The 144,179-nt window shown below is 32.6% G+C and overlaps 7 protein-coding genes across 8 annotated transcripts in view; 3 read left to right on the top strand and 4 right to left on the bottom strand.

Moving 5' to 3' along the window:
* The window catches only part of LOC139511086 (uncharacterized), an 18,611-nt gene extending 1,951 nt beyond the window's left edge, over positions 1-16,660 (bottom strand). Inside the window, exons 1-10 of the mRNA XM_071297686.1 lie at positions 16,126-16,660; positions 13,916-14,230; positions 12,537-12,870; positions 12,169-12,309; positions 11,471-11,529; positions 10,716-11,087; positions 7,495-7,710; positions 4,332-4,589; positions 3,133-3,258; positions 664-1,146 (exon numbers count right to left, since the gene is read on the bottom strand). Of these exons, the coding sequence (XP_071153787.1) occupies positions 664-1,146; positions 3,133-3,258; positions 4,332-4,589; positions 7,495-7,710; positions 10,716-11,087; positions 11,471-11,529; positions 12,169-12,309; positions 12,537-12,870; positions 13,916-14,230; positions 16,126-16,413 (2,592 nt within the window). The 5' untranslated portion in view covers positions 16,414-16,660. The remainder of the gene's footprint in view (positions 1-663; positions 1,147-3,132; positions 3,259-4,331; positions 4,590-7,494; positions 7,711-10,715; positions 11,088-11,470; positions 11,530-12,168; positions 12,310-12,536; positions 12,871-13,915; positions 14,231-16,125) is intronic.
* Positions 16,661-28,365: 11,705 nt separating this feature from the next.
* On the top strand, positions 28,366-44,541 carry LOC139529642 (geminin-like). The gene is made up of 7 exons (XM_071325507.1): positions 28,366-28,508; positions 31,702-31,782; positions 35,859-36,003; positions 36,675-36,757; positions 38,128-38,217; positions 41,917-42,121; positions 43,601-44,541. The coding sequence occupies exons 1-7, from the start codon at positions 28,413-28,415 to the stop codon at positions 43,660-43,662; spliced, it is 762 nt and encodes a 253-aa protein (XP_071181608.1). The 5' UTR covers positions 28,366-28,412; the 3' UTR covers positions 43,663-44,541.
* An 8,559-nt stretch (positions 44,542-53,100) lies between these two features.
* Positions 53,101-66,562, top strand: LOC139529617 (kelch-like protein 21). 2 transcript variants are annotated; one of them, XM_071325503.1, is made up of 3 exons: positions 53,101-53,288; positions 56,687-56,806; positions 59,205-66,562. In XM_071325503.1, the coding sequence occupies exon 3, from the start codon at positions 59,207-59,209 to the stop codon at positions 60,950-60,952; it is 1,746 nt and encodes a 581-aa protein (XP_071181604.1). In that variant the 5' UTR covers positions 53,101-53,288; positions 56,687-56,806; positions 59,205-59,206; the 3' UTR covers positions 60,953-66,562. The 2 variants fall into 2 exon arrangements, with proteins under 2 accessions (XP_071181604.1, XP_071181603.1); XM_071325502.1 differs by lacking the exon at positions 56,687-56,806 and having other exon boundaries at positions 53,172-53,288.
* A 2,621-nt stretch (positions 66,563-69,183) lies between these two features.
* Positions 69,184-85,165, bottom strand: LOC139529585 (dynein axonemal assembly factor 11-like). The gene is made up of 17 exons (XM_071325500.1): positions 84,889-85,165; positions 83,453-83,546; positions 82,578-82,651; positions 82,324-82,401; positions 81,639-81,735; positions 81,222-81,297; positions 80,704-80,754; positions 80,157-80,216; positions 77,120-77,229; positions 76,741-76,812; positions 76,038-76,127; positions 75,656-75,730; positions 74,342-74,407; positions 72,652-72,721; positions 72,183-72,278; positions 71,454-71,530; positions 69,184-70,480 (listed from the first exon to the last, which is right to left on the bottom strand). Exons 1-17 carry the CDS (start codon positions 84,896-84,898, stop codon positions 70,297-70,299), a joined length of 1,380 nt encoding a protein of 459 aa, XP_071181601.1. The 5' UTR covers positions 84,899-85,165; the 3' UTR covers positions 69,184-70,296.
* A 52-nt stretch (positions 85,166-85,217) lies between these two features.
* Positions 85,218-95,710, top strand: LOC139529601 (large ribosomal subunit protein uL15m-like). The gene is made up of 4 exons (XM_071325501.1): positions 85,218-85,364; positions 91,201-91,358; positions 91,919-92,084; positions 95,228-95,710. Exons 1-4 carry the CDS (start codon positions 85,260-85,262, stop codon positions 95,687-95,689), a joined length of 891 nt encoding a protein of 296 aa, XP_071181602.1. The 5' UTR covers positions 85,218-85,259; the 3' UTR covers positions 95,690-95,710.
* Positions 95,711-99,350: 3,640 nt separating this feature from the next.
* LOC139529569 (serine/threonine-protein kinase Nek7-like) lies at positions 99,351-125,638 on the bottom strand. The gene is made up of 10 exons (XM_071325499.1): positions 125,361-125,638; positions 122,527-122,808; positions 121,666-121,766; positions 120,876-120,972; positions 120,422-120,529; positions 119,557-119,722; positions 118,964-119,053; positions 118,555-118,621; positions 117,207-117,306; positions 99,351-100,868 (listed from the first exon to the last, which is right to left on the bottom strand). The coding sequence occupies exons 1-10, from the start codon at positions 125,529-125,531 to the stop codon at positions 100,707-100,709; spliced, it is 1,344 nt and encodes a 447-aa protein (XP_071181600.1). The 5' UTR covers positions 125,532-125,638; the 3' UTR covers positions 99,351-100,706.
* A 3,606-nt stretch (positions 125,639-129,244) lies between these two features.
* LOC139511022 (uncharacterized) lies at positions 129,245-130,042 on the bottom strand. Its single transcript, XM_071297613.1, has one exon. It carries the CDS (start codon positions 130,040-130,042, stop codon positions 129,245-129,247), a length of 798 nt encoding a protein of 265 aa, XP_071153714.1.
* Positions 130,043-144,179: the final 14,137 nt, after the last annotated feature.

Genomic DNA, 144,179 nt, shown 5'->3' with positions numbered 1-144,179 from the left:
GTTCTAGTTTGATACCCAGATTTGTTTTTTTTCTAAATCGAATTACTTAGTATGATTATTGAACAGAGGTTGCCTTTGTTTCAGTAAAAATTACTGATATTCATTTTATATCATTCTATGAACACAAGACTTATATATATTGAAATTATATGATTTTTAGTATACTTATTTTTTCTCATTTGCTCCAGCTTTTCATTTGCATTGCAAATCCTTTATTTATTTAAAGAGAAGATGTAGACAATTTGTTTCTGTTCTTATAAACATTGGATATAACAAGTCCAGTCAAGAATAATGTACAATGAAAGATGAGTCTAAATCCTACAATGTTTTGTTTTAAAACTCATTAAGAATATGAAGGTGTTAACATTTTCAGATGGATCCTATCCAGGTGCTAATTAATTTCAATAAAACTAATCATGCATCCTTTATAAGGGAGATTACTCACATAATATCCTAATGAATCTATTAAAAACATGCCAAAAGTGTACATCGTAGTTAGGAAGCCAATCAAGATTATTACCCGATACTTTTACCTACATCAATATTTCAACTGATTGATGGAAAAAAATATTGAAGCCTTAGAAGAGATATTTCACACAATTTCAATTTAGCTTGATTATAAAATGGAATATTATTTCAGTTTAAAATTATAATGGTTCTTACTTGAAGACTGTTCGACATCCTCGAAATCTTTCTTGACATGTGAATCCTGTGATGATCCCCATAAAGAAAATAGTCGTCTACCATCTTCTCATCTGTATAAACCATATCAACATGTCGGAATAATGGAATATCGTCAACTTTAACCTTGATTGATGACAAAAACGGACACCTGTTTGTCGATGGTAGATCATCATAAAAGCTAACAGTATAAACAACGTCCGTTGATGATTCTAAAATTTCTCCTAGAACTATTGGTGTATCAATCTGCATAAATAAGTAGTTCTGTCTGTTGTATATGTTTGCCTTATCTTTGGCTTTTGTTTGGTACTTTTCAGCATCTTGTGCATTAATAAACTGGAATTTAACAATGGCTTGATACTGATGACCTGGTATTTGAAGATTTGTTATATATTCACAGAAAAATGTGTTTTCAAACATTATACCTGCTACCAAAAACGAATGTAACGAGGGTTTATCTGTAATCTGCATAATAAAAAAGAAGAACAAATTATTTTATATATGTTTGTTCTTAATTTTACAGAATCGTATCAAATATAATATAAGATACGGGATGCATTTCTTTCTTCAACATACGATGCAAACGGTTAAGCGCGCACATGTTTTGATAATTTGTTTCTAACATACATTTGCATAGTTTATATAAACTTTGACAAAGTATGCACTCGCTAAAAATGCGTCTACAGTTTGTCGTTCATCGTTTGTTAGTACAAACGCTACATTTGTTTCTAACTTCAACCTGATAACACGATGTATTTGTTTCTACGTTTGTTAAAAGTCTGTTTACCAATAACATGTGCATGCATTATTGAAAGTTCAAATAGGGTCAGTAAACACTAATTAAACGATGTATTTGTTTCTACTTTTGTAGCGTTTAGAAAACAACAACAAACGCCACACAAAGTTTACAAAATTTTGGTTAGAAAGAAATACACTCACGATCTTTATCTTTGTTAGTCTTCATATCGCTTATCTTACCTCTTTTTTATTTGTTTATCGATCATATGTATTTGTATGGTGAGCAGATATTTTGTGTCAATGCTGTCAATCTTTTATTATATCTTAGTCCTATCTAATATCCGTATTTGGGAAGAGTGGTAATCGGGTCTCGATGACGGACGTTCATCTTATAACATCCACACACTGATACGACATATGAATCGGTCTGTTATCATCCCTGCATTTTTGTAAGAAGGATCCGTGTTATCAATCTTTAGCTTTCTGTTTTCTGTTTTGTATACTGTGTCTTACATTTAAGCGAAATTTTAGGATTTTGTCTGTTGCTTGGTCCGTTTCTATGTGTGTTACATTGTAGTGTTGTGTCGTTGTTCTCCTCTTATATTTAATGCGTTTCCCTCAGTTTTAGTTTGTTACCCCGATTTTGTTTTTTGTCCATGGATTTATGAGTTTGAACATCGGTATACTACTGTTGCCTTTATTTCACTTTTTGTCTTTAGTTTGCCATGGCTTTGTCATTATTTTTGTCGACATATGAGTTGGAATATCCTTTATGAAGTGTTCATTTGCATATTTGTTCATTTGCATATTTGTTCATTTGCATATTTGTTTATTTGCATATTTGTTTATTTGCATATTATGTTATTAATATTTTTTAAGATTCATCTTTTTATGACTGTTCGTTCAATTTATATCTTTTATCATGCATTTCTAAGTTTCATCTTTGTGGCGAATGTTCAAATGACGTGGCTTTCATTTTGCATCTTATTTCATGCAATCCTAATATTCAATATTTTAGAGAAGTGGATTTTATGTTTCACATCTTCTGTATGCATATCTAACATTCATCATGATAATTAAGGAAAACAACTAGTAGAGTGGGTAATATAAAATCACGAAACGAAAGGCGTATGTCATAATTATTTCTTTTCTTTTGGAATTACAACTGTTAATAAGTATAATATTGAAATTCACATAATATACATGAGAACGATTGCTGACGTACTAGCATCTGAAAATCTGTCTGCAAAGCTTTTTCTAGATGACAATAGACATTCTTAAGTATTCATGTTAGATAGTGTTTTGTCAATTGAATAGTTCAAACTTGTTATAAAAGTGTTGTAGATCTATGTTAACTTTTCGCTTAAATGTAAAATTCTGCATGTGACTTTTCTCGTGGCTAACGACCATGCATTTTAACAGAAGTAAAAAAAGGCAGAAACATACACATTTGTTTGAAATGAGACAATTTATTCTTCAGAGTTGATATCTTTAAATAAGCTTAATATCAGACAACTTTTGGTTATTTGATGAAAATGTAATTAAGATTCCAATGAGTTTTTTTTCACATACAAAATATCAACCACTCAAATCAAAGGTTTTTATCTCTATGTCATTGAGATCATATATATTTTTTCTGTTTAAGAACATTATTTCTTATGGAAGTGGTTCTTTATAATTACCCCATACTCGTTTTTATAAACATAATCATACCAGACCAATGGTATCTAGAACAATCTGTCTAAATATGGATCCATTAATCTCTACTTGATTGTTGTAGACTATCCAAGGATTCTTTGCAAAGTTTAACAAGTAATCAATTCCTCCAGACCCTTTCAGCTAAATAAAATAAAAAAGTTGTTATTGTATTATGTCCTGGGTAATTCTTTCTCATTTTATATTAAAATTAATCATAGAGCAAGTCTTAGCCTTCCTTTATTATGGAAACGCGCTTCGGAAGCAGTTATGTGTTTTTCTATTAAAATTGATTTTGTTGGATAAAATTAGTCTGTGTGCTAAATTGCAAGAATATATTAATTGAAAGCATAATGTTTTATATAATTTCACGTTTGGATAAATTGTACTCTTTTTGATATAGAATAACCATACATTGTCTCGAAATAGCAATGTTATTTGTAAAAGGCTTAGAAACAGGTAGAAAGCGAGGCTGTGCCGAGCATTTCTACGTGTTTTGAGCCGAGTACAAATAACATTTATATTTACTGCTCAATTAACACAGCTGCAGTATATATAAAATTACAGTCAAACCTGCTTAAGAGACCACCTGTATTAAGCAAATACCACCAATTTTAGATCCCTCTGTAGTACATTTCATATAAATTAAACCTGTAAGAAAGACCACTTGTCTTAAAAGACCATTTTTTGCTCTCCCTTAAGTGGTCTCTTAAAACCGGTTTGACTGTACTTTAAAACAAGAATGTGACCATAGCACAAATAATGTGCCTGCAATCAGTTCTGTACTAGTCAGTAGATGTTAAGACAATTAAGTATGATGTCAATGTGTTCAGGTGATAAGCAAGCATATTTTTATAGACGGCAAGCAAATTATCTGAACTGTTTTGAATTTGCTTCAGTGAATAAGTTTTAAAATTTGAAACACTGATAATTACCTTGTTATTTAATGTCCAGTCTTTAGGAAATAAGATCAAAATTACAAATTCAGATCAAAACTCGTTACCTAGTGTTAGGTTATTGGTCCTATTTGTATTACTCTTCGTGTGTTTGTGTGTATGTGGTTTTTTTTCTTTTTTCGCTCGCACGATGCAATTTGTGATGGCGTTGATAAGTATTAAATACATTGATTGCGTAGCCTACTTTAAGTTCTTTGTCGTTATCACATCTACGCGTATAATTTGGTTTGATTTTTTCCTCAAAGAATAAATAATACGTACACCTAGCATATCCTTAATATAAGCGTAAACTATTGGATTAGTGTCCTCAGACATCGCTGAACGTAGTACAGATAATGGTTTTCTCTTATTATTTTGTCTGGTATTGACTAATGATAGTCGACGATGAATTTCAACATTTAGTTTGTTGCATTTTTCAATGTTATTATTCAAAACATCTCCTGTTTTAAAGTTAACTAGAAAAGGGGTCATCACTGTGTCTGATCCTATGCCTCTGAGGAATTCTAAAATATTTTTGGCCTGAAAATATAAAAGAAATATCTTCCAACGCCTATTTTGATATTATTTTCAGCAAAATTTATTCTTGATTTTGTTAACAACTGCTAAAACATATTTCCCCATAATTACCATCGGGAGATAATGTATAATGTCGATAGAATGTATTTTGCATAGCCTTTTGTATATGCTTCTTCTCAGTCTATGATGTACAATATTTCATGTTGTATATAGTTTGAATGGATATATAAGATTATAAATCATTAGTGATAAACATACTAGTACTCTTAAAAGTATTATTCATTTGAAATTGTAACATGCAATAAAGCTTACTCTTACTATTTCAATATTCATGCGTTAAATCTTTTTTTGTTACAATCTGCCCTCTAATAGCATAATTAAGAGTTTGATTGAATTTTTTCTACATACTGTCTGCAATGAACGTTCGTTTTAAAGATGGTACAAATAGTGTAAACATGTACAATGTAGTATGAATTACTGTCGTCATCAACGGGTATATTTGATGCTTGTTAGTTATAATGCATATTTTTATTAAAGATTAGAACATTATACCAACATAAAAAAAAACAATAAATATTTCTTATATGTGACCAGCCACGACATATCCAGGCTTATGGAGGTAGAACGTCATTGTGAGAAAATCGCCGTGAAGTATATGCCATTTCCAGGCTTATAGGAGGGTACATTGTCTAAAATTTTATTTTTGTATATTTATCGAATATTCCGAAACAAAACTCTCTGTCATGTTAATATAATGACATATTTGAAACGAGTCAGAACTACGGAAGCGTATTAGCGTCACACATTTTTTTTTCTTCCTATGTTTGCGTTATAACGCAAATCTTTGCGTTTTATCGCAAACCTAAAGCTTTATAAAGCAAACCTTTGCGTTATAACGCAAATGTCTTGATTTCAATTATTCATTCAGTGTTGTTTATATGTCCGTCTGTCTTTCATTTCGGATGCGATTTACTAGTAGATAAAAAAAAAAGAAACATAAATACAAGGCCAAATCATTATAATAAATATGCATAGAAATAATGGAATACTTGAAGTGCAATTATACATAAATTAAGACTGATGTGTGCATCAGAAAATAGATATAGTTTAGTATATAGTCATATTTAAATTGAAAGATCAAAAATAATGTCATACAATTCTGAAACCTCCAAGTCAAATAGACAAAATGATCTTTCTGATTTAAAATGAATAATTAATAAGGAAACATTTTTTTAAATCTCAGAATATGATCAAGATTCTTTGATAGAAAGTCATTGAATTTTCTTTTCAAAATAATGAAGTATTTTTAAGATGCTTGGGTAGCAATTTGAATAGAGAGAACATAATTTTATTAATAAAACATCTTCATTCTATACATTTATTGCCAAAGGATAGCTCGTTTGAATCTAACCTACTTTACACAGTACTCAAACGAGAGCTTACTTTGGAAGTATATTTATATTCGGTTATAGCTATATTAGCTGGGTTGATTTTTTTCTTAAGTATAACCTCAATTTACTCAATTTTCTTTGTAATATATATATACTAGTTGTAACATGGATATCGTTTTTGAGGACCTTTATAGTTTGTTGTTCAGTGTGAGCCAATGCTCCGTGTTGAAGACCGTAATTCGGCCTATGATGGTTTACTTTTACGAATAGTGACTTAGATGGAGAGATTTCTTATTGGCACTCATACCACATCTTCTTATATTATTCTGCTCATTATTAGTCATTGATATGATCTAATTATTCAAGCATTTTACTTTGCAATGACTACAAAGGTGATAAATTTTAATATATACAGCCTCCTCCATTAATAACTACTGTTTCCTTTGAATCTTAAATAAGAAATAAGATAAAACAAATGTTTGCGTTACAACGCAAAGGTTTGCGTTATATCGCAAAGGTTTGCGTTATAACGCAAAGGTTTGCGTTATTTCGCAAAGGTTTGCGTTTAACGCAAAGGTTTGTGTTATTTCGAAAAGGTTTGCGTTAAACGCAAACATAGGAAGAAAAAGAATAATATGCTTCCGTACATTTCAAATACCGGTATGAAAATGAGACTATTCTATGACGACTTTTATTAATTGAAGCCACTAATTTATAAAACACAAAATTAATGTATTTATTAGCTTTTAGTGATGTTCAATAGCGTATTTGAATAAAATTTCAAAGACTTAAATTTACTACAATGCAAACAATTCTTAGCTCTATTTTAGAACATGTCAATTAAACTTGTTGAAATGAAGTTAGTTTGAAATTTGTCAAATAGTTATCAAAGGTACCAGGATTATAATTTAATACGCCAGACGCGCGTTTCGTCTACATAAGACTCATCCGTGAGTAAGCTTTAAGAATTCCTTTTTTTTAATTTAGATTTATTATGCATGTCTCTAAACATAGTATGCGACGCGTAACAGTTTATAAGTAGGTGTTCTCGTATATTAATTTAATACGGTGCATTTTTTTTGTAGCTCTATTTTAGAACATTTAATTTAAACTTGTTGAAATGAAGTTAGTTTAAAATTTAACAGTTTATAAGTAGGTGTACTCTTATAGATGCATTTGATACGGTGCATTTATTATGGATATATTTCAGACTTCATTTATCATTTATGAAAGGAAATCTATAAAGCAGAAATATTTTTTTTTTTGTATCAATTTAAATTGTAGATTCAAATATTTTTCACTTCAAACGATAAAGTAAAACTTCTTCAAAACTTTTAAAAATGTATAGTTCGGCGTCCGCAAAAAAGAAGCCAACGAAAGTGTTTATCTCTTCTTCATAAATACGTATTTCATTGAATCTCGATATTTATCACATTTATAATTTTTCTAACAATGACGTTCTACCTCCATAAGCCTGCAAATGTCACGGCGGGTCACATATGTAATGATTTGTTTACCTGTGTTATATCCTCAAATGATTTCCCAATGATGAACTTCTTTATAAAAGTTTTTGCATACTCCAATGTCATTTCCATTGGTAGTGGCATGACAGGAAAGCACACAAAATTGTCTTCATCTTTAGCAATCGTCAACCAATTACAATACATAAGTTTAGAACCTAACAGACAGTGGTCTAAAATAATTCCATATCCGCATTTATCCAATCCAATAACCTGCATAAAGTAAAATATAAAAAATAACGAACTTCGAGGAAAATTCAAGACGGAAAGTCCGTAAACAAATGGCAAAAAAGCTCAAACACATCAAAAGAATAGATAACATCTGTCATATTCCCGACTATGTTCCAGCATGAAAGAGGTTGCAAGGAACTCTTTTTCTAAGCAAATCAATATACTTAAAATTCTGAACAGTATGTCTAGAGATTTTTGTAATTTAATTAATGTGATAAAATTAAGAAAGGAAATGGGGAATGTGTCAAAGCGACAACAACCCGACCATAGAGCAGACAACAGCCGAAGGCCACCAATGGGTCTTCAATGTAGCGTGAATTCCCGCACCCGTAGGTGTCCTTCAGCTGGCCCCTAAAAATATGTATACTAGTACAGTGATAATTGACGTCATACTAAACTCCGAATTATACACAAGAAACTAAAATTAAAAATCATACAAGACGAACAAAGGCAAGAGGCTCCTGACGTGGAACAGGCGCAAAATTGCGGCGGGGTTAAACATGTTTATGAGATTTCAACCCTCCCCCTATACCTCTAGCCAATGTAGAAAAGTAAACGCATAACAATACGCACATTAAAATTAAGTTCAAGGTATCAGACCACCAATTAAAAGTTCCTAGATCTGTTCAACCAAATTTTGCAATTTTCATAGCTTTCTAAATTTTTTATCTAGAGTTTAGCCTCTTACAAACCAGGTATGTCCTGAATCGTACAGGTATAACCTTTCTTCATGCCAATTTTCAGCATACCTATAAAGCCATAAAAGAAAGAAGAGACCTTCCGAATGGATGAACCACTAAAAATAACCCCTGGTTTTCTTGAAATCTTAAATTAGTATACTATGGAGCGCATTAGTCCTCAATTTTTAATGTCAACTCATAGACAAGTAAATTTGGGCTCATAATGGTCTTAATATATTTCTCTTTCACCAAAAGTTTCATTTCTGCAAATTTGTTGGGTAGTTTAAGTAAACAATGACATCAAACGCACTATTTTTTGTCCGAGTAGGCCTACTTTCACATACGTTCTAAATTTGTGGGAGTAATTGGTGGTGTGACACCTAAAGAGAAGTCCGAGTCCGATGTCAAAAGATGTAACAAAGAAAAGAAATAAAATGACAATAATACATGAATAACAACAGACTACTAGCAGGTAACTGACATGCCAGCTCCAGACCTCAATTAAACTGATTGAAAGATTATGTCTTCATCATATGAATATCAGGCACAATCCTTTACGGGTTTAGTATCATACTATCATAAGATATATGAGAAGAACATAACCCGTGTCATGCCAATAACTGGTTTTTTTTTTAAATAAATGTGTTTAGTTCCGATGCAAAGACCCTATAAGTGAATCAATATTAAAGCCAAAATATGCAATCTTTAATGATCTGACAACAGTATCGTAACTATATCCCTTCTTAATAAGTCTGTTGGTTTTGTAAGCTTTTGAGGTGAATACTGACATTTTTGTGCTTTGTACAGAATATTACCATAAAAGATTGGATGTGAAATACCTGAACGTATAAGATGTCTGCATGTTGAGTTATATTTACGAATTATTTCCTTATACCGGTGATAAAATTTAGTAAATGTTTTGACCAGTTTGTGATATCGAAAACCCTGGTGTAATAATTTTTCAGTAATACATAAATTTCTCTCGCTAAAATCTAATACGTTGTTACATACACGAGCGAATCGTACAAGTTGAGATATATAAACACCATAAGATGGTGACAAGGGAACGTCACCATCTAAAAATGGATAATTAACGATAGGAAATGAAAAATCATCTCTTTTGTCATAAATTTTTGTATTAAGCTTCCCGTTAATGATATATATATATCAAGATCGAGGAAAGGGCAGTGGTCATTGTTAGTATTAGCTTTATTTAAAGTAAGTTCAATAGGATAAATTTCTTTAGTATACATACTGAAGTCTTCATTATTGAGAGCCAATATATCATCTAAATATCTAAAAGTATTGTTAAATGTTTGTATCCAATGTTGTTTCGATGGGTCTTTGTTAATTTTAGTCATAAATTGTAACTCATAACAATACAAAAACAAGTCCGCAATAAGTGGTGCACAGTTAGTCCCCATTGGAATTCCAATAACTTGACGATATACGGAATCTCCAAAGCGAACAAAAATTTTATCAAGTAAAAATTCAAGCGCATATATATATATAGTATCAAAGCATGTCCAATTGACATAGTTCTTTTGTTTATTGCTACTAAAAAATGATCTAAAAGAGTTTGAACATATATACTCGCATTCTGGCTTTTTAAATGCCCAGTTAATAAGGGATGTAAATTTTTTCTTAATTAGAATATGAGGCAAAGTGGTATAAAGGGTAGAAAAATCAAAACTTTGAACAGATTCAAAATCACCAATATATGCATGCAATTTATCAAGTAATTCCAACGAGTTTTTGACACTCCAAAAGTAATTAATTCCACTATTTTCAAAGGCTTTATTTGAACAATTTATTATCAGGTTTTTTTTATTGTACCAAGTGTACAATTAAGTAAAACAAACAATTTAGTAGTGGAACAATGGCTTGAAGATGAAATAAATCTATATTTGTAAGGTTTTTTGTGTAGCTTCGGAAGCCAGTACATAGTTGGGACTTTCATTGTAATTGGTTCTGCTTGTAAAGAAGTAGCTTAAAGTTTGTGTTTGTTACAGATGTCGTTTTCTGAAAATGAGGCTTTTTTGAATGATTTGTTCTTGTTTTACTGTTGGAAATCCTCTGATTCATTCTTGATTCAGAACCTAATAATGAGAGTGGCGGAAATAGATAAGTAGAGATGTAATGGGATTCGCCAAAGAAGCTAAACATGGACAAACGAGACAACATAAAAAAAGGTACCCGCATCGCATCGTCAAACATTGTAGAAAAATCATCAACTCAATAGAGAGATTAAGGAACTCACATCATTTTACCTTGGAGATATTAAAATACATATAACAGAAATCTTACGTTATGTGATAGCAATACACTAACTACGGCTGCACTTTGTCTTGAACCTTCGATACCATATATGCCCATGCTTTCGTTAAATCCATGATCAATGTAAGATGCTTTTAGCTTTACAAAATGTTTCATGAGTCCATTCCTATAACAAATCGCACCTGCTGACAAAGGCACGAAACCATATTTATGTGGATCTATAGTAACCGAGTCAGCCATCTTTAAAAAATTTAGTTGATTTCTCGTATAGTTACTCAGCATTGAATCATACCATTTCTCTTCGGGATTATCTTGACTCATACTCAAATCAGTATTTTCTCGAAGGATGCATGAAAAATATCCACCAAATGCCGCATCAACATGGACAGAGAAATACAATCCCTATAAAGAGTTGAAAATTAAAACTCAAAGCAATACTATGATGTCATACAAAATGTGTTTATCTTCTGTGAGTTCACAGAGTCATTTGAAAAAATGAGGCTTTGTATTTGTCAGATGTCTTAGTGTCATTCTTTCCTTAAGGTAATAGACAATGATTTAATATTGTAGCAAACTATGACTTCTAGTACACGTTTTACCATGTGGACTTGCATGCAGGTGGGTGATGCATGCATCGAGGTAATGCAATGTAGATAACAGGGTGAGACGGTTAACGTGTCGTCGCAACTGGTATCGCTCAATTTGGATTTCATACGGTTAACTTAGTTTTTGTTTTAACCTTGTCTTTTTATTCGATTTTTAGCATTTGAACTGCGGTAAATTACTGGTCTTTCAACTGTTATCATTCGAGGTACATTGATGAGTCTAACGTAAACAAAATGCACTATTTGTGTATTAAACTATAAGTTAATTAAAAAACCATATGTTCGACAAAACTCTTCTGTTTTGCCTGCCTCCAATCATAAATAGTTTTAGCAAAAGTTTGCACAACGTTCTGAAATGGTTTTTATTTCCCAAGTATATCAACAGCCCAGTAGTCAGCACTTCAGTGCTGACATGAATTATCATTGATATGGTCATATTTATAAATTAACTGATTTCAAAACTTTTAAATTTTTGAAATACTAAGGCCAGTCTACCTCAGGAACAGATTACCTTAGCTGTATTTTGGCAAATTGTTTTAGGAATTCTGGTCCTCAATGCTCTTCAACTTCATACTTTATTTGGCCTTGTTAACTTTTTTGGATTCGAGCGTCACTGGTGAGTCTTTTTTTTTTAAGAAACGCGCGCCTGGCATACTGGCATAAATACAAAATATAATCCTGGTATCTATGATGAGTTTATTTTCAATAATTTCAAACTTTCTTACATTTGTCAAATGAACTCTTTAGCATTGATTTGTACTGCATGGTATGAGAAGCTATGAAGACCTTTTTTCTATACCCCTCCTCGATCTCTCAAAGTTTCTTGCATATCTTTGTAATGGAACAAATGTACATCGACTTAAAATTGAATTGTTTACCTTTTTCATATATTTTTTCTCTCAGAATGATTATGTCTTCAAGAGGATCCATAGCACCAAATTCGGTCGATCCTTGTATAGATACAACAGATATCACAGGGATTTTCCGTTCCACACAATCAGAAAGTGTTGTATCCAATTCTAAAAAAAACATCAGCTGATTATAACACTAGAGGCGAAGAGAAACGATTTTTGTCGTATTTTGTTCGCGTTTCTTGAAAGTTGTCTTATTTTCAGCATCATGTTCATGCGTCAACAAATGGCACAATATAGATAGCCAGTAATAATTTTCTGAAGAATAGTTTTTATTTTCTTTTGTAGAATTAGCTCTTGATTAAAACTCCAAGCATGTTTTGTTTTCAACTTACCTTGTGCGTTTAAACGGTCATGTTCATCTGTTGGTACTTGTATGAGTTGGTCTTTCCCTAAACCAAGCAGGACCATGGCTTTCAGCAGTGAGTAATGGCATGCTGCAGAACATATAACAACTGGTGCTTCTTCTAGCTTATACATCTTCATGAAGTTGTACCATCCAAGAGATGATAATGAATATTTGTCTATCAATTTGTTAAGTTTCTCACCATTCATGTGATTGCCAATAGATTTTGCCATATCGACAGTGCAATCAATATCCATGTTGATAGCATTCCAAATAGAAACTTCCGTTATATTTTGGAAAGAAACCTTCTCTGTATCATAAATCTGATAAAAGATAGAAGCTCACAATGACTGTATAAATCAAATTTCATTACTTTTCATTTTGCTGATAAACATCACTGTTGAAATTAGTTCAAGGAAATGTTTCAACTCTTTGATGGATTATTTCAAATGTTTATGTTTTTTTAAGAATTGTTTGTTTAAAAGGAAATTATTTTATTTACTTGTTATTTTGAAAGCTTTTAAACCCTTTTGAATGAACATATTGACTTAGATATATATAAAAAAAAAAAGTTTCAGACATTCAACCTGTTCGTTTCTTTATTGGAACAGTATCGAACCCATACTAAAATTTGTTTTTGCCTTCATGTCTTTCCAACATCAGTTGTTACGTTTATATTCTATGTTATATAACAGGCTAAAGTATATAATCTAAACCGACAAAGTGTCAGTTAACTTGCGTGTGTAGACAATTTATTCGACGTGATAATCATACACTTTGACCAAACCGCGTGTAACCGTTGCTTGGAATGAATTACCTTGCTTTGAACAAGACCATGATAATCTATATAGAATCACAACGATGAATAGGAGTAAAAATATTCCCAAACATAAAAAAAATATATATAAAAATGAAATGAAGACGAGAACAGGAAAATAACCCTCATATTTATATTCGGAAATGCACTAAAGATTCATAGTTTATATTACCGAAAATGTATAAAATTGGTTAAAGTTTTGGTTAAAGACAAGTTAAGGTTTGGTTTAAAAAAGTTCATGGTTTGGTTTAAGATAAGTTAATGTTTTGTACAATGTAGTTTGGATTACATCCTATAAAACTTCATACACACATGCAATATGATGTGAACTGTTTTATATTTATGCCAAAAAAGGGGATTGGCCAAAAGTATGCAGTTATATGACATGCTAATATAAAGGTGCAAGAAGAGCATGATGTTTTATAGACTATGTTGATGTTTACTTAATGTTTACGGCTTCATCTTTAGTATTCGTCTCATCGTCTATTATAATATTGTCTGTATCTGCATGCCCTATCCTTTTAACGTATTTATATATCGGTTTATCTTACCTCGTCATCAGGAAAACTTATCAGTCCAGGATTCTCGGTCATAACCTTTTGAACAACAAGAGGGAAAAACTTGATATTTTGTGCCGCCCACAGAGCTTCTATGTTACCTATTGTACCTCCACAAGTGATGTGAACCCATGGTTTATGTGTATTGTACGTCTCATATCCAATCATTTCACATAGCTGTTCTCCAACTTCAACTTCCATGGCAGTGGTTACAGGGCCACCAGCACAGTCGATGTTATTGGAATTATAAAGTATATTTGCTAAGTATCCAAGTGTTCCCGATAAGGTTGTATCGCTACATGGAAGACCCTAAAATCAATTAAGAAATTATCTCTTTAGAGATAAAAAAAAAAATATATTCTCAAATATTGATTGTACAGACAAACAACTGTATGTCCTTTGTTATAAAAAAGAACAAACATTCAAAACGTTATGACATTAACAGAGGTGTCTTCCCGATTGTCCCACTTTTTGAAATTACAGGTAAAAAGGTAATGAAATTTTGTGGGACAATCAGGAATATGTTTGTGGGACAATTGGGAAGTTTAAATGTGGGACAATTGGGAACTGTTTTTATAATGATTAATTTGTTTTTATAGCGTGTTGCAGTTAATCAAAGGTTACTAATCAATGTAACTTATAAAATATGAACAAAATAAGAACAAATAATAATATTTACATATTTTATTTTGCTCATAGTAGGTACAATTGAAGTATCATATAATATAATATGAAGTCTTTTAAATTTTTTTATTTTTTTTAGTCTAAGATGCATATTTTTTTAAATTAATCTTTATTGGCTTTGAACTAGCAGTCAGTACTGCGAGTACTCTCAGATCTGTACTTAGTGTCTTTATTGTGGTGATGTCCCAAGCCAGGAGCCTGTAAATCAGTGGTTGTCGTTTGTTGCCGTGTAACATATTTGTTTTTCGTTCATTATTTTGTATATGAATTATGCCATTAGTTTTCTCGTTTTACATTAGTCATTTTGGGGCCTTTTGTAGCTATGTGGTATGGGATTTGAAGGCCGTATGGTGACCTATAGTTGTTAATTTCTGTGTCATTTGGTCTCTTTGTGAGAGTTGTCTCATTGACAATCATACCACATCTTCTTATTTCTTATGGAAGTCTGGCTCTTCTTTATAATTGGTGAAGAGTCCTGTTGACTGCAAAAATAATGGGAAAAAACGTTAATACTGTAGTGATGCTTGGAAAGGCTGATCTGGAAAAATTCTAGACAGCAGCAAATTTAGAGAAATTAGATGGGGGTACAAGAAATGATTTAATTTTTTTTTATAAGAGATGCACATGCTTCTGGTAAAATGATTTTACCAGAAGCATGTGCATCTCTTATATAAAAAAAAATTCTTTCAAATTTCTCAAATATGTATTTTTTCAATCAATTATAACAAAGAAATTGAAATAATAAGATTTCTGTTCTAAAAAAAGTGAAAATTCCAAAATTGACAAAATGACAGAATCGTCAATTTGACACAAAAAAGCAATAAAATTTTATAAAACTTTCTTATATTAACACCTACTTCTAGTTTTTTTTAAAAGTTAGATCTATTCAGATTGGTCCACTCTATCTTTATTGAAAGTATGAAAAAAAAGTTTAATTGTGAAACTGTGATTTTTTTCATGATAATAGCCCAAAAATGAATAACATTTGATGACAACTGAGAAAATCATCAGAATTGGGTACTTTCAAATGGCTGTAGCAAAAATAGGTGCACCACCATATGATTTTCGTCACCAATTATTTTTCTAGTCATATATAAACCCAAAAATCAGGTTCAAGACCTTAAAAGATCTATTTCATAAATCAGAAATATTATATTTCTTTACATCAAAAGTGTATCAATCTAATGATTTAAAAAACATTTTTTTTATACTTTCATAAAATTAATATTAAATGTGCAATAATTAATTCTTGTTTATTTAGCAAAACAAACAACAGTTACCTTGTTTATCTAAGAACATTTTACTACATAAAATAATGTGGGACAATCAGAACTTTTCATGTGGGACAATCAGAAGTTACACTCATTTTAACTAAATAAAGCCATGGCTTCATGCCAAATTCTTTGGTTGTTCATTATATGTTAAAGTAATCAACAAAATATTAAACCAAAAGATGAAACGGAAATAAGTTGATATCAGAAAATTAAAAAAAATAATCAAAAGTATTTCTTGTTACATACCACAACTCTTGTGCTCGCAAAATTTGGAGATTTTTGTAAATCCTGGCATATTTTCCTTAATTCTTTTTCTAACTTCTTAATATGATTTGTATACACTTCACTTTGCCGGACGTCTTCTGTTATACAGCTTCGATCTAATGGGAATAAACTTTGTCGCAAGTTAGCTGTTTCAGAAAACGAATATGTAGTTAGATTTTGCAGTATGTCGATATTTTCTAATTTTGGCCCAAGAAACCATGCAGCCATTGTTTCAGTGTGCAGGCGTTGGGATGAAGTATCGTCCATCATTCCTCTGATGATGTGTCTCCTTCCCTGAAGGGTTACTTAGCTTTATGAAAACTCCAAAAGTTTATAAAGTAATTACAAAGGATTTTCATCAGCAGAGTTCAAAATCCTAGTACGTCAAGTGTACTGGTAACATAATTTTGTTCATATCGACATGGTACATGGTACATTGCGCATAACTAAAACTTTTTATTATACAGGTTTTCTATAGTTCAAAGTGATATTCAACCTTATAATGTTATTCTTAATTGACCGTTGAAGTTTGAAGTCATGAATATTCGAGAGGTTGACGAACCAAGTTTTAAATGGTACAAAAATAACTTTAAATAATTTACTGTTAAAAGATAGACTGTTACATTTTATTTTGACATGATTGCCATGCTACTTTCTTTCGGATCTAATTGAATAGAAAAATGCATTTTTTTTATGAAGACAGAAACATGATTTTCCTATAGTGAACGTGCATAAAATTAACACATATTTCTTGCTTACCAAATCATGTCAATATAACGAAACTGTAAAAAACTGCCATACAAGTGAAAGGTTTGGCTAGCTATAAAACCAGGTTTAACCAATCTTTTAACGGAAATGCAAGTAAAAAGTCATTAATATGGACGTTTTTTTTCACTTTTTGTTAGTTTTTATGGACTTTCCCTTTTTGTAATTTGTTTTGGAGTTCAGTAGGTGTTTTTTGTTATATTTTTTATATACATAATATTACTTTTTAATGAAAGGCAAAACAAAGCAAGCAGATAACTTTTGCTTTTTTGATACGGAACGGCTATATATATTGTAAAATGTATAAAGTAAGTGAAAGAAAGTACCTCTGTACAGGCAATCATTTATCCGCCACCCGTTTTGAATTTTCCACAAAGTTCGGTATTTTTGTGATTTTACTTTTTATCGTATTTAACAACAATATAAAGAAAAGAAGTAGAACATTTGACCGTTGCAGACGACTCAAACTTTTCCATCAAGGTAGAATATTTGACCGTTGCAGACGACTAAAATATACAAGTTACACCCCTCAATTTTAAAATCGACCAAGCTCTCCATTATCGACTCCTAGTCGACATCTAGGAGTCGATATTAGAATTGAACGATGGACAATCAGTGCGTGAATTTTTCTTGTTACCTGATTGGAAGATATTACGAGACGTGAATAATCAAAGTTCATTGATTGGTTAGGACAATCCAAACCTAGTAAATGTCCTTCAATCCCGTAGAGTATCGGATTTGTCCTCTCTAGTTTAGCAATTAAATTTTGCCTTGTCATTAATCATGCATATTCATGATATTGGTACACAGGTAACTTTTATCTATAAATAGTCGAATCTTCTGGAGTTTCGTAAACAACAACGTTAAACGATATATACTACTTCATAACGTGTGACCTCACGTGTGTGGTAAAATTTGTTGATTGATGCACGTGGCTATTCTAGTAAATGAATTAATCTACAAAGCGAGAGCACTTTCCATTTTCATCAGCTAAGAGTCGACTAGCCCTTTTTGAAAGGCTAATGCTTGTCAGGGTATTTATACTGAATCATTAAATCTCCATCAGTGAATTTATATTAAAAAAAAAATGCATTAAAAAATAGGGTTTCTCCCCACTTCCGTGAAACGTATCATTTGATGTATCATATGATATTTTTTATTTATTATATGATGTTTGTATTTTTTCTAAATACCCCGTCACCATCGATTCGACTAATCCGAATATATGTGACAATCTGGTCGATCCAAAGTGTAAGAGCTCACACTGTGTGTAAAGCAATACGAAATGCTTATTCCAGTTGGACATGATGATTGCTGAACAAGGTGTGTTTACATACAATCATATTGCCTTCTTTTTATATTTTGTTCAATAGTCTAGTACAGAGCTGTTACTGTTAGCTGTAATAGTGGTAATTAATAAATAATGGTCATCATACTGCTTGGCTGCGGATCCCACTGTCTTTGATACGAAAAATTTCCTTTAGCTGTTGTTCCTAATTGATTAAAACATTTAAAAAAATTCCCAAATAATATCCCTAGTGTATTGTATATATATATATATCAATTATGGTAACAAGTACGAGCGGCCACGTGGATCCAGGATCTAGGAGAAAGAGTTGATGGGGGGTCCAACCCTCGGACCATTCCACTCTTTAATCCCTTGAATCGATGCTTGGGAATGAATGGAAGTTAAGTTAGAGGTAACTAGGAGTCCGGCGGGAACCAGGTGACGAGGTTAGTAAATAAAAACAATTATATGCTTCACAAAACAAAGTAAGGGGGAAGGAAGTGGGAACTACCCCATGTTCACCCCTCAATAACTAGAGCGGGAACCAGATGAAGTGTATTGTACATATCTATAATACTAAAATTACGAGGTCCAATTTGTCAGCCGTCATCACGTAAAAACGACGAATCACGGAATTCAACTTTATATATAACTAATATAGTACAAAGATGTAGATTAAAAATTACACCACTCCAGGCCCTTTTGTTTTCCACGTAATTAATATTGCCAATAATTAAGAAGTTCCGGGTCGAGTCCGCTACCGATACCAATAGTATATTCACCTGTTACCTAATACCTTATCTGTACGTTCCGCATCTGACAGGCGCACCACCAAACGTTGTATTCATGACTAATATGCTATATACACGGGTCATAACCACAGGGTTGACACTACTAAATTGTAAAATTGTTACCTATTGTAGTATTTTAATCAGTAAGACTTTCTAAGATAACAATACGAATACTAAAAAGCTGGACTAAAAATAAGGCGTATAGGTATAGTTTTCAATTTGTTAGTAGGCATGACGTAAAACAGCAAAGCAAAGAATTCAACTTTATTTATAACTTATATAGGACAATGCTGTTGATTAAAAAATACTCCATTCCAGGACCTTTTGTTTTCCAAATGATTAATATTACCAATAACTGATAAGTTCCAGTTCAACGGGTTCAAACAGAAAGACTTGAAAGCAGAGAAAAACTGTGTATCTTATAATCTACATGACTTTATTAAATGACAATACTAATACTAAAATAAGGCTTGCGCATAGTTATATACTTTAATTCAGTCACGGACCCGTGATATCACGGGTGTGTTCTAGTATCAATAATGATTACAAAAACGAACGGGTGGATCCAGTCATTTTTTAAGAGAGTTTCCAACGAAGGCAAATAGGGAGTGGGGGGGGGGGCAACCCTATATGAACTTCTCCTCCCTAATCCGCCACTGAGGTGGACATTATTCTTGAATTGTGGCTTGGGAATGAGTCGGAGTTAACTTAGGTTAGAGGGAATTGGGAGTCGGGCGGGATCCAGGTGACGAGGGTAGTAAAATAGAAAAACTATATGGTTCACACCCCTCAATTACAGGGGCGGGAACCAGAACCAAATTATATGCTTCACAAAAAAGTAACAGGGATGGAAAAGGGAACTACCCCATGTTCACCCCTAAATTACAGTGGCGGACACAAGATGAAAAGGGTAGGAAAAAAGAATAATCTATGCCTCACTCACAAAATTGTAAGGGAGTTTTGATGCTACTGCAGTTTGAAAATTTCGTAATTCACAGGCCACAGAAGGGGACATAAACCTTAACCAATATCTAAATTGATAAACTTTTTTTAAGAAAATCATTGCTAGCGCTGCATGCAATTAATAAAATTAATCCTTTATCAACAAGCTTAGAATTGCCAAATATGAGAGTACAAGGGGAAAAGCTGTTGATTTTCTATAAATTTTCATATGTTTAGCATTGTATCAACACAAGGGTATACATTATCCTTAAATATTATTCAAGCATCCAAGTTGTCTTTTAAAGTACACGGGTGTCTGTGAACCCAATTTTTGTTTTATTACAAGTCAAAACACATAAGTTGTCTTTTAAAGTACACAGATGTCTGTGAATACAATTTTAGTTTTATTACTAGTCAAAACACTTACGTTGTCTTTTTACGTACACGGATGTCTGTGAATTAATTTAAAATTTATTGCAAACATTTTTTTAAACGATGATGTTGTTTTTTTTTTTTATATTTCTTTTAGTTACATGTTATCAAATAAAATAATATTACTTCATTCTTGACTTGCTTGTATGGATATATGAATGCACACGAATGGATCCGAATCTTTATCAAACACATGACACATCATTTAAAAAGAGATGTTTTCATATTTCATTAGGAATAAATTATCAGCTGATATTTGAAAACAAAATCCCCAACGCGATATCAAATATTAACTACATGTATCGTTAACGTCAAAAGCAGTAGAAAATTGTCGTTTATATTATTTGGCAAGATTTAATGTAATAATTGTTAAAATAAACCATACATTTTTAAGGCGTTTAGGGAGCAGTAGTTGTTGATATAAAAGTGTAATCGTATAAAAGATGAACGATTCCCTTTTACAATATACCGCCCGCTTTCGTAAAGCGAGTGAGACTAATAATACGGAAAAATAAATAAATAATAAGTTGTTTCGCGCATTTATTTTATTTTCCTTGTTCTGAAGAACACTGATTAACCATGGCTGCATTACCTGCCATGAAGCAGGTACCGCCATGCAGATGTTGTTGTACACATTTCTTTCATCGACTGATTTTATCTTACCCGGTAGTCCTAGCTTGACCACCGACAAACCAATCTTTTACAACCAGGGAAATATCATAGGCAATGATGTACACTATTGGAATGGTAGAGATGTGTTGGTCACTTGTTTTGCAAGCAACCAATATTCCTTTTACAAGTTAAGGATGTCTGCTGGTCATGTTTTTGAATTCTTGTCATATTTTCGATTTTCTCAGGTTTTATCCATACAAATGTATTAAAATTTTTTTTACACGAGACCCCACTTTTGTCTTCATAAATCTGTTCAATAGATCATTTATGACCATTTGAATTTTTGTCATGAAATCCTTGTTATTTTTTCTTGGTTTAAAGGGTAAAAAACAATTCCAATGTTAACAAATAGTAAAGTCTGAAGAAAACCCTTTTCCCGCCATCTTCTAAATGTCTCGTATTTAGAAAACTACACACGAGACTATCGATTTTATTACTTTATTTTGTTTAAATATCAAAGTTGTTTTCATTTTAAGCAATCACATGAAATCCTTGTTATTTTAAATTAGAGCAGCAGACATCCTTAAACTCCTGAAATGTTACTTCAAATTTTAGCAGATGTTAATGGTCTCTTCAGACAGAGAACGGGTCGGGATCATAAGCTTCATGGGAAAACAGAATTCGTCTTTTATGTTATGGTTACACTCGAACCCGTCTTCTAAAATAGTTGAAGTTTGTGTTTCGACTACCATGAAAAGATGAAACACATACATGTATATAGATATAAGAAGATGTGGTATGAGAGCCAATGAGACAACTGTCCATCAAAGTCGCAATTAATAAAAGTATACCTATTTCAAGAAACATATATAACCGTCTTATTTATTGACCTTATTTGGATGATTGGCAGAACTTACAAGGTGGGTGGCCAAAACTTCCATTTGCATTAAGGCTAAAGACGGACATTTTGTTGCCGATAACGGAACCACAGGAACAGTATTGCTCAGGACACAGACATGGTCACTGCATTAACACTCAAATTGTAATATTGAACAAAGAGTGCGGATTTCTTTGGCAATAGCAGTATATAACGTATATGTTGATGAGAAATACAAGAATTGAATTTCCCGACTGAGCTTGTATTGCTAATCGACAAAATATATACGAATAGATATCCAGTATTGACACTTAACACAAGACAAACCTAAGAATATGCAGAGGAAGTGTAGAAAATTAAATAGACACATTACACACTATAGGTGTTTTATTTTTTTATTTTGATTTTGTTTTCGTCAACTGTAATCGTAAGTCTAAGTGTAATCCTAGGTATAGGCCTAGTTTCCGCAAATGTCTCATATCCATGCTACTGTGTTGATTGTTTACTATAAGGTGACAATCGGTAAACTACGGCTTCAAAACAAGACATTTACATGAGCTGACATATTTTCACTTCATATCAGACAGAGAGAAAAAAAATAACGATTAAACGATATTTTTGCGTAAAAATGATAAAAATCGTGCACAGAAGACTAAGTTTATAATGTACTAGAACACACCCGTGATATCGTGGGTCCGTGACTGAATTAAAGTATATAACTATGCGCAAGCCTTATTTCAGTATTAGTATTGTGATCTGATAAAGTCATGCCGATTATAAGATACACAGTTTTCTCTGCTTTCAAATCTTTCTGTTTGAACCCATCGAACTGGAACTTATCAATTATTGGTAATATTAATTATTTGGAAAACAAAAGGTCCTGGAATGGAGTATTTTTTAATCAATAGCATTGTCCCATATAAGTTATAAATAAAGTTGAATTCTTTGATTCGCTGTTTTACGTCATGACCGCTAACAAATTGAAAACTGTACCCATATGCCTTATTTTTAGTCCAGATTTTTAGTATTCGTATTGTTATCTTAGAAAGTCTTACTGATTAAAATACTACAATAGGTAACAATTTGACAATTTAGTAGCGTCAACCCTGTGATTATGACCCGTGTGTATAGCATATAAATCCTGAATACACTGTTTGGTGGTGCGCCTGTCAGATGCGGAACGTACAGATAAGGTAATTGATAACAGGTGAATATACTATCGGTATCGGACTCGACCCGGAACTTCTTTTAAAATTATTGGCAATATTAATTACGTGGAAAACAAAAGGGTCAGGAGTGGTGTTATTTTTAATCTACACCTTTGTACTATATTAGTTATATATAAAGTTGAATTGTTTGATTTGTCGTTTTTACGTGATGACGGCTGACAAATTGGATCTCGTTATTTTAGTATTATAGATAGATAGATAGATGTCAACATGCATTGGTTCAAGAATTGAATAAATATTATTTTTCACCAATCACTCGTTTCATATGGCTTTTACCTTTTTCATAGGATGCAAGAATGAACTATTTGAAAACCTAGGAAAAAGTTGAAGCAAATAAACCTTAAAAAAATGCTTCGCTGAGCGCAGCTGGATACGGCCGCAGACGTCCAACCCTGAAAAGTTGGGACCAAAATAGACAGAATATTCACGCTTGATACAGGTTAGAATTCGGATTGTAATTAAATATTTGATACATAATAGGTTTCTACCACAGACTAACTAGTCAAAGAACTTAAAAGTGGTTATATGATTTGAATTTATATTCAATTTTTTGCTTTTGTGCAGTACACTATCCTTTTGAATATTAACCCCCCCCCCCCCCCCCCCCAATAAAATATTTGAAGAAATTTTCTTTTTAATTTCTGAAATCTGAAATGAGAAAAAAATAGTCCCCCCCCCCTTTAAACATAAATTGACAGCTAATCACCTCAAGACAATCATCATTTCTTAATACATAATTTACAAGTAGTGTAAGGGAGGTCATCAGACATTGTTGTTTAAAATTGGGATTGGATTATCTCCCTTAGACTTCTTTGAAATTGTCTTAATTGTCCTTTAACCAGAAAAAAACCTTGTTATAAAACAAACAAAAAAGGATTCATTCGTTGCAGTAAATGTTGTATTTACCAGGTAAATAAGATGCAAGTTCAGGTGTTATCGCTTTATGGCGGATTTTTTGTATGAAAATTCAAAGTAATGCAGAAACTCGCTATCATTTGAAATAAATTAAATTTACAAGCGTAATGGCAGATTTCCATGGCTATCTGAAATATTTTGTTTGAAAATAACTGTTATTGATAAATCATATTAATTAGTTATCTCTTCTTGCAGTTTTGTAGTATATTCTGTTAAATTAATATGAATTGAAGTTCTGGGGGAAAATCATGGCTTTCGATGTTTAATTCTTCGACTGCAAGCAATCATATCTCTTTTATCTTAAATTTTTTGTCATTCAGATCAATACCGTTATTCGGACTGTTCTACAAAAATCAACATTCACGTGATTGAATAAAAGGGAGAACAGATCCTCTGAACTATACTCAAGTACCAAACATGTTCTTCACTTCTGATGTACTTGTTAAATATCCCTTTATATTTGAATGTCATACTTTATTTATCAAAATATTTAGTCGAAAATTAAGATTCTTCAATAAACCCACGTCTTTGAGTTTCAGAAAAATATATATAATATATTCTTCATATTTCATTAGGTCCAACTTTGCATAAGAACCATTTCGTTTTAATTACATCTTTCTTTCTAACCGGGCCGAATTAGTAAGTCTCAACCAAAAGTATAATGGAAAACATTTAAAGAAAAAAAAAACAGATTTATTCTTTTCCTGATCGATTGATATGATGTTTTCTTTAAATCACCATATGGTAGTATGAACTCAGTTCCTCGTGTTTACGTTTAATAAAAAGAACACATCTTTTCTGTTTACTAAAACCTTATATATTCTAACACATAATAGCCATGTACGAAATTTTCGTTGCAATTTCCCTGGAAACAACAATGAAGAATAGAGATTCTTCAAATTTATTATCAGGCTTCATGTTAACCGTGTATCTTCATATTCATATCATAGCTGAGATGAGGGGGGATAGGACCTTTATCGGGACTCCAGAATCGCGTGTTTTTAGCTCGGGATTTCGGAATTGACTCTTTCGGGATCCGGGAATTCTTTTTTCGAATTTTGGGATGTCGGGATTTAAATTCTTTTTAATTCGGGACTTCGAGATTTCGTGTTTTTTTTAGCCCGGGGTTTCGGGATCAGGACCCCTCTTACCACCCTCAGATATTAGAATGGGACCATCTTCATACGTGTTCAAAATGCTAGTGCCCGAGTACTCTAGTGTACTATTTTGTGAATATATTATATATGATAGCAAATCATTCAGTCACATGATTTGTATACCTTTCAACGACATAATATATACATATAAGTAGAACCCTGTATTAATAGACGTGGATTATTTTATCCATGTCGAAAAATGTGAATCATAGTATAAAGATGAACTGATAAATTTTATTTTTATATGATTGACTAGCTCCTTTCATTCGGTTCATTTAAAATGTTAACAGCTTAACAAAATCTACGTCATCTACCAATATAGCATAATATTATACAATTTTCTATAGAAACCAGAACACTTTGATACTTTTTTTTTATAATATCACTTTATACAGATATAAAAAGATGTGTTATGAGTGTCAATGAGACAACTCTCCATCTAAGTCACAATTTGTAAAAGTAAACCATTAAAGAACGTTCTTCAACACGGAACCTAGGCTCACACCGAACAGCAATCTATAATGAGCAGCAAAATAACTTGTGTTAAACCATTCAAACAGGAAAACCAGCGGTCTAAACTGTATTTTAAAAAAAAACAAGAAACAAGAATTACTTATGAACCACATCAACAAACGACGACCACTGAACATCAGGTTGAACTAAAAAATGCAATTAAGAACAAATAACTAATCATAGATACCAGAATTGAAATATTGTATTTGCACAGAGCGCACGTTTCGTCTACGAAAGACTAGTCAGTGACGCTCGAAATCAAAAAAAAATAAAAGGCCAAACAAAGTTCGAAGTTGATGAGCTTTGAAAACCAAAAATTACTAAAAGTTTTGCAAATACAATTAGGTATTTTTTTTCTGGTGTAGAAAAGATATGATAATTTAAACATGTAAAAAGTAAAATCATAAAATCACAAAAATGACTGAACTCCGAGGAAAATTCAAAATGGAAAGTCCCTAATCAAATGGCAAAATCAAAAGGCCCAAACACATCAAACGAATGGATGACAACTGTAATATTCCTGACTTTTGTACAGGCATTTTCTTATGTAGAATCTAGTTTTATAGCTAGCTAAACGTCTCACTTGTATGACAGTCGCATCAAATCTTTTTCACGTCATATGGTACAACAATAATTCCAAAAAATCAATTCGTGTTGGCCCCAGGTGACTTTTAAAATGTAGATAGCATTGGAAAAGCTCCAAATTATCTCCCTTTGCTGCAAAAATGCCTTTTTTTGGCCTTAAAATTAAAATATCTTTTTTAACTCATCGGTGACCTATATTTTTTATTGTTGTTTTCCAATAAGCTATACATAAACTAAATAATTGTAAAATTTAAGCAATTTCTGTCATTAAGTTCTTTTTTTATTTCAATATTATCGCTATTTCTCCTCTTAGTTCAACAGAAAAAAAAGGACATTAACAAAAATGTATTCTTTTTTCGAAGGCAGATTGTGGGCGTAAATGAACGGTGACCCCATTTTTTTATTTCATTTTTCTATTAAGTATAAGATAAAGTTCATTTATAGAAAAATATAGCGAAATCCTATATTAAATTAAAAAAAATGATTTAGAGCCGAGAGCCCCCTTAAGTGTTAAATACAAAGAAAAATCGTTTTGCTTTCTTAGTGCAGACACTGTAATAACTTTTTACCAATTTCTTTTACACGGACTGCAAAGAAGATATTTATACGGTCACTCTAAGGTAGCAATATACAGTTAGGAAAAAACTTAATTGACACTCATAGTTTTTAACAACCGTCATTCCATTGTTTTCTAACAAATAAGCATATGTATGGAAACAGCAACTTCCATAGATTTGATCTCTAATCGGTTAAATGGGAATACATATCTCCTTTTGGTGTAACCATGACAACAATCTGAATTTATTTACAAATCATTGCAAAAGGGGGAGGGTAAAAATGTCACAAAAGTCCCCAAAATTTAGTCCATGCATAGAAGAGTGTCAATCCATTAGAGTGGTACCTGAAACCATAGAAATTTATATATAAACAGGCCAAAAAAAACATATGCGTTTCAGCTCATTTTTTCCCAAAAAAAATTTATTGAAAAGTTCGATGATCACATCTATGTTGGAAAACACTACAGTAATTACTGATACTATTGTCGGTACGGATGTGAAAATACAGACTGTCAAACAGAAAAATGGCATATAAAACAAGCAAAAAAACATCTTGAGGTTCATAAAAATCCACTTGGAAGGTAGGCTAAATTAATCTCATGTAGCTAAAAATCAATTGTATTGAACAAAAACTTTCATACTTAAGTTCTGGAAAGTGATTATGTTAGTGACTGAATCTGAGGATACTAATTAACTTACTTTGACCCCGATGTCAGAATTGGACACAAGTCGAGTGCAATATTAACAAACCAATGATTTGAGGATGGAATTCGTGTAATTTTACAAATCAGACGGATGGAGTCAGTTGACCGCCTGGCTCCCAATGAAGAAAAAACTTCCAAAATACATATAAGCAAGTTCACTGTGTTCCTTCGGTGGAAATGTATGGTTTGTGCCCTTAGTTCTAACTTGTAGGTATTTTCAAAGGGTATTCTTTATCATCAATGTTTTGCTATCTTATTCATACAATAACAAAATTATGTTTTCCAAAATAAATAGTTTGAAGGCATTTGTGATTGGATTATGTATATGTCTAAAATCTCAGAATTGTCTCAGTGGAATATGTTATTTTTTTTGTTATAATTGTGTCCTCTTTTGTTTCGTTGTTTTGTATTCTCCTGCTGAGAATGCATGATATTTTTTTTACGATTTCATTTAATTGAATTTAAAAAAAAAAAACAGAAACAAAACAGATAATGAAAACGCTTTGTGCAGAGGAGAAATACAACCAAATACATGAATAAACCTTTTCAAACTGAACTTGTGAATATGTTGCTATAATTAGTAGCAAGAAGATAAAAAAAAAATAGAAGACAACATAATATGACTGGAGAAACGATGGTTTGTGCTCGGCAACAAATGTTGATGAAACTTCTTACATTAACTCTCAGGTATTTGTCTTTAAAATTGGTTCGTGTTTAACTACTTTTCTTTAAAAGTTATCCGAGTTGCCTTAAAAGCTGTCATAGGTGTCTTTGTCCGACATATCTTTGGTCAGAATTGTCATCTATTCGGTCCTGGCTAGGTACATCAATACATATTTTAGAATGTTCTTTTAATTGGTCACGTGGTCAACATTGCGGGAAATTCAATCACCAGACAAACGATGGCGTCCACAACATTGCAACTCCAACAAAAAGAAACTGAAAACATTCCAACAGTTATAAAAACCAACAGTAAACCAATGGACTTAACCAGACTAGTGAATATAATTTTTGTTTATATACTTGCTGCCTGACTAAATTATGATTGCCACCTATTCCAAGCAATGGTGATGTCTTGAGAAAGAAAGGCGACTTTATTTCTAAGGCTAAGCTCAACATGCTCAAAGCAAATCAATTATAGCCTTTCAAGACGTCATAATTATTTGGACTAATCACCAATAAGCTCTTAAATATTTTGGTCTTTCCACCACCAAGCATTTATGGTATGGAATAAGCTTGACTTTTGAAAGATCTGTTAAAAATACTTGCTATCAAATGTAGAAGGTGCACTTTTGTTGATTTCATACCATAAATTCAAAAGGAAAAAAAGCAGTCCCTGTTCACTGTTTTTTTAACACTAGAAAACTAGGATGTTCACTGAAAATATAAAGGAATAAAACCAGCAACCTGCTAAAGCCTAAATACATGTGGACTTTTCACAGCAATATACATGTACATTAAAATGACCTTTTCACAGGTTGGGAACAAACCCCCTGGATGGTGATTATACCTGTATAGAGGGATAATCCTTCTTTAGAGGGATAAAATTATCCCTCTATAGAGGGGTATTTTCGTTTGCACTGGATTTAAAGCAAATAAGGGCAGAACGGCATTTTCTAGTTATATTGGCTATAATCTCTAGCATTATATGCATCAACATATGCACTTTACTAAAAATTGGGATAACCAGTTTTCTGCTAAAGTGACAAAACTTGCAATCTATTGTATACCTATCTGAACACCTGATCAACAACAAAAGGAATAGTTGACCTTTAAATTTCATGTTAAATCTAACAATAGAAATTCTGTTCAGTGAGGCATAAGTGAGTAGAATTTACCTGATCATCACAGCTTTCAATCATGGTGAACAATAGATTTTATATTTAGTCAGATAAGCATCAAACTGGGCATGTGCATATTAAATTAAGTACATCAATTGGTGCATCAACTGTTCCAGGTTACTGCCATAATAAGTAGAGAATGCCATTCTGCCCTATTTTGATTTAAATCCAGTCTAAACAAAAATACCCCTCTATAGAGGGATAAATTTACCCCTCTATAGCAGGATTATCCCTCTATACAGGTATAATCACCATATAGAGGGTTTGTTCCCAACCTGTTTCAGACAACAGATTTATTTGGACTATACCACACTCTTTCTGTCTTGAGTATTTTTTTTTATTTTAACAAAGTTCCTGAAATTTTGAATGTTACTCCACATTTCTGAAGGGGGTCTCATTGGGGGGTTCTGATCCTGGATCCCGCTTACTGTTTTGTCAGATTCCCGTATCCCGCTTACACTATGTATGTAATAAATTCTCATTTTTTTGTCATCTCCCGTGTCCCGCTAGACTCCATTTCCCGTTTTCACAACACAATAATTTGACTTTCACGTGTCACGCTTACAAAAAATCGTCAATCCCACGTCACGCTTAGACCCTGATGAGACCCACTCTGAATGTATTGGAATTTTTCATCATCAACCGAAATGCTTAACAAAATTTTATTAAGTTTAATACCTGAAAGTAGTTCAAAAACAAATTTTACAGGAAAAATATTTCCACTGCTGGGAAAAATCTGTTAGCTACTTTAAAATCACATTCCCCCTGACTGTACATGCATGTTTATATTCAGACTCCAAGATCTTATGCTGGAACTTTTAACAGCTAACATCTCTAATGTTGTGTATGGCTTCATGTGCCTTCACCTGATAAACTTTCTGTTCTTTTTCAGCTGCATTTAGCAATTTGTACATGTATAGCAAGCATGTGTTAACCTTCCGCACATTGTAACCGCACATTGTAACAATGTGCTGAAGGTAAACACATGCTTTCTTAAAAGTGAGGACCCTAGATGACACAGCTATTCATATTTATGCCCCACCTATGATAACCTACGATAGTAGAGAGGCTGTTCGTCCGTCTGTCCCGCTTCAAAATGATAGTGCAAGTTTCAGGTTAAAGTTTTTGGTCAAGGTAGTTTTTGATGAAGTTGAAGTTCAATCAACTTGAAACTTAATACACATGTTCCCTATGATATGAACTTTCTAATTTTTATGCCAAATTAGAGTTTTGACCCCAATTTCACGGTCCATTGAATGCAGAAAATGATAGTGCAAGTTTCAGGTTAAAGTTTTTGGTCAAGGTAGTTTTTGATGAAGTTGAAGTCCAATCACCTTGAGACTTAGTATACATGTTTCCTATGATATGATCTTTCTAATTTTAATGCCAAATTAGAGTTTTTACCCCAATTTCACGGTCCACTAAACATAGAAAATGATAGTGCGAGTGGGGCATTCTTGTTAAAATGTTAATTTTCATACTTACATTTGTATTTTAGATTTTCATATTTCCATTTGTACATTATATTTTACATTTTTCATAAATTTATACTTACACTAGAACACACCCGTGATATCACGGGTACGTGACTGAATTATAGTATATAACTATGAGCAAGCCTTATTTTAGTATTAGTATTGTCATCTGATAAAGTCATGCCGATTATAAGATACACAGTTTTTCTCTGCTTTCAAGTCTTTCTGTTTGAACCCGTCGAACTGAAACAATAAAATTAATTATTTGGAAAACAAAATGTCCTGGAATGGAGTATTTTTTAATCAACAGCATTATCCTATATAAGTTATAAATACAGTTGAATTCTTTGCTTCGCTGTTTTACGTCATGCCCACTTACAAATTGAAAACTGTACCTATACGCCTTATTTTTAGTCCAGATTTTTAGCATTCGTATTGCTATCTTAGAAAGTCTTACTAATTAAAATACTACAATAGGTAACAATTTGACAATTTAGTAGTGTCAACCCTGTGGTTATGACCCGTGTATATAGCATATTAATCCTGAAAACAACGTTTGGTGGTGCGCCTGTCAGATGCGGAACGTACAGATAAGGTAATAGGTAACAGGTGAATATACTATTGGTATCGGTAGCGGACTCGACCCGGAACTTCTTAATTATTGGCAATATTAATTACATGGAAAACAAAAGGGCCTGGAGTGGTGTAATTTTTAATCTACACCTTTGTACTATATTAGTTATATATAAAGTTGAATTCTGTGATTCGTCGTTTTTACGTGATGACGGCTAACAAATTGGACCTCGTAATTTTAGTATTATAGATTTGTATTTTAGATTTTCATACAGATAATTACATTTCTTTCTTATTGACAGAATCAGAATGAAAGCAGAAAAACACTTCAGACTCTCCAGTATTCAACAGGAGCACCAATATCCCCAATTAGGAAAATTGTTGTAAGTGAAATATTGTAACAAGTTGATATTTTCTAGTACATTTGTACAATGTTTGAACAGATTACTGGGCATATAAAAGCATAAAGCATTACAAGAGTTTTCCTGTCACTGCATTTTGTTGAAATGATAACATTTACATGTATACAGCAAACTGCCAACATTTACAAATTCTTTAGAGCTTATGGATTTGCCACACTCTTTTGAAGTTAATTTTGGGTTTTTTGACACAATAGTTATGTTTTATATTCTCTCTCAGTCTGTTAATATAACATGTTTGGCCACAAAAGACTTGTAAAACAGACTCATAAATTTTCTATAAATCTAAAAGTTACTACAGGCTAATAGAATCTTAAACTAATTTTTGCCAACAGTTTTGTCTGGTCTGTGGTTGCAAAAGTTATTGTGAAGACTGTTAACTCTACATGTTTATATAGACAATAATAGTGCATTGACTTGACATACCAACGATATAAGGATGAGGCTTAGAAACGGGGAAATGCGAGGCTGTACCCCCGTTTCGGGCCGAATCCTTATATAGTTGATATGTCAAGTCAATGCACTATTATTGTCTTTATACTGCAATCTAAAAAAACATTTTCAATTGTTGTTTTTAAAATGCGTTAAGGTTATTTATTTGATTTAAATATTGTAGGAAATCCCCTTTAAAAAGGCCTCACATTATGCTCGCGGAGAAATTAACAACACAATGAAATTTACATTTACCTGTTGAAACCAACACTCGATGCTGAACAAAATCGTTTGAGTATGGACTAAAATATTAACCATAAGCATAAAACATAATGATTCATAGGTTGCAAACAAAAAATATTAAAAAATTATATATGTTTTTCCAATAATTGCAAAAGAAACAAGATTGAGTTGTTCCACGCATCGTTGTATGCATTGGAAACAAGAACAGGTTGAAGAGGTCGTATGAATAATTCAATGTTATTTCGGAAATTTCTATTTAAATATTCATGAGGAAAAGTGATATCGGGTCAGTGACTGTATATGACAAAGAAATATACAGTCAATGCATTTTGACTGCTCAAATAGAACGAGTGCAGTATATATACTGGTATTCATGATCTACACTTATATCTCTATCTTAGAATAAGGAAATTTTACTATTAAAAAAAACACATATTTTTTATTAATAATCTTTGTGTAACTGTTATTATTATTTTCCAGTTAGAACTTACAAAATTGAACAAAAATATACATTTTGGAAATGTTTTTTTTTCTTGAAATAGGTAAAAACTTTAAAGGGGCACTAGCTGTCAAATTCATGTTCACCGATTTTAATCAAATTCTCATATTTGATTTATAACAATGTAAAACATTTATCCAAACTATTAAAAGTCTAAAATAAAGAATTAACAGGGCACGGGCATGAAATTACGTAGCTTCGTTTCATGTGTATTTTGGTCTAGACGCCATCTAATGACAATTTTAGCGATGTAAACATTAATATTATATAGATATAAATAGATTATGCAAACTCGTGCTGTTAGATTCATTTAGGTATATTTAATGTCATATTACAGATGAAAAATAAATGATCATCATCGTTTTTACATGTGTAAGAATGATTGTTTGTAGATCGATCAGTCAATCTAATGATTTACCTTTGTTTAACTTTCAATGTTAGACATTCTTTTCCTCTAAATAACTTTACACATACAATTCACGTGTTATCCATCTCAAGGTATGGGGTTAAATTAAAGTTCACATGAATACAGATTCAATGAGGTCGAATAATTCATAATCAATGTTTTTTTTAGCTTATTTTGACAAAATTGGACTATAATATATTAGATTTTTTAAAATCTTGTAGCCCCTTTAACCACACATATTCAATCATAACATTGTTCATTATTTGTGCTTCTTTCATATATTCTTTATTACATTTGATTTATTAGACACTTCTTTTTATACGCCCGTCAAAATTTTGACGGGATGTATTATGGTATACAAATGTCCGGTGTCCGTCCGTCTGTCCGGCATAAACATGTCGCACCGTAACTTGAGAGTGACTTATCCAAATTTCATGAAACTTAATATAGTTGTTTCTTATGATGGTCAAATGATCTGTATACTTTTTGGTGAAAATAAGATTTAAACTTTTTGAGTTACGGCACTTTGTAACTGAAACAGGGGTGTGTTTTTTTTCACCTGTCGCACCGTATCTCAAAAACATTTCTTGATTATTGCTTAAAACTTTACACACTTCTTAGTTATATTAATCTTAATATCTGTATACTTTTTGGTGATGATTCAAAATTTCGTTTTTGAGTATTTTGTAAAAAAGGGGAAGGGTTTTTTACATGTCGCGCCGTATCTCAAAAACGATTTATGATTATTGCTTAAAACTTTACACACTTCTTTGTTATATTAATCTAAAGATCTGTATACTTTTTGGTGATGATTCAAAATTTCATTTTTGAGTTATTGAGTATTTTGTAAAAAAGGGGGAGGGTTTTTTTACATGTCGTGCCGTATCTCAAAAATGATTTATGATTATTGCTTAAAACTTTACACACTTCTTTGTTATACATGTATTAATCTAAAGATCTGTATACTTTTTGGTGATGACTTAAAATTTTATTTTTGTCGAGCCTGCAACTTTTGTTGCAGAAAGCTCGACATAGGGATAGTGATACGGCGGCGGCGGTGTTAGCTAACTTCTTAAAAGCTTTATATTTTAGAAGGTGGAAGACCTGGATGCTTCTTACTTTCTATATAGATGCCTCATGTTACGAAGTTTCCGTCAGTCACATGTCCAATGTCCTTGACCACATTTTCATGGTTCAGTGACCACTTGAACATTGTTGAAAAAAAAGTTCAAATTTTTTGTAATGTTGAATTCTCTCTTATTATAAGTAATAGGATAACTATATTTTATATGTGCGTACCTTGCAAGGTCCTCATGTTTGTCAGACAGTTTTCACTTGACCTCGACCTCATTTCATGGATCAGTGAACAAGGTTAAGTTTTGGTGGTCAAGTCCATATCTCAGATACTATAAGCAATAGGGCTAGTATATTCGGTGTATGGAAGGACTGTAAGGTGTACATGTCAAACTGGCAGGTGTCATCTGACCTTGACCTCATTTTCATGGTTCAGTGATTATAGTTAAATTTTTGTGTTTTGGTCTGTTTTTCTCATACTATATGCAATAGGTCTACTATATTTGTTGTATGGAATGATTGTAAGGTGTACATGTCTAGCGGGCAGATGTCATGTGACCTTGACCTCATTTTCATGGCTCAGTGGTCAATGTTAAGTTTTTGAGTTTTGGTCTTTTTATCTAATACTATATGCTATAGGTCAACTATATTTGGTTTATGGAAATATTTTATGATCTTTGTCAGTCGCGCAGGTTTTATTTGACCGTGACCTCATTTTCAGGGTTCATTGCACTGTGTTAAGTTTTTGTGTTTTGGTCTATTTTTCTTAAACTATAAGTAATAGGTCAACTATATATGTTGTATAGAAGCATTGCTAGCTGTACATGTCTGCCTGGCATGGTTCATCTGACCTTGACCTCATTTTCAAGGTTCATTGGTCTTTGTTTTGTTCTCTTGGTTAATGTTAAGTTTATGTGACAGTTGTTATAAAGCTTAACTTTATACTTAGGACTATCAACATAATATCAATGATTAGTATAGAAGGCGAGACATTTCAGCGTGTGCACTCTTGTTGAGTTATTGAATATTTTGTAAAAAAAGGGGAGGGGTTTTTTTTACATGTCGCGCCGTATCTCAAAAACAATTTATGATTATTGCTTGAAACTGTACACACTTCTTTGTTATACATGTACTAATTTAAAGATCTGTATACTTTTTGGTTTGATTCGAAATTTTATTTTAGTGATATTTGTAAAAAAAAAAAACAGGGTGGGGGGGGGTGTTTCACATGTCCCGCCATGTCTCAAAAACAATAAAGGGTTATTGCTTAAAACTTACTCAGAAACTATTTATTATTATTGCATAAAACTTCCACACAAGACGTCGGGCGTATCATGTGCTCATGGCGCAGCTGTTTATTAAAGCATGTAGAACATTGTTTTGTAGAAACCACAGAAGAAAAATTTGATACAGAAAGTTCAAAAGCCAATTACAATATATGTAGACCCACCTAAGAAAAAGTTAGATGATAAAGCTAGTCAAACAGAAAAGTCACAAAATGGTTCAGAAGCCTATAATATGCTGGTGTCAGGTAGTCAAATAAAAAAATATAACTTAAACTTGAGTACTATATACTATTATCTCCAAGTTCCCACTGAATACTATGTACTATTATCTCCAAGTTCCCAGACTACAATTCAAACAAGAGAATTTTGTCAGATAGGATTGATTGCAACCTAGAAATAAGGTTAAGAAAATGATATACCTTTGAATTAAGGAGATGCAGTTTATACTCCAACAATATAATAAACCAAGAAATATCTTAACCCTTTCACCGATAGCTGCCCAGACAGAAGCTACTCTGAGACGATGGCTTCCCTGGCTACTTTTACTCAAGTGGGAGATCTTCATAATAAATGTCAATAAAAACTTGTTTGTAGTTATTTGTGTATTTATTTCATTCACTAACACCATGTTCACAGTTTTGTTTATGTTTTGATAAATTTTTCTTCATAAAATATTCAAATTTTCAAATTTTTGGCATTATATGGGTGAAATTCTCAAAATTCTGCTCTTTGACCCCAAATCGTAATTTTATACCCAAAACGGCAAAATTTTGAAAATTTTTATGAGGCTGTACAAATTCCTCACACTGAACGATGTCCATTCCAAGTGTATTGTACATAAAACGACATTTTATGTCAAAAGAGTATACTAGTTTAATCCTTTGAGTTTGGTTTCACAATAAATGTTATTTTGTAGAGGAAATTCCTGAATCCTACTGGAAAGACTTGGCAGAAGAAAGGAGGAAAGCTTTAGATGAATCATTACATGAAAATGAGCAGGTTAAAAAAAATCAGTTATTATATAGATATCTTTACTCTATTTCAATTTCAAATTAGAATTTAAATTGTTCTTATGATAAAAAAAATAAAAAATGTTTTTCTGTTTCAAAATATGATGTATTGTTTTATGTGTACATGTCACGCTGTCCATCAGGCCACAATTAAAAATATTTTGGTTTGCCCAAACCCTACCCAAGGTTTAGACGGTGGGTAGGTAGGTAGGCATTTTCTTCTTTTTTTTTTTTTTTTAAAGAAATTTACGTATCGGATGTTTATTAGTCTTCATGCCTATCTGATTAAAAAAAACTTCTTCAAATCAGGACAATAAAAGAATTTGAGTAGGCAGCTTTTTTCTGGGTAGATAGGGTTTGGGCAAACAAACCTATTCTTTTTCATGGCCTCAAGGGCCCTTGATTGGAATAATAAATATTCTAAATATGAAACAAAAAACCTACATGTACTAATTATGTAAACTGGTTATAATCTTATCAAGTAATTAATTTAAAAAAAATATTACTGAAACAACAGTATTTAGGAGTTGGAGAAAAACACGTTTAATTGTGAACAAAGGGGTGATGATTAAGACTTACTGGTACAATAAATCATTTTTTGAAGGTCGACTCAGGGTGCAACAAATTTGTTCTTATTCAAAAATATCATCTTGTCACTTCTCAACTTTTATGGGATGTAAATATATATCCTCTGACAGTACAGAGATGGGAGAGTGAATAAGAGTAGCTAACAACATAAGGGGAAATGATCTTGTTCATATATTCTACATGTACATCTGTTTGAAGGAATCATACAAAATTTTTTTATGAATTTTGATTAATGTATACTAATTTTACTGGAGGTGCTATCATTAAAATATTTTTTTTGTCTATAAACTAACGAAAACAATGACATTCTAACAAGAAACTGATTAGTCGAGTATCATTTTGGTAATCGATACTTGGTACTACTTAGCGGTACTCGATACTTGTTAACATCCCTAATTAAAAGGATGGGTCATAACAAATAACAAGGTCAAGGTATATTCATAAAAGTCAATTTCAATCTATTCTAGTCAGTTTTAAGAAACTTTCTCACTTGAACATTTCATTATATATTAGTTCTGACTTTTTAAATGTACTTTCAAATGTGTCCTGAATTCATCCAAGTTGTACAGCACACCAAACTTGAAACTCTTATGACAGTCATTTCAGTTCCCATTCTAGATTTTTTGAGATATTGTTTCCAAATGGGCTAGACTGTTATCAGTCAGCCAAATTAGAATTGCTGTGTATTTGAATCAGAAAATATGCTAAGAAATTTATCTTATAATGGTTCACAAGAAAATGACGTCAATAATCATAGATATTTTTTTTTAGTTGCATAAAGAAGTTTCTGAACTGAAAGATGAGAATGACAAGCTATCAAAAGTGGCAAGTCAGGCTGAGTACTTTGCCAATGTGCTTAAAGTAAGTGAATTTAATCTTAATGGCAAACCAAAAGGGAAATTATGTGCTCTGCATCCACTATATGATATATATACTGTTAAATATTCCTGAAATAATTAGAGTTATGCCTATATTCTGTGCCGAAAATGTTTATATTCAAATAAATGATCATATCCAAAACATTAATTTATTAGATTGATAAGTTTTAGTCTTATATTTAAATGCAAATTAGTATCATAAGTGTGATTCTAACATTTGGAACCATATGAGATTGTGTAGCAAAGATTGCATGCATATTGCGAAGCAAATCTCAAGATACAATGTAACAAATCATTCTTATTTCTTAATTGCCTTGATACATAGCATTTAGCAGGTGATTTCACTGTGTGTCATAAAGAAGCAGAAATCTTTGGTCTTGGAATACATTATAGAATATGGCTTAATCACATAGTATTGTCTTATTAGAATATAAATATTAACTGTAAAATTGGAAAGTTTTCATGAAGGGTTTAAGAATATTTGGTAGGATTGCCAATGAGACAAATCTTCACAAGAAACCAAATGACACAGAAATTAACAACTATAGGTCACTGTACAGCCTTCATCAATGAATAAAACTCACATCAAATAGTCCGCTTTTCAAGGCCCTGAAATGATAAATGTAAAACAATTCACACAAAAATAACAAATGGCCTGATTTATGTACAATATAATGAACAAACAACAAATATGATATTTAGCAGCAAACAACAACCAATGAATTACATGCTCCTGACTAGGGACAGGCACATACAGATTGTGTGGGTAAACATGTTAACAGACACACACACCCACCACCCCCTTTTCTTACTGGGGATAGTGGTGTAACCGAACAAATAAAGATCACACTATAAAAATCAGTTGAAAGTGCTCAACTCGGGGTTTCCACTGGGTCAATTATTTTTTTCGCCACCTCTTTCGTCAAAACAATATATTTTTCGCCACTTTATTATTTTTTTCGCCAAGTAACATAAATATATTTTTCGTTTAAAATTAACCTTTTTTCTACCCCCCTCCCTTAAATAAGATAAGTTTGCACCATTGTGTCTATTATTATTCCTTCAAACTTATTTTGAAGTCTACATTTTAATGAATAAACACTAAACATTTACTTTAAAACAACAGAATGTTTTTTAACTTAAGGTGGTACCCAACACTTTCACTAAAATTAATTTGGCTCGTTTAATTTTCATAAAATTTTGTCAAAGTATTTACTTTGACACTTTTTAACAAAAATATAAAAATTTAAAAAAATTTTGAACCAACCGTTTTGTCAGAAATATTACACTGGTTATATAGCAATTTGACAACCACCAATTTTGATCATTGAGAAGCTTAATATTCCTTTTACAACACAACGTAATTAAAACGTTTAGCTGATTTTACAGAGTTATCTCCCTGTAGTGTTAGGTACCACCTTACAGTCAGGAGTCTACTTCGTCAAAATTATCTCCCCATTACGCCAGTTCATTTTCACAATCGTAGAAATGGAAGCCATTGTAGGGATGACGCGCTACCAATATTGCTCTTGGAAACCGATAAATTTATCCACATTGCACCATTACGATCCTTATATGTCAGTTGTATTTTAAAAGACAAATGTATCAACTAGCTAATGAGCATCAGTTAATAATCTTGTCTGCATTGATTCAACTTAAAACTATTTTTCTGATCGGTTGTCAGGTGGAATTTTTGAAAATTCATAAACATTAAAAAAATTTCTAATTAAATATTTCGTGGAAGGGCAGACTAGATTTTTTTAGTGTATGAAGACTATAAACCCTAGTAATCACACACAAAAAATTAGAATTTTTCGAAGATATGCATTTTCATCATCCAACTTGAAAGACTGTCGTCAAGTACTTTCAGTAAAAAAATAGCTATTCGAACACACCTTCTCTGTTTTTGTGACTCATTAGATAGGTATTTCACTTGACCCATATATTTCATCTTTTAGTACTGTGATTTTTTTGTGTTATAAAGTCAACATGTAGCTTTAATATATAAAAATGATAGAATCTGAAGCGAGCAATGTATGAAATATTCTTACTTTGTACGATATCAAGACAAAATACTCAACTCAAACACACCCTAACATAAAAAGGTGCACTCGATTTTCTCTTTTCGATACAATTGTTACCCATTTTTTGGAATTTTTTCTTCAGTCACATAATGGAAGGGCAGACACGAAAATTACTGAACTAATAGATTGATATGATTTCCGTCCGTGGTAATTTTTTCAAAAAAATCAGAGGTTATGCATTTTCTTCATCCAACTTGAAAGATACCCATGTCGTCGACTTGATATCTAATTGCTCTGCTTAACTATGTACTAGATAAATTGAAAACTTATGCAAATGGTGTTTTTAAAATAAAACACCTCGTAATTGAGAAGAAAATTGCAATTTTGTTTGTTTCTATTAACTTTTTAAAAAAATGTCACTATAGTAAACAATACAGTAAACATTTATCGCCTTCTCTAACAAAGAGCTTCGATTCTTTTGTTCTATTTCAACCTGGTTTCCGACTGCTTAAAGGGAAAACATATTCATTGTATTTGAAACAGCTTTTCTAAATGACTGGGCCACTATACTTTTAATAATAAAGAAGATATACGTCCTGGGATATAACAAAATTAATGGACATGTTTTGATTATATAATACCAATTCGTAGGAAAGTTTCTTTATGAGAAAAATACTGATGTGCCCTTTTGTACTAAGAAGTGGCTTTTACAACAGAACAAAAGCTTTTATCACATGAAATTGATCCCTCATTTCATGTGTAGTCATTGAATGGTTACTCTCATTCAAAGGGGTGTTCCCAACCTTTTGGATAGATTTCTTCATAACGACAGTTTTCTTTTCTAGACCATCGTAAATGAAAAAGTTGAGACGTAAAACTATGCTTGAAACACGTGTGTCACTCAAACAACTTTCAAGTAGTCTCCCTAATCAATTACATATATTAAAGTCAAAGATAATTATGTTTTAAATCAGAGATTTTTCTTGCTTTTGAACATTTTTCGTCACAACAACAGCTTTCTTTTCTAAACTATCTTTAAAAGGAGAAGAGACGTCAAAAGTTTGCTTCAAACACGTGCGTCACAAAGTGGTAAATTATGTATGTGACATTTAGCGGAAGCCATTCAAACCATATCATTTTTTCAAACAATTCAATCAACACCTTTATTAATTAGTCCTTTGTTGTCAATAGCTATTAAATGCAATCAGCTTGTCTGATCGGGTAATGTCCGAGAAACCGAAAAAGGTAAATAAACAAGATGGAGAAAATTAAATCGTTATACATATTTCTTTCGCAAATGACGAATTTTTATCGCCACAATTATTATTTTTTAGCAAATTGCGAAAATGGCGACCACCAGCCGAAACCCTGTCAACTAGAAATTGAATTTTCTATTTATGCAAATTTTCACAGAAGTAACAGTTCAAGTTGAATGCTTTGTTATATGCAAAATAAGTGGAGATTATTGAAATGTATTTTAAGCTAAACCTTAAAAATTTCATTGTCACAAATATCAATTTAGGTAGCTCCACCTATGCATTGCTATGATATATCAACTTATGTTACAAATCCCTAACTTAAAATACAATAGTTATCTTCTCAATAGTAACTGACATGTGAAAGATAATATATCTTCTTGATTTTTATTTTGTTTATAGGAAGTTTTAGGCGCTGATGAAGAAGACAAAGATGACCAGGATGTGATAAATAGTAATGACAATAAGGAAGTGAAATCTGATATTAGTGAAAAACTAGGATGTGAACTGTTGGATAAGAGTGAAAAAGACCTGGACTCAAATGAAAAATCAAATAAATCTGAAGAATCAGAAGCTACACACTTAGAAGAGAATTCTACAGAAACTGGTAAGGCCAAATAAAACTGTGCGATTCCAGTTACCTGACTGACTTTAGTTTAAACCCAAACACTAGAATATTTTTTTATTTTTTTTTAAATTTTCTAACAATCAAATTTGAGGAATGTGAATTTAAATAATTAAATTCACAGACTTATATAATCTGAGTTTCCATCAGAAGTATCCACTATGGCTAAAATGCAACAAATTCTTAACAGAATGCAACAATGTTAACTAAAAACTGAACATATCTGTTTATTTTACAACCAAACACATGGAAAATGGTGAACTTCAGGAAGGAACGTGTATATTAATACGGATTTTGACAATCCAAAAATAAAATAGAAATGCAGATTTACCACCCCTATTTTTTTAAGGATGTAACTGGAACCACACGTATAATTTTATTTGGCCTAAATAGGCTTTAAAAATGTATATTGGCAAATGTTAAAAAAATTTGATAATTTCTGGCCATCTAAAATATAACGAATAAAAAAAAATCTGTATCAGTACAAAGGATGTATTCACAAAGGGCTAAAATTGGTCCTAACATTTTGATGTACACAGTTTAAAAATGACAGACCATGGTTATTTAAAAAATAAGAACATTTTCTGTATCAAGTTAGTTAGTCGGATAAAACAACCGTATGATTGACAAGATATTGACACCTTTTCGACTACATCAGGTTACTATAGTTTTGGTCCTTAGACATATGGCGGTCTCTAAACAGAGGAGATTACAAAATGGCGGGAGGCAGGGAATTGACACGCTAAATTTAAAATCGATGGTGATCTCTTATCTAGCAGAATAAAACTTTAATATTTATGAATTTGAGCATTTTTAAACCGAATGGACATAATATCAATTTTTGATTTTTTTGCGAAGTTTCCCTTTAAGACAAAAATACACTTTTGTGGAACATTCCTTTAAAACTCATGAAGTTAAGACCCTTTAAAATAGACATTATTTATATTTTAACTTCAATTTTGGTAAATTTGTCCATAACTTTAATTGTTTTTGGCATAATAATGTTGGCCCCATCCACTATCCAAAAAGTTTACATATTGATTAATTCTACATCACAATTGGAATCTTTTGGTCACAAAATATTTTGGATCATAGGTGGTGGCTAATGTTTTTCTACAGCTTATAGGTCTGAAAATTGCACAAAATCATCATATTTTGACAAAATTTCCAAAATATTCTTACTTTAGAGAATATAATGAACTGTTATGAAAATAACTGATTTATTTAGAGTGAACGCTTATAGACCCATTTATGAACCAAGTAGTCACCTTTTTGGTGTTTAATGATAAAGTTGATATTTTAGGCCTAATTGTGCCCTAAGTTAACCTTGTCCTTTTGAAAAGTCTTTGTAATTTAAGATTGGTAAAGCACATCAACAATTTTCTTTTCTCAGAATTTTTTTTTTTAGGTTTATAGATAGATTTCAGTGTAATAATACATGTACCATTTGTCTTTCCACAGAAGACCAGAAACCCACAGAAACAAAATTGGCTTCAGAGGAGGACAGTTTAGCAGATAGTTAAAGATTTTTGTGCATTTTATGATAATGAATTTCACAGACTTGTCAGTGCAGCTCAATATGTTTTACTAGTCTCAGGAAATTGTACAATAAAGATTTTATGTTTTAGCAAATGTTATCAGTGGATGCATTAAAGTTTTATATACCAGAAAAAATTGTAATGTACATAAAATTTGTGTTGTCAAAATTCGAGATTTTATTATACTTCCACAAATATTGACCATGTCTTAATTTTTTTTGCTTTTTTTCTCTTGAATTCCAATATATCTGAAATTTGATAGCATGCTTATTTCATATGAGCATGCTATACATATGACAATTTTCATGTTCATCCCTCATATATTTACTGTTTACCAAATACTTATAATTAAAATTTTATTACTAGTTAGCAGTAGGTCATAATTTTTGGGATAAATTTGGGGTTTAAAAAAGTATAAAAAGTATAAAAAAAAAAAAGAAGAAAAATACATTCAATAGTTCATGTTTTATTGTAGAAGATAAATGTTATAAATTTTTTTGGTCATTATTTAGTATCCATTATACATGTATATGTAAATGGTCATATTAGTAAGAAATGACATGAAATTCTTGGAAATATTAAAATTGAATGTAAATTATTTTATATGTGAAAAAAGTATTTATTTTGTCCTATTTGAAAGTAAATGTTCTTAGTATTAGTTAATTTGTGTGGTTAAATGGTGAATGTTTCAAGTTTAAGAAAGAAGTAAAATTATTGGTTAATATTTTCCCATCGCATGAGTGTTTTTACTTGATGTTGTGAGTGACAGAGTCTGTAAGGAAGAGTAGAAACATGTATTTTTGAATGTGTAAGAGGTTATTTTAAATAAAATGACATTAACTTACATAAACTGATTCTTGTTAACTGCTGGTTTAATGAGAAGTTAATAATAATAAAGACAATACTATTAATATTATAAATATGTATATTAAAAAAAAATTGATTAAATTGATGGATATCATTGAATATACTAATTCCTTAAATTACATTCAAAATACAATAGAATATGATCTGGTTTTCTGCATTGGCAATATGAGCTTTTCTTCTATTATAAGCATTTATAAAATTAATCAATATTTGAAAGGAAAATCCTCACTTTTCTAATTTGAAAATTATTCTATTAATATTTCAGATAATATAATGAGTTATGCTATAGAGGTATAAAATAAAACCATTATAGAGTCATTTGATTAATTGCCAAAATGTAGTTTATTAAATGCTTTTTCCAAAAATGTAATTAAAAGTAAATTTTTAAGCTATAGGTTTTTTTTTCTTCAAATTTATATTTTTTGTTTTTAAAGAATAAACAATTTACAGGACATGGTCTCACTAAGATGTAGCTTCATTTCGTGTGAATTTTAGCCAAGACGTCATCTAATTAACTATCGAGTTGACCTTCTATGACCATATAAGCGATGTAAACATAAACATAGATATAAATAGAATAAGTAACTCGTGGAATAGGAGTTTTATAGGTCTGTTAAATTTTGTATTGTAGATATTAAAAATATGTTTATCGTCGTTTTGATCTTTAGGCCGTTTTTATTAAATAAGTTGGTTTACGGATCCGCCGACCCGAATTTTCGCTAATTCAAATAAAAATAAACGCACATTTGCCCTTAAAAATTATTTCCGCCGACCTCATATTTATCGATTTACTAAGAAAATTTTAAACGGTATTTTTGTGTTTACGTTTCGTAATTCTGGTTCCTATTACTGCATTAAAAAATCGTAAACCAGTGCACCGGAAACGTGACTGGTTAGCTGTTCACGTGTTTGCGCATCCTTAAACCCTGACTTCCGTTTAGGAACCAGACGATATCAGGGCATGGTTTGTTTACTATGAATGAACCAGTGTACATCCATCTGGATGTGGACGTCCTAAACAATTCAATATTATCAGACAAAAAATTTGTGAAATGCCTTCGTCATGAAACCATAGGTCAAGTCATTAATGAACAATTAGAAAACTTTAATGTTGTGATTGAAGAAATAAGGGCCGGCAGTTGCCTTTGTCTTTTAATATTGACTTGTTCTATGTGATGTGTTTTTGTTGTCGCATTTATTAATTCCACAAAACCTACAAAAGATGCTGAATAAAAGGTATTATCAAAAGGCTTTTCAAGTTTTACAGAACTATAAATAAGTCTTTTCAATCAAGTTTAAATTAATTTTTTTTTTTCCTCCTACCCTATTTTTTTGTGGCTGATATCCGTAAACCAAGTAAAAAAACAAAAACTGGAAAGATCTAGTTTAAATTTATTTTTTTCCCCTCCTCCTACCCGAAGTTTTTTGGGCTGATGTCCGTAAACCAACTTATTAAATAAGAACGGCCTTATAAGAATGATTTTGTGTGGATCAAATCAGTTAATCAAACTATTTACCTAGTTTCACTTTCAATGTTGACATTCTTTTCCTTTAAATACCCATACACGGACAATGCATGCGTTATTCTATCTCTTTCTACGGGGTTAAATTGGAGTTCACATGAATACATATTTAATGAGGTCGAATTATTCACTTGCAATTGAATAACTCAGTATCAATAATTATTAGCTTAATTTGACAAAATTGAACCATTTTAGCTGATAAAAGTAAATTATAATTTCTTTATTCTCTTTCATTAATGATTGAACAAAACAAAAATCATACTTTTGATTTTTTTATATATCTCGTAGCTAGTGCCCCTTTAAAAAATAAATAAAAATATTTTAATATAAAAGCTCATAAACTTTTGGGTACTCTTATACTTGTTTTCTTGCTAAATAACAAAAATATATAACAATAAAAGTTAACAATAATATATAGAAAAGAAATATTCATTTAACCATCTATGTCAAATTTTCAAATTTTCCATTACCTGATGCAGACGATTCATACACATTACACCCCTTAATTTGAGAATCGACTAAGCTCTCCATCAATGTATTTACATTTAATCATTAATTATACCAAAGGGAGGCTTATATCAAAAATATGCTTTAAATAATGATGGGGAGGTTTTAAATATCAGTAGGCAGTGGCGGATCCAGGGGGGGGTTCCGGGGGTGCGCACCCCCCCCTTTATTTTTGCCGATCAATGCATTTGTATCGGGACATATGTTTTGCACCCCCCCCCCCCCCCCTTTGCCAAGGGTTACCTGGGTTAGCACCCCCCCTTTCGAAAATTCCTGCATCCGCCCCTGGTAGGTTTTCTCCCCAGTTCTGTACAAATTTTCGAAATTTCCCTTTGACCGATGCAGACGCTTTGCACACATTACACCCCTCATTCAAGAATTGACTTAGCTCTCCATCAAGTCGCAATGAGTTTTCTCTCCAGTTCTGTAATTTATTGTCAAAATAAATAATCTGAGTTATCTCCACTTAAAATAGTGTTGACATCTTATTTTCAATGAAATATTGTGCCAGTAGGAGAGTTGGTGGCAGAATGGCATAAGATGAAATTGATAAATGTTTTCTTTGGGTAATTTACTTCGCCAAAAGTAGATTTATAAAAAAAAAATGTTGTTCAGTTATATTTTCCCATTCCTTTTCTAAAAAAAAAATTCAAAACAAACTCCCTGTACAGTCTTTTTATGAATGAATTTTTTAACACTATAATTCTGAAAACTAATAAATAGAGGAAAAGGATTACTTTTAGAATAGCTCTGCTTATAGTGGTATGTCCACTTATTAAATTGATGTAGTATTGAAATGCATGTTAACATTTTGACAAACTTCAAACGTAAACATGACCAATGGCATTGTTAGGACATAATATAGTGCCTATTATCATATTTTATGACTACAATTAGATATTGTAACATAATGGTAAGATATAAAACACATATTTTATATTCCAGTTAAATGTAATTGTTTTATTTTTTGTGTTTTGTTTGTACAATATGTATGTATAATAAAACTGCTGTAATATTTGTACTCTTTCTTTTTACATTTTAAATAAAAAGGTTTCTTAGTATTTATTTATTTTTCCTTTTTATGCTCTTTTTTATGGGCATTATGTTTTCTGGTCTGTACGTCTGTCTTGTTCGTTCATCTGTTTGTCCCACTTCAGGTTAAATTTTTTGTTCAGGTAGTTTTTGATGAAGTTGAAACTTGGTACACATGTTCCTTATGATATGATCTTTCTAATATTAATGCCAAATTAGAGTTTTTATCCCATTTTTCACAGTCAACTGGATAGAAAATGAAAGTGCGGAACGGGCTTGTTTGCATTTGAAATAACCAAGTCAATCAATCAATGCAACCATAGCAGCAGACATCTGTCCCCTTGCCTTTACATGGACAGGGCAAATTTTAAGTTTTAGTTTCAAATGCCATTTACGAATTCATTATATATTGGAACTATATCTTGAAGAGTTAGGTATACAGGTACTTCATAGCCCTATAGTCTTAATCTAATAATCTAATAAAGAAAATGTTCCTTGATAATGAACCATTTTCCAAAGAGTGTACCAATAATAAACACATTTGTTGTCAACCTGCAACATTCCTGTAAAGAAAGGAACTTTGGGACAAATACAAAGTACAGTACTGTGAATTCATTATTATTCGTTGGGATACCAATTTTCGTTGGTTTCGAGGGAACAGGTGAACCACTAAACACATTTGTTGTCAACCTGGAACATTCTTGTAAAGAAAGGACTTTGGGGACAAATACAAAGTACAGTACTGTGAATTCATTATTATTCGTTGGGATACCAATTTTCATTGGTTTCGAGGGAACAGATGAACCACGAATTCAAATGTTCTATGTGCATTGTACACAGAAATCGGCAAAACCACGAAATCAAATTTCCACGAAAATGCAAGTTTTCCTCCATCCATGAAAATAGATACCCAGGAAAATAAATGAATCCACAGCAACTTGTTTCTAATATGTGGGATTACATTTGAGCTCAACACTTGGTGTCTATCTTATTTGTTAATTTACTTTTTCAAACATCTTCTTTGAAACTACTGGGTAAAATTTAACCAAAGTTGGTCACAATCAGCATCATTGGGGTATCTAGTTAAAAATAATGTGTCTAATAACCCACCAGCTGTCGGACATGGCTAGAAATAGAACATAGGGGTAAAATGCAAGTTAATCTATCTTTTATAATGAAAACCTCTATTAAAAAAGAGAAAATCTAGCAGGTGCAAAATGATATTAAATCTGTCACGAATGACTTACTTATAGGAATTTATTTTTTCATTGTTTATTGGTTAATTATTTATTTTCACAATTGGGTCTGTTTCTTAGATAGCATAAGTACTAGGTTTCGTTCATACAAAAAAAATCTAACTTTTGTATAAAAATTATGAGAAAAGGCTGTAGACAATTTCTTGATGGTGCAGAGTACAAATAAATTATATCAATATAAAATAAGGAGAGGAGGGATTGTCAATGAAACAACAGGATACCTGCAAATACTGTAGATATTAGCTGTGACAGGTCATTGTATGTTTTCTTTGGTTTACAGCAACAGAATGTTAGGCTGGTATAGCATTGCTATCAACATTTCCTTCATACAATCTAGGAACCATTTAACAGATTACTAACATGTTTTATTTTCCTAATCATAGGACTCATTACGTATATATGTATCACATTACAGTTGCAAACAATACTGTACAATATAATTATGATTATTAATACATATAACATATAATAATGACGATTTTTACCAATTTCTGGTTGTTTTTGTCCTATATTTTTAAATATATAAAAGAAAGATGGACAATTTCAAGAGCAAAAATTATCAGGCAGACAAGTTTTACAAATAATTTAAAAAAAAATGTTAGTAAACTCTATTATAGGTGTGATTGCCCATAAAAAATGTTGCTAGTCCACAATGTTGGAGAGTGTCCCTTAATTCAGCTGCATATAAGCTCATTAGAGCCACTTGCTTTCTACAGCCAAATGCATTAGAGACAAAGAAATTTAGAGTTCCCACAAATTATTTGTAATAAGTTTATATTTCAGGAGTTTACATGGATGCTTTATATTTTGTATGCAGATACCTTATGTTACAAACTTTCGGTCTGTCATATGTTCATTACTTTATAACCAATAGGTCAAGTTTATTTGAGATCTTGAAGGATTGTTAGGTGTGCAGGTATCATCTGACATTGACCTCATTTTCATGGTTCATTGGTTGAATAAAGTTTTTGTGTTTTGTTCTGTTGTTCGATTACCATAAACAATATTTGGCTTATTGAATGATTGTAAGGTGGTCATGTAAAAAATGGGGAATGTGTAAAAGAGACCATAACCCGACCAAAGAGCAGAAAACAAATGTCCATCTGGCAGATATCATCTGACCTTGCCCTCTTTCTCAGTGATCTTAAAAAATGTAAAGTTTATGTATACGCTTTTTGTAAAACCTTTATCTTTAACACTGTCAACATACAATCAATGGTTAGCACGGTAAAACAGGCGAGACATTTTAGCGTGTGCACTCTATAGTTTAATTAAATGAGACAATTAATTTTCCAAAAATGTAAATTCCAAAAGATGTGGTACTGATTCTGTAGTACCGGGGTAACCCCCTTTGCATTTGGTTGATGTACATGATGGTCATCTGTTACTTCCAAAAAATGTGAAGATGGCGTTGTAGACACCGAGATCGTCACGTTTTTTCAAGGATCCTTGTTCAAAGTCGAGCATCTGTGTAAATTGAAAGAAAGATAAATGTACGAAGCAGACCTTCTAAACACTTTTCGGCGGTATTCTTATTTTAAGCTCACAAGGATCATACATATGATTCAGGGGCTCGATGGAAGAAATCATGTAGTTATTGTTAAGTGACATAACATCCTTTGCAAAATGCTTTGAAGTTCCACATAGGGGCATTTCTTGTTTGGTCTGTGCGTCCGTCCGTTCGTTAGTTCGTCCGTCTGTTCCGCTTCAGATTGAAGTTTTTGGTCAAGGTAGTTTTTTGTGAAGTTGAAATCCAATTTACTTGAAACCAAGTACGCATGTTCCCTATGATATTAACTTTCTAATTTTAATGCCAAATTAAAGTTTTGATCCCAATTTCACGGTCCACTGAACATAGAAAATGATAACGCCCGCTTCGTGTTTAAGTTTTTTGTCAAGGTATAGTTTTTTATGAAGTTGAAGTCCAATCAACTTGAAACTGAATACACATGATCCCTATGATATGATCTTTCTAGTTTTAATGTCCAATTATAGAATTGACCCCAATTTCACGGTCCATAACATTGAAAATGAAAGTGCGATTTCGGAATCCGTGTACTATGGACACATTCTAGGTCTTCTTGTCTTGATCGACAGTGATGAACTCATCTCCTAAGGCAGCCAGAAAAGAAAAATCTTACATTTTGAAACCGACTAAACAGTCTTCACAAAGTAAGATGTTCTGTAACCTGAAGCAAGTAATGTTAATATTCACGATTCCAATTAATGTAGCTGATCTTTCAAATGGGTTGGGGAGTACCAGTGTTGAAGTAAAGTGTAGGAAAACGAAATTATTTGATATAAACTGCGCCGATGACTTTGAAATAGTGATTACTTCGAGAACGGAGTAAAAGCTTTATTGAACTGTGTGATGCCCTTTCATCCTTATATCCCTTAACTCCTTTTATACATTAAAACACTGAGGCGTAGTAAATTAATAGCTGTATAAATGTAGTTTTTAGAGGTGTTTAAAGCGACATTACACGCAGAGAACGTGTAATTGTTCTCGTTATACGATTACAAGACGTGTACATAAAGGATTGTTTGTCTCGGATTTCGTGATAATATAGCTTTAACCTTTTAATTAAGATGGCCTTGATTTGATAAATATGAATATACATATATAATACTGAATCAATATATTAAAGAATTCAGTTTCGGACGTTTATCCAGGTAAGAAGTGTGTTTTTATAATTAATTTTGAATATGTACAATTTCATGCAGTAAACGGTAATGCATACTCAAATTATAATTCAAATTTGCATAACAAACTCGCTACAAGAGAAGCATGAGCAAATAATAGGTATATTAGCCAATTTATACATATATGTTGTCAAATCAACAAGGAAACAAGGTGTTTTTATTTGCAAAAAAATATTGTATCTTTCTAGCAGGGATAGTCTATACTAACTCCCCGTTCTTCATTATCAAACGAAAATCGTGACATATTATTATCATATTAAATTTTAAAAGTCTGCTGTGGACATTTCCCACCATATACAACACTACAAAAGACTTAATTGGACAGAAATAACCTACAACAACTAACAATCCTGTTTTGAGGCAGACACTTAAAAAATGTGTCGTTGTTAAACATGAGTGTTCTAACCCAACCACCGCTGGGTTGGTGGCTAACCCGTGACAGAGGCCTAACAGCACAACATATTTAACTAAAAAAAAAATCGATAAAAAGCAAATAAGATAAATAAAAAAAAAAAAAAAATCACAAAAAAAAAAGTATTTGCAGTCAAAGAAATCTAGTACAAAGCCAGTTAAACTGACTAATGAAACAATTATATTCCCCCAGACTAAAGCCACGGTATTAAAAGTACAAATCCAACAGTTTAGTGTATAAAAGACTTGATAAAAAGTATGAGAACTGTATGGCATTGTGCAATGCCAAACCATAAGTAAACAGTATCGACAGGATCGTGAGTACGCATGAGTGCATATAACAGCACATTATGTAGCACGTCAATATTTAATTGTTCAAAACACAAGTTAAAATGCTGTTTAGCAATAACTTATCTACTTGAAAACAATTTAAATAAACGTTTATTAATAATAAAAAAAATCAAAATTAAACTACAATGGAGTCATGCATTCGCTCAGATGCACCCAAAGGGTATGCTGTTCATAAGTACCTGCAACGTTTTTAAGAATTCTACAGGTGCAATCAAACTTCCTAACCTTATGTGTTTATCTATGATTTGATAATTTACCACTTGTTATATATAAATTATAAAATCTAAAACGCAACTATCTGAGACACAGGCATAAGATGTAAAATATAAACACCGTAGGAAGGTACCAAAGGAACAACACGACAACGTGAAAAGCTCTTGAGATTGCAGAGTGTTTTCTATGCTGTACATGTAAATAAAATAACTAATTTCATCTTATCGATCTCTTCTCTTATCTTTAATTATCACTTTAAATCATTTTCGTAAGTGCACTTTAACTTATCAGGTTTGAAAATAAAATGAGCTCCAGTTTGCATACACAAAAGACCAGTCTCATATGTGGCGGATCTAGTAGTAGAATTCAAGGATATACGTACTCGCCTCCCCCTTTTTATTCAACTTGTTTTAATCACAAATGTTAGTAGCAATCTACAAGGCAGATTCAATTTCAAATCACCTTTAAAACTATTTTCTTTGATTTTTGAATATGCATGCAATATTTACAGCTAGACGTATAAATCATCAATTATCATTTTTAATCGATATATTTTAAAGAAACATGTGCTTCTCCACGTGGCAATGTTTACAAATACAAAGGTGGTTTCCAAATTGACGTCAATCGTGACGTCAATACCAAAAATAGAACAATGGCTGCCTTCATGTCGACAAAATCTGAAATGACACAGTGCAGTATAATTTGGGAAAAGAACATCTATCGTTAATCAAAATGAATTTTAGAAGATGTAAGTTATAAAAGCTATAATTTCTAAAATATTACAGGACAATTTCAAGAGCATGTGCATGTTTTATAATGGTAGGACGAGGGAAATGTCATTTGTCAGATTGAACAGATAAACCAGGTTTGGGAAGACCCTCACAATATTGGTCTTTTTCAACAGGGGAAAGAAGAGCTATTCAAAAAATCCTTAAAGGCAAAGTTTAAATTACAAAAATCCATGTCAGCTTGTATAAATCCAAGTATTGATACTGCAATTCATTTATATGATCACACAATAAAACCAATTTTATTATATTGTAGTGAAATTTGGGGTTCATTTAAAATTGACTCTGCTGCTTGCAAGAAAAAAAGTGATTATCTATTTGAATTAATCTACATAAATGATTATTTGGAAAAATCACATTTCAGATATTTAAAGTATATTCTTGGTGTAAATAAGAAAGCCTCAAATTTAGCAGTGTTATCAGAGGTTGCAAGATTTCCTCTTTATTTTTCTGTCATTATATCTATGGTAAAATATGTACACAGGCTTAACAAGTTGGACACAGGGTAACTTTATGATGCTTATGTTTGTAATAAAATTTTAGATGCAGAAAACATTAATTGTTAGTATTCATCTATGAAATATGTACTTCAATCACTTGATATACAAAATTTAGATACAAAGCTCAATAAATTAATTAACTCTCATGTGCCTAGGAAATTACATTATTAAAGGGTTTGAAATAAGATCCAGATGTAAACAAAATATATGAAGTAATTAAGTATTTTATTGTTATAAGATTTAATATAATAGTTTTATAAAACACATGTTGTGTTAGGCTCTGATCCTGTTCATAACGTTAAAGTATGTATTAGTTTTCTGTTTTGCTTTTTCCAATCATATTGTGTTGTAAAATGATGCCCTTTATGGGTTCTTGATTAGATTAATAAAATTCTTATCTTCTTATCTTATCTTATCTTATTGACAATTTAAAAAAAATGTACGATGAAAGGTGCGATATTATCAATGTATCATTGAACTGTCTTTAGGAGCCTGAGTGATCACACTAAAGAGAGAAAAGGTACTATATTATCAATGTATCATCTAGCTTTTGATCATAAACAAGCTTCTGTCCAAGTTTGGTACAAATAAAAATAGTATAAGAAAGTTATCAAAATTTTTAAAAATTTTACCACAGAGTGAATGTGTTGTTTCCTTGCAGAAAATCTAAGTCCATTTAAAATAAAATATGAAAAAAATTGATTTATTGTTTTACAAAATTTACTTCTGGATACTATCTAATGATCATAAACAAGCTTCTGTCCAAGTTTGGTACAAACCAAGGATTGTTTAAGAAAGTTATTTAAATTTTAAAAACTTTAACCACAGAGTGAATGTAATGTTTTCCCGCAGAAAAACTAAGTCCATTTATAAGTAAAATACGGAAAAAATGGAATTTTATTTTCACAAAATTTACTTCTGGATACTATCTTATTATCATAAACAAGCTTCTGTCCAAGTTTGGTAGAAATCCAGTATGGTTTAAGAAAGTTATTAAAATTTCAAAAACCTTTAACCACAGAGTGAATATTTGTGGACGCCGACGACACCGTCGACGATGGAATGTAGGATCGCTTAGTCGCACTTTTTCGACTAAATTCGAAGGCTCGACAAAAAAATGTTAAATAACTGGACTTTTCATGCCACTGCCATATACAATGCCAATGGGGTGTTAAGTGTTACCCGCGACCGTCCATTCATTCATCCTTCATTGTGTCTGTTCCATTTCGATTCCAGTTTTCCTAATCCAAATTTTAATAACTCATACACCATCATGACCATGATAAGAATCGATACTCACTGACAGATTTAGGGGCGGGTCCAGGTGAGGGCGTAATTGGCATACACCCCCCTTTTAAAATAAAAAAAAATATTGTAATCTGCTTATATTGTGTTGAATATGGAAATTTATCATATTCATTAATTAAACAAATACTCTTTAACTATAAAATATACATGCTCCAATTCAGGAACAGTTACATAGTGCATTTCACAATTAATGTATGTTTTTTAGATATTCCGAATTTTAACTCAAGTTTTCCTTATCCAAATTTTATAAGACTCATACTCATTCTTCAAACCATATCTCGTAGACCAAGTAAGAATTCAGGCTGAACTAAACTTTGAGAAGACTCGAGTTAAGAGCATATTTAACGTTAAGAAGATTTTCATAATGTTTTTGCAAAAATATATAACTATCATGACTATGTTTGTGTTTATCTGTTTGAAAAAAAAAGTGAGGTATGGTTAATGTCTATCTGAACAATAGAAATGTAAAAATAAAGAAATTTTGAGTAAATGTCTAAAATTTCAACACCTTTCATACATCTCTTAAAGTAGCACATGAAAGTATATTTTTTATAGCATATATTTGAATTGTTTAGGTGAAAAATAGCTTGTACATAGAGTGGGGTGCTCATTTTCTCCACATCTTTCCATGTTTTCTACAGTTTATGTTCAGGTCTAAATGTTTTTGAAGTATACGGATATTTCTATATGAAGATAATTTCAAATGCAAAATATACTTAAGCTTGAAAACCGGTTTGTTTTAAGAAAATCATCTGAAAAGTAAGATTAAAGGGTGTTTGAAATTTCCGGATGTTTTGTCAATGGGGGACACATATTCGCCGTTTTTACACATATATTTAAAACCAAATAACCGCAGCTTTTAACAACTTTTATCAAATCAATTGCATTATAGATGAATAGCAGACATTTCAAAGGTATAAAGAATTCAAAATTAGGGCATTCAGTCAAATATTTACTTAGAAATACTTCTTTGAAATCATGTTTTTTATTCAGGAAATTGTCCGAAAATCGTTGTTCGTTTTTCTGTCATTTTCGGTAGGAGCCGCAATTTTGTCTCAGTTTAAAAAAATATTATATTTGTTATAAAAATATAATTTACGGGTACATTTCTTCCATTTCAGCCATCCTTTGAAGTTTTTACACCTCAAAATCCTTAAACGGCGAAATTGTGTCCCCGGCGAAAATGAGCACCCCACTCTACATCATTACCTCCCCTGTAACTGTATCATATTATGCCCTTAACCCAATTTTGTACACAATTCAAGAAGTGTGAAGTCTTAATGAAAAAAGATGTAAGACAAATTTCCTAACTATTACTACTGGTCATATCATATGAAACCTGGTTGCTTTTTCAGAAAATTTATCATGTTTACAATACATTTTAAAATTTTCAAAATTTGATTTCAAGGGCCTTAAAACAAGGGGTGAAAAATAAGACTAAAGTCCTCTATCTTAATTCTAATGTATTCATTATCATAAATGTGTGTTTTTCTAATTGAAACTTAAAAATTTCTTAATTGAGTCTTTTTCTATTATTATTTTAACTGAAGACATTTTTTGCTGATACTACTACACAAAGAATGTAAGACAGAAAGTCGCAGGACAAAAGAAACAGACTAAAAGACAGAGATTAAAAGTCACAATTCAGTTTTGAATTGATTAGTTTACATGTAAATATATAGGTTAACCAAACCAAAAAAATATCTTCTTCTTTCCTCTGAGTATCACAACTCTTTACCAACAAGGAGTCCTTTTGTAGACTAGTAAAATAGTGGAAATAACAGGCTATTATTTGAACTTGGAATTATTTTTAATTATGGAATTTGCATAATTTCTTATGGTGGAAATTTTTTACTAAATTCCATGTTTATTCTGTACTCAAATGTTCTTTGCTGCGCACAACACTTTCTATTACAAAGAAGATAGTACATTTTCAATAGAATGTACTGTGCCGCGCACAACACTATCTATACAAAATACATTGTATGGAAAGTGTTATGATCCTCTCAAAACATTATAATACATTTTTTTACCAAATAATCATGGAATTTATTAAAAATTTCCAGCACAAGAAATTATGCAAATTCCATAATTAAAAATAATTCCAAGTTCAAATAATAGCCTGTTAAATGTAAATAAGAAGATGCGGTATGGTTGCTTAGGTAAAATGTGGTATGGTTGCTTATGTGAGACAACTCTCCACCAGAGACCAAATGATATAGAAGTGGTACTTTTTTACCAATCCTGTTTCTGGTTTTTATACACCCATTTACGGGACGTGTTATGGTACATGTATACCCTTGTCCGCCCGTCGTCAACATGTTGGACATTAACTCTAAAACTCTTTAACCAATGTGCATATATACACATGTCTCTGGTTTTATTCATAAAAAAGGGGATTTTCCAGTTTTCAGACAATAACTCAAAAAAGCTTTCAACAGTTCTCATGAAACTTTGGTGAATATTTTATATCTATTGATGCAAGCTCCCTTTAGAAATTTTAGAAATTTTACATTTTACATTTTCGAGTTAGAAGGTTTTATTAAAAAAAGGGGGATTTTCCAGTTTTCAGACAATAACTCAAAAATTCTTTCAGCAGTCCTCCTGAAACTTTGGGGAATTATTATATATCTATTGGTATGAGCTCCCTTTTAGATAATTATTCATCTGGCCAAAATGTCAACATTGATATTGAGCATGTTGAACTAAAAATTACTATGCATGTATGCAGTCTAAACAAAACTTGTGTCATGAATATTGCAGATCCTTGATAAAATGAAATCACTATTCTTTATTGAATTATTAGATTTCACTTGTCAATATGCATGGTTATGTGATGTATTCATTTGTTATATTATTTAGAGATCTTTAATTTTCAAATGATTGCATGCTCACCTGCATTGGTAATATACTAATTACATATATAATTCATCGACATGTTATACACATCTATCTGACCAAGTCATTATCACTCATTTATGGAGTGTGATTTTCTAATACATTCCTAATCTCACTAGTTTATTGTATGTAAAACTCAATAGAATTATAAAGGTAAAAGTTGTATAAGCGTAAAGGATTATCAAATCTACAATCATATCACAATGTCCTATTCTAATGGTCGCAAAATAATCAATAATGATTTAATTAGTTTTTCTGCAACTATGTATGTGTGAAAGAAAGCAAAATATTGTACACAGGTTATTTGAATACCTGATTTTAATTATTGGGGTTTAATAACAACAGCTTAAAATGTATGTGTATAATCTTGAATAAGAAAATGGAAAAAAAAAAGGAATTATATTATCCAAGTCAGAAATAGGAAATAACTACTAATAAGGCATGATTGTTTTTTTTTTACATATACTTCTAGTGTGATTTGATTTTTTTTGTCATTCAAGAAAATTACCATGTTTGCCATATATGTGAGAGAAAAAAATTCAAGAAATCAATGAAAAGATATTTTAATCATGATTGCATATATGTTACTGGTTACAAATCAACTGTATCTATACATGCTATACCAGTAGTTATTTTACAAAATCACTGAAATAATGGAGATCTTTTTTTACAGATTTTCTGTTTTAATGCAGGAAATTAAGAATAAGACTTATTACATAAAAATGATAGAATAGATCTTATTTTATTCAAAATATGATTCATTGATTTTACAAAATCATTGAAATTCACAAAATTCATTAATTTTACAAAATCGAAGTCAATGAAAGTCCATAAAATTTACAAATATTGCTGGTTATTTCACAAAATCTCAGGTATTTACAAATTTACTACAAGTGTAACTAACCCCTACATCCCCTTTCATTTATTAAAGTACATATATAGTTGTACGTGTTCTTGCAGAAGGTGTATAAATTAAATGACGTACCACTTTTAATCCATACCTATTTAATAGTAAAATGAAATTCATTTCACTTTGACTTTGACTTGAGGATTAAAAAATAAGCTTGACTAATCTGTTTTAGCTGATTACTCTTGTATAATAATTGCAATAGGTCTTGGTAGATTACATGCATTTCATTTTGTATATTGACATTATAATGTCTACTTCAGATATGGACAGAAGAATTGGTTCTCCAGCCATAGATAAATATGTGCTTCAAGATCCGGACTATAGCAGTGAAATGCTGAACAAACTCAATTCCCTCCGGACAGAGAAAGTCTTCACAGATGCCACAGTATGTTGCGGACAAGAAGAATTCTTCTGTCATCGTAATGTCCTTGCAGCAAGCAGCCCATACTTTCGAGCCATGTTCACCAGTGAATTAAGAGAAGGAAAAGAAACTCTGGTATCATTTAATGATATTTCAGCATGGACTATGAAGAGAATAATTGACTACATTTACACTGGTAAACTAGAAATTAATACTGATAACGTACAAGAATTACTCGTGGCAGGAAGTATGCTACAGTATGAAGCAATAGTAGATTCTTGCTGCAAGTTTCTTAAATGCCAGTTAGATCCATATAACTGTTTAGGAATAGAAAAATTTGCTCAGATGCATTCTTGTCACCGACTTGAGGAAGAAGCTTATAAACATGCCTTAGAAAACTTTAGTGTGGTGACTGAACAAGTGGAATTCTTAGAACTGACAGTAGATAGTTTAATAAGATATGTGTCTAGTGACTGGATTGATGTTAGGACAGAGGAAATAGTCTATGATGCTGTCATTAAATGGATTGAGTTTGACGTAGACGAACGAAAGAAATATATAACCCAATTATTAGAAAATATAAGATTGCCTGTTATAGATAAACATAGATTATCTATAATAAAAAAAGAACCATTAATTGTAAAGTGTGAGGATTGTGTACAAATGGTGCAAGAGGCCATAACACACAATGAATCGGTACATGACCAACATGGCCGACGAAGGAGAAGCATGCAGAATAGTCATGTTCAACCTAGACCATCTACTGTAGCTAAAGAGAAAATGGTTGTGATAGGTGGAATAAACAATTATGTAAATAGAACTGTAGAAATGTATGATCCGTTAAAAGACAAATGGTTTGACTTGCCTGACTTTCCTGATAATATATCATGGTTTAGTGTTTGTGCTTTATCTCATTCAATCATAGTTACTGGGGGGATCTTAGAGGGCAATATTGTCTCAAAAGTCTGGAAATTTGAAGGCAGGACTAGAGCATGGATTGCAATGCCACCTATGCTAAAACCTCGTGCTCGGCATGCATCTGGAGCTTTAGGTGAACTTATTTATGTGTTTGGAGGGGTCACTTATGGAACTACTTATAGTGTGATTGATTCTGAGTTAATAGAATGTTATGACCCTACCACTCAGTCATGGACACATGTTGGACAGTCTGTGTTTCCTAGGAAACAATCTCAGGTTGTGACCTTTAGCAATATGCTTGTTGAAGTTGGTGGATTACAAGGGGAGGCAAAAGTCAATACCATGGACAATTTTATGTGTATTGGAAGTGGGAAGGACATAAGATCTGCTGAACAGTTTATTTTACCAGAAGCTATTCAGTATTCCAAAATAGTTGTTATAAATAATATATTTTACATTATATGGGAAGACACTAAGAAAATTATTGCCTTGAATCCTAGAAGAAGAACATTTGAAAGACTTGCCGATATGAATTATGCACATAAACATTGTGGGGCCACAGTTCTAGGGGATAAAATTTATGTTGTAGGGGGACTAATAGACAACAGTCACAACACACGACCAAGTTGTATTGTAGAGAGTTATGATCCAGTCACAAATAAATGGACCATAGAGAAATCTCTGAGAGAACCAAGAGCTCATCATGGGTGTGCAACAATAACATTATGATGTGTAAATTAATTAATTAGCACAGTAAATTCTTGAAATTTATTCATTCTTTCAGATTCACTACAACCAATTTCACATTGTTCAAGCAAGATAAAAAAAAAACCCAGCATCTTCATACCTAGCATGCCAAGTACATGTATGAAAAGAAAAAAATTATATTTCACTTGAAATAACTATTAAATCTGTATTCCATCATGAAGCAACTTTGTCAAAGTTACTAAAAATTTCTCCAAGTAGTCTAAGAAATAGTTTGTATAAGCTTTTGATGTTAAAAATGTTATGAATATTATTTAAAACCTGCAGAAACTTAGCCACCAGATTTGTTTTGTGCCATTAACAGTGTTCAATTGTATTCTGTGTGTACTTATATGATTGACAATCAGATTCAGCCAGACTAAAATCTTGACCCATGTTTTAAGGGTTTCTATTAGGAAAAAAAGATTGGTTCATGTTGGTACATGTAGTATATTTTTTTGCCTTGCTCATTTTTTTTTACCGTGAATATACATATGGCATGTATGGGGGACCATTTATTTTGTCACAATTTACTACCAATAGCACTGATGGATCCATAGTCAGAGGAAGTAAGGTCAGTCTGATTAATACCAGCCCCCACTATTCATAAACGCAAGTGGATCAACATGATCAAGTAATCAAACTGATATGTGGTGTAACTGTATTTAAGGTTTAAAAATGGCTGCATTTTTTTTCAGTCTTCAAGCATATATAGCTTGGCCAAATTTATTCAATGTCTTAGAATTATAGATTATTGCTGGTTATCTCAACGAGATTGATTTTCTCGCTTGAGCAGGTCACGGCGAAAGCGAGAAAAAGCAATCGTGTTGAGATGACCAATGATAATCTGTTTATCGCTATTTTACCTATATGATGACGTTGTCAATTTCATTAGCAACTCCATGTGGCTCCTTAGTTTCTAGCGATAATTTTCCATCTCAAGCGAGTAGCATGATATGAAAAATTATCGCAAAAAAAGATCAAAGGAAAAATACACAAAATAGTGATAATAATGAATATTTCTTTAATGTTCCTGATGCCTGATGAAAGAAAATTATAAGTAAGATACTTTTACATTTTGTGAGTATGTTCACTGTGTAATACATTTGTACTCTGTAAATTGTAGGTTCAAAAAGTATCCTTTACAGAATGAACAAATTTGTAAGATAACTCAAATAGTATTGAGAGACAAAAATGAGAGATTCAGGAAAATTGGGGGACACTAATGAGGGGTGGATCCAGCCATTTTAAAAAGGGGGGTTCCCAACCTAGGACAAAGGGGGGTTCCAACTATATGGACCAATTAAAATGCATGGATTGTCAAAAAAAAAGGGGGGTTCCAACCCCCCCGGAACCCACCTGAATCCACCACTGCTATTTAGGTAGTAAGGGAGTACAAGTATATACAAGAAATTATTATAAATGACAGAACTACCAAAAAATAACAAAAACCTGTGACATGGACATGTTCTTATTTGACATACATTATATATACTTGATCATGTTTTATGTTTCTATCTTTGGCATTTTTCACACTCCCACATATGTTTACCATGTTTATATCTTTGACATTCATGACATTACACACACTCCAACATGTGACTTGATCTTTGTGTCATCTACTAATTGAAAACAAGCAGTTTGTAAAATTAATTATCAACATATTGATCATGTACATAAGGTCATGTACAATAAATATTCTGAAATTTTCTTGCAATTCATTTTAATCATTTTAGTTACGCAATTGTAACAAATGTAAATGCAAGGTTTTATGATGTGAAATATATTGAAACTGAAGCCTTGTTCAATTCAGAATCTCAAAATTGATGACATTAGTAAAATGTATAGAAAACTGCAGCTATTGTTATACATTGTACTTGCATTTGATGCATAATACTTAAAATACTGGCTTTTTTGTTAGTTTTATGTTGTTAGATTGTCTTCTAACATTTGGTTAATTTTGTTTTAACAATTTTTAATGCCTGCTTATTATATAGAATCTGAGAATGGACCTAGCTAGTCAGTCTATTAAATCAGTATTAATATTATGATTTTATTGAATTTATTAGTTTTAGTTTTGAACAAACAGGTTTAATTTATTTGTTATCACATATTATAATTATTTTTTTACAAAATGTATGATTTGACAGCAATGTTGTGTGACAGATAAGATATATGTCTTAATTAGCGCAGATTGATAATTTTGGAATAAAAGTGTCCTGCTTTTACATGTTTTAGTCAGTGGACACTTTCATGACTTTATGTGAAAATTGAAGTATGAACTTTATCATTTGGCCAATGTAAAAAAAAGATATTCTTAAAACTTTTGTCCACCAGATTGAAAGCCCTTAATTGTTTTATTATATGCAACATTTTTTCTGGCCCATAACAAAACTCACAGAATGTAAGACATAGGGATCCCAAGCTTGCAGCAGCTTGATTTTAACTTTTTACATAAAGCTAGATATCTCAGAAGCTTGAGTCTTGATACTTCATACCTTGCATACAGTTTTTATGCTACAAAGTTTCTGTCAAGCATATGTCTATTGTCATTTCCCTAAGTTACCTAACTCACTTACATAATAATGTTTATGTGATACTTGTAGGTAAATTTTTATTTGAATGACTTTCAATATGAATTCAATTATCATTAGTACGACAAGACATGTTTGTGTGTGCACTCTTATTCAATTAAATGTGCTAGAACTGTTGTTTTCACATTAAGACTATAAAAATGTAACTGTAAATTCTGAAAAACCTATTTTAAAGGGACCATTTGCCACCTATTTAGATGAAGGAGGGCCATTCTGAAGTTCATGTTATGTATATCATATAGATGCATGCTCTGTTTAAACATTTAGTTAATTCTGTAGATTTTTCCGCCAATATATAAAGCCTCGGTCACACCTCACCAGATAGCACGAACGGACGCCTAACGGATGAAAATAAAAGTTGTCCGTTGACAAAATTGTTATCCCTTGGGAGTCCCTTGATGTACTGACCGAATAAACGGACATGTAACGGATGCATAACAGACACACAACCAGATATGCAATGTACGAGAAATGGACACGTACCGGACAGAACGGATGTCGAACGTACATCCAACAGACGAGTACCGCATAAAACGGACACTTAATGGAAGCGTACCGGATAAAACGAATGAACAAGATATACGGAAAAATCAAAGGCGACAATAATAATACATGTAAATCGCATATATATTCAAAATGTTTCTGTTTAACTGGTTTTGGTTTATTCTTCAAAATTCCGACAAAGGGCAGTGTCTGGCCTGAATAAGAACTGCTTGATTGTGAAGACGTGCCTATACTGTAAGATCCGTTATGAAGATTAAGAATTCATGAACCTTAAGAAATCTGACATACCAATAATTGGCATTTCTGACGCAAAATTTTCAATTGACATTTATCCGTTTCAGATCCGTTCATCATCCGTTTTATCTATTATATGTCCGGTAGAAGTCCGTTTTTCATCCTTTCAACATCCGTTTTATCCGTTAAACGTTCGGTAGAAGTCTGTTGGTGAATTTTTCTTCCAGACCTCCAACAGATGTATAACGGACACATAACGGATACAAATTGGAAACGAAACGGACGAGTACCGTACAAAATGGACGCCTAAATTTTCCAACGGACGCTGACGGATAAAACGTACACTTAACGGACATGCAATTAATATGGACGGACGTCTAATGGATAAGAACAGACATCCAATGGACATGAACGGATAGAAAAAAAGTTATCCGTTAGGCTTCCATTCGAGCTATCTGGTAAGGTGTGACCAAGGCTTATCATTCTGAAGTCATTGGGCATAACCTATATCTACAATGAACTTCCTGCACAGGCATGTTGTAAAGCAAAATTTCAGATAAAAAACCTCATCATTTTGAAAAAAAACACCTTAAAGTAGTCTGGTGTACAGTAGTCTCATTGGCAATCATACCACATCTTCTTATTTCACAGTTATTGTGAGATTAGAAATGCAAGACAATACTATAGATGAGAAAAATAGGCTATCTTTATCCAATCTAATTAAAATTGCTCCTGTTTCTGGCAACATATCTGAAGATGGCATTTTAACATTTGCGGATCCAAGGGGGGACCCTTATTTAAAAAATTGTATGAGATTTCTATGTGATTGCAAATTAAAATAAATGAAACATGTGAAATTGTTATTTATGAATTGATGAATGTGTGCTTTATAAATTTGTGGCATTATGATAAAGGTAAATTTTTAGTAATGTTATGTGTAACTGTATATTGTATTGAGATTGGGGCATTTGTATTTTTATGACCGTATGTTGCTATGTGTTACTTGATAGGAACTATTGATTTAAGCCAAAATAAAAGTCATCATCTCTTGCCATAGTATTTCTTAAAAATTAAGCGCAGGGACTAGTATTAAAGGAGAAAACAATTAAAAAGTTATAAAAAATATCATAAAATGTCATAAAATACAATATCATATCAAATGTTGCATGCTTAAGGCCGAATAAAAAACTAATGTTTTTCGTCAAACCCTAGCTACACTGGAAATATTCTTTTAGGGCTTAAATGCAAGAAATTGTTTGATAATGAATTATGCTGAAATGGTTATTTTGACTAGAATATTATTCTTTAGAAAAAAAGATTCTCAATATTAAAAGTATAAAATATGTTTAAAGTTCTGTAGAAATATACATGTACATTTTTTTCTTTGTTCATTTTAGTGCAGTAACTGTTGTCTTTCAGTTGCTTACAAAGGTTTAATGAGCCTAGTCAACAGAGCTTATGTTTGTAATGTGTCATGTTAACCCAAAATTAAGATATTTACTATTTTATTTCTATTCTATTGCCTAAACACTTGATTTTTCTCTGTAAGAATTGTTGATTGATTGATTGTTCAGGGGTGGATCCAGTCATTTTAAAAAGGGGGGGTTCCCAACCCAGGACAAAGTAGGTGTTCCAACTATATGTCCCCATTCAAATGCATTGATCATCCCCAAAAAAGGGGTTCCAACCTCTGGAACACCCCTCATCCCTGGATCTGCCAATATTGTTGTTACCTTTATGCCAGACAACATTAGGGAAACAACAATCCATCAATCAACAATTTTGACAAAGCGAAATTGGTGTTATAAAATTCATATCAAATGTTTTTACAAAATTAAATATTTGTGTTGTCATTTAATAGAACAGTATGAAGTTCATTGCGGACTCAGCCTTCACTGTTCCCTTTATGCTGCATATTTCTTAGAAGAGCTAAAAAGAAAAAAGGTTTTGGTGATTTTATTAGACGCAAACATTTAAATTTTGTTTACTTTGTGTTTGTACAGAAATAAATCTTCCTATGGTCTTTTTTTGCTTGAAAATATCAACAGGAAGCACAACTCATTTACAGTTGCAATGGTTTCAACAAAACAATAAATGTTTAGAGATTAAATCTTCCAGCAGCATATTAAAAAAAAAGAGAATGCAATTTATCTTTGTTGTTTTTTAGTATGTACAACTTTTAATTTTTCAATGTTTGTTTTTATTATTGACTAAAACGGTTAGAGTCTTGACTTGTTTATTTTGAATAAATATTTTATTTACATTATGTTGTTAATTCATTCTGTATTATAACTTCTTTTTCATTGCCATCACAATATATGTGAGGAATCTTCACTGTATCACATGACAATGTTAAACTTTTAATTAAAATAGAAAAACAAAGGATATAGGATATCCATTTATTACACCAGTACATGCACAGCAAAGAAACAGTGCTTTTATTGCTGCTCTTCATATCAAAATCACAGAATTTCCTGATCTTCTTTTTTAGGTATTTAGAAATTAATCTCGAGAAACTTCTTAGGCTATTTTTTCATGATAGTTTAGTCAAAAGTCTCCCAAAACCAATTTTGTGTATATGTATGCAACTTTTGATTCATATACTGTGGTTGATGAAGATGTAGCAAACTTTAAAAGATGCTGTTTTTCTGTGTAATTTATTTAAGCCTTGTTTAACAATGAACAGTTGTCATGGTTATGTAAATAAAGGGCTGCGCTTTAGCGGTTAACTTGTCTTTCATGCTTTAAATGAATTTATATGATCAACTAGAAATATATATACAAATCAAAAGGGATGTTACATTAATATATTCACCAAAGTTTCATAAAATCCCCCTTTTTTAAGTATAAAAATTCATTACTTAAGAAAACGTAAAATCTAAAATTTATAAAAATGGAAAGGGAGCTTATGTCAATAGATATAAACAAATTATCAGAGTTGCATAAAATTTTGTGAAAGTTTTAGTTATTGTCCCAAAATTGGAAAATCCCCCCTTTTTTAAGCATAAAAATTCATAACACGGAAATAAAAAATCTGAAATTTATAAAAATTGAAAGGGATCTTACATCAATAGATATAAACAATTCACCAAAGTTTCATGGACATTGGTGAAAGCATTTTTGAGTTATTGTCCGAAGTGTTGAAAATCCCCCTTTTTTTTATGAATAAAGCCCCATAAATCCAAAACTTAAAATCTGAAATTTATATTAATTGAAAGGGAGCTTAAACAATTCACCAAAGTTTCATGGACATTGGTGAAAGCCTTTTTGAGTTATTGTCCGACGTGTTGAAAATCCCCCTTTTTTTTTATGAATAAAGCCCCATAAATCCAAAACTTAAAATCTGAAATTTATAAAAATTGAAAGGGAGCTTACATCAATAGATATAAACAATTCACCAAAGTTACATGGATATTGGTAAAAGCCTTTTTGAGTTATTGTCCGAAGTGTTGAAAATCCCCCTTTTTTTATGAATAAAGCCCCATAAATCCAAAACTTAAAATCTGAAATTTATAAAAATTGAAAGGGAGCTTACATCAATAGATATAAACAATTCACCAAAGTTTCATGGACATTGGTGAAAGCCTTTTTGAGTTATTGTCCGAAGTGTTGAAAATCCCCCCTTTTTTATGAATAAAGCCCCATAAATTCAAAACTTAAAATCTGAAATTAAAAAAAAAACGAAAGGGAGCTTACGTCAATAGATATAAACAATTCACTTAAGTTTCATGGAAATTGGTGAAAGTGTTTTTGAGTTATTGTCCGAAGTGTGGACAACGGACTGACAGACGGACGGACGGACAACGGTATACCATAATACTTCCCGTCTAAAAGACAACGGGCGTATAAAAATAAGGACGTGATATGATTGCCAATGAGACAACTATCTAAATTCAATTAATGAACAAACAATATGTGCATTTTTGTAAAAGAAATTGTGTACTAATATAAATGAGAGAGCAAAAACATGGTACATAGCATAAGACTATATTAGTATAGATTAGTAGTTTTAGAACATTAGTACTATGTGAAGTGTCATCAGCCCTCAGAACAAGCTCAAAATAAAGTCAAACTCCTATAGGATTAGTTAAAAACATGTACAAACAATCACAACATAGAAGATATGTCTTTCTTTCCTTGTGCCAATTTATAAAATAAAAGGAATAAACTATGAAAAATCCATAAGGAAGTGGGATGTTTTATCAATCTACAGATATAAGAAGATGTGGCATGAGTGCTAATAAGACAACTCTCCATCCAAGTCACAATTTGTAAAAGTAAACCATTATAGGTCAAAGTACAGTCTTCAACATGGAGCCTTGGCTCACACCGAAAAAAGCAATCTATAAAGGGCCAGTCAGTTGTTTTCAGTCCTTCAGGTTTGTTAAACCATTGATATTTGGATAAAGATTTACAGTTGACTATTATGGAATATCTGAAACAGATGACCATGGACAAATACCATTTGTCATAGCAACACTCTTGTCTTTTTTTCTGGATTGTGACATCACTGATATTTTACTTGCCAGGATTCACCTACCCTACTGGAGCACCTGATATCACTCCTGGTTTTTAGTAGGGTTTGTAGTTTTCTAAGTAGTTTTTTGTAGACCTTTGTTTGCCTCTATTTTTTTTTTTTGCCCTGAATTTTTCATACATTTTATTCTTGGTAGTTATAAATAACAACTCATTGTGTTTTGTCTAATACAGAGCAAGCTTTTTCATATGAAATTAAATCATGTTAATGTCCTGAATATACATGTAATGTGCTGCTACTACCGCCAGATTAAAATGATGGACATCCCTATGATTTGCAATCTGCAAATTTTGTTGCAGGTAAGATCATAAATGATCTTGTTTAAATTGTTATATAAAATTCAAAAATGTCTTTATTTCAAGTTTATTGTAGGTAAAAAATCATTCAAAAACATCTTTATAAATAAATATAACAATTTGAGTCAACATGTCTTGATGATTATTGGACAGCATTCAACAATAACACATATAAATTGTTGATTTAAAAAAAACAATAAATAAAATCTGAATTAGCTTCTTAGATAATACTTCATCTTTAATTGTACATTGTCATATCTAGAAAGTAGTATTCAATAAGATAGAATCAGATCTCTTACAATGTGGATACAAATTGATATTAAATCAACATTTCTTTCAATAGCCTTAATAACATGTGAGAAGATTATCTGTAAGCAATGAAACTTTTAAAACAAGAACGGGCAGATATAGAAATATTATGGTTGCTTTACATAATATGAATAAGATTAATTTTTTTTTTAAAGTCTTCAAGATCAAGACTGCAGCAATGATGCAAAATTTAAAGCATTATTAACAAACTTGAAAAATAAGGCTGAAGTCAGGTAAACCCTGTCAGATAGACATGTACAACTTACAAACATTCTATTCACTCAATAACTTTGACTTATTACATAAGGTATCTTTGATAAAGAAATAATCACAGAAAGTAAAGTTGCCCAATGAACAGTGACAATGAGGTCAAGGTCAGATAACCCCAGTCAGACTGGCATGTTCACCGTACAATTATTCTATACAGTATTGAAGGAATGATCTTATTATAAAACTAAATATTGTCAAGTGAACCATGAAATGAAGTCAATGTTAGGCAGATTTGAAAACCTTGCAATATACCTATATATTGTTGTCCTTTAACCTAAAAAAAAACCCCAGCATTCCTATGTTTGTTTAATGATCATGCATAATTAAAGTGTCAATTTGTATATAACACTCCTGATTTCTAGAAACTAAAAGAACTACTACCATAATATTTCATCAATTGAATAAATTAACATTTTTGAACTTGATATTCCAAGACAACTTTTCTGCAAAAGTAACTTTAGAAAAATGATTTACTTTGAAATTTTTTAAACTTACAAAAATAGAAAAGAATTTTAGTGTTGCTAAATTTGTACGATGAACACATTGTTTTTCTTTGTTAAAATTTACAATTCATTCCAAGGGAGATTACTCCAGGGGAGGTACATCTAAATCATCAACAAAGTCTTCACTGTTAGGTCGTTCTTTGGCAGCTTCTCTGACCTTTGACCCGAATGGTGCTTTAACTTTATCACTTTTTTTAGACACAATATTAGCAATGTCAACTGTCTTGTGTGCCTTTTTGTCAACTTCTAGTTTTTCATGAGTTTTCCTACAAAGACAAAGAAGAAGAGTACCGTTTATTTTGTGAAAAGCAGAAACAAAATGTAATTTCTGGATATTTGATTGATGGTTTTGCCAAACCTATAGAAAATGTCTACTTTGTTAAACATTGTATTAATGGTTGTCCCTGTACCTTCAAAGTCAATGAAAATTGGTATCTCACGAATAAAAATGAATTCACAGTAAATAAAGTCTTGTTTATCTTCTCTTGAGAAATTTTTGTCTCTATTTGAGATAGCCAGTGAGTATGTAATCCTACATCTTATAGCTTGTAAAATATGTATTTAGGATCTTCCTCTTGTGCAAGAAATAAAAGACTAAGCATTGAAATCCAGCAATACATTTATTTGTTTTAAGAGTGATGGTTCTTGTTTACTAATATTGTGGATGTTGAAAAAAAATAAAGTACCTATATTGCAGATGCTAAACTGTGCTAACATAGAATAATTTCTACATTTGAAAATGCCTGTACCAAGTCAGGAATATGACAGTTGTTGTCCATTCGCTTGGTGTGTTTTGTCATTTGATTTTGCCATGTGATTAGGGACTTTCCGATTGAATTTTCCTCAGAGTTCGTTATTTTTGTTATTTTACTCATTTCAGACTACCAAAGCACCAACTGTCAAATTAATAATTTCAAAGATAATAAGGAATTTGGTTACTGTTAATTCAGAAATTATTGCAATGTTTTTATTTTTGCAAAAAATGCCACAGGGTTATAATCGCAAAAATTTACACTCGCATTTCACTTTTTTTTTATATAAATTAAACCGGATTATTACTCAATATTGCAAAAATAAAATCTCGTTTCAGTCTATGAAAATAACATTGCAATAATAAATGCACACAATAATTTCTGAATTAACAGTAATTTTAACTTCTAGACATCTTTTAGTTATTTGTGATGTGGAGCTGCATTCTCAATTGACATGGAACCAACATTTCTATTCCTCCATACTAACCTTTTTTCTTTCACATTATTTTCTTTATTTTCATCTTTATTTACAATTATATGCTTTGGTTTAATGAGAGGTTTAGCCTGAAAAAAAGAATTGTATTTTTCATTTCCATTATTTAAATGTTTAGGTGATCAAACAAATTATCAGAATGAATGTTAAACCAACGATAACTTTTATGAAGATTTATGACAGAAATTTAACATTGAATGATACTAATAATAACTACAAAATTTATTTGTCAGATTTTAATTTTAAACTTTTAACAAAGACAACTTTTCAAATTTAGAAAGAGATTATGTTCCATCTTAATGAAGTGTGAACAAATCATGATGTATTCTTTTCTTAGAGAAATAAAACAACACAACTTATACATAATTTATACTAAATGTAAGTATTTGATGTATTATACAGTTCTTATAGGTGATGTATTGTGTTTCAAACTGATCATCTCTTATGTTTCATGATCTAAATGGGATTATCTCCCATATATAATGATTCGAATTGGCTTATCTCCCATGTATAATACTTGAAATAGGATTGTCTCCCATGCATAATACTTCAAATAGGATTATCTCCCATGTATCATGATCTTAACTGATTAAGCTATATCTCCTTTTAAAAGTTCATTGCAATTTGTTTGATAAACAAGAATAACTTATGTCCCTTGCCCATATGTTTCTATTCAGTGTAATGAATTATATAATTAATATAGATTTTACAGTAAAAATATACCTTTGGCATTGTGATCAATAAATGACCTGTGACCTGAGATCTCTTTGCTGAACTGGAATCAGCATTTACATCCTCTGTCATACATAACTGTAATATCTGAAACCATAAACATTACAATTTAAATGTAAAATAATATAAAATAAATTATTGAATGTTTAGTAGTATTCTTTTTTTGGCAGACTCACAAAAAAATTACTGGTAATGTCTCATTTTTCTGTATTTGAATATATACATTTGTTCTATATCACACACACACACACACACAAATATCCTCATAAAAAGTTATAAATGAGTCCCTTTTGAATTTCAACATATAGGATGTTCCTTGAAATAAACATCTGTAGTTATCTATTTCTCATTGGCACTGAAAACCAGATAACAAATAAATATTTATACTATGGTTGAAAGTTGTCTGTTTGGCAATTTTATCAATTCTCCTTTTTTCACATTTTAATTTTTGTTTACCTACCTTCCCTTTCATTATAACTTTCACATAGTTTGTTTGGACATCAACATCTACAAGTGATGTATCCATGTGCCTGGAAAAAATACAAATCTATTTAAAAGTTCTGTCATGGACACATTACAGAAGCAAGTTCACAGTTTTCAACACTACTACAGTTTATTTAGATTGATTTTTTTCCCCATTTCATAGAGAGTGTCCCTTGCCTTGACTAGTACAAAATTAGATGCTAAGGGAGGCTCAAGGGTATAAAAATTTCAGAAAAAAATTTAACATTTTTTTTATTATTACAAATTTTATTTATTACTTTATTAGTTGTTACTTTATCATATGGTACAAAAACATTCAAATAAATCGATTTGTTATGGCCCCAGATGACTTTTAAAATGTATATATCATTGCAAAAGCTCCAAATTATCTCCCTTTGGTGCAAAAATGCCATTTTTTTTGCATTAAAATTGAAATATCTTTTTTAACTCATCGGTGACCTATATTTTTTATTATTATTTTCAAATAAGCTGTACTTAAACTAAACTATTGTAAAATTTTAGTGATATCTGTAATTTAGTTCTTTTTTTATTTTGATATTACCTCTTTTTCTCCTATTAGTTCAACAGAAAAAAGTACCTTTACAAAAATGTATGCTTCTTTCAAAGGCAGATCGTGAGCGTTAATGAACGGTGACCCCACTTTTTTATTTCATTTTTCTATTAAGTATTAGGTAAAATTCATTTATAGAAAAAATATAGCGAAATCTTATATTAAGAAAAAAAATTGATTTAGACCCGCGAGCCCCTTAATTCATAATAATAGGATGCCAAATTACATGAGTATCACCATTATGATCCTTTTTTTTAAAACAGTTTCACAAGTATAAATTTAAGAAAGCTTATGTTTCATGTTTATGATGCAATTACTTTCAACAATTGTTATTATGCCTAGTCTGTATGTGACTTCAGGTATGAATTAGACAGTTCGAAAAAAAAAAAATTGACTTTTAAGTCCTGAAAAAAATACCGATATCCTGTCAGATATAGACTAGGCATTTGAAGAGATTATTAATTCAACAGTACATTCAGGTGCTTCTGAACATTTATTTTAAGGCAGCTCACAAGATTCATTGTTTCACTCAACCCATAAAAATTTATAGCATTCAACAACAAAACATGAGTCCTTTTCCCTTCTTCGTCACGCATACATAAGGAATGCTTTTACAGCCAATACTAACATATGAAACTAAATTATCTTACAACTTGCAATTAAGTATATCACAGAAGCTCCTGTAATTATTTTGATATCACAAGTAAAAATGAATCATGCAAAGAAGCAAAAGTGTTTTGTTTTTTTAAATGAGGTGAATATAAGTGGCACAAAATTCCAAATATTATATTAAGGATGATATACTTAACCTTTGGATATTCCATTTTTTCAGAATTTCAAACATGGACTAAATGTTGAACTTAAAGGGTAATAAATCGTGCTAGAAAAAAATCCTTTTTTAATGAAGAAAACATAAGACTTATCTGATAATTTGTTAGGTTCACTGATATAACAACTAATGCCATCTGTGTCATTGTTGATGATACCTGAACCAATTATTAATTTCCATGCCAGGAAAAACAGATATTGTTGTCTCAGAATATCTGTATGATTGAACATGGATGAGTATAAATAATGTATGCTAAAAATATCTTACTTGAAAACTGCAATGTCTAAGATAAACTGGTTATTTTCTTCATCTTCAGTTAGTGTAAAGTCCACTCTATATAATTAAAACATATAAAAACTTAAATAGATGATCTATAAACTGTAAAAGCCTTCAATGAAAATGATTTCCTTGTTGACAGGACATATTATCAAGAGTTATAACTACATTGTATACTGTGGATTCATTTTTATTCGTGGTATACCAATTTTCGTGGGTTTCGTGGGTCACAGCGAACCACGAATTTAAGAATTCAACGAAGAATAATCCCGAAAAATGTGCATGGAGTTGGATGTTTATTTCCGGTTATGTTATGCAGTTCTAGTATAGTGTTGAGTAGCGATAAACATTGTAACATAACACGTGATTTTTATTGAAAGAAGATACAAGTATTTTGATTAAATCTATAATAAATATATCGAATATCAATGATAATTTACTTTTTAAAATTGATTTAAACTGTTCATGGAAAATAACTGCAAGTTGATAGTTACCGTGTCATAGTTTGGTTTACCTGTGATTAAAAATCAATAGGATTAAGTATGGGGATATTGCTCGTAGGTAATATTGTTTATGACTGGAACATTTATTTTCACACCTTATACTTATATCACTGTTTATTATATCGTGATTAGGGAAATGAGCTTTCAATCATAAAGTTTTGAATGCCTTATAGAATTCAGACAAGAATTTATAAATTGTAAAACAAACAAATAATTAGTTGTCTCTGCCCATTATTGTAATCGAAGTTATCAATGAACACTTTAACCTACAATGACCAATTAAGCGAGGATTTTGACAATTCAAAACTTTTTCAATGAATTCCTTCTTTTTTGTTTTGTTTTATTATTGATCGAACCAAGGATGTTATATGATCTCCTAAATCAAAAAAGAAATCCACGAATTACGTATCTAATTTTTTTTTTGTTGTAATCAGCGATCCACGAATTTACGTATCCCACGAAACGTCTTTTTTTTCTCTATCCAAGAAAATTGATACCCACGAAAATATATGAATCCACAGTATTGTAAGAATGGTCTGGTCCTAAAAGACTCCCTGGTTTCAAAGCCGAATATTTTTTTTATTTCTTTTCCAATAAAGATTGAAATATGTTCAAAGTTGAAGACATCCTGGATTACAGACAAGGGTTATCACATGTTATTATGTATTGTATTGTCTTGTCATCTTTTTGAGGCCATTTTTTGTTTCTCCCTGTTTTGTCTTAACATTTGTCTTAACAAATACAATTTTTTGTTTGTTTTCTCTTTGTTTCCTTTATGGAAATCAACTTAGCATTTACTCACTTTGCTTCATTAACATTTAAAGGTCGGCCATCATCTGCAAACAATCTCCTTGGAGCTTTTTCTTCTTCTTTCTTACTATAATATTACAGAAGCAGGGTTTAACATACAGAATATATATTGTATGATGAAATACTACTTTCACAATTATGAGTGACTTTTTCTGTATTTTAAGTTTTTTTCTCATCTTTAATTATTATCATAAAATTACTTATTAAAGTGATATTTCTTTTCTGTATTTAATATAATGATTAAGGGAAGTTAGTTGAATTCTGAACTAATTATATTTAAAAAAATTGACCATATTCTGACAAATATAATAGTAATGCTTGTATTTTTTGGTATATGCAAATTGATCATAATAAAATTAGTATCCGTAACATACTCTGTATTTTCTCGAGCTTTCTGTTTTTCCATCTGTTTATGGACTTCAATTCTTGATTCTGGAGTAAATTCTGTTTTCTCCTCCCAAAACCTAGAAATAACACAAAGGTAAAAAATATCAATTATCGTTTTGGTAGGTATCACCTTTGTGGTTTGAAAATAATTTCCTATTTTCATGGTTCTTAACTTTGGTTGTTTGCTATATAAATCAAAATACCTAATTTTTTTATGATTGAATATAATTCTAATATGACATGCTTCTTTCACTTAGTAAATAAACCAATGCTCGAAATCCAAAAAAAAATAAAATGTTTGCACATGCATTTATTGACTACTGCAGAAAAATGAATTTTATCAAATTGGCATGCATTTAATATTTCATTAACTTAAAACACTTTCAAACTCTCAAATACATTTATTATCACTACAATGTGTTACAATTCGCAATTGACATATTTGACCTAGATACGACAACCGTTCATGCTGCCTGTTCAATGATCACTATCACTCAGGCAAAATGCCTACCCATGTTAAAACTACAATTAAGTATAGCTTGCATCCATTATTTCTTAAATATAATCTAAAATTAATGTACATTTAAAAAAAAAACAAAAAAACACCAAATATCTTCTGCCATAGTGGATAAAAAAATTGATTTGCAGTAAAATAAAAACATGAGGCATAAAACATATCTAAACACCTACTCTTGATCTTGCTTTTGCTGTTTCTCTAAAGTATCAACCTGTGATTCGCTGTCTTCTGTTTTCTTCTTATCACTGAAATAAAAATATGTGAAAAGCTTTTAGGACGCTGCTTGCTTGCTGCTTGTAAAGTTCATATAATTAAAAACAGCTTTCATTTCAATCAATAATTTTCATTCATACAAATGCTTATCTTTTATTGGCAAATAAAAGGGCATTTCATAGCTTATAATAAGGTGAAGATTTTTGCTCATTATTGAAGGCATTACAATGGCCTATAATTGCTTACAGTCTTGCCCTTTGGACAGTAGTCTCATTGTTAATCAAACTACATCTTCTCATTTTCATACTGCACCCTTGAAATAAATCTATTAGCATGTACCTTTCATTTATATCAGTGTACCATCTACCATCAAATCCAGGTTTCTTTTCATTCTTTTCTTTCTGTTCTTTCTTTTCCTCTTTGAGTTTTGCCTCTTGTTTTTGTTTAACCTAAGCCAATAAAAATAAATACTAAAAAATGTTTAGTTTGTTTTACTTTGCTCCAATTTTTTTTAATTTTTTTTTTAAGTTGAATACATTTTCATTGCATCAACTGCTTAATTTTCAATTTCTCTTTAACATTGATCCCATTCTCATCTCATGAGAATAAACAAACCTCCAATCTTTTATTTTGAATAACTTAAATAAACTAGAGGCTCTAAAGAGCCTGTGTCGCTCACCTTGGTCTATGTGAATATTAAAGGAAGCAGATGGATTCATGACAAAATTGTGCTTTGGTGATGGTGATGTGTTTGTACATCTTACTTTACTGAACATTCTTGCTGCTTAAAATGATCTTTATCTATAATGAACTTGGCCCATTAGTTTCAGTGGAAAATGTTAGTAAAAATTTACAAATTTTATGAAAATTGTTAAAAATTGACTATAAAGAACAATAACTCCTAAGGGGTCAATTGACCATTTCGGTCATGTTGACTTATTTGTAAATCTTACTTTGCTGAACATTATTGTTGTTTACAGTTTATCTCTATCAATAATAATATTCAAGATAATGACCAGAAAACAGCAAAATTTCCTTAAAACTAACACAGTGTTCTCCCCAGAAATTTTGGATAGCATCACATTTTGCGTAAAAAAAAAATAACTGTATTTTTTTCAATGTCATTTGTCGCGTCGCGTCGATGCTCTTTTTCCTTTATATGTTTTAGTTTATATTGTTATATATTCATAACTGACAATACAATTAAACTATAACCACAAAAACAGTTGTTTCAGTTTATGTTTTCTTTATTCATTTATAGTTACAGAATTATTTTTTTCCTCTTGTGCCAAATAAAAATAAATATGTGGTTTCAGTTACCCAACAATAAGTCAAATGAATGAATGAAACAATTCAGGGTCAGCAACCCAACAACGGGTTGTCCGATTCATCTAAAAATTTCAGAGCAGATAAATGATGACCTGATAAACAATTTTACCCCATGTCAGATTTGCTCTAAATGCTTTGGGTTTTGAGTTAAAAGCCAAAAGCTGCATTTAACCCCATGTTCTATTTTTAGCCATTGCCGCCATCTTGGTTGGATGGCCGGGTCACCGGACACATTTTTCAAACTAGTAACCCAAAAGATGATTGTGGCCAAGTTTGGATTAATTTGGCCAAGTTGTTTCAGAGGAGAAGATTTTTGTAAAAGATTACTAAGATTTACGAAAAATGGTTAAAAATTGACTACAAAGGGCAATAACTCCTAAAGGGGTCAACTGACCATTTCAGTCATGCTGACTTATTTATAAATCTTACTTTGGTGAACATTATTGCTGTTTATAGTTTCTCTATCTATAATAATATTCAAGATAATAACCAAAAAGAGCAAAATTTCCTTAAAATTACTAATTCAGGGCCAGCAACCCAACAATGGGTTGTCAGATTCAACTGAAAATTTCAGGGCAGATAGATCTTGAACTGATAAACAATTTTAGCCCTGTCAGATTTGCTCTAAATGGTTTGAGTTTTGAGTTATAAGCCAAAAAACTGCATTTTACCCCATGTTCTATTTTTAGCCATGGTGGCCATCTTGGTTTGATGGCCAGGTCACCGGACACATATTTCAAGCTACTAACCCAAAAGATGATTGTGGCTAAGTTTGGATTAATTTGGCCCAGTAGTTTTAGAGGAGAAGATTTTTGTAAAATATTACTAAGATTTACGAAAAATAGTTAAAAATTGACTACAAAGGGCAATAACTCCTTAAGGGGTCAACTGACCATTTCAGTCATGTTGACTTATTTGTAAATCTTACTTTGCTGAACATTATTGCTGTTTACTGTTTATCTCTATCTATAATAACATTCAAGATAATAACCAAAAACAGCAAAATTTCCTTAAAATTACTAATTCAGGGGCAGCAACCCAACAAAGGGTTATCCGATTCATCTGAAAATTTCAGGGCAGATAGATCTTCACCTGTTTAACAATTCTACCCCTGTCAGATTTGCTCTTAATGCTTTGGTTTTTGAGTTATAAGCCAAAAACTGCATTTTACCCCTATGTTCTATTTTTAGCCATGGCGGCCATCTTGGATGGTTGGCCAGGTCACCGGACACATTTTTTAAACTAGATACCCTAATGATGATTGTGGCCAAGTTTGGTTTAATTTGGCTCAGTAGTTTCAGAGAAGAAGATTTTTGTAAAAGTTAACGACGACGCCGGACGCTGGACGCCAAGTGATGAGAAAAGCTCACTTGGCCTTTTAGGCCAGGTGAGCTAAAAAACAGGGTAAAACTTAATGCCCCCTCCACTTCAGATATCCCTATAAATTATGGTTGAAATATGGTTAAAATATATCTTTGTTCTGAAATCCAAGAATAAAGTTATTAAATGTTATCTATGGTATTGGATGTTATCCATGGTGTTACTGACTCAGTGATCTTTAAGAACTTCAAGTTTGTGAATGTTTTAGTTTGATCTCTGGAAGGAAAATCAGAAACTTTAAAATCAACATTTGTTGCCTCTGTTATTTTAAGTGCATAATATTTTTGGAGTTAAAGGTAAATGGCTCAAAATCAAAATAAAGTATAAGTTATGGGTCAGTGTGTCAGTCTAATTCACAGCAGGGTTCACCAGAAGAAGAACTTGTCCTACCTTTTTATCTTGTTTTTCAATCATCCTTCAATGAATTATTTGTTATACTTTGGTTGTTGTGCCATTGACATACAGTCTTTATAAATTTTTATAGAAAAGATCACCAGGGAAACTGACAGTTGATTTGAAGTTCAAAATGAATATGTAATACTAAATTAGAACATGAAGAGGGTCACCTGACATGGCAGGTTTAAGCTTAATAGAGGTGACCATAGCATCAGTTTTGACTGCAAATCCGAATTATTTTTCTTCATATTAATAAATATATTTTACTTACCCTTTTCTTTCTGTGTGCTTCTTGTTGTTTAATTATTTTATTTCTTAATTCTGCATAGTCCTTAAAAACAGATGTATTTGAAATTTAATTAATAAAGACAATAACATGTGTGATGAGCAGCCATAAGCCCACATCAACAAACCATCAGTTACAATAAACTTTATTACTCTATCTTTAACAGGAAGATCTGCCTGTAATGATGGATAGTGATAAAGTTTATATTCAGAAGTGTCTTTAGATTTTGGTATATATCTATTAGCCTAATGAAAGAAAACATGGGTGGACTTTATACATCTTTGGCTTATATAAGAAAGGTGCAGAAAATAAAATTTTCATGTCTACCATATTTTTGTTAAAAAGGTAGAAAAGAGCTTTCTTAAAATATTATATTCCATTATGCAGAAATCATTGTATTATGTATCTTTCCTCCTGGGAAAATGACAGATTTACAAAGTTCATTCATTAATCCTTGAAGCTATATACTTTAGATGTAACTTTTTATTTGTTTTAACAAACAAACATTGAAATAAATGGAATCATTTCATACCTGTTTTGCCAAAATCCTTTCAGATTTGTCTACAGCTTGTCCATCTAACATCTGAAAAGAGGTTACAGAAAAGGATGTATAAAGATTATCACACACGTTTATTGTCATGTGAACTACTAGAGTTATCTCTTGTAAGAACTATTCTGTTCAAATTGGAATTTGAAAACAGCAACTTGGTACATTTGTCTTTAAGGTTTAGTTTACATTAATATCAGTGTTTTACTGTGTGTAGTTATGCAATATAGCAGTAAACTTATATAATTATTTTGCAATTTCTGTGTATCAGAAAGTTAATCTGAGTTTATTAATTCTAAATCTAGTAGAAATAACCGAATTCAATCAATTCACTAACTTTTACAGTTTTGGGGATTTTTTTAACATTATGTTATGTTTATAAGTATTAAAGAGTTTAACAAATACAAGTCTGTTTCGTTTAGGTTGTAAATCTATTTTGTTGTGAAGGCATACTTATACACAATAAAAAATTGTATTTTTAGCCATAAACAGTTTATACAGACCTGTAGATGTGGCAATGTTGTTATAACATATTCTCTGTAACCTTCATATTCAGTACAAGGGTTACCTGTCAGATACCTGTAATTAAAGTAATACGTACAATTAATTTATTAGGTAGTGTAAATTCAGAAATTATTGCGATTTCATTATTGCGACAAATGAGACAGGGTTATAACAACATGTAATCTCAATGATTTTAACACGCATTTTGAAATTTATAGTATGAATTAAATAGGATTTTTATCAATATTGAAAAAAATTAAAATTGCAATAATAAATGCAGGCAATAACACAGATACGTCAAAATTTGTTATGAAAACTGATCTAGAATCCAGTTATGTGCCCCTTTCAGGAGAAGTTGTCAATATTGAGACTCATTTAAAATAAAATTTGTGAAGATAAAATTAAGTATAACTTACAATTCCCTGAAATGAACTAGATCTTTTAAATTTTCTATGCTTGTTAATTCTCCAACAAAATTAACTGTCATATCCAATTTCTGTAAAGACTCACAACCTGTTAAAAAGTTTTAAAAATAAAAAAAACAACATTAGTTTTCAAGAACAGTACACTTGATATTATTTTGTACAATGACAAAACTGATGTAAATACACCAAATCCTAATTTATACCAATATCATCATAGAATATTTCAAAAAGTTCAATCTTCATTGATTGATGTAAACCAACTCAATTACAAATATGAGGTATCATATGAAATCCTTAATGTTGTGATTTTGTGTTATGTGTATAAGACAACTACCGGTAGGCTAGAAAAAGTTACATTCAAAAAATTACATTACATGTATGTTTCATTATAATTTGTTACTATGATTGGCTAACATCAATTTTTTTATAATTCTGAAATCAACCAAAATTTCAAAATGAATGTATCTTTCATGATGATACGAGTTTCCACAATAAAGTGCACAGGTAAATAAAAGAAAAACTTGTTTTCATGGTCCTAGCAAAAAATTTAACAATAATTGAACGATTCTTTTAGTAATTTTTAAGGATTGTAAAGCGCACCTTTCCACAAACACTGTTTTAACAATTAGCAGGAAAACTGGCAATTCTAGTCAATGAAAACCAGTATCAACCTTACCTGAGAGATTTTCGATTTTCTCCACATTATTCAATGCTAAATTGAGATACTCCAGTTTTTTCAACCTTCCAACATTTTCTGAAACAAGAACATTAGACATTGAAATGGTTTATCTTGATGTAAAATACAGTAAAACATTAAAGCATATATACAAATGTATATAGGTTACTTACAATACCATTAATTGAAATATTAAATGAAATGTCTTATAGTTTACATGTCTATTTCTCTAGCTAGATTTGGATATCACCTACCTATTTTGGGAATGAGATTACTTTGTAAGTATAAAATTTTCAGCTCCCTGCACCATTTGTCTAAATGCTCTATTCTGAAATATAAAAAGTGTAGACTTAAGATATTGAAACAAATTATAGAACTGAAACATACTTTTTTATATCAGTCTTACTTAATAAACAACAAAAATCTGTTTTGCTGTAATATAAATATGAAAAAAGAAAGAACAAGAACTTCCTTATAAATTCTACTGCTTTTACAGTATCTATAGTTTAATTGTATGATTCCTTTATATATCAAACATCTCTTTGGTACAATGTAATCAACAGATTCCGATCAAAAAGGGATAGAGTTGAGATCTAAAAAAAATAGTGTAACCCTGAAATGTTTGTCATGTTTAAAAGTGTTCATATTTGTCATATATCTAAATGCTTTTTATCCTAATTTTGTGGAATTAATTGTCTGTTAAAAATATCAACAAATGTTTTTACATGTTGTATGAACATCTACATGTATCTCTAAATAGATTTCATTTAGTTTTTTGTGTCTTTGCAATATCATGAATATTGCTTTTGTTTCAACCTCTAACATACTTATGCCCTGTTCAAAGTCGAAGGCCAATACCATATTTGTTGACAATTCTTTTTGTACAATCTAAAATGTGCACATGTATATTTTGGTAACTTATTAAATGTAATGTTTAATTTCAGTCCTGTGAAAATTCTGAAACATCATCATTTTATAGAGCTATCTTTATGATTTGGATGCTTGTTCATTGTTGATAATCAGATAGTTTGCTAGCATTTCTATTGCTGTCTTTAAACAATTTATTGATGGGTTGCTGTCTTTTAAACCCTTATCTTATTATTAATAATCATAAATAAAAACTACCTACTTTTCTATATCTTGTTGGTGTAAAGATACTTCCTCCAATGTTGATATTTCAAGGTCATTGTGCTCAGCTTTCTTTCGAACCAAATTTTCAGTAACTGAAATGATTGAACATATATATGTTTAATTAGAATTGTTACATAATTTTGTAAATATAGATTCTTACATTGGTATTGAATATCAAAATTATCCTAATGAGATAGTTATATTATTGAGTCCTTTTACATGGATTTTAAAAAAGATCATTCCCAAGTAACTATACCATGTATACAATCATCTGTTTCTCTAACATGTCTGATGATTATCTCATAAATTCATCTAACACCTACCTTTAGACTTACACATTCCACACAATTGTCAATTTCTCGAATACCTGTACTGTAGCACTTTTTAGATTAAATTCAATTTTTTATTACATTTATAATATATGACTGTCTTCCTTTTGATAAAAATAAGATTCAATGCTGACCCATTTGTTAACACACATGTATTTCAAAAGGAAAAATAAAATTCCCCATATTTTCCCTATTTTGTCTGGCAAAACAGCTGTTGAACGTCAGAGTATAAATCTTGAACTAATTTACAGTATATATAAACTGATAAATTTCAGAAGTTAAACAGATAGTATGTTTAATAATATGGAGACGATGTCCCGAATAACAATAGAAAAATCAATAATAAAAAAAAAAAAATCGGGGAAAATTTTTCATTGTACTAATGAACTCAAAATCGTTCAATTTTTTTGATGTCATGTTTTGAATTAGCGCATCTGTGCAGAAATCTACAATGTACTTCCTTTTTCCGGACTGGTTTGTATGAAACTTTGAGTAAAATATATATTTATCAGTCTAGTATAAAATAGGAAGGAATGCAATACCAATTTCATTTTTAATAATTCCTTGATGTGAAAAATTGTTACCTGATGATAGAGTTTCTTTGTTTACATTGCATATATGATGTCATAACTTAAATAACGTCACAACTAAAATCCCTAACCACAGAACCAAAATCGGAAATGTTACGGTATTTCCGTTTCTATTTCTTAACAAATATATAAATGTAAGTTACAAAAAAATAATTCATACAGACTTCGTCCCCATTTACAGGTAATGCCTGCCTCATATTAACATAAATAAATTTATACTGTTGGAACTTTTGTACATGTGACACCTTGAGCATGTTGAGGGAAAATATTATAAAAATATGACAAACAGTCTGACTTCACATAGTTTAATGGCCAAATCCTGAAAAGGTAGAAGTTTATATCAATCATGGGTGTCGAAATGAATGTTTGGGTGCCGAATTGACCAGGACCTGTGCCGAAGTAACTTTACAATTTTTATTTGCTTCTGTATCTGTATTTCCCACTTCAAAAGGGAATTATTTGAAAACATAAACTTTGTAGAAATTTACTTATAGACTTTATATGTTTCTACTTACTCCGAACCATTGTGTATATGAGTGTAAAACTGTGCTACATGTTCTAACTGGAGCTGTTGTCAATATAAACTATTGAGCGGAAGTACCTCACTGAAGGGAGAATCTCAATCTTGTCTTAAAAAACGTTATCTTTTTTTAGTTTCACCATTAGGGAAATAGTTTTTTAAAATGTTCTATTATTTACTTTGATCTAGAAAGTAAAATTTAGAAATCATTCAGATCATAAATCATGGCCATTATTCTAATTATGCATAGTTAAAAAGTACTAAAAGTGATTGACCCCCTTCTGTGTCGCAAGAACGATTACTTCAACGGTTTAGTTGGGCTACTAAATTGATCATGATTCAGGGGTCAAGGACAAAATCAAAAGGATGGCACAGGCTGGAAAATTTGCAGATAAAGCTTTACAGCTCCTGCGGACGTATCCGCGGGTTGCATTAAACAATCTGAAAGATATGCCTGGTGCTTATAAAAAGGTTATATTTAAAAGAAGAAAACTCTTTTCAAACATGACTACCATTTCCAGTTAGGCCTGTACACATTTTTTAAATAAATTATATAGAAAAAACACAATATATTTAATACACTAAATTACTATGCAGATTATTTTCTTTTATATCCTGCCTTTTGTGAGCTTCAAAACTTGTCTCATGCACAGTCAATAAATCAACAGTGCACTTTGAGTCTCTATCCTTGAGGGAAAAAAAGGGCAGAACCTTTGTCAGGATCAGGTGTTTTTAAGCTAAGGATTTCAGGATTGGTCCTTTCCGGATCTGGAATTCTTTTTTTGAAATTTCAGAATGGCGGGAATATAATTTCTTTAAATTCATGACCTCAGGATTTCATGTTTTTAACTTTAAAGCCTGACATTTCAGGATCACGACCCCTCAGACCTCCTCAACTTTATCTGGGTCTGTTTGCTCCCATTCTGGTTGCACCCTAGGGGTCCATTAGCACCTGTTTAATATGTTTTTATGTTGAATAAGTGTTCAAGCTAAGTGTGTTCCTATAAAAAATATTAAGAAGTTTTTTTTTTATTGTTTTAATCTAAAAACGGGTTAATTTTATACGACCTAAAAAATTACTATAGTTTAAATTCTGTGTCAGAAACCAACTATGTGTCAAATATTTAATCACAATCCAAATTCAGACCTGTATCAAGCGTGAATATTGTGTCCATTTTTGCTCCAACTGTTCAGGGTGGAACTTCTGCAGTCATATCTTGTCCAGCTGCACTCGGTAAAGCAATTTGTGATCTTAAATATGTCAAAATGAATAATGAATATTGCCTAGATAATCAAAGACTAAGCAGGGATTGAAGTTAAAATTTTGGCATAGCAGCCCACATCTTAAATTTTGTACCCAATATATATAGTTCTATACAAGAAAAACAGACATTTTAGTAGCCCACACTAAATTTTAGGGGCCATTGGTGAGTGGGCCCCTGCTAATTTCTAAACCCGCTAAGTCATTCATCTCCTACATGTCCAAGATTTTAAAAAGATTGACAAATTTATAATATTCAAAACAGCTTTTAAACTTGTTGCAAGCTGTAATATAACATGTATAAATATCTTTCAATTTTTTTCAATTTTAAATCATCATTATTTATCATTTTATACTCCTACCAAGCTAGCTCAACAACATTTCCAAAAGTTGAATAAGCTGTCCTGAACTAATTTTCCAAGAAAACTTCTTTAAAAAGTGTAAAGGCCTCTAACTTATTAATAATCTGAGATAATAAATTAATATAGTTCTTTTGCAAAAATTTGCTATGCATTTGGTCAATGGTCAATGAAGATAAAGTGACTAAGCCAAAAAAATAAATTATTTGTAGTATAAAACTATTATTCAATTGAGGGATTGGCCATAATTTAGGAAATATTGATGGTTTAAAATGTGTCCTCAACCTGATATACCAAACATGCCTAATATAAATCCTTTATAGACAAAATTTCTATTAGTACATTTATGTATATACATTTATTGGGAAATAGTCAATAATGTTGCTACTAAATTACCCACTGTATGACAGACAAATAGTTATCAGGCCCCTACTGACGAAGTTGAAGGGGACTTTAGGTTTGCACAATGTCCGTCTGTCTGTTCATCCGTCAGTCCGGTAAATCAGTTTTCTAGGCTTATTTTTTTCATGCTTGAAGATGTTTAAGTTGAGAATGGAAATGGAGAATGTGCCAACAACAAGAGACAACAACCCGACCATAGAAAAAACAACAGCTGATGGTCACCAATAGGTCTTCAATGTTGCGAGAAATTCACGCACCCAGAGGCGTCCCTCAGCTGGCCCATAAACAAATATACATAAGTTCAGTGACAATCAACGCGATATTAATTTCCAAATTGTACACAAGAAACTAAAATTAAAATAATACAAGACTAACAAAGGCCAGAGGCTCCTGACTTGGGACAGGCGCAAAAATTCAGCGGGGTTAAACATGTTTATGAGATCTCAACCCTCCCCTATAGCAGAGGCGGATTAGGGGGGGCCCAGGTGGCCCGGGCTCCCCCCTCTAAAGAAAAAAATTTGTTTGCTTATATAGGGAATCACTGAAGCGTGACGGGAGCGGGCCCCCTCTTAGGCAGTCGGTGGGCCCCCACTTATGAAAATTTCTGGATCTGCGACTGTATACCTCTAGCCAATGTAGAAAAGTAAATGCATAACAATACGCACATTTAAAATTCAGTTCAAGAGAATACGAGTCTGATGTCAGAAGATGTAACCAAAGAAAATAAACAAAATGACAATAATACATAAATAACAACAGACTACTAGCAGTTAACTGACATGCCAGCTCCAAACTTCAATTAAACTGATTGAAAGATTATGATTTCATCATATCAGGCACAATCCTTCCCGTTAGGGGTTTAGTATCATACCATCATACCATCATAACATATATGAAAAGAACATAACCTGTGTCATGCCAATAACTGGTTTTTGAATAAATGTGTTTAGTTCCGATGCAAAGACCCTATAAGTGAATCAATATTAACGCCAAAATATGCAATCTTTAATTACCTGACAACAGTATCGTAACTATATCCCTTCTTAATAAGTCTATTTAAAGGTTTTGTTAGTTTCTGAGGTGAATACTGACATTTTTGTGCTTTATAAAGAATATTTCCATAAAAAATTGGATGTGAAATACTGTGAAAGTACTTTTATTCGTGGGGTACCAATTTTCGTGGTTTTCGTGGATGACTTTATCCACGAATTTAAGTGTCCAACGAAATAAAACAACCATTGTTCAAATCAAGACATGGAAAGATCCCCATCGGTAGGTTTCACCATTGATATGATCTAGAGAATATATTGAATAACGCCAAATCTGAGAATACTTTATAATAGCAGTCACAGAACTACAACCGCATGCAGGATTATACCCATTTAATCTTTAATAACCTAAACTGTACAACTTTTGATCCTTTAATTCTCATTAAATATATTTTTGATCGATAAAAGTCAGATTACCGGTATTGATATGCTAGTATGATAAAGTGTTCATTGTATATCCTCATAGTTCTCGTACATATGGAAAATAATAACTTCATCCTGGGATTGATTTTTATAAGAATTATTTGACAATTCAAGATACGTTTATAGCATTTGTTTATGCTACAATTTTCAATATGTGACATGTTTATGGCCTAATTGACACCTTTGATGGTCTTTAATCTGTTGATCACTTTATCATGGGTTAATTAGTGTTATCACTACGATTTACACGGGTCAATGTTTACTTTGCAATTTCCTTCAATCCAGGCTTTAATTTTTAATTTTTTTTTTAGAAAACTAAAATCCACAAATTTAAAAACCCACGAACATGTAAATATTGCTCAATCCACGAAAATTGATACCCACGAATTAAAGTACTTTCACAGTACCTGAACGTATAAGAAGTCTGCATGCTCTTCATCTTTGTACTTGTTTGGGTTTATAAATATTTTTGATTTGAGCGACACTGAGGAGTCTTATGTAGACGAAACGTGCGTCTGGCGTACTAAATTATAATCCTGGTACCTTTGATAACTATTTACACCACTGGGGTGATGCCACTGCTGGTGGACGTTTCGTCCCTGAGGGTATCACCAGCCCAGTAGTCAACACCTCGGTGTTAACATGAATATCAATAATGTGGTCATTTTTATAAATTTCCTGTATACAAAACTTTGAACTTTTTGAAAAACTAAGGATTTTCTTATCCCAGGCATAGATTACCTTAGCCGTATTTGGCACAACTTTTTGGAATTTTAGATCCCCAATGCTCTTCATCTTTGTACTTCTTTGGGTTTATAAATATTTTTGATTTGAGCGTCACTGAGGAGTCTTATGTAGACGAAACGTGCGTCTGGCGTACTAAATTATAATCCTGGTACCTTTGATAACTATTAAGCTATATTTACGAATGATGTCCTCATACTGATGATAAAATTTAGTAAATGTTTTGACTAGTTTGTGATATCGAAAACCCTGGTGTAATAATTTATCAGTAATACATTGATTTGATATTTGGAGTATTATTTTTTCATGACCAGTTTCAAGTCAAGTTTGATTTTCACGATTTTAACTTTTCTCCTTGTTCAGTTAAAGCCTTTACCTAGAATTGAATTTTGATGAAATACTAATTCATCACTTTATTTCTGTTCAAAGAGAAATATCTCATTTTTTTGTCGAGCCTGCGAATTTTGTCGCAGAAAGCTTGATAGGGATAGTGTTCCGGCGGCTGCTACTGCAGCATTGGCTAACTTCTTAAAATCAGACAGTTTTCACTTGACCTTGACCTCATTTCATAGATCAGTGAACAAGGTTAAGTTTTAATGGTCAAGTTCATATCTCAGATACTATAAGCAATACAGTAGGTCTAATATATTTGGTGTATGGAAGGACTGTAAGGCAGTGTATCCCAAACTCTGTCTGACTGACAAAATGTCAGACAAAAATTCATTCGATCAGACAGCACTTTTAAGATTTGTTGGTTGAATATATAGTAGAAAAGTTCAAATTTCTCTTCGGTCAGACAAACCCTTAAACAGTTTGACACAGACTGCTGTAAGGTGAACATGTCCAACTGGCAAGTGCATCTGACCTTGACCTCATTTTCATGGTTAAGTGGTTATAGTTAAGTTTTTTGTGTTTTGGTCTGTTATTCTTATACTGTATGCAATAGGTCTGCTATATTTGGTGTATGGAATTATTGTAAGGTGTACATGTCTAGCTGGCAGGTGTGATCTGACCTTGACCTCATTTTCATGGTTCAGTGGTCAAAGTTAAGTTTTTTTTAGTTTTGATCTTTTTTTCTAATACTATATGCAATAGGTCAACTATATTTGGTGTATGGAAATATTTCATGATTTATATGACCTTTACCCTTATTTTCATGGTTCATTGGTCAGTGTTAAGTTTTGTGTTTTGGTCTGTTTTTCATAAACTAAGCAGAAGGCCAACTATATTTGTTTTATGAAAGAATTGTTAGCTGTACATGTCTGCCTGGCATGGTTCATCTGACCTTGACCTTATTTTCATGGTTCATTGGTCAATGTAGTTTTCTTGGTTAATGTTAATTTTATGTGACAGTTATAATAAAGCTTTATATTTAGGACTATCAACATAATATCAATGATTAGTAAAGAAGGCGAGACATTTCAGCATGTGCACTCTTGTTTAACTTTCCCTAGAATTAAATTGTTGATGAAATACTTATTAGTTACTATATTTCTGTTCAAACAGAAATAACTCATTTAAAAAAGATTTGTAAAAGACATTGTATCACGACAACAGCATTTTGGATTTTTTTCCTTTTCTTTAGTAAATTGTTTGAAGAATTTAGTGGTAGATTTTTTGGTTATTTTATGTAGTTTAAGCCATGACAAATTATAGATCAAGTTAGAATTTTGTTCCATTACAATGAGTTTTAACCGGTAGAGGACTATGCATTGTCATTTAATACTCACAGAATGCTTGTTAGTTTACAATATGCCATATACATGTACTAATAAACGTTAACTCAAGATTTAAACTGTGAGATTTATCAGTATGTACCAATAAGAAGTACTTATGACTTGTAATTGTTTCTTTTCTGAAGTACTTGTATTTAAAGACTGGAGATCAAGAATTCATTTCTGTTAATCTCACCTTGATGGCTGAAAGGAAATAGAGGAAATCATCTGCTGCCAAATCACACCAACATACATTTGTCAGCTTTCGTTTACAATGTCGTAGTTTATATACATTTATTTTAGACAATGCATTCACTTGAAATACCAAATAATGACTAATCTTTATAACTGCAGAATTTTAACAAAAGAAGAAATGCTGGAAAGGGAAAGACACATGGACGAGGACATAAGGGTATGGGACAAAGGATGACATTACCACCATTGGGATATGAAGGAGGACAAATTCCATTTCATATAAGAATACCATGTGAACCCTATTACAAAGACCATGAGTAAGTTATAAAATTAAGTATTTAGACTCTGGTCAATATAATATCATATCGTGTAAATACATATATTATTTATTTTGTAGATAAAATTTTATAAGATGCCTACTATATTTTTAATTATTTAACTATGTTTGATCCATTTAATACACAAACAAGGCTTGTTTAATTCAAGAAAGTCATCTCCTGACATCAATGAATCACTTGAGAAAACTTGTTGTAGTAACTTATAAAAATAATTAACAAAACAAAAATATTGCAAAATAACATTTTCATTTCTTTAACCATACATATATCTTGAAAAGTCAATCCCTCCATGATTTTGGGTGAATATTTTTACTGTTGATATTATTTTTTGTTGATTATAGGCAAGAAGACAAGTGATTCTCTGTACAGTTAGTACATGCATAAGTAATAATATGACTTATAAGCATGATCTAAAGCTCTTTATATCCATGTATTTCAGACTTGTTTGGAGAGTTGTCTCATTGCAATCATAACTTTTCCTTATTTTATATGAATATTATATGAATATTTTTCAGTTATATTTTTGTACTTTTTTTCAGATTTAAAAGACAGTACCCACCTTTTAGTTTGCTCCAAGTACAAAGGTTAATTGATATGGGTTTGGTGGACCTCAATGAACCAATAGATTTACTGACATTTTGTAATACTGCTCATTACGACTGTTCAATAGAAGACAACCATTATGGTGTAAATTTAACAGAAGAGGTAATAAGTCCATATTAAAACTGTAAATTTAGATGTTTTTGCAAATTTTTAATTATTGCAAAAATTGTGACAAGTTAGATTTTGTAAAAGAAAAAAAACCAAACACATTTTCAAATTCAACAAATTAAATATAATTCACCTGAAATAAAGCTGAACAATGTAAGATTTGCAAATCTGCAGTAGAAAAATTTAGTTCTTCAAACGGTGGGATTTGTACCCATGCATCTTTAACTTCTTCGCAACACCATCTGCACATGTCCATATAGGCAACAAGTATATAAAAAGCTTTTAAAGTCAAGTAATGTGCATTCTAATAGGTTTTGTCTATAGTTGTAATACATTATACATTTGTAAGATGTATTGTGGCAGGAATGATATGCAGATCAGCCTTTTTTGTCTTATCAGTTATATATATAGACTCCACCAATTTTGATAAAACAATATTTGAGTGAAAATCAGTTTTTGTTGAGCCTGCAACTTTTGTTGTAGAAAGCTCGACATAGGGATAGTGATCCGGCGGCGGCTACGTCGTCAGCAGTGATGTGAGCTTACTTCTTAAAAGCTTTATATTTAAGAAGGTGAAGACTTGGATGCTTCACACTTTGTATATAGATGCCTCATGTTACAAACTTTCCGTCAGTCACATGTCCAATGTCCTTAACCTCATTTTCACAGTTCAGTGACCACTTGAAAAAAAGTTAAGATTTTTTGTTAAGTTAAATTCTCTCTTATTATAAGTAATAAGATAACTATATTTGGTATGTGCGTACCTTGCAAGGTCCTCATACCTATCAGACAGTTTTCACTTGACCTCGACCTCGTTTCATGGATCAGTGAACAAGGTTAAGTTTTGGTGGTCAAGTCCATATCTCAGATACTATAAGCAATAGGTCTAGTATATTCTGTGTATGGAAGGACTGTAAGGTGTAAATGTCCAACTGACAGGTGTCATTTGACCTTAACCTCATTTTCATGATTCAGCGGTTATAGTTAAGTTTTTATACGACCGCAAATTTTGAAAAAATTTTCGTCGTATATTGCTATCACGTTGGCGTCGTCGTCGTCGTCGTCCGGCGTCCTAATACTTTTAGTTTTCGCACTCTAACTTTAGTAAAAGTGAATGGAAATCTATGAAATTTTAACACAAGGTTTATGACCACAAAAGGAAGGTTGGTATTGATTTTGGGAGTTTTGGTCCCAACATTTTAGGAATTAGGGGCCAAAAAGGGCCCAAATAAGCATTTTCGTGGTTTTCGCACTATAACTTTAGTTTAAGTTAATAGAAATCTATGAAATTTTGACACAAGGTTTATGACCACAAAAGAACGGTTGATATTGATTTTGGGAGTTTTGGTCTCAACAGTTTAGGAATTAGGGGCAAAAAAAGGGCCCAAATAAGCATTATTCTTGGTTTTCGCACAATAACATTAGTTTAAGTAAATAGAAATCAATGAAATTTAAACACAATGTTAATGACTACAAAAGGAAGGTTGGTATTGATTTTGGGAGTTTAGGTCCCAACAGTTTAGGAATTAGGGGCCAAAAAGGGACCCAAATAAGCATTTTTCTTGGTTTTCGCACCATAACGTTAGTATAAGTAAATAGAAATCTATGAAATTTAAACACAAGGTTTATGACCATAAAAGAAAGGTTGGGTTTGATTTTGGGAGTTTTGGTCCCAACATAATAAGGGGCCCAAAGGGTCCAAAATTAAACTTTTGTTTGATTTCATCAAAATTGAATAATTGGGGTTCTTTGATATGCTGAATCTAACTGTCATGACTGTGTATGTAGATTCTTAACTTTTGGTCCCGTTTTCAAATTGGTCTACATTAAGGTCCAAAGGGTCCAAAATTAAACTTAGTTTGATTTTGACAAAAAATGAATCAGTTAGGTTCTTTGATATGCTGAATCTAAAAATGTACTTAGATTCTTGATTATTGGCCCAGTTTTCAAGTTGGTCCAAATCGGGGTCCAAAATTAAACTTTGTTTGATTTCATCAAAAATTGAATAAATGGGGTTCTTTGATATACCAAATCTAACTGTGTATGTAGATTCTTCATTTTTGGTCCTGTTTTCAAATTGGTCTACACTAAAGTCCAAAGGGTCCAAAATTAAACTTAGTCTGATTTTAACAAAAATTGAAATCTTGAAGTTCTTTGATATGCTGAATCCAAAAATGTACTTAGATTTTTGATTATGGGCCCAGTTTTCAAGTTGGTCCAAATCAGGATCTAAAATTATTATATTAAGTATTGTGCAATAGCAAGTCTTTTCAATTGCACAGTATTGCGCAATGGCAAGAAATATCTAATTGCACAATATTGTGAAATATCAAATTTTTTTTAATTAGAGTTATCTTTCTTTGTCCAGAATAGTAAGCAAGAAATATCTAATTGCAAAATATTGTGCAAAAGCAAGATTTTTTTTTAATTGGAGTTATCTTTCTTTGTCCAGAATCAACTTAAATCTTTGTTATATACAATATACAATGTATATTCACTTTTTACTACCAACTGATAAATTAAAATAATCTTTACCATTCAGTGATAACAAGCAGTTTTTTTACATCTTAATATTTTATGATGTATTTAAATGAGTAGTTATTGTTGCAAACTCCATTAGAAATTTTAATTGAGATTAGTTTTGGAATAAGGGAAAGGGGGATGTGATTAAAAAAATTGGGTTCAATTTTTCTCATTTGAAATTTCATAAATAAAAAAGAAAATTTCTTCAAACATTTTTTTGAGAGGATTAATATTCAACAGCATAGTGAATTGCTCTAAGAGAAACAAAAATTTTAAGTTCATTAGAACACATTCATTCTGTGTCAGAAACCTATGCTGTGTCAACTATTTAATCACAATCCAAATTTAGAGCTGAATCCAGCTTGAATGTTGTGTCCATACTTGCCCTAACCGTTCAGGGTTCAACCTCTGCGGTCGTATAAAGCTACGCCCTGCGGAGCATCTGGTTGTGTTTTGGTCTGTTTTTCTTATACTATATGCAATAGGTCTACTATATTTGGTGTATGGAATGATTGTAAGGTGTACATGTCTAGCTGACAGGTGTCATCTGACCTTGACCTTATGGAATTTATATATAATTTATTAGAAATACTGATTTAGATTTATTTTTATAGGGAGCAGATACATTTCAAGCACAGATTAATATAGAAGTTCAGCATGCAAGTGAGGAGGTCATAGCAGCAGTGGAAAGAAATGGAGGTGTCATAACTACTAGATACTATGATCCTGAATGTGTCAAAGCCATGTCAAATGTTCTCAAGTTTCTTAAGACTAGTACACCAATACCAAAATGTAAATTACCTCCACAGGATGCATTTGAATACTACTCGAACGCCAAAAATAGAGGCTACTTAGCCGATCCAGAGGAAATTGTTCAGGCAAGAATTGAACTTGCTCAAAAATATGGATATGAATTACCTGAAATTTCTGATAAGTCTCAAAAAGAGTTACTATTACGTAGGAAAGATCCAAGACAAATATTTTATGGACTTGAACCTGGTTGGGTCATCAGTTTGAAAGATCAATGTGTTCTTAAACCATTAGCAGAAGAACATCAGGAATATTATGCATCTTAAACATTAAAATTATTAAATAGACATCAGAAAGGAATCCTTATTCAGCCTAAACCTTTACTTTGGTTAATGTTATGGTACTTTTCATTATTTTTGCCAGCCTTTGGAAAGAACAGGTAACCATTGTTTTCAGGTATAAACTTTGGTCCCTGCATTAGTGCCTGTGCATTCATTGGTCATTGCCACTAAGTTTCGTTACTATCATGTTTGAAAAGTTTTCAGCATGATATTACTTGCAACTGAATTTCATATTAGAAATCCAAAGAATGTCAGTGTAGAGTTTGACTGAAAGGTTGGTCTGGTCTTCAGAGCTCCAGATAAGCTGCATATTTGCGTGATCACACAATAAAAATAATTGAAAACCCAATGCAAGTGCCCATTGCTGCGTTCTAAAACCCAATTCATGCAAAAGAAAACCCAATAATTTGCCAAAACCATGAGTTCTTCACGCTTTTAGATTTTATCATGTGCGTTATTCACCCTTATCTTTATATAATTGTCGTGTAAATCTATTTTTGTTTTTTGTAATATTGAAAATCAGAAATGTCCTTTCTTTCTAAAAATAGAGCGTTGAAAGGGTCCCTGTTGAAACTTTCTGTTGCTTAAAAGGTACACGTGGTGAAGAAAACATTTCGATCTTCTCTATCTTTTTCCAATTAGCTTAAGCCATGCCGTCATAATTCTTTTCGTACTCCTCAGGATTTAACATAACACTTAGAAATGAATTTTAAAAAACGAAAGTAGATTTCCGGTAAAAATATTGAATAGAAGCATCAGATTAAGTTTCTTTTTGAGAGTATTATGATAAAAACAAGACTCAATATCTTTAATGAGTGACCACACACATTCTAGCGTGTTAATAAAAAAAAAACAATTAAGGAGCTTGGTGGTGAAAAACCCAATTTGATATTTGCTTGAGGGGTGAACTGAAATTAATAATGCAATTGAAAAACTATTTCACTCAATTTAATAAAAAATGGAGGGGTAACAACCTCAATTTGTGAATTCTTATCTGGAGCTCTGTCGGTCTTTGATTTAATCAGTTAATTATTATTAGGGTTGATTTAAATTGGCTTCAGATCACACAAAGGTTAACTTTTACATACATATATTCCCTGTTTAAAATCCCCTTTTGCATATAAATTAGTTTCATTGCTTTTGATTTGTCACATGTGGGTAATGTCCTGCTAGCAGATAATTCTGATTTCTATTGTAATGCAGTTTGTTCTATATACAGTCGTATATATATATATATATGACATAGATAGTAAAACTTTTGTAATTGTTTAATTTTGAAGTGAACTTCTATAGATTTGACTAGAGACTCGGATGACAGGTCAATTCTTAGATTTTTGGCAAGAAATGTATTATCACCTAACAAACTAGGATGTAGCCATGTTCACCACTTAATCTACATACACTGATAAAGAATTCTCATGATCATGAAAATAAGGCCGTCAGTTTTCTAGTTTGAATTGTTTTACATTGTCATTTCAGGGCCTTTTATCATGTTTATAGCTGATTATATGGTATAAGCTTTGGTCATTCAGGGCCGTAACTAGGGTTCGAATTCAGGGGAGGCAGGGGTTTGGGGCCGCCGATTGAGGCCCCCAAGAGAGGGGGGGTTGGGAACACTGCCCCCCGCCGATTTTTTTCTCGCACTAAAATGGCTAAAATGACCCGTTTTCCTTCGATTTACTTAGTTTAAGAAACATCAGTATTGCTTGAACCTGGAAACAATTTTTATGCAAAAACAAACTGAGATTGCTGTTCGGGGTGAGCCAAGGCTCCGTCTTGAAGGCTGTACTTTGACCTATAATTATTAACATTAAATACATTGTGACCGCAGATTTTGTTCTCAATATGGCTAAAAATCACCCGTTTTCCTTCGATTTCCTTACTTTAAGAAACATCAGTATTGCTGGATCCTGGAAGCAATTTTTATGCAAACAATTATTATCTGTATTTAAAGATATTTTTGTTAGAATTCAAACTGGTAAGTAAAAAAAAAATATAAGGCAATATCATAGAAAGCAAGATATTTTTTTTTGTGGAGGACCTTGAATTTCAATATGGTTGAAAGCTGAACAGACATGTAGTTAAACACTCCAATTTGTTGAAGCAGAGACTTTCTAAACTAAGTATTTACTAGTTTAGAAAGTCCCTGGTTGTAGTTATATACATGTCTGTTCAGCTTTCAACCATATTGAAATTCAAGGTCCTCGACAAAAAAAATATCTTGCTTTCTACCTCATAGGTAGTTACGGCCCTGTCATTGTTGAAGGAAGTACGGTTACCTATAGTTGTTAATTTCTGTCATTTTGGTCTCTTGTGGAGAGTTGTCTCATTGGCAATCATACCAAGATAACCAGTCTTTTCTCAGACTTCTAAACAATGCATACTTAGTGAAAAACTAGCAATTGCTAAATACCAATTTTCAAGTCTTTGGTTTTACCAAATTAGAAATCAAACCTACAACCTCATGCATTATAGATATAGATCAATTTGGTGCATGTACAAGTATCTACGTTGAACTTCATGTAAAATGTGAACATTTAAGACTGACTGGCTGCTAGGAAATAAAGATTGACTTCAAAGATATAGCCTGTTCTGGGGGCCTGTTTTGGGAACCATGATCCAGTTAAGTATTAAGAAGTTAAGTTAAGTCTAATTTACATTCAGTTGATGATTATGAATCTTAACCAAAATGGCCCCTGTGGTAGACTTTTAAGATTAATTGGTTTTTTTTTTTGAGAAGTGATAGAGGATGACATATCTATTTAATCTGTGTATTACTCTGCATACACTGATGTTATATGCCAATATTAATTTAATCTTTTACAATTTTTTTAGGTAAGTTGCAACTCAGCTTATAGATACAAATGAGATTAAATCGGCTTAACTGTAGGCCCAACTGATTTTTTTTTATATCAGTGAATATAGACATGAGATCAACCCAGCTTCATTGATGGTTCAACTTAATTTATTGGTATCTGAAGCTCAATAGAAAAAAATAAGATAATCCTTTATCAGCTCACTGGATGACCAACTTGATTTATCGAAATCGGTGAAGCTCTACTTGATTTATTGATAACTAAAGCTCTATAAAAACAAATGAGATCACCCTTTATCAGCTCACTGTGTGACCCGCTTCATTTGTTGAAATCCTTGAAGCTCTATATCATATATATACAATAAATATAATAAACCCATTGTCACATATTTGTGGACTACTTAAAAAGAAATAAATATATCTATTCTGTTAGTCAATCTTATACGTGAGCTCATCATAAAAAGTTATTGTCCTCCCATCTCATACTTGATTTGACACTGAACTGAAGATTTTACGGTTTCGATAGAAAATGTGCTTGTTTTAAAACAGTGACTGTTGATGTCCTTTCGTTGTGTGTTTGTTTATGTTTTGAATTGGTGTCGATTTACTGGATAGGCGCTTTTCCATAGTAAGCATTGCAATAAAATTTAGAATGGAACAAGGGAATGTGTCAGAGACAGTTAACAACCCGACCAAAGGGCAGAAAACAACCGAATTTTTGCAATGTCTTTGTGTTTAACATGTGTGGTTGGGTTGCTGTCTTTATTGGTGCCACTGTTCTAAAAGTCGATTACTCCATGTGTAAGGCATGAAAAAGAATCAAACATCATGATCATTTAAAAATTTATTCGTATGTATAAGAAAAATGACAAAATGTAAAATATTAAGTACACCCATGGGACGGTATTGTAAAACATATATCACAACAAAACTACTACTACACAACAACAAATGAGACAAATGAGTTACAAATCAATGCACGGCTAGAGTCAATGTTGACGGTTTCATGCAACATTGAACTGACTGCAGAATGATTCATAGCTCTGGAAATTAAACAATGATAAAATTTACTTCACGATGGTTACCACGGAAAATCAAAACTGAAGTCAAAACCCCTGAATGCACGATTTTCTTAATCATCTAAAGAACTATTGTGTGTTTTTACATTTTTTTTTTTTTTTTTTTTTAGATCTACTGGTAGTAAAAATAGGATACAAAACGGTTTGGACACTTGGAAGCCAAAATATTTAATTTCTGACAAAAAAGTTCGTTTTTGCACCAAAACTTGCTTTAAAACACCAGCAATCAAACAACCAATCCAATGTTATTCCAAACTTTGAGAAGCAAATGATTAGATCAGGAGAAGAAAAAAAAATTTAGAGTTTTTGTCATTATTAAAGTTTGATGTAAGTGCTGATAAAATCGCGGTGTGCGTGAGATGGAAAAAAATCGAACTTCAGTCGTACGAAAAAGATTTTTTTTAAATGTGACTTCTCGAAGTCAAATGGTCCTGCCTCTGCAAGACCATCCTTTAATAGAGAGGGTGAAATTGTCAGGAGACACAACTAAATATAGACGAAAACGACTCATTGGTTTGATTTTTACGAAACATAATATATATACATTTGTTTTAAAAGGAACACTACAAAATACTGTTACCTGTCAAGGAGGGATACTTATGTATAGCACCAGAAATAATAATTATGAGTATGTTGATAATAATAATCAAGTAATATAATACTACAATAAAAAGGTTTGCTATATATAAAAATAGAAACGCAATGACACTAGATAGTTGAAAATACCCTATAGGAAGACCAAGCAGAAACATTCTTTCTAATATTTTAATTCACGAATGCAAGTTTGCTGCATGCATTATATGAAAAGTCAGAATCTTATATATCAACTTTGGATGCTAAAAAAAAAAAACTTTTTGCTATGTCATTAACAATAGTTATAAAACAGAAAAAAACCGCCGGATAAATTCTACACAAAAATAACCTCAAATCACGTCTTGTTTCATTCCAGGTAAAAAAGTTCTGCTCGAATGAGTCAATATAATTCAGTCCCTGTAACATTTCTGAACAAATTCTATTCATTAAGTTATCCACGTAGAATATTTTGTATTTAGAACATATTTCAGAGTTTAAGACAAAAACCATAGAATCTTGAAATACTACAAGATTATTAAGTATTATCCGCTGTCTCGTGAGCTGTTGAGAACATGTCATCTTCGTCGTCTGCTTGTCCTGGTATTCTCTTTATACCTTCTTCCATTCCTTTCAATGCCAACACAAACGGTAAGATCTTATTGTGTAAACCCACTCCAACGACGTCCTTAACTTTCTCCTGCATTAAGAAAAAATATGGAATTTAAGAATCCTATCCCTATATTTGACTTTTGGTTTAAAATATATTATGGAGGATGTTAGTTTTAAAAGAAGCTCAACAATAAATCGGATAGAGGTAAACTTCTTTTCTACGAGTTGTTTGAACTATTTCAATTTAAAATCAGGCATAGTTGACCACAGACGGTTTTAAATATTATGTTAGGCCATTTTGATGTTGATGTTCACATGGAAAATTTTCATTTGGCTTCCACAATTTTGCTATCTAGCTTTCCCAGTGAAGAATATTACAGGAATGCGTGGCTTGTGCACTGACATAACAACTCCACAAAATGAAGTCTTGATATAATGCATGCTTTTAATTGCTAAAATTTACGCATTGTGGTTCAAAATACATAAGGGCACAGTTAATAAAATTGAGAATGGAAATGGGGAATGTGTCAAAGAGACAACAACCCGCCCAAATAAAAAACAACAGCAGAGGGTCACCAACAGGTCTTCAATGTAGCGAGAAATTCCCGCACCCGGAGGCGTCCTTCAGCTGGCCCCTAAACAAATATATACTAGTCCAGTGATAATGAACGCCATACTAATTTCCAAATTGTACACAAGAAACTAAAATTAAAATAATACAAGACTAACAAAGGCCAGAGGCTCCTGACTTGGGACAGGCGCAAAAATGCGGCGGGGTTAAACATGTTTGTGAGATCTCAACCCTCCCCCTATACCTCTAACCAATGTAGTAAAGTAAACGCATAACAATACGCACATTAAAATTCAGTTCAAGAGAAATCCGAGTCTGATGTCAGAAGATGTAACCAAAGAAAATAAACAAAATGACAATAATACATAAATAACAACAGACTACTAGCAGTTAACTGACATGCCAGCTCCAGACTTCAACTAAACTGACTGAAAGATTATGATTTCATCATATGAACATCAGGCACAATCCTTCCCGTTAGGGGTTTAGTATCATACCATCATAACATATATGAGAAGAACATAACCCGTGTCATGCCAACAACTGTTTTTAGAATAAATGTGTTTAGTTCCGATGCAAAGACCTTATCAATGACTCAATATTAACGCCAAAATATGCAATCTTTAATGACTTGACAACAGTATCGTAATTATATCCCTTCTTAATAAGTCTATTCAAAGGTTTTGTAAGTTTCTGAGGTGAATACTGACACCTTTGTGCTTTATAAAGAATATTACCATAAAAAATTGGATGTGAAATACCTGAACGTATTATTAAAAGTCTGCATGTTGAGCTATATTTACGAATAATGTCTTTATACCGATGATAAAATTTAGTAAATGTTTTGACTAGTTTGTGATATCGAAAACCCTGGTGTAATAATTTTTGTCGAGCCTTCGACTTTAGTCGAAAAAGCGAGACTAAGCGATCCTACATTCCGTCGTCGTCGGCGTCGTCGTCGTCGGCGGCGTCCACAAATATTCACTCTGTGGTTAAAGTTTTTGAAATTTTAATAACTTTCTTAAACTATACTGAATTTCTACCAAATTTGGACAGAAGCTTGTTTATGATCATAAGAAAGTATCCAGAAGTAAATTTTGTAAAAATAAAATTCCATTTTTTCCGTATTTTACTTATAAATGGACTTAGTTTTTCTGCGAGGAAACATTACATTCACTCTGTGGTTAAAGTTTTTAAAATTTTAATAACTTTCATAAACTATCCTTGATTTGTACCAAACTTGGACAGAAGCTTGTTTATGATCATAAGATAGTATCAAGAAGAAAATTTTGTAAAAATAAATTTCCACTTTTCCATATTTTACTTATAAATGGACTTAGTTTTTCTGCGAGGAAACATTACATTCACTCTGTGGTTAAAGTTTTTAAAATTTTAATAACTTTCATAAACTATCCTTGATTTGTACCAAACTTGGACAGAAGCTTGTTTATGATCATAAGATAGTATCAAGAAGAAAATTTTGTAAAAATAAATTTCCACTTTTCCATATTTTACTTATAAATGGACTTAGTTTTTCTGCGAGGAAACATTACATTCACTCTGTGGTTAAAGTTTTTAAAATTTTAATAACTTTCATAAACTATCCTTGATTTGTACCAAACTTGGACAGAAGCTTGTTTATGATCATAAGATAGTATCAAGAAGAAAATTTTGTAAAAATAAATTTCCACTTTCCCGTATTTTACTTATAAATGGACTTAGTTTTTTTGCCAGAAACAAAACATTCACTCTGTGGTTTAAGTTTTTAAAATTTTTATAATGTTCTTAAACTATCCTGGATTTCTACCAAACTTAGACAAAAGCTTGTTTCTGATCATAAGATATTATTCAGAAGTAAATTTTGTAAAAAAAAATATCACTTTTTTCGTATTTTACTTATAAATGGACTTAGTTTTTCTTCCAGTTAACATTACATACAGTCTGCAGTTAAAGTTTATAAAACATTTATTAGATTCATAAACTATCCTGGATTTTTTTACCAAACTTGGAAGCTTCTTTCAATCAAAAGACAATATCGAGAGGGAAATTTTTATTGATGTTTTTCCTCATTTTTGTTGAGTCTGCGATTAACAGCAAAAGTAGGCGAGACACTGGGTTCCGTGGAACCCTTACACATTTTTCAGTAATACATAAATTTCTCTCGTTAAAATCTAAAACATTGTTACATACACGAGCGAATCGTACAAGTTGAATGGGCGTCAAGTTGGTTACCTATTCCCTATTCCCTATTCGTTACCTATTCCCTATTCCCTATTCGTTGCCTATTCGTTACCTATTCCCTATTCCCTATTCGTTACCTATTCGTTACCTATTCCCTATTCCCTATTCGTTACCTATTCGTTACCTATTCCCTATTCCCTATTCGTTGCCTATTCGTTACCTATTCCCTATTCCCTATTCGTTACCTATTCGTTACTTATTTGATTTTTAATATCCTTCCCCCTTTTTAATTATGGCATGGAATAGTTTAATATGGCTGCCGTTACCATGGAAACGGCACAATTGTGAAAAAAAATGAGTTTTTGGTTTTTGGTGAACTGTTTGGATATGCTTCAACTCAGAATCATCATATTTTAAAACAATGTAGGTGCCCACTATATACAGGTGTTGGATGATTTTGGCGATCATTGAATTACTATGTTGCCATGGAAACTACACCAAAATTTTCAAAATTCTAAAAATGCTCAAAACTTCATGAAACTTCACAGTAATGATGAGCAACATTGGAGTTGGAATTTCCAAAATAGGTCTTGTTACCATGGAAACAATACAAAAAGGTCAAAAATTTCAAAAATAAGAATTTTCCGCAAACTGGATGAAACTTTACAGGAATGGTAACTGGCATAGGCAGAGTTGGATTTTGAAGTTAGAATTTTCAAAATGGCCGCCGTAACCATGGAAACAGCAAAAATATCAAAAATTCAAAATGTTCAAACTTAATGAAACTTTGCAAAAATGTTACTAGCTATAGACATCTGTAGATGCTCTCTTTGACTTTGGAATTGTCAAAATGGCTGCCGCTCACCTGGTAATAGGGGGAAGGGGTGCCTTCCGTTATTGCTAGCAATTACAAATCTAATTGTTAATAGTCTTACATATGGTAATAGTTCTGAATTGGTTGAGGTAAAATGATCTTTTTATGACCTATTTATATGTGTTTGTGCTCAACCGATCCTTTTACTTCATGTTCGATACGCATTTGTTCCTTACTTGTTTTTTATACGTTCTACCTTTTAACTGCTTTATGTCCGTATGTTTGAAGATGGATCTTGGTTCGACGGGATGAAATCACCGTGTTAGCGCTTGCGTAAAAACGAAGATGTGGTATGATTGCCAATGAGACAACACTCCACATTAGACCAAAATGACACAGAAATTATCAACTATAGTTCACTGTACGGCCTTCAACAATGAGCATAGCCCAAACCGTGTAGTCACCTATAAAAGGCCCAGACATGACAACCTCATACAATTCAAACAACAAAACTGACGGCCGTATTTCATATACATAAAAATAAACGGAAATATGTAACACAAAAACAAACGATAACTACTTAATTTCAGGCTCTTGTCTAGGGACAGGCACATACTTACATAATGTGGTAGAGTTAAACATGTAAGCAGGGTGTACATCGTTTCGGAGCATGCTATTACCTTGTTTAATTCGTTCCATCACTCGCTTATAATTCGCTTATAATACGTGCATCTTACGTTGCACCTTTTAAAACATGATTTTCAATTGTTTTGTTGTCTCTGGTGGAAGATTTTGGCTCTTAGAGGTGATATAACTCTATAAGTGCATTTGTATCCGTTCCAGCGGTCGGATAATACCCTGTTAAATATTCGTTACTAATTCGCTTTTAAAAAGTTTGTTGTACGTTGCACCTTTTAGAAAAGGATTTCCAATTGTGTTCATATCTCTGGTGGTAACAATGTGTTCTTATAGATGAAATACCCCTATAAGCGCATATGTACTCGTTCCAGCGATCGGTTAATACCCTGTTACCTATTCGTTACCTATTCGTTACATATTCACTTATAATACGTTTGTTGTACGTTGCACCTTTTAGAAAAGGATTTTCAATTAAATTCATATCTCTGGTGGTAACAATGTGTTCTTAGAGAAGAAATGACCCCATTAGAGCGCATGTACCCGTTCCAGCGCTCGGTAAATAACCTGTTACCTATTCGTTACCTATTCGTTTTTAATGCGCGGGGTATACGCTGCAACTTGAAATAAATCGTGTTTTAATTGTGTTCATGTCTGGTGGTAACAATGTGTTCTTAGAGATGAAATGACTCCATTAGAGCGCATGTACCCGTTCCAGCGCTCGGTAAATAACCTGTTACCTATTCGTTACTTATTCGCTTTTAATGCGCGGGGTATACGGTGCACCTTGAAATAAATCGTTTTTTAATTGTGTTCAGGTCTCTGGTGGTAAGAATGTGTTCTTAGAGATGAAATTACCCTATTAGCCCGCATGTACCCGTTCCAGCGCTCGGTTAATACCCTGTTACCTATTCGTTACCTATTCGTTACCTATTCGCTTATAATACATTTTTTTATACGTTGCACCTGTTAGAAAAGGATTTTCAATTATGTCCAGGTCTCAGGTGGTAACAATGTGTTCTTAGAGATGAAATTACCCTATTAGCGCTCATGTACCCGTTCCAGCTCTCGGTAAATAACCTGTTACCTATTCGTTACCTATTCGCTTTGAATGCGCGGGGTATACGGTGCACCTTGAAATAAATCGTTTTTTAATTGTGTTCAGGTCTCTGGTGGTAAGAATGTGTTCTTAGAGATGAAATTACCCTATTAGCGCGCATGTACCCGTTCCAGCGCTCGGTTAATACCCTGTTACCTATTCGTTACCTATTCGTTACCTATTCGCTTATAATACATTTTTTTTATACGTTGCACCTGTTAGAAAAGGATTTTCAATTATGTACAGGTCTCAGGTGGTAACAATGTGTTCTTAGAGATATAATGACCCCATTAGAGCGCATGTACCCGTTCCAGCGCTCGGTAAATAACCTGTTACCTATTCGTTACCTATTCGCTTTTAATGCGCGGGGTATACGGTGCACCTTGAAATAAATCGTTTTTTAATTGTGTTCAGGTCTCTGGTGGTAAGAATGTGTTCTAAGAGATGAAATTACCCTATTAGCGCGCATGTACCCGTTTCAGCGCTCGGTTAATACCCTGTTACCTATTCGTTACCTATTCGTTACCTATTCGCTTATACTACATTTTTTTATACGTTGCACCTGTTAGAAAAGGATTTTCAATTATGTCCAGGTCTCAGGTGGTAACAATGTGTTCTTAGAGATGAAATTACCCTATTAGCGCTCATGTACCCGTTCCAGCGCTCGGTTAATACCCTGTTACCTATTCGTTACCTATTCGTTACCTATTCGCTTATAATACATTTTTTTATACGTTGCACCTGTTAGAAAAGGATTTTCAATTATGTCCAGGTCTCAGGTGGTAACAATGTGTTCTTAGAGATATAATGACCCCATTAGAGCGCATGTACCCGTTCCAGCGCTCGGCAAATAACCTGTTACCTATTCGTTACCTATTCGCTTTTAATGCGCGGGGTATACGGTGCACCTTGAAATAAATCGTTTTTTAATATCGTTCAGGTCTCTGGTGGTAAGAATGTGTTCTTAGAGATGAAATTACCCTATTAGCGCGCATGTACCCGTTCCAGCGCTCGGTTAATACCCTGTTACCTATTCGTTACCTATTCGTTACCTATTCGCTTATAATACATTTTTTTATACGTTTCACCTGTTAGAAAAGGATTTTCAATTATGTCCATGTCTCAGGTGGTAACAATGTGTTCTTAGAGATGAAATTACCCTATAAGCGCTCATGTACCCGTTCCAGTGCTCGGTAAATAATCTTGTTACCTATTCGTTACTTATTCGCTTTTAATGCGCGGGGTATTCGGTGCACCTTGAAATAAATCGTTTTTTAATTGTGTTCAGGTCTCTGGTGGTAAGAATGTGTTCTTAGAGATGAAATTACCCTATTAGCGCGCATGTACCCGTTCCAGCGCTCGGTTAATACCCTGTTACCTATTCGTTACCTATTCGCTTATACTACATTTTTTTATACGTTGCACCTGTTAGAAAAGGATTTTCAATTATGTCCAGGTCTCAGGTGGTAACAATGTGTTCTTAGAGATGAAATTACCCTATTAGCGCGCATGTTCCCGTTCCAGCGCTCGGTTAATACCCTGTTACCTATTCGTTACCTATTCGTTACCTATTCGCTTATAATACATTTTTTTATACGTTGCACCTGTTAGAAAAGGATTTTCAATTATGTCCAGGTCTCTGGTGGTAACAATGTGTTCTTAGAGATGAAATTACCCTATTAGCGCTCATGTACCCGTTCCAGCGCTCGGTTAATACCCTGTTACCTATTCGTTACCTATTCGTTACCTATTCGCTTATAATACATTTTTTTATACGTTGCACCTGTTAGAAAAGGATTTTCAATTATGTCCAGGTCTCAGGTGGTAACAATGTGTTCTTAGAGATGAAATGACCCCATTAGAGCGCATGTACCCGTTCCAGCGCTCGGTAAATAACCTGTTACCTATTCGTTACCTATTCGCTTTGAATGCGCGGGGTAAACGGTGCACCTTGAAATAAATCGTTTTTTAATTGTGTTCAGGTCTCTGGTAGTAAGAATGTGTTCTTAGAGATGAAATTACCCTATTAGCGCGCATGTACCCGTTCCAGCGCTCGGTTAATACCCTGTTACCTATTCGTTACCTATTCGTTACCTATTCGCTTATAATACATTTTTTTATACGTTTCACCTGTTAGAAAAGGATTTTCAATTATGTCCAGGTCTCAGGTGGTAACAATGTGTTCTTAGAGATGAAATTACCCTATTAGCGCTCATGTACCCGTTCCAGCACTCGGTAAATAACCTGTTACCTATTCGTTACCTATTCGCTTTTAATGCGCGGGGTATACGGTGCACCTTGAAATAAATCGTTTTTTAATATCGTTCAGGTCTCTGGTGGTAAGAATGTGTTCTTAGAGATGAAATGACCCTATTAGCGCGCATGTACCCGTTCCAAGCTCGGTTAATACCCTGTTACCTATTCGTTACCTATTCGTTACTTATTCGCTTTAAATATGTTTGTTGTACGTTGCACCTTTAAGAAAAGGATTTTCACTTGTATTTATGTCTCTGGTGGTGACAATGTGTAATTAGAGATGAAATGACCCTATTAGCGCGCATGTACCTGTTCCAGCGCTCGGTTAATACCCTGTTACCTATTCGTTACCTATTCGTTACCTATTCACTTATAATACGTTTATTGTACGTTGCACCTTTTAGAAAAGGATTTTCAATTGTGTCCATGTCTCTGGTGGTAACAATGTGTTCTAAGAGATGACATGACCCTATTAACGTGCATGTACCCGTTCCAGCGCTCGGTTAATACCCTGTTACCTATTCGTTACTTATTTGCTTTTAATACGTTTGTTGTTCGTATATAAAGCGAATAAGTAACGAATAGGTATCGAATAGGTAACAGGGTATTAACCGAGCGCTGGAACGGGTACATGAGCGCTAATAGGGTAATTTCATCTCTAAGAACACATTCTTACCACCAGAGACCTAAACGCAATTAAAAAACGATTTATTTCAAGGTGCACCGTATACCCCGCGCATTAAAAGCGAATAGGTAACGAATAGGTAACAGGTTATTTACCGAGCGCTGGAACGGGTACATGCGCTCTAATGGGGTCATTTCATCTCTAAGAACACATTGTTACCACCTGAGACCTGGACATCATTGAAAATCCTTTTCTAACAGGTGCAACGTATAAAAAAATGTATTATAAGCGAATAGGTAACGAATAGGTAACGAATAGGTAACAGGGTATTAACCGAGCGCTGGAACGGGTACATGCGCGCTAATAGGGTAATTTCATCTCTAAGAACACATTCTTACCACCAGAGACCTGAACACAATTAAAAAACGATTTATTTCAAGGTGCACCGAATACCCCGCGCATTAAAAGCGAATAAGTAACGAATAGGTAACAAGATTATTTACCGAGCACTGGAACGGGTACATGAGCGCTAATAGGGTAATTTCATCTCTAAGAACACATTGTTACCACCTGTGACATGGACATAATTGAAAATCCTTTTCTAACAGGTGAAACGTATAAAAAAATGTATTATAAGCGAATAGGTAACGAATAGGTAACGAATAGGTAACAGGGTATTAACCGAGCGCTGGAACGGGTACATGCGCGCTAATAGGGTAGTTTCATCTCTAAGAACACATTCTTACCACCAGAGACCTGAACGATATTAAAAAACGATTTATTTCAAGGTGCACCGTATACCCCGCGCATTAAAAGCGAATAGGTAACGAATAGGTATCAGGTTATTTACCCAGCACTGGAACGGGTACATGAGCGCTAATAGGGTAATTTCATCTCTAAGAACACATTGTTACCACCTGAGACCTGGACATAATTGAAAATCCTTTTCTAACAGGTGCAACGTATAAAAAAATGTATTATAAGCGAATAGGTAACGAATAGGTAACAGGGTATTAACCGAGCGCTGGAACGGGTACATGCGCGCTAATAGGGTAATTTCATCTCTAAGAACACATTCTTACTACCAGAGACCTGAACACAATTAAAAAACGATTTATTTCAAGGTGCACCGAATACCCCGCGCATTAAAAGCGAATAAGTAACGAATAGGTAACAAGATTATTTACCGAGCACTGGAACGGGTACATGAGCGCTTATAGGGTAATTTCATCTCTAAGAACACATTGTTACCACCTGAGACATGGACATAATTGAAAATCCTTTTCTAACAGGTGAAACGTATAAAAAAATGTATTATAAGCGAATAGGTAACGAATAGGTAACGAATAGGTAACAGGGTATTAACCAAGCGCTGGAACGGGTACATGAGCGCTAATAGGGTAATTTCATCTCTAAGAACACATTGTTACCACCTGAGACCTGGACATAATTGAAAATCCTTTTCTAACAGGTGCAACGTATAAAAAAATGTAGTATAAGCGAATAGGTAACGAATAGGTAACGAATAGGTAACAGGGTATTAACCGAGCGCTGGAACGGGTACATGAGCGCTAATAGGGTAATTTCATCTCTAAGAACACATTGTTACCACCAGAGACCTGGACATAATTGAAAATCCTTTTCTAACAGGTGCAACGTATAAAAAAATGTATTATAAGCGAATAGGTAACGAATAGGTAACGAATAGGTAACAGGGTATTAACCGAGCGCTGGAACGGGAACATGCGCGCTAATAGGGTAATTTCATCTCTAAGAACACATTGTTACCACCTGAGACATGGACATAATTGAAAATCCTTTTCTAACAGGTGAAACGTATAAAAAAATGTATTATAAGCGAATAGGTAACGAATAGGTAACGAATAGGTAACAGGGTATTAACCGAGCGCTGGAACGGGTACATGAGCGTTAATAGGGTAATTTCATCTCTAAGAACACATTGTTACCACCTGAGACCTGGACATAATTGAAAATCCTTTTCTAACAGGTGCAACGTATAAAAAAATGTAGTATAAGCGAATAGGTAACGAATAGGTAACGAATAGGTAACAGGGTATTAACCGAGCGCTGGAACGGGTACATGAGCGCTAATAGGGTAATTTCATCTCTAAGAACACATTGTTACCACCAGAGACCTGGACATAATTGAAAATCCTTTTCTAACAGGTGCAACGTATAAAAAAATGTATTATAAGCGAATAGGTAACGAATAGGTAACGAATAGGTAACAGGGTATTAACCGAGCGCTGGAACGGGTACATGCGCGCTAATAGGGTAATTTCATCTCTAAGAACACATTCTTACCACCAGAGACCTAAACACAATTAAAAAACGATTTATTTCAAGGTGCACCGTATACCCCGCGCATTAAAAGCGAATAGGTAACGAATAGGTAACAGGTTATTTACCGAGCGCTGGAACGGGTACATGCGCTCTAATGGGGTCATTTCATCTCTAAGAACACATTGTTACCACCTGAGACCTGGACATAATTGAAAATCTTTTTCTAACAGGTGCAACGTATAAAAAAATGTATTATAAGCGAATAGGTAACGAATAGGTAACAGGGTATTAACCGAGCGCTGGAACGGGTACATGCGCGCTAATAGGGTAATTTCATCTCTAAGAACACATTCTTACCACTAGAGACCTGAACACAATTAAAAAACGATTTATTTCAAGGTGCACCGAATACCCCGCGCATTAAAAGCGAATAAGTAACGAATAGGTAACAAGATTATTTATCGAGCACTGGAACGGGTACATGAGCGCTAATAGGGTAATTTCATCTCTAAGAACACATTGTTACCACCTGAGACATGGACATAATTGAAAATCCTTTTCTAACAGGTGCAACGTATAAAAAAATGTATTATAAGCGAATAGGTAACGAATAGGTAACGAATAGGTAACAGGGTATTAACCGAGCGCTGGAACGGGTACATGCGCGCTAATAGGGTAATTTCATCTCTAAGAACACATTCTTACTACCAGAGACCTGAACACAATTAAAAAACGATTTATTTCAAGGTGCACCGTTTACCCCGCGCATTCAAAGCGAATAGGTAACGAATAGGTAACAGGTTATTTACCGAGCGCTGGAACGGGTACATGCGCTCTAATGGGGTCATTTCATCTCTAAGAACACATTGTTACCACCTGAGACCTGGACATAATTGAAAATCCTTTTCTAACAGGTGCAACGTATAAAAAAATGTATTATAAGCGAATAGGTAACGAATAGGTAACGAATAGGTAACAGGGTATTAACCGAGCGCTGGAACGGGTACATGAGCGCTAATAGGGTAATTTCATCTCTAAGAACACATTGTTACCACCAGAGACCTGGACATAATTGAAAATCCTTTTCTAACAGGTGCAACGTATAAAAAAATGTATTATAAGCGAATAGGTAACGAATAGGTAACGAATAGGTAACAGGGTATTAACCGAGCGCTGGAACGGGAACATGCGCGCTAATAGGGTAATTTCATCTCTAAGAACACATTGTTACCACCTGAGACATGGACATAATTGAAAATCCTTTTCTAACAGGTGAAACGTATAAAAAAATGTATTATAAGCGAATAGGTAACGAATAGGTAACGAATAGGTAACAGGGTATTAACCGAGCGCTGGAACGGGTACATGAGCGTTAATAGGGTAATTTCATCTCTAAGAACACATTGTTACCACCTGAGACCTGGACATAATTGAAAATCCTTTTCTAACAGGTGCAACGTATAAAAAAATGTAGTATAAGCGAATAGGTAACGAATAGGTAACGAATAGGTAACAGGGTATTAACCGAGCGCTGGAACGGGTACATGAGCGCTAATAGGGTAATTTCATCTCTAAGAACACATTGTTACCACCAGAGACCTGGACATAATTGAAAATCCTTTTCTAACAGGTGCAACGTATAAAAAAATGTATTATAAGCGAATAGGTAACGAATAGGTAACGAATAGGTAACAGGGTATTAACCGAGCGCTGGAACGGGTACATGCGCGCTAATAGGGTAATTTCATCTCTAAGAACACATTCTTACCACCAGAGACCTAAACACAATTAAAAAACGATTTATTTCAAGGTGCACCGTATACCCCGCGCATTAAAAGCGAATAGGTAACGAATAGGTAACAGGTTATTTACCGAGCGCTGGAACGGGTACATGCGCTCTAATGGGGTCATTTCATCTCTAAGAACACATTGTTACCACCTGAGACCTGGACATAATTGAAAATCTTTTTCTAACAGGTGCAACGTATAAAAAAATGTATTATAAGCGAATAGGTAACGAATAGGTAACAGGGTATTAACCGAGCGCTGGAACGGGTACATGCGCGCTAATAGGGTAATTTCATCTCTAAGAACACATTCTTACCACTAGAGACCTGAACACAATTAAAAAACGATTTATTTCAAGGTGCACCGAATACCCCGCGCATTAAAAGCGAATAAGTAACGAATAGGTAACAAGATTATTTATCGAGCACTGGAACGGGTACATGAGCGCTAATAGGATAATTTCATCTCTAAGAACACATTGTTACCACCTGAGACATGGACATAATTGAAAATCCTTTTCTAACAGGTGCAACGTATAAAAAAATGTATTATAAGCGAATAGGTAACGAATAGGTAACGAATAGGTAACAGGGTATTAACCGAGCGCTGGAACGGGTACATGCGCGCTAATAGGGTAATTTCATCTCTAAGAACACATTCTTACTACCAAAGACCTGAACACAATTAAAAAACGATTTATTTCAAGGTGCACCGTTTACCCCGCGCATTCAAAGCGAATAGGTAACGAATAGGTAACAGGTTATTTACCGAGCGCTGGAACGGGTACATGCGCTCTAATGGGGTCATTTCATCTCTAAGAACACATTGTTACCACCTGAGACCTGGACATAATTGAAAATCCTTTTCTAACAGGTGCAACGTATAAAAAAATGTATTATAAGCGAATAGGTAACGAATAGGTAACGAATAGGTAACAGGGTATTAACCGAGCGCTGGAACGGGTACATGCGCGCTAATAGGGTAATTTCTAAGAACACATTGTTACCACCTGAGACCTGGACATAATTGAAAATCCTTTTCTAACAGGTGCAACGTATAAAAAAATGTAGTATAAGCGAATAGGTAACGAATAGGTAACAGGGTATTAACCGAGCGCTGGAACGGGTACATGCGCGCTAATAGGGTAATTTCATCTCTAAGAACACATTCTTACCACCAGAGACCTAAACGCAATTAAAAAACGATTTATTTCAAGGTGCACCGTATACCCCGCGCATTAAAAGCGAATAGGTAACGAATAGGTAACAGGTTATTTACCGAGCGCTGGAACGGGTACATGCGCTCTAATGGGGTCATTATATCTCTAAGAACACATTGTTACCACCTGAGACCTGGACATAATTGAAAATCCTTTTCTAACAGGTGCAACGTATAAAAAAATGTATTATAAGCGAATAAGTAACGAATAGGTAACGAATAGGTAACAGGGTATTAACCGAGCGCTGGAACGGGTACATGCGGGCTAATAGGGTAATTTCATCTCTAAGAACACATTCTTACCACCAGAGACCTGAACACAATTAAAAAACGATTTATTTCAAGGTGCACCGTATACCCCGCGCATTAAAAGCGAATAGGTAACGAATAGGTAACAGGTTATTTACCGAGCACTGGAACGGGTACATGAGCGCTAATAGGGTAATTTCATCTCTTAGAACACATTGTTACCACCTGAGACCTGGACATAATTGAAAATTCTTTTCTAACAGGTGCAACGTATAAAAAAATGTATTATAAGCGAATAGGTAACGAATAGGTAACGAATAGGTAACAGGGTATTAACCGAGCGCTGGAACGGGTACATGCGGGCTAATAGGGTAATTTCATCTCTAAGAACCATTCTTACCACCAGAGACCTGAACACAATTAAAAAACGATTTATTTCAAGGTGCACCGTTTACCCCGCGCATTAAAAGCGAATAAGTAACGAATAGGTAACAGGTTATTTACCGAGCGCTGGAACGGGTACATGCGCTCTAATGGAGTCATTTCATCTCTAAGAACACATTGTTACCACCAGACATGAACACAATTAAAACACGATTTATTTCAAGTTGCAGCGTATACCCCGCGCATTAAAAGCGAATAGGTAACGAATAGGTAACAGGTTATTTACCGAGCGCTGGAACGGGTACATGCGCTCTAATGGGGTCATTTCTTCTCTAAGAACACATTGTTACCACCAGAGATATGAATTTAATTGAAAATCCTTTTCTAAAAGGTGCAACGTACAACAAACTTTTTAAAAGCGAATTAGTAACGAATATTTAACAGGGTATTATCCGACCGCTGGAACGGATACAAATGCACTTATAGAGTTATATCACCTCTAAGAGCCAAAATCTTCCACCAGAGACAACAAAACAATTGAAAATCATGTTTTAAAAGGTGCAACGTAAGATACACGTATTATAAGCGAATTATAAGCGAGTGATGGAACGAATTAAACAAGGTAATAGCATGCTCCGAAACGATGTACACCCTGCTTACATGTTTAACTCTACCACATTATGTAAGTATGTGCCTGTCCCTAGACAAGAGCCTGAAATTAAGTAGTTATCGTTTGTTTTTGTGTTACATATTTCCGTTTATTTTTTTGTATATGAAATACGGCCGTCAGTTTTGTTGTTTGAATTGTATGAGGTTGTCATGTCTGGGCCTTTTATAGGTGACTACACGGTTTGGGCTTTGCTCATTGTTGAAGGCCGTACAGTGAACTATAGTTGATAATTTCTGTGTCATTTTGGTCTAATGTGGAGTGTTGTCTCATTGGCAATCATACCACATCTTCGTTTTTACGCAAGCGCTAACACGGTGATTTCATCCCGTCGAACCAAGATCCATCTTCAAACATACGGACATAAAGCAGTTAAAAGGTAGAACGTATAAAAAACAAGTAAGGAACAAATGCGTATCGAACATGAAGTAAAAGGATCGGTTGAGCACAAACACATATAAATAGGTCATAAAAAGATCATTTTACCTCAACCAATTCAGAACTATTACCATATGTAAGACTATTAACAACTAGATTTGTAATTGCTAGCAATAACGGAAGGCACCCCTTCCCCCTATTACCAGGTGAGCGGCAGCCATTTTGACAATTCCAAAGTCAAAGAGAGCATCTACAGATGTCTATAGCTAGTAACATTTTTGCAAAGTTTCATTAAGTTTGAACATTTTGAATTTTTGATATTTTTGCTGTTTCCATGGTTACGGCGGCCATTTTGAAAATTCTAACTTCAAAATCCAACTCTGCCTATGCCAGTTACCATTCCTGTAAAGTTTCATCCAGTTTGCGGAAAATTCTTATTTTTGAAATTTTTGACCTTTTTGCATTGTTTCCATGGTAACAAGACCTATTTTGGAAATTCCAACTCCAATGTTGCTCATCATTACTGTGAAGTTTCATGAAGTTTTGAGCATTTTTAGAATTTTGAAAATTTTGGTGTAGTTTCCATGGCAACATAGTAGTTCCAATGATCGCCAAAATCATCCAACACCTGTATATAGTGGGCACCTACATTGTTTTAAAATATGATGATTCTGAGTTGAAGCATATCCAAACAGTTCACCAAAAACCAAAAACTCATTTTTTTCACAATTGTGCCGTTTCCATGGTAACGGCAGCCATATTAAACTATTCCATGCCATAATTAAAAAGGGGGAAGGATATTAAAAATCAAATAAGTAACGAATAGTATAACGAATAGGGAATAGGGAATAGGTAACGAATAGGTAACGAATAGGGAATAGGGAATAGGTAACGAATAGGCAACGAATAGGGAATAGGGAATAGGTAACGAATAGGCAACGAATAGGGAATAGGGAATAGGTAACGAATAGGTAACGAATAGGGAATAGGGAATAGGTAACGAATAGGGAATAGGGAATAGGTAACCAACTTGACGCCCATACAAGTTGAGATATATAAACACCGTAAGATGGTGACAAGGGAACGTCACCATCTAAAAACGGATAATTAACGATAGGAAATGAAAAATCATCCCTTTTATCATAAATTTTAGTATTCAGCTTTCCATTAGTGCAAACATTTTTTAAAATTGAATAAGTTCCTTAATTTGATTAGATGCAATAATGCTAAGAAATATATGAAGCGCAGTAACAAACCTCAAGTCCTGGATAATCAGTTGGATTTTTGTTGAAAAACCTCATAATTCTCTCCAACTTTTTCGTAGCTTTGTGGTCTCCAATCATTTTTACAATTTTCCTGTAACAAGAATATCTTGATTTCACACCATTTTTATGAAATATTGATAGCAAGTTTTATAACCTTCAGACATCTGATTCTAATTAATACAACTTAATAATCAGCCATATTTAGTTTACAAGTAGCAGCCCGGTGACTTATTTTGTACATCATATGGAGGTTTTTTTTTATGAGTGTAATATGTATATATTAAACATTATTTCATTACTGTCATGAATATGAATTTCCCTACATGGGGAAACCATTTAAAATGTTGTATGTTTTTTTTAATTGAGACATAATTTCAGCACAACTATGTTAAATCTGCAATAAGAAAGTATCCAGAAGTAAATTTGTAAAAATAAATTTCCACTTTTCCGTATTTTACTTATAAATGGACTTAGTTTTTTTGCCAGAAACAAAACATTCACTCTGTGGTTTAAGTTTTTAAAATTTTTATAGCGTTCTTAAACTGTCCTGGATTTCTACCAAACTTAGACAAAAGCTTGTTTCTAATCATAAGATATTATTCAGAAGTAAATTTTGTAAAAAAAAAATCACTTTTTCCGTAATTTACTTATAAATGGACTTAGTTTTTCTTCCAGTTAACATTACAGACAGTCTGCAGTTAATGTTTATAAAACATTTATTAGATTCATAAACTATCCTGGATTATTTACCAAACTTGGAAGCTTCTTTCAATCAAAAGACAGTATCGAGAGGGAAATTTTTATTGATGTTTTTCCTCATTTTTGTTGAGTCTGCGGTTAACAGCAAAAGTAGGCGAGACACTGGGTTCCGTGGAACCCTTACGAATTTTTATTTTTGTTCAATCATTAATGAAAGTGAAATTGTGAGATATTGATTCGCTTTTAGCAGCCAGTATTGTTCACAAAAACTCATTCTCATACTGGTAAAAACGATGATTAAATAATATTCAAATCTATAATATGAAATCAAACCGACCTAGAACAATAAAATTGCACGAGTTCGCTATCTATTTGTCTTTAATTATGTTAATATCGAGTTATATGACCATCAGCAGTCTATGGATCGAGGTCACTTCATAGTTAATTAGATATCGTCAAGACTAAAATACACACGAAATGATGATACATTGTATTGAGCTTATGCAATATATATATATATTTTTAGACATATATAATAATTTGGATATACGTTATATTTTTATAAATCAAATATGAGAATACAAGTGAACATGAATTTGACAGCTAGTGTCCCTTTAAATAAATGAGCAGAGTAACCTACGCCTGCATATTGGCTGACTGTCTCTGCAATCCCGAATTTTCTGATATCGTACTGCCTAAAGCTGAAACTGAAAAAACATAACTGTTTTTGTTATATAATTATTATGCTTGTGATATAGAAAATACAGGTTATCAAAAATATACTTGCATTTGGTAAAAAATAAATAGAAGTTATAATACAAGTCTACGATGGGTGTATCATGGTGTTCCGTAAAAGCGAACATTGCCAGATGAATAGATAAACAACATTGACATAAATACATGATATAGTACTGAATAGACACACCGATCAACTTTCTAAACTTGTTCTTGAATCAATACTATTTAATAGTTTTCTTAATAATGGATGGTATTGTAAAACATTGTTATTGTTATGGAATTTAAACAGAAATTAAGATTATCACACATGCCTGCACTTTCTTCGCAGCTTTCAGATGTTCTTTGACTTCTTCGTCTCTCTGATGTGACTATTCCAGAATCATGTAGCGATGACTTGGTCACTACACAAATATCAATTATAATGTTATCAAACATGAATTTAATTGATCTTGGATTTTTTTTTAACAGTATGACTATGAAAGCTGTTAGTCTACAGTTACATTCAGTCAAAGTATTGTCTATATACATGCTTATTTGCTTAATGCAATTGCAATGTTTGATTCCGAATTCTCATTGCACAATAATATAGCAACATTACTTCTAATATTCTAGATGTATCACTGCTACCTAAGAAAACAAAGACAGCGTGTTACTTTGATTTTTTTGCAGCAGATTAAATCCTAAGGTTCATGTGGACCCTATGGCTAAAATTACTTTGTTTGCACATCAAAATTAACTCTGGTAAAGAAAAACCAGTACATTTGGAAACGTTTTTAGGCATAGCATGCCCAAGATAAATAAATTTCAATAGCATTTTATGTTTAAGAGAACAAATCTCTTAACTGTATTCCTATACATGTATTCATAAATAAAACTCCTTTTACATTTAAACATTTTTTCTTACTTTGTTGTGAAATGTTCGACACATTAAAACTGGTCTTTGGTTTTTGTTCTGTAATAAATGTTTTTATTTCAGCTGCTGAAGGTCTGTCGGCTGGTTCAAATTCTAACATCTTCCGCATCATGTTTTTGATTGGATCGCAATACTGAAGACGGTCAAAATCAGGCAACTGTTGAAGATGTAAAAATGGAAGATCTTCAAATTTCATACGTATATATATATACTGGTATAGATAGATACCTTTCATATTTAAGGATTTACTGAGTTTTTACAGATATATTGGTGAGATTAAAATTAAAATTAAAGAATAAAAATCACAGTTCATCCTTTTATAAAGTCGTTTACATGAACGCAAAATGATATCTTATTCCATTTATATAATTTTTTTTTATAGCAAAGACTATAGAAAATATGGTTGGTCAGCTGTTTACCGATTTTCGTATTTTACTCACTACCTTACTTTGATTGTTTGTATGATGTTTGCTGTACACCCAGTGGGAAATATTTCATGAATGTTCAGGACGGACAAACGAACACAATACATACAAAAGGGATGTTATAGATAAGGGGTCGTACAGAATGATAGGCAGGAAATTTGGAATGCCTTTGAAAACGATGCATGTATATAGAAAGGGACTAACGAATTAATATACCCCGCATTGCCGAATTGACGCCCCTCATTTGTTAAGTTTTTTTTTCTGTCGGTTGGAGGAAATCCAAGGGATGAATATACTTCTATATCTGAATAAAATTATATGGATAAAATTTTACAGTAAGTTTAATTTTACAAAACGAACAAAATCTAAAATACTATATATATTCAAAATTAAAATATTTTTCATTGTTATAATGAAGAAGCATGCCATACCTCTTTAGAAGTTACTTTTTTCGTAATGGCACTAAGACTTGAACCAGAAAAAGCATAGTCTCCATAACCCATTTCAAAGCACACACAACCAAGACTCCATATATCAGTCTGAAAGCAACGAGTTTATGGATATCAATAGATGGAGATGTGAGTTACACATCAATAACATGTAGCATGCAAAACCACACAAACAAACGGATATATAAGAATCTTTCAAATTCTGTATATAATTAAGTGAATGATGTTTTATACTAATAGATATGATTTTATTTAAAACGTCATTACCACTATCTTAAGTCATAATGTATTATACCGAATTAATCTCATATCAATACTAGTGGGTTCATACACATATAACCTTTTAAACTAAATTAAGAAAACGGCAATCGTCAAAAAAATCAAAATCACGGTTTTCTAGAATATGCAGAATACTGATTGTTGTTAAAGATCATACCTTAAAATCGTATGTTTCTCTCTTTAAAACCTCGGGACTCATACAATTTGGTGTTCCAACTAATTTTGTCAGCTTCATATCGACTTGTTCTATTTTTCTGGTAAAAAAGAAATAGTGTTGATATATATCCAAAAGGAATGCCGACTAGTTATATATTTTTAAACAGGTATACGGAGCATACAGATTGGTTAAATTTCGTTACTGATGCTGGAGGAAAATAAAATCGAACGCGAAAATATACTTGATATTTGAGATCAAAGAAACCAAAGGGATAAACTTTGCATCAAGGAATTTTTATGGAGACTTATTAAAAAAAACTTTTTCTCTCTTTTATAACTCATTATTACGTTTTACAACCCTATACTCGTCATGAATTGAAACAATATAAACTTCGTTTCTGTTTCTAGCTTGAAGCTCACACAGATCTTGCAAAAATAGTGAAACACCGCCATGTATATTTATGTGATCATCTTCTGTCATTGATTGTCTTTTGTTATATCGTGTAATCATCATAAACATGAATGAAATGCTTGCCACTGAACATTTAAGCAAACACCAACCAATCGATTATATAATAAGACGGCTTTTCTTTTTTCTTTTTTGCTATTTGTAGAATTTGGAGGTGATAGAAGATCTTGAAGAAATTCCATTTACTTTCTCAGAATCGGGGACACTTTATGCTTGATAGGTTGTATATTAGCATCTGTGTATTGCTTAAGACTGTGGTTAGTGACTTCAATATACCACTTTGTCAGTTTTAGAATTTCGTGACGACTAAATGACAACTAACCTTGCAACACCAAAATCTGCCAATTTGAGGTCGTTGTGGGCAGTCAAGAGTACGTTTTTCGTTTTAACGTCTCGGTGAAGTATGCTTTTACTATGGAGGAACTAAAACAACAAACGACATGACAAAATGTAAACAAATTAAAATGAGAAAACCAACGGTCTGATTCATGCAAAAAAAAAACCACCCAACCACAATAGCTTATAAGAAAAATACAAAGCGTGTTTCTATAATTCGACCAGAATACATATACATTGTAAAACTTCTTTACTTGTGACCACTTTTAAAATATCATTCTCCATGCATTAGACGATCAAGTCGTAGGTTTTTTGGGTGTTTTTTTTAATAGATTGATTTATATACACTTGTTGTCTTAAATTCAGATCAATAATGTTAAACTGCGTTTTACACTTTTTAAAGAGATTAATAAGCTCAAGCAGATTAGAAATCATCATGTCACTGCCAAGATCTCTAATTCAAATAAAGTAACCGTTTGGTCTTCGCCCGGATCATAGCTTTCCTGTGTTCATATTAATAATATATGATTGTTATGTACACTGTATACTGACAAGTAACTACAGCGTCGTATCTCCAAAATAACGGCATGAATTGTGTTACAAATCAAGATTAACACTATACCCTCAGTACAGATGATACTATAGGATCTGTGTTCCCGAATGCATATGAAACAACTGTTTGTCTTTCGCGCACATTAGTTTTTCGGTACCGTTTCCCAAAGTATCACATCCTACCGTACCAATAGCGGTTCTAATATTGCCGTTAGATATTTTTAAGACGATTCGATGATACTGTATTTAATTCAACAGTCTGTATATATAGGGAATGTGGTTTTTTTTAACATACCTCTAGTCCGTTCGCAAGTTGGTCTAAATATTCCATAAAGGTTGATTCGGGAACTGATTTTCTTTTTCTAATGTAAGCATAGAGGTTCCCTCCTTCATAGTAGTCCATAACAATACACAGAAAGTTTTCATGTGTGAAATATTCCACATATCTGACAATGTTAGGATGTTTCTTCAGATCGGGATCGTTCAGTATGCCTATTTCCCTGTCTAACCATCTCTTTTGTGTTGAATTGACATTAGCTGCGCCAAGGTTAATACATTTAATGGCTAAGCTGGTTGGCTGCAAAGGTGTTTAATAAGTTATGCAAAGAGATTTTTTTCGCAGTAAGAAACTCAATGTATACTGTAAATGATACCTCCACTAATACATACAGAATTGACAAAGGCAATGATTAGCTAAGAGAGAACAAAAATACACAATGCACTATGGCATCATATGCTTTGCTAAAGAAAAAAAACCTAAAAAAAAAGTCGGACCAAAATTTCAACAAAGAAGTTCACAATGGCATTGTATGATAGAGATTCCGAGCCGAAATGCGGATTCAAAATACGAACGGATTGATTGGAACACCATAACTAACTACCTACCGCTTCATGAGAAGACTTTATAAGTATGATTTACTTGTGTCTAATCCATTTTTCTTTAATTCAGCAAATAAAATCTGTTTAAACTAAACCTACCGCTTCAGAAAGTAAGAGATATAAAAAAAAAAACGACATTCACTTGATACTTTAAAGCAACTGACCCCCCACCTTTTCAGTCATACAATTGTTTGCTTAGATCCTTCTTTGTGTTTGTTTCTCCCTCTTCTTTACTGATTTTTTCCCCTGTTTTGTTCATTAGCTCAATTGTTTGAAGATGCTTGTTTTTGGAAGCCTTTTGTAATTTTTATGCCCCACCTACAATAGTAGAGGGGCATTATGTTTTCTGGTCCGTGCGTCTGTTCGTCCGTCTGTCCCGCTTCAGGTTAAAGTTTTTGGTCAAGGTAGTTTTTGATGAAGTTGAAGTCCAATCAACTTGAAACTTAGTACACATGTTCCTTATGATATGATCTTTCTAATTGTAAAGCCAAATTAAACTTTTGACCCCAATTTCATGGTCCACTGAACATAGAAAATGACAGTGCATGTTTCAGGTTAAAGTTTTTGGTCAAGGTAGTTTTTGATGAAGTTGAAGTCCAATCAACTTGAAACTTAGTACACATGTTCTCTATAATATTCTCTTTCTAATTTTAATGCCTAATTATATTTTTTATCCAATTTCATGGTCCATCGAACATGGAAAATAATAGTGCGATTGGGGCATCCGTGTACTTTGGACACATTCTTGTTCTTTTTGCTTTTGGCGTCTTTTCATTCATAACTTTAATGATATGTATATTTAAGGGACATTATTCCCCGTTTGTTTAATAGTTATTGCAGAGGGATGGTTGAAAAGCTCCCAGTATAAATCAATATTGACGTTGAGACTTCGTATTGACATATATAGAGTTGCTACCGAAACACAACCATTTATTAAGATTTATACTTGAGTTGTGATACGAAAAAGATAAAAAAAAAAATGGTATCATAAAAACTAAGTGTTCTAAAGATAAATTTTAGATAAATTTTATTTCCAATAAAGGACCCATTATGGGCATAATCAGTACAGTGATTTTTATATTTAAAATTTATTTTATATTTCATATTTTAATATTGCAATATAGACAATACAAAAAAAACAAAACAATCCAAAACATGAAAGATAAATTAAGTTAATAATAATATATGTAGTCGTATAAACCATTGTGTTTAGTGTCACATCCATTATAAATATCTATAAAAATAGCTTTCATGCTTGCTGATGCATATGAAAAAATAGTATTGTTGTTCTTATGCAGGAGACACCAAGGGCATGAGCTTAAATGACACTCAAGCCAATACACACAAATATAAATATCTTAACACTTTAAAACACAACATAACACATAATGAAAAAGCTTAATTATATAGTCCTCCTCGTGGCTAACGCACATGAACAAGATCATTAATTTATGCAGTTATCCATGGTAGGCAGGTGCAGCGGGGCAGGTGCTTAAATGACATAGTAACAAATTTTATAAAATTTTGGTGTAAGATAAATTTGGATTTGGATGCAACCTCTAGCACAACTTGTTCAAATGTTTTCAGAAAAAAAACACAAAATAACACTGAAAACTGTTTAACACAAACAATGGTCTAAATTAGGAGTATGTTTCATTATGATTTCTGAAAGCTCACATTTCGTACAAGATATCCGTGTTTTCATTACGCATTAACCAAATAAGCTCATATCAAAATCATCGCAATATTTCCTAGCACAATGTATTAATAAAATTGAGAAAGGAAATGGGGAATGTGTCAAAGCGAAAACAACCCGACCATAGAGCAGACGTATACTTCTCTCATTATTTAGTGCGGTACAATTAAGAAGAAAATATAACTCATCTCAGCCAATTTCCGAGGTTGAGTTTTGTTTATAGAGCTTTTCTTGCGCAAAGGAAAATGATAATGCATAGAAGTGAATACCAAGATATTTGTATCTATTTACACATTGTTAATCTTAATTACATGACGGATATTGCTACCTGCCCTGTTGAAAATCAAACTTTTTAGGTGAGGGGAGTATTTATAATATTGATCAAGTAAATAGAGTTTCTTTTGTAGTCCTTCTGGAGACACATTTAAGGTTTATCGTTAAAAATAAGTAGTTTTGATACTATTCGCCTTTGGAAATATGTTCATGAAAACAGTGAGTCAATTCTCTAACTAATATAGATCTTTGTAAAGAACTAAAAAGAACATAATGCTTACTGTAAATGTATCTCCCCCTCTTAGCTTGGCTTTATTATTAGTTGCGACGTATACTCTTCCGAATGTGCCTTTACCAATGAACTTGTGAATCCTGTAATCCCCACAATCTGTTCCCTCAAAATCACCAGGCGTACCGAGAGTCGTACATGCTTTACTACTACTACTAGCCATTATTTATCAAAGATAGCGAAGAGTAAATATATTCAGTGATCTAATTTACTTCCTTATTTGTCACAGTTCCATATGGTTGATTATTTTATTTGTTAGATATTTAAATTGATTTTTGTTGTACGTCAGAGAGCATTCAATTTAAAATACCCGAGCTTATAATTAAACATTAGTCAACTAAGAATAGTTTTGCTTTAAGCAGAGAAATATACTACAAATAGGTTTTCTCGGAACTACGTAGAAATTCTTCAGAAACGCAAGTTATTTTGAGACTCCCCTTGATCGTTCTTCCGCGTTCTAACTGTCTTCGTACTGCGAATACTATAACATATATATGTAATCGTTGTTCTAGTTGTGTTGTGACAAGTTTAACTGTTTTTGCCCTACTCATGACACAAGAGAAACTATAGTTACAAGTTGATGCTTCTAGCCCTTTGGCGCTAATCATCATTTTCTGTGAACTAGACGAGCAGCATTTTTTTTTATTGCCGTCTGGTATGAGAATAACTTTTAAACCATACTCCTTGTAATATTTCAACAGTTTTCAAATTCATGATTCATCGAGTTTCCGTGTCGTTAGCATTATGAACGACAAACTTAGAATTCATTAAGGGACAACATCAAAAGTTCAATGTAGGATAAAAAACTTAATTTATATAGTTTTTATCACTGACCACCCCCTACCCCCCCCCCCCCCCCCTTTAACTTAATTTGGGAAAAATTGATTGACCAAAAAGGATATATGTAAAATCGATGTCAATTAAACAAAACTTGCAACAATTTTGACAACCCCCCCCCAACCCACAAACTATTTTTTTTTATCCTTCATTGACTTTTTGATGTCGTCCCTAATGTAGCAGATCTTCTTTTTTTTTATCGAAGTTAGGCTTCTCGACTTGCACAGAAAATTCAATTAACTTAGTGCCTCATTTAAAGCAACATTTTGTATTCATGGTATCATCTGACAAGAAATTGGCCGAGGTTTTACAACTGGTCAAATTATGCTATTTTCTGATGTTTAAATGTCAAATTGTGTTACTTTCTGGTGTTCAAATATCAAATGTCATGCACGGAAGATCGAAAAATTTGTGGGTACACAAATGCGATTTTCTCTGTTAAAGGAATAGGTCAACAGCACAAGCCATAAGCTCAGCTTCAGCTTCTATTGAAATAATTTCCGACGAATTGAAAGATCACGGATTTACTTTTGTTATGAAATAAACTTGTTTTCTATCAGATATTTTTTTTTTTTTTTATTATTATTATTTTAAGTGTTATAATATTTTATTTGAATTTTACATTTGTTAGAGATACATGAAGTACCGGTACCTTATACTGTCACCATCTTACGGTGTTTATATATCTCAACTTGTACGATTCGCTCGTGTATGTAACAATGTTTTCGATTTTAACGAGAGAAATTTATGTATTACTGAAAAATTATTACACCAGGGTTTTCGATATCACAAACTAGTCAAAACATTTACTAAATTTTATCATCGGTATAAAGACATCATTCGTAAATATAGCTCAACATGCAGACTTCTAATACGTTCAGGTATTTCACATCCAATTTTTTATGGTAATATTCTTTATAAAGCACAAAGGTGTCAGTATTCACCTCAGAAACTTACAAAACCTTTGAATAGACTTATTAAGAAGGGATATAATTACGATACTGTTGTCAAGTCATTAAAGATTGCATATTTTGGCGTTAATATTGAGTCACTGATAAGGTCTTTGCATCGGAACTAAACACATTTATTCTAAAAACAGTTGTTGGCATGACACGGGTTATGTTCTTCTCATATATGTTATGATGGTATGATACTAAACCCCTAAAGGGAAGGATTGTGCCTGATGTTCATATGATGAAATCATAATCTTTCAGTCAGTTTAATTGAAGTCTGGAGCTGGCATGTCAGTTAACTGCTAGTAGTCTGTTGTTATTTATGTATTATTGTCATTTTGTTTATTTTCTTTGGTTACATCTTCTGACATCAGACTCGGATTTCTCTTGAACTGAATTTTAATGTGCGTATTGTTATGCGTTTACTTTACTACATTGGTTAGAGGTATAGGGGGAGGGTTGAGATCTCACAAACATGTTTAACCCCGCCGCATTTTTGCGCCTGTCCCAAGTCAGGAGCCTATGGCCTTTGTTAGTCTTGTATTATTTTAATTTTAGTTTCTTGTGTACAATTTGGAAATTAGTATGGCGTTCATTATCACTGGACTAGTATATATTTGTTTAGGGGCCAGCTGAAGGACGCCTCCGGGTGCGGGAATTTCTCGCTACATTGAAGACCTGTTGGTGACCCTCTGCTGTTGTTTTTTTTTTTGGTCGGGTTGTTGTCTCTTTGACACATTCCCCATTTCCATTCTCAATTTTACTCATTAACGTTAGTACATAGCATTTCATTGATAAAGTTAGTACTTGTTAGTGCACAATATATATATATATATATATATATATATAATAAAAACTATAAAACAAATTCCCATACGTTTCGGCCATTACGGCCTTCTTCATTGGAATAAATTACAACATTGAAACAACAATTACATCACTTGGATACATTACGTTATAATAACTTTTATGACGTTCATTTGCCGCGTTTTTCGCTTTTTCAATATAAATATATTTATCATCGTTCATACATTGTGTTGAGTCCTTCAGGTTCTAGAGTTTTTAATTTTTTTATCCAAAAGGCTTCTTTAGTTTTTCTGTAAGTTTCTGTCCCAAATACTCTTTCTATGGCGGTAACTTTTAAATTTGTTATTGAATGATTGTTCTGAATGAAATGGTTGGCTACTGGATCTTCTGTTTTCTTTGTTCGTATTTTTGAAAAGTTCAATAGCATTCGTTGATATAGTGTATCACCCGTTTGTCCTACATATATAACTTTTTCACATTTTGTACAATTAATCGCATATATCACGCCTACGGTTTTACAATTTATTTGTCCCTGAATGGTATATTCTTTGCCGGTGTTGTCACAAAATACCTTGGTTTCATTTAAATGTGAGCATAGTGCACATTGTTTACCACATGGTCCACATCCATTAGTTTGCTTATAAAATAATAAATTATGCTTTTTGTGTACTAAGATGTCTTTTATGTTGTTATCACGTTTAAATGCCACGATAGGCGGATCGGGAAATATTTTCTTTAGTCTTTCGGATTGATGGAGAATTTTAAGATTTTTTCTAAGAATGGAATGTACATTTGGAAGCGCATTGGAAAAAGTAATTACTAAAGGTACCCTGTTGTTTTCTTTCTTCTGTTTGTACTTTAATAGATCTTCTCGGTTTAATTTGTCGACCTTCTTCAATTGAACTTCAGTGGACGAGTTATTGTATCCACGTTCTTTTAGGTGCGTTTTTATTTCTTCTCTTCTTGTTTTGTAATCTTCTTCTGTTGAGCAAATTCTTTTGACACGAATGCCGAGTCCATATGGAATAGCATTTTTTACAGAGTTTGGATGGCTTGACGACACATGTAAGTATTGGTGTTTATCTGTTGATTTTGTATAAAGATCTGTTTTAAGTTGTCCGTTTTCTATGTGTACAAACACATCAAGAAATTCAATTTTTTCAGTTGAGTAACGCATTTCTGTTTTAATTCGCGGATGCAAACTGTTTGACATTTCGTGAAATTTTTTTAATTCATCTAAACCATGTTCCCATATCCCCCAGATGTCATCAACATATCTTCAATATGAAAATGGTTGTAAATTGCTGTTTTGAAATAAATTTTCTTCCCATTGTCCGAGGTAGGTGCAAGCATAATTCATGCCTAGATGGGAACCAATAGCTGTTCCTTCAGTTTGTAAAAAGTGCTTTCCGTTGAAGCTAAAATTATTATTTTCAATGACTAAATCCATCATTTTAAGAACATCTTCAGTTGGGATTGATGTGTTAGTTCGATTTTCTAGTGCTGATTTACATGCTTCTCGTGCTTCTTTTCTTGGTACGCTTGGATATAATTTAGTAACATCTAAACAAAACATTATTGCGTTGTCTGGTAAAGGCAGTTGTATTGCATTTAATTTGTTTAAAAAATCTGTTGTGTCTTTGATATACGTGGGCAAGTTCCGAACATTCTCCGAAAGCTCGTTTTCGACTATTTCCGCGATTTTTTCTGTGGGATGGTTCCGCCCATTAATAATTGTTCTAACTGGGTGATTTTGTTTGTGTAATTTCGGATTAGCTTGTACCTTTCCGGGACATGTTCCTTTCGGTAAGAGATATTTTTTCATGTCTTTATCTATTATTTCTCTTTTACATAAATTTTCTACGAGTTTTTTTACTTTATTTTCATTTTTCTGTGTTAGATCTTTATCTATTGCTGTGTACGTATCGTTGTTATCTAATTCTTTTTCTACCTCTAATTTATAATCTTCTGTGTTCATTATTACAACTCCGGATGATTTGTCGCTTGGTCGTATCACGATGCTTGTATCATACAAAAGTTCCCGCATTGCTTTTTCTTCTTCAATAGTTATATTCATTTTGAATTTTCGACTTAATCTACTTAAAATTTCATCTTTTACGGTTTGTTTGTCCGAGGTAGGTGCAAGCATAATTCAAAATGAACGGTTCGATTAGTTTTTATATATATATATAGTAATAATTTTAGACCCTTCTACAACGAAATTTGTTTTACATGTACACGTATAAATATTGCGGTTTTTATCCTACCAATCATAGGTTTGAACGTAGTTTTCAATTTAGACTCGTATATAGTAATAATGACATGTATGTAACTGAATAAAAATAAGATAACATGATGTATTATAAATTCTAATTCATGAAATTAATTTAATTTTTGCTGCAACCAGATTATGGAATTTTTCATATTTGCCTTCTTTATTTGTCAATACTTCATGATATTGAAGAAATTCTTTTTTGAAAATTTCAAACATATTAATTTGTTTTGTTTTTTGTTCGGATATATAGTATCCTTTGTATACAGTAAAAAGAATAATTGTTATTAAATCATTAATACTGTAATAACTTGTATCCGGTTTATTTTGTATCCGTACAAAAGTGATCTAATTGATATTATATGATGTCCTATTTTAAGTTTATCAAGTAATAGTTTTATTTGATCCCAAAATGATTTCAGAAATTTGCATGTCAAAAAGTAGTGCTCATAATCTTCGATGACATCACAAATATTACATAGCGGAGTTTTAGTTATTTTCCAAGAGAAAAGTAATTGTTTGGTTGGTAAAATGTAGTGCAGAAATTTCCATCTTAACATTTTGAATTTATTATCTTGTATATAATAAAAGATATAATTTAGCATTTGTTGTCTTTTGCTTGTGTTGTTTTCCAAGATAAATATGTTGTCCCATTTTTTAAAGTCATAAGAAACCTCAAATAAAAAAAAATTAATGCATATGATTTTTATAACTCAATGGATAGTTTTCATTATAAAACTTATGTACATATACTTTTTTCTGAAGAAAATTCTTTAATTTATTCATATTTAGAAGAAGTTTACTTTATTTGAATAGCTTCCTTCCAGCAAGCTATTCCCCCCGACATATTTTCCGTATGCAAGGTGACCTCAGTGTGACCCATCTCGTAAAAATCCGGTGACCACAATACGCATGGATGTCCTTAAAATAAACTATTATCTGAATTTACATGTTAAACACGTGCTCAATTTCCATGCTTTTTTGTTTATTTTTCGTCAATTGTTGACAAACAGGTGACAATCGTTAAACTTCGGCTTCAAAACACGAACTTTAATTACCTGCCATATTTTCACAACAACACTGACCGATTGAGAAAAAAAATTGACAATTATACGAAATTTACACGAAAAAAATGATAAATTCGAGCACAGAAGACGAAGTTTAGGATGTTTGTATGCATTAGTTCAAGAATTGGAAGAACATTATTTTTCACCGGTCACTCGTTTCTTATGACTTTAAATCCTATTGGTTTTTCATAATATCTATGTCTTTATAAGATATCTCATAAACTATATAAGATATCTCATGAATTATATGAGATATCTTATAAATTATATAAGATATCTTATAAATTATATAAGATATCTTATAAATTATATAAGATATCTTATAAATTATAAAAGATATCTTATATAAAAATTGTTTAAAAGATATCTCATATACTTTATAAAATATCTTATAAACTTTAGAAGATATCTTATAAAGTATATAAAAGAGGGACGAAAGATACCAAAGGGACAGTCAAACTATATATATATATCTTATAAATTTTAGGAGATATCTTATATAACATTAAAGATATCTTATATAACATATAAGATATCTCATATAATATATAAGATATCTTATATAATATAGGAGATATCTTATATATTATAGGAGATATCTTATATATTATAGGTATTTAGTTTATAAGATATCTCCTAAAGTTTATAAGATATCTTACATAGTTTATATGATATTTTCTTAAGTTTATAAGATATCTCCTAAAGTTTATAAGATATCTTATATAGTTTATAAGATATCTTACATAGTTTATAAGATATCTTATATAGTTTATAAGATATCTTATATAATTTATAAGATATCTCATATAATTTTTCAGATATCTTATAAAATTGTATTTATAAGATATCTCATAAACTATATAAGATATCTTATAAACTATATAATATATCTTATAAATTATATAAGATATCTAATATAAAAATTGTTTATAAGATATCTCATATACTTTAGAAGATATCTTATAAAGTATATAGGAAATCATATAAACTTTATGAGATATCTTATATAACATTAAAGATATTTTATACAACATTAAAGATATCTTATATAACATTAAAGATATTTTATACAACATTAAAGATATCTTATATAACATTAAAGATATCTTATATAATATATGAAATATCTTATAAATACAATTATATAAGATATCTTATATATTTAAGTACGGAAGCCTGGAGCTGCCTTGTATTATTGTTTATAACTAAACCATATATGATAATCATCGCGATAATGTTTTGTATATTGCAATACGACGCCTTATTTATCGCAATATTTCGCTATATTTAACAACAAGGCACTTTATTTAGCGCAATGATTTTTTATATTTAACAGTAAGAAGACTTAATTATCGCAAGAATTTGCTTTATTTAATAAGACGACTTATTTATCGCAATAGTTCGCTATATCTAACAACAAGGCACCATATTTAGAGCAATGCATTGATGGACGTCAAGTTGGTTACCTATTCCCTATTCCCTATTCGTTACCTATTCCCTATTCCCTATTCGTTACCTATTCGTTACCTATTCCCTATTCCCTATTCGTTACCTATTCCCTATTCCCTATTCGTTACCTATTTGTTACCTATTCCCTATTCCCTATTCGTTACCTATTCCCTATTCCCTATTCGTTACCTATTCGTTACCTATTCCCTATTCCCTATTCGTTACCTATTCGAACAAAGTTTGGAGACTTATTGTTTTTTCTCAGTTCTTATTATTTTTATTATTCATCTTCTTCCTCTTCTTCCTCTTCTTCCTCTTCTTCTTCCGCCACTTTAAAAATGAACTTGTCCGCAGCATTTCTCTAAAACTACTTGTCCGATTTACTTAGGGTTTCATAAAATGTTAGACTAATATGTCTAGGTGAGCCATCAATCGTTCATTTGTGCATTGGGGTCTATTAAGGGGTATTTTGGGGGGCAGAAAGAAGGGAGGGGTTTACTGTAGAACCCTATGGGATTTTATTTTCTAAAATTTTCAAATGAATATAACTTGATAGATACATGCAGTCTTCAGAAATGATTAAAGGACAATAAAACAAATCACATGAAATATAGGGGAGTCCATGGGGGTCATCCCTACCCCCTTCAATTCGAGAATATGCTTTTAACTTGTAAACGGTCCAGATCCCCACCCCTAAACCATATATATTCTTGTATGGGACAATAAAAGTAATCAAATGAAATTTAATAAAAGTTCTTGGGGGTCACCCCCATCCCGTTCAATTTGAGAATGTACTATTATCTTGTAAACGGTCCAGATCCCCACCCCTAAACCATATATATTCTTGAAAAGGACGATAAAACAAATCAAATGAAATTAAATGGAAGTCCCTGGGGGTAATCCCCACCCCGTTCAATTTTAGATTGTGCTATTATCTTGTAAACGGTCCAAATCCCCACCCCTAAACCATATATATTCTTGTAGGGGACAATAAAAGTAATCAAATGAAATTAAATGGAAGTTCCTGAGGGTCACCCCACCCCGTTAAATTTGAGAATGTACTATTATCTTGTAAATGGTCCAGATCCCCACCCCTAAACTTGTAGGGGACAATAAAACAAATGAAATGAAATAAAAGGAAAGTCCCTAGGGGGTCATCCCACCCCCTCTTGTTTGAAAACTTATAAACGGTCAACATCCCCACCCCTAAACTATATATATTCTTGTAAGGGACAATAAAACTAATCAAATGAAATTAAATGGAAGTTCCTTGGGGTCAACCCCACCCCGTTCAATTTTTAAATGTACTATTATCTTGTAAATGGTCCAGATCCCCACCCCTAAACCATATATATATATTCTTGTAGGGGACAATAAAACAAATGAAATGAAATAAAAGGAAAGTCCCTAGGGGGTCACCCCACCCCCTCTTGTTTGAAAACTTGTAAACGGTCAACATCCCCACCCCTAAACTATATATATTCTTGTAAGGGACAATAAAACTAATCATATGAAATTAAATGGAAGTTCCTTGGGGTCAACCCCACCCCGTTCAATTTGAGAATGTACTATTATCTTGTAAATGGTCCAGATCTCCACCCCTCAACCATATATGTTCTTGTAGGGGACAATAAAACAAATAAAATGAGATAAAAGGGAAGTCCTGAGGGTGTCATCACACCCCCTTTTGTTTGAAAACTTGTAAACGGTCAACATCCCCACCCCTAAACCATATATATTCTTGTAGGGGACAATAAAACAAATAAAATGAAATGTAGGTAAAGTCCCTGGGGGTCACCACCCCCCCTCCTGTTTGAATACTTGTAAATGGTGGAGATCCCCACCAGTAAGCCATATATATTCTTGTATGGGAGAAAAAATCAAATCAAATGAACATGGGAACATATGAATAGCGAGTTATGGGAGCTTTATTTCGGAGACTTCGTAACAGCATCCTGTTACAATTACTTCTTCTTGTTTATACTCTTATATCTGGTAATAGTTCTAAGTTTGTTGAGGTAAAATGATCTTTTTATGACCTATTTATATGTGTTTGTGCTCAACCGATCCTTTTACTTTACGTTCGATACTCATTTGTTCCTTATTTGATTTTTATACGTTCTACCTTTTAACTGCTTTATGTCCGTATGTTTGAAGATGGATCTTGGTTCGAAGGGATTAAATCACTGTGTTAGCGCTTGCATAAAAAAAGATGTGGTATGATTGTCAATGAGACAACAATCCACAATAGACCAAAATGACACAGAAACTATCAAATATAGGTCAATGTACGGCCTTCAACAATGAGCATAGCCCAAACCGTGTAGTCACCTATAAAAGGCCCAGATATGACAATTTCAAACAATTCAAACAACAAAACTAACGGCCGTATTTCATATACAAAAAAATAAACGGAAAACAAATATGTAACACAAAAACAAACGATAACTACCTAATTTCAGGCTCTTGTCTAGGGACAGGCACATACTAACATAATGTGGTGGGGTTAAACATGTTAGCAGGGTGTACATCGTTTCGGAGCATGCTTTTACCTTGTTTAATTCGTTCCATCACTCGCTTATAATTCGCTTATAATACGTGTATCATACGTTGCACCTTTTAAAACATGATTTTCAATTGTTTTGTTGTCTCTGGTGGAAGATTTGGGTTCTTAGAGGTGATATAACTCTATAAGCGCATATGTACCCGTTCCAGCGTTCGGATAATACCCTGTTAAATATTCGTTACTTATTCGCTTTTAATACGTTTGTTGTACGTTGCACCTTTTAGAAAAGGATTTTCAATTGTGTTCATATCTCTGGTGGTAATAATGTGTTCTTATAGATGAAATATCCCTATTAGCGCGTATGTACCCGTTCCAGTGCTCGGATAATACCCGGTTAATTATTCGTTCCTTATTCGCTTTTAATGCGCGGGGTAAGTATACGTTGCATCTTGAAATAAATCGTTTTTTAATTGTGTTCATGTCTCTGGTGGTAACAATGTGTTCTTAGAGAAGAAATGACCCTATTAGAGCGCATGTACCCGTTCCAGCGCTCGGTTAATACCCTGTTACCTACTCGTTACCTATTCGTTACCTATTCACTTATAATACGTTTGTTGTACGTTGCACCTTTTAGAAAAGGATTTTCAATTGTGTTCATGTCACTGGTGGTAACAATGTGTTCTTAGAGATGAAATAACCCTATCAGCGCATATGTACCCGTTCCAGCGCTCGGTTAATACCCTGTTACATATTCGTTACCTATTCGTTACTTATTCGCTTTAAATAGGTTTGTTGTACGTTGCACCTTAAGCTTTTAGAAAAGGATTTTCACTTGTGTTCATGTCTCTGGTGGTAACAATGTGTAATTAGAGATGAAATGACCCTATTAGCGCGCATGTACTCGTTCCAGCTCTCGGTTAATACCCTGTTACCTATTCGTTACCTATTCGTTACCTATTCACTTATAATACGTTTGTTGTACGTTGCACCTTTTAGAAAAGGATTTTCAATTGTGTTCATGTCACTGGTGGTAACAATGTGTTCTTAGAGATGAAATAACCCTATCAGCGCATATGTACCCGTTCCAGCGCTCGGTTAATACCCTGTTACCTATTCGTTACCTATTCGTTACCTATTCACTTATAATACGTTTGTTGTACGTTGCACCTTTTAGAAAAGGATTTTCAATTGTGTTCATGTCACTGGTGGTAACAATGTGTTCTTAGAGATGAAATAACCCTATCAGCGCATATGTACCCGTTCCAGCGCTCGGTTAATACCCTGTTACCTATTCGTTACCTATTCGTTACCTATTCACTTATAATACGTTTGTTGTACGTTGCACCTTTTAGAAAAGGATTTTCAATTGTGTTCATGTCACTGGTGGTAACAATGTGTTCTTAGAGATGAAATAACCCTATCAGCGCATATGTACCCGTTCCAGCGCTCAGTTAATACCCTGTTACATATTCGTTACCTATTCGTTGCTTATTCGCTTTAAATAGGTTTGTTGTACGTTGCACCTTAAGCTTTTAAAAAAGGATTTTCACTTGTGTTCATGTCTCTGGTGGTAACAATGTGTAATTAGAGATGAAATGACCCTATTAGCGCGCATGTACTCGTTCCAGCTCTCGGTTAATACCCTGTTACCTATTCGTTACCTATTCACTTATAATACGTTTGTTGTACGTTCACCTTTTAGAAAAGGATTTTCAATTGTGTTCATGTCTCTGGTGGTAACAATGTCTTCTCAGAGATAAAATGACTCCATTAGCGTGCATGTACCAGTTCCAGCGTGCGGATAATACCCTGTTACTTATTCGTTCCTTATTCGCTTTTAATGCGCGGGGTAAGTATACGTTGCACCTTGAAATAAATCGTTTTTTAATTGTGTTCATGTCTCTGGTGGTAACAATGTGTTCTTAGAGAAGAAATGACCCTATTAGAGCGCATGTACCCGTTCCAGAGCTCGGTTAATACCCTGTTACCTATTTGTTACCTATTCGTTACCTATTCACTTATAATACGTTTGTTGTACGTTGAACCTTTTAGAAAAGGATTTTCACTTATGTTCATGTCTATGGTGGTAACAATGTGTAATTAGAGATGAAATGACCCTATTAGCGTGCATGTACCCGTTCCAGCGCTCGGTTAATACCCTGTTACCTATTCGTTACCTTTTCGTTACTTATTCGCTTTTAATACGTTTGTTGTACGTTGCACCTTTAAGAAACGGATTTTCAATTGTGTTCATATCTCTTGTGGTAATAATGTGTTCTTATAGATGAAATACCCCTATTAGCGCATATTACCCGTTCCAGCGCTCGGATAATACCCGGTTACTTATTCGTTCCTTATTCGCTTTTAATGCGCAGGGTATACGTTGCACCTTGAAATAAATCGTTTTTTAATTGTGTTCGTGTCTCTGGTGGTAATAATGTGTTCTTGGAGATGAAATGACCCTATTAGCGCGCGTATACCCGTTCCAGCGCTCGGTTAATACCCTGTTACCTATTCGTTACCTATTCACTTATAATACGTTTGTTGTACGTTGCACCTTTTAGAAAAGGATTTTCACTTGTGTTCATGTCTCTGGTGGTAACAATGTGTAATTAGAGATAAAATGACCCTATTAGCGTGCATGTACCCGTACCAGCGCTCGGTTAATACCCTGTTACCTATTCGTTACCTATTCGTTACTTATTCGCTTTTAATACGTTTGTTGTACGTTGCACCTTTAAGAAACGGATTTTCAATTGTGTTCATATCTCTGGTGTTAACAATGTGTTCTTAGAGATAAAATGACCCTATTAGCGCGCATGTACCCGTTCCAGCGCTCGGTAAATACCCTGTTAACTATTCGTTACCTATTCGTTACCTATTCACTTATAATACGTTTGTTGTACATTGCACCTTTTAGAAAAGGATTTTCAATTTTGTTCATGTCTCTGGTGGTAACAATGTGTTCTTAGAGATGAAATGACCATATTAGCGCATATGTACCCGTTCCAGCGCTCGGTTAATACCCTGTTACCTATTCGTTACTTATTCGCTTTAAATACGTTTGTTGTACGTTGCACCTTTTCGAAAAAGATTTTCACTTGTGTACATGTCTCAGGTGGTAACAATGTGTAATTAGAGATGAAATGACCCTATTAGCGTGCATGTACCCGTTCCAGCGCTCGGTTATTACCCTGTTACCTATTCGTTACCTATTCGGGACCTATTCACTTATAATACGTTTGTTGTACGTTGCACCTTTTAGAAAAGGATTTTTAATTGTGTTCATGTCTCTGGTGGTAACAATGTGTTCTAAGAGATGAAATGACCCTATTAGCGCGCATGTACCCGTTCCAGTGCTCGGTTAATACCCTGTTACCTATTCGTTACCTATTCGTTATCTATTCACTTATAATACGTTTGTTGTACGTTGCACCTTTTAGAAAAGGATTTTCAATTGTGTTCATGTCTCTGGTGGTAACAATGCGTTCTTAGAGATGAAATAACCCTATTAGCGCATATGTACCCGTTCCAGCGCTCGGTTAATACTCTGTTACATATTCGTTACCTTTTCGTTACTTATTCGCTTTAAATACGTTTGTTATACGTTGCATCTTTAAGAAAAGGATTTTCACTTGTGTTCATGTCTCTGGTGGTAACAATGTGTAATTAGAGATGAAATGACCCTCTTAGCGCGCAAGAAATCGTTCCAGCGCTCGGTTAATACCCTGTTACCTATTCGTTACCTATTCCCTTGTAATACGTTTGTTGTACGTTGCACCTTTTAGAAAAGGATTTTCAATTGTGTCCATGTCTCTAGTGGTAACAATGTCTTCTCAGAGATAAAATGACTCCTTTAGCGTGCATGTACCAGTTCCAGCGCGCGGATAATACCCTGTTACTTATTCGTTCCTTATTCGCTTTTAATGCGCGGGGTAAGTATACGTTGCACCCTGAAATAAATCGTTTTTTAATTGTGTTAATGGCTCTGGTGGTAACAATGTGTTCTAAGAGATGAAATGACCCTATTAGCGCGCATGTAACCGTTCCATCGCTCGGTTAATACCCTGTTACCTATTCGTTACCTATTCACTTATAATACGTTTGTTGTACGTTGCACCTTTTAGAAAAGGATTTTCAATTTTGTTCATGTCTCTGGTGGTAACAATGTGTTCTTAGAGATGAAATGACCATATTAGCGCATATGTACCCGTTCCAGCGCTCGGTTAATACCCTGTTACCTATTCGTTACTTATTCGCTTTAAATACGTTTGTTGTACGTTGCACCTTTTAGAAAAAGATTTTCACTTGTGTACATGTCTCAGGTGGTAACAATGTGTAATTAGAGATGAAATGACCCTATTAGCGTGCATGTACCCGTTCCAGCGCTCGGTTATTACCCTGTTACCTATTCGTGACCTATTCACTTATAATACGTTTGTTGTATGTTGCACCTTTTAGAAAAGGATTTTTAATTGTGTTCATGTCTCTGGTGGTAACAATGTGTTCTAAGAGATGAAATGACCCTATTAGCGCGCATGTACCCGTTCCAGTGCTCGGTTAATACCCTGTTACCTATTCGTTACCTATTCGTTATCTATTCACTTATAATACGTTTGTTGTACGTTGCACCTTTTAGAAAAGGATTTTCTATTGTGTTCATGTCTCTGGTGGTAACAATGCGTTCTTAGAGATGAAATAACCCTATTAGCGCATATGTACCCGTTCCAGCGCTCGGTTAATACTCTGTTACATATTCGTTACCTTTTCGTTACTTATTCGTTTTAAATACGTTTGTTATACGTTGCATCTTTAAGAAAAGGATTTTCACTTGTGTTCATGTCTCTGGTGGTAACAATGTGTAATTAGAGATGAAATGACCCTCTTAGCGCGCAAGTACTCGTTCCAGCGCTCGGTTAATACCCTGTTACCTATTCGTTACCCATTCACTTATAATACGTTTGTTGTACGTTGCACCTTTTAGAAAAGGATTTTCAATTGTGTCCAAGTCTCTAGTGGTAACAATGTCTTCTCAGAGATAAAATGACTCCATTAGCGTGCATTTACCCGTTCCAGCGCGCGGATAATACCCTGTTACTTATTCGTTCCTTTTTCGCTTTTAATGCGCGGGGTAAGTATACGTTGCACCTTGAAATAAATCGTTTTTTAATTGTGTTCATGTCTCTAGTGGTAACAATATGTTCTTAGAGACGAAATGACCCTATGAGAGCGCATGTACCCGTTCCAGCGCTCGGTTAATACCTTGTTACCTATTCGTTACCTATTCGTTACCTATTCACTTATAATGCGTTTGTTGTACGTTGAATCTTTTAGAAAAAGATTTTTATTTGTGTTCATGTCTCTGGTGGTAACAATGTGTTCTTAGAGATGAAATAACCCTTTTAGCGCGTGTGTACCCGTTCCAGCGCTCGGCTAATACCTTGTTACCTATTCGTTACTTCTTATTTCAAGGTGCAACGCATAGCACGCGTATTTAAAGCGAATAAGGAACGAATAAGTAATAGGGTATCAGTCGAGCGCTGAAACGGGTACATATGTTCGATTAAGGTTATTTCACCTGTAAGAACCGACAGTTACCACCAGAGACGCAAAAATATTTCTTTTTAAAGTGCAAAGCACTACACACGTTTTAAAAGCGAATAAGGAACGAATAAGTAACAGGGTATCACTGAGCGGTGAAATGGGTACATATGCGCTAGTAGGGTTTTTTCAACTCAGATCAGAGAACACATAATTACATCCAGAGACGTGAAAGCAATCGATAATCGATTTATTTCAAGGTGCAACGTATACCACGCGTTTTTAAAGCGATAAGGAACGAATAAGTAACAGGGTATCAGTCGAGCGTATAGTGGATTGGGAAACAAGTTTTGCAACTTATATTTACCCCTTTCTACTTTTCGGGTGCGAGTGCTGCCTTGTAGCGGCATCAGCCTACTCTTTTTCGACATCTACCAGGGTGTCTTCAACGTGCTAGATACATGGCTCTCTCTTAACACGGGTCAGCCATTTGTCGTCCCCTTCCGACGGACTATCATCGTTTCCTGAAAACCATAGTCGCAAATGGTGTCAAGGGAGAGCCGAAAATTGAGTTCTTGAAATTTTCATACCGAACGGGAATCGAACCAGGAACCATTGTGTTAGTAGTCCGATGCACTAACCGCTACAACACGTTTTATAAGCGAATAAGAAACGAATAAGTAACAGGGTATCAGTGTTGCGCTGAAACGGGTACATATGCGCTAATAGGGTTTTTTCACTTCAGAGAACACACAATTACCGCCAGAGACATAAAAGCAATAGATAATCGATTTATTCCAAGGTGCAACGTATACCACGCGTATTAAAAGCGAATAAGGAACGAATAAGTAACATGGTATCAGTCGATCGCTGAAACGGGTTCGTATGTTCTATTAGGGTTAATTCACCCACAAGAACCGACAGTTACCACCGGAGACACAAAAATATTTCTTTTTAAAGTGCAACGCATAACACATGTTTTAAAAGCGAATAAGGAACGAATAAGTAACAGGGTATCAGTGTAGCGGTGAAATGGGTACATATGCGCTAATAGGTTTTTTCAACTCAGAGAACACATAATTACCACCAGAGACATGAAAGCAATCGATAATCGTTTTATTTCAAGGTGCAACGTATACCACGCGTATTGCAAGCGATTAAGGAACGAATGAGTTACAGGGTATAAACCGAGCGCTGGAACGGGTACATACACGCTAATAGGGTTATTTCATCTCCAAGAACACATAGTTACCGCCAGAGACAAGAACACAATTGAAAATCATTTTCTAAAATGTTCATTTTTATACAAGCGGTCACCTCTTCGAACCAAGAACCAGATCTTCAAACATACGAATATAAAACATTTAAAAGGTAGAACGTATAAAAATCAAATAATAAACAAATAAGTATCTAACATAAAGCAACAGGATCGGTTGAGCACAAACACATATAAATAGGTCATAAGAAGGTCATTTTACCTCAACAAATTTAGATCTATAACAAGAGATAAGAATATAAACAAGAGTGCACACGCTGAAATGTCTCGCCTTCTTTACTAATCATTGATATTATGTTGATAGTCTTAAGTATAAAGCTTTATAACAACTGTCACATAACTTAACATTCACCAAGATAACAAAAACCAAATTGAATGAACCATGAAAATGAGGTCAAGGTCAGATGAAACATGCCAGACAGACATGTAGAGCTAACAATGCTTTCATACAATAAATATAGTTGACCTCTTACTTATAGTTTAAGAAAAAAAGACCAAACACAAAAACTTAACACTGAGCAATGAACTGTGAAAATGAGGTCGAGGTCAAATAAAACCTGCGCGACTGACATACAGATCATATAATATTTCCATACACCAAATATAATATTAGATACAAAGACCAAAACTCAAAAACTTAACTTTGACCACTCAACCATGAAAATGAGGTCAAGGTCAGATGACATCTGCACGCTAGACTTGTACACCTTACAATCATTCCATACAACAAATATAGTAGATCTATTATGTAAAGTATGAGAAAAAAGAGACCAAAACACAAAAACTTAACTATAACCATTGAACCGTGAAAATAAGGTCAAGGTCAGATGACACCTGCCAGTTGGACATGGACACCTCACAGTCCTTCCATACACCGAATATACTTGCCCTATTGCTTATAGTATCTGAGATATGGACTTGACCACCAAAACCTAACCTTGTTCACTGATCCATGAAATGAGGTCGAGGTTAAGTGAAAACTGTCTGACGGGCATGAGGAATTTACAAGGTACGCACATACCAAATATAATTATCATATTACTTAAAATAAGACAGAATTCAACATTACAAAAAATCTTAACTTTATTTTCAAGTGGTCACTGAACCATGAAAATGAGGTCAAGGACATTTGACATGTGACTGACAGAAACTTCTTAACATGAGGCATCCACATAAAAAGTATGAAGCATCCAGTTCTTCCACCTTCTAAAATATAAAGTTTTTAAAAAGTTAGCTAACACCGCCGCCGCCGAATCACTATCCCTATGTCGAGCTTTCTGCAACAAAAGTTGCAGGCTCGACAAAAATTAAAAAGGGTGAGGATAACAAAAATTGAATAAGTAACGAATAGGGAATAGAGAATAAATAACGAATAGGTAACGCATAGGGAATAGGGAATAAGTAACGAATAGGTAACAAATAGGGAATAGGGAATAAGTTACGAATAGGTAACGCATAGGGAATAGGGAATAAGTAACGAATAGGTAACAAATAAGTAACAGGGTATTAACCGAGCGCTGGAACGGGTAGATGCACGCTAATAGGGTCATTTTATCTCTAAACACAATGTTACCACCAGAGACATGGACACAATTGAAAATCCTTTTATAAAAGGTGCAACGTACAACAAACGTATTAAAAGTGAATAGGTAACGAATAGGTAACGAATAGGTAACGAATAGGTAACAGGGTATTAACCGAGCGCTGGAACGGGTACATGCGCTCTAATAGGGTCATTTCGTCTTTAAGAACATATTGTTACCACCAGAGACATAAACACAATTAAAAAACGATTTATTTCAAGGTGCAACGTATACTTACCCCGCGCATTAAAAGCGAATAAGGAACGAATAAGTAAGAGGATATTAACCGAGCGCTGGAACGGGTACATGCACGCTAATAGGGTCATTTCATCTCTAATTACACATTGTTACCACCAGAGACATGAACCTAATTGAAAATCCTTTTCTAGAAGGTGCAACGTACAACAAAAGTATTATAAGAGAAAAGTAATGAATAGGTAACGAATAGGTAACAGGGTATTAACCGAGCGCTAAAAACGGGTACATGCGCTCTAATAGGGTCATTTTGTCTTTAAGAACA

The sequence above is a fragment of the Mytilus edulis genome, chromosome 1 (assembly GCF_963676685.1).
Source record: "Mytilus edulis chromosome 1, xbMytEdul2.2, whole genome shotgun sequence".
NCBI lineage: Eukaryota > Metazoa > Mollusca > Bivalvia > Mytilida > Mytilidae > Mytilus > Mytilus edulis.
This window is presented reverse-complemented; position numbering and strand designations above follow the sequence as displayed.

Coding starts and splice junctions, on each gene's coding strand:
- LOC139529642 (XM_071325507.1), top strand. CDS start 28,413: ATGGCGTCCACAACATTGCAACTCCAACAAAAAGAAACTGAAAACATT. Junction 31,783..35,858: donor CCCCAATTAGGAAAATTGTT/GTAAGTGAAATA, acceptor ATTGTTTTGTAG/AAACCACAGAAGAAAAATTT. Junction 36,758..38,127: donor CATTACATGAAAATGAGCAG/GTTAAAAAAAAT, acceptor ATTTTTTTTTAG/TTGCATAAAGAAGTTTCTGA.
- LOC139529585 (XM_071325500.1), bottom strand. Junction 81,298..81,638: donor CTAGTTCATTTCAGGGAATT/GTAAGTTATACT, acceptor CTTTAATTACAG/GTATCTGACAGGTAACCCTT. Junction 74,408..75,655: donor TTAAATGTTAATGAAGCAAA/GTGAGTAAATGC, acceptor TTAATTATATAG/AGTGGACTTTACACTAACTG.
- LOC139529601 (XM_071325501.1), top strand. CDS start 85,260: ATGGCACAGGCTGGAAAATTTGCAGATAAAGCTTTACAGCTCCTGCGG. Junction 91,359..91,918: donor CCCTATTACAAAGACCATGA/GTAAGTTATAAA, acceptor ACTTTTTTTCAG/ATTTAAAAGACAGTACCCAC. Junction 92,085..95,227: donor GTGTAAATTTAACAGAAGAG/GTAATAAGTCCA, acceptor TTATTTTTATAG/GGAGCAGATACATTTCAAGC.
- LOC139529569 (XM_071325499.1), bottom strand. CDS start 125,531: ATGGCTAGTAGTAGTAGTAAAGCATGTACGACTCTCGGTACGCCTGGT. Junction 122,809..125,360: donor GAGGGGGAGATACATTTACA/GTAAGCATTATG, acceptor ACACCTTTGCAG/CCAACCAGCTTAGCCATTAA. Junction 119,723..120,421: donor AAAAAGTAACTTCTAAAGAG/GTATGGCATGCT, acceptor CATCTTCAACAG/TTGCCTGATTTTGACCGTCT.
- LOC139511022 (XM_071297613.1), bottom strand. CDS start 130,042: ATGAATATAACTATTGAAGAAGAAAAAGCAATGCGGGAACTTTTGTAT.